Raw genomic sequence first — 144,179 nt, forward strand, 5'->3', positions numbered from 1 at the left:
TCACAAAGGAGCTTAGTGTATAGTGTCTCTTCACCGGAGCAATAAATTTTAGTATATCATACATGTAGGTCAGGACATTCCCCTGAGACTAATTGGTAAAGATTATTTCGGAAAGAAAGCATGTGTCTACCTTATCATCAATTTGTGTGTTCTACGTGTCTTCTACTGTCTTAACTGTTCCGCATTTCACAATTCCTTCTTCCCTTTCACATTTCTTACACCGAACTATCCTAGACTGCATGATGTATTAAAAAGAATTTCGGTTAGAAGAGTTGGTAACCATGATATATATCGATGAAAGCAGATGTCCGCTGAAATCAGCTGTGTCGACAATGTAATCAATTAGATTTTGTGGTGTTCAGCAGAAATGACCGTCGGAACTGCCGACAGTTGTAGCAACTCTGCTTATAAGTTATGTTACAGACAAGGCGTTCAAACATCTTGCAAAACTAGAAATTCATCTTAATGGCAAGGTATGGTGGCATTGCATTTGTTGCACGGTTTGGTAAACAAACAGTTTACATGCATGCAGACGAATTATGTCATTAATACACCTTAATGATTTCAAATATTTTCATTGCGCCTTTATAAAGAAAATAATTTGGCAGTGTTACGGTAAGTTAATAAACAATTGATATCGTACATAACACAATTGTTAATATAAAATTATTAAGTTTAGTTATTTATCTATAGGAACTGCATCTTGGTTCCTAGGAATATCATCTGGAAATTAATACTGCAGCAGCTAATTAATCATACAAACTGGCTAGCTGTCGGCAAGCAGAAAATTATACTAATGAATGATGTTTTCGTTGAACATTTCCAATTTTCAGAACAATGCTTTGTATGTTAGCGCTTTTACACTTCTTACGCTTGTCCTTGCACAGGTTTACGATATGAGTGCACAATTATAATGAGCACAGTTACTTTCCTTTTTTCTTTTCTTTTTTTTTAATTCCAACTGTTGTAGTAACGTTTACTTTACTTTAAAGTTTACATTCATATTTCAATCATTTTTACTGGACTTTGTGGTGGACAAACACCGTGCTCGTGGATTTTCTCGTTTCCTCCCACTTTCTTCATTTCACTCATTTCTCATTATAACCGACTCCTTTAGCCTAACCGGCAATTACGTGGGACGTTAAACTTAAAGATTTCATTTTCATTTCCAATCATTACTCTAGGTGCGCAGATGAATTGTTTTGGAGGCCAAAACTAATAATTAGTCTACATAAGTAATTCTAAAGATAAATACACAAGTAATTTAAAACTGTTTAGTTTCATTAGCGACTTTTCAACTGTATCAGGCAAGGGCGCCGATCCTGGGGGGGCGAGGGGGGCCCCTATTGTATTTGTGAATATACAATATTTGGCATAATTTGAATGCACTTTATCTTGAAATCTTCAAATATATACCTTCTACATCTGAATGCTCCCCCCCCCCCTAAATTTACAGAGAAATCGGCGCCCTTGGTATCAGTTATTCTTTCATAAGGTGGTTTGTTTTGTGACCCACCGAATTTGAGAAATCTTTCACTGATTTGCTTTTTACTGTTCTCTAAAAGATTTGCGCAGGGCGACATGGCATTATCTCATTTAGCATAGATAAAATTTAAGTGGGCTATCAGAAGTTTTTTTTCTTTCGATTTGCGTATAAATATGACGTGCGGATGTATGACATAAAAATTACAATGCAAAAATATACGCGATATAGTTTTGGATATGCGGAGGCAGTAAGTTAGGCCAATCTAACCTAACCTGAACCAACAAAATAATACAGAAATTAAATCAAGAAAGTAAGAAATTTTAACTTAAAAATGGCTAAACTGCCGCGGATGGCGGCCCCAGATAAAACCCACATAAATCTGTTTCCAGCGTTGTATTACAACTTATCTGTTCTTACTTTCATATATCTTACGTACAATTACCCCTGTTTCATTTCTGGTCTTCACTATTAATCATAAATATTTCTTATTTTCACACTTCTTTTGCTCAGGGTTAAGTTCCGAAGTTGGGCGTCCGTTTCCAGCAAAATTTTTAAAATTTACAGTAAAGATATGGGTAATTTGATCATTTGTGTGCTTGATAATATATAAAAGTCTCCAAAAATCTATTTATTTGTTATATATAAGCGAGTATAAACATGGGACTATACGGTGAGCGGAGGGAACTAATTGGCGCAAGATAACCGAACAGTTGCATTGTGGGAAAGTAACGAGCGTTTATTTTATCAACATGGCGAATGTACAAGGGCAATTAACTAACAGTTTTAACATTTGTGAAGCAATACCTTGATAACGGGCAAAATCTTTTAAAAGTTTGTGAAGAGCACGGATTAATAAACCTAATAACAAATTATAGAAAGTGTGCAAAGGAGATAACAACGAAAAAACGTGGTGAAAGCGGACGCCCAACTTCGGAATAAATGCCCCCATATACATCAGTATAGTATTACTGCGCAAAATTAGTACTTTGGAACTGTTAAGGGTTGCAAACTAAAAACTACTCCTTCATGACTAAAACAATGTGGCCGATTAAATATCATGTCTTCACAAAGAGTGTGGTTAAATTTACATCGAATTTGCACCACCCGAGCGTGACGTAATGTCATGTGGTATTTAGTTCACTTTATACATAGAACTTTATTGATAAAAAAATGCGTGCATTTTTACTATACGGATCCGAAGAAGAAGTAATAGTAGGAGGAGGAGGAGGAGGAAGGGGTTAGAAGCCCCGCAGGGCTCGTTTTGTCCCACCTTGACCCCCATGATAACACAGCAGCATACATATCCTAAGTTAGTTAATAACTCAGTGATTTTGAAACACTGTCAGATTGTGCTCTACTGCCATCTCACCGCACAGTACAGTGATGATCTTTTTAACATTTGTTAATCTCATTATCACATTTCGTCTGATTCTGTTCATTTCTCCGTAAATTTTATATATCGGGGCCGCCATCTGCGGCAGTTAACCCAAGCAGGAATACTATATAACCGAGTCAGGACATGGCGAAGCTGGTGGGCCCGCGCGATAATGATAGGTGTGTCCGAAGGGACCAGTCGCGTCAGCAACGATGGGTATACCCATAAGTAAGGGTAGTGGAAACAAGTGGGTTTTGGGAATGTTGCTAGTTTCAGTAACAATTGGCGTAGTTTTGTACTACTAACGCTCCGCTTGTGAACATAAAATACAGCTAGCTTCTGTACACTGTGTAGAAACACATCGCCGGTGGAAAATAGTATCTGATACAGAAATCTTTCATGTTCAGTCACATATTTTATCCGTTGTAAGAAAACTTGTAATGATTTTACACTGGAAATCGTACACTTGTAAACCTAAAATACAGCTGTATTAGTTTGTATTTAACTCTGTCGCCTACAGAAATTTGGTCCGTATATGTTTTTTCATACAGAGTATTGAAGTTTACCTGTAAATTTTCCAAAATGTGGTGTGCTAAAATTTGACCAGCATCATCTTTAGAACCAATTCGCTTTTGTATTGTTTGGAAAGCGTAAACAACAACGTTGACATCCGCAATGTTTTAATACACTTTCACAGTTTACACAGGATTCATGTTTTTTTTAAATATGTCTTTTATAAAGGTGTCGATAAAATTACATAGATGTGTACCGTGTATTGCATAAAATCATGGGATTTGTCATGCTACTTATGTGAAGATAGATAATGGTTTTATTATTGCTTTAGTTGTAATACTTTGTGTCTCTCAAAATGCATCGATAATAATATAAGCTAACAAAATTCATTCAGGGTAAATCAAGGTAGTACGCTTAACGTCGTTTGAGTACTATAACTTCCTATGCCACAAACATTGTCTTCATCTTGTACGCGCAAACTACAGCTCTCCTACGTTGTGGAAAGGTAGAATACCCGTGGAAATGTACGTGTTACATATCTCCAGAGATGTTCATCCTCGCGAGGGTGGTCCTCTCGAGGGCATCCTCATCCTTAAAATCCCTCGCCCACAATGACACGAGGGTGAAGATGTGCGAGGACGAAGACAAGCTTCGACTGCGAGGGCGACGGACAACTCCCTTCGCGATGACTAGGGTGAACGAGGGCAGAAGCCAGCTGTCACTGCGAAAGCAAGGACAAGTTTCAAGCACGAAGGCGATTTACAACTCCCTTCGCGAGGGCGAAGGTGAGTGAAGCTGAGGGACAACTGTCAGTACGAGGCCAAGAGTGCGTGAGGAAGAAGACAGGTTTCCAGCACGAGGGCCAACTGCGACTGTGGGGGCAAAAGTGAGTGAGGTTGGAGTAAAATGAACATCTTTGCATATCTCTTTCATTTACAGCCACTAATTTTATACGTAAGATTACCTTTCTTTTTGTCGACAGCTCGTAATTCTGCATTACATTACTAGTAGTATTTCATAATGAAATTAATCTTTCAATTAATAGGTAGGTAGACAAGGATATAATTCAGCCAGTTCATTCAAAAGATTTGATTCATCCTGAAATCCCATTAGATAAAAATATGTATATGGACGCGGTGCCTCAATGGTAGAGCGCCCGTCTCTGGTTTTGATCCCAGCTTGTGCTAGATGAGCTTCCTGGTTGGCAAACACCGTGTATGTATGTTTTCTTACAACTTACATTCGCGAAGTGTCCCCTCGGGATTCATGTAAAATTGATTCAAATGCAAAGTTCTCCGCGCCTCAATGTGTATTGTACTAATTTTAGCGGCCCATACCGGTAGTTTGCATACTTATGGGCCTTCATATATCCGGAACTCAATCATACACTGCTGTAACGCTCGGACACAAAATTGCTTTTAGTTTGTTTAGATGTAACTGGACATGGACACATACAAAACAAATTGGATCAAGTACTGCTTCTCTGACACATGTTACATACCCCGGCCGCGATATTGGATTCAACTTTGGGTTTTTCAAGTGGGAATAGGTGCAAGAGATACATCAAATTCATGTAAAATTTTCTCGGAAATTCATTGGTGTAGTGAGTTTTCCCGTAGCTAGTACCGTTTACAAGGTATTATATATTATATGCCAGGCACTTCACGAATAATAAACCAAATAGAAAGTTAGGCAGGGCCCCGTGTGTATATGTAATCTTTTACATGATTTATCATTGACGAAATATTCTCTGAACATACACACTTGTACATACAAACACACATATGTCAATGCTGAAATGGTAGGTCTTCACCCAAATCTGGTCGTATCTGGATTTACATTAGCATTTTGGTCGTAATACAATACTTGTCGTAGAATAACATACAGAAATGTAATAAGATTATGACACCTATGTTGTGAAGGGTTTGTTTATACCTACAGTGTTTTCCAGTTAGAAATTGTTTTTATTTGTCAACGTAAAAATGTAAGAATAACTGATATTACTCTGCAATGTGTATTTGCGAAGTGCCTGGAGGGATTTAACATGCAATACCTTCCAAACGGTACAAGCTACGGTAAAATTCACTACACCTGTGAATTTCCGAGAAAATTGTACATGAAGTTAATGTATCACTTGCACCTATTCCCATTTGAAAAACCGAAAGTTGAATCCAGTATGGTGAATCCAAGATGGCGGCCGGGGTGAGTAACATGTCAGAGGAGCAGTGCTTGATCCAATTTGTTTTGCATATGCCTACATTTATTTTCAGTTCCATCTAAACAACCTGAAAGCCATTATGTGTTCGAGCGTTATAGTAGTGTATAAGGAATTCCGGATATATGAAGGACCATAAATATGCAAATTACCAATATGGGCCGCTAAAATCAGTACAATACACATTACGCCGCAGAGAACTTTTCATTTGAATCAATTTTACACGAATCCCGAGGGGACACTTCGCGAAAGTACTTTGTTAGAGCTCTATTTCATCTCACCTTCTTCGTGTTACAATTTTCATTCTTCATCATCATCATCATCACCGCCTTGGAGCATATCTTTAACGTTAAATTAAAAAATATTTAGCCTACGATTTATTATTCGAATGAGCAGAACTTCAGGATGAGCATATGGTTGCAAGGACTGTGTTCATCAGTTCTAAGGATTTTTTTTTTTTTTTTTTGTTCGATTTTAGATTTGGGCCTAGAAATGTTTCTTCCATGTTTCTCGCTTTTCAGCTTCCTCTTTTAACTTCCAATATTTTCTTCTATTTTTCAAATCATCGATCAGTTGTGTTCTTCTTCTTCCTATTCCTCACTTTCCTTCCATCTCTCCTTCTATGGCGGTATAAAGAAGACAATATGTTCACAAGACGTGTCCCGTCCAATTGGTGTTTCTACGAAGGATGGTGGCTAGAATTGTCCTCTTCTCTCCCATCCGTTTTGAAACATATTCGTTTATTACTCTTTCGGTCCATTTTTATCTTCTCCATCTTCCTCCAACACCACATTTCGGAACTCTCTAAATATTTCTTCTGTAACTCCCGTAATGTCCAAGTCTCTGAACCATACATTCTAATCTCCATATATAGCATTTGACCAATTTCTTCCCTACTCCAATATTAAGCCTGCTAGTTAAGAGTGATCTTTTCTTGTTGAATGCTTCTTTGGCTGTGGCAATTCTTGAGCTGATCTCTTTGGTACAGTACGCGTCTTCCGTCAAAATACTTCCCAGATATTTGAAATGATCGACCTCTTCAAATTCTCTTTGTTCTATTCTGACCCGCAAGGGCGCATTTCCACGGGATATGTCTCTATCTTTATGTACTGTTTATGTAAAAATAAATAACGTTGTTAATTCTTATATCGTGCTGTCTCCTAACAGTGACACACACACTCTCTCTCAGAGCAATGACAAACCTTTATGTTGGATCGAGTGAATTAGAGATTAAATCATTCTGTTTCGGTATTCGCTGTTATATTTTTCGGTGTCTTCTGTACGCTGCTAGATTGATGACATGTATTATGTGTTTCTGCCTTCTAGTAGGACCCTTCATAGAGAAAAGTAGATGACATCTTCAGATCTCAAAACTGTGTTAGACTTGTCCTCTTGAAAAAAGAAACTAAAACAAAGAATTCGTATCACCAAATTGGATCCAATAATGGAAATACTTGTGAAGGTCGAAACATTCGTATTAATACTGTGTTCGTCTACCATTAGCACGTAATACAGCTTGAATTTTAGATGGAGTAGACCGACATAAGTCCTGAGTAGTAATGAGTGCAATTTGAAGCCATTCTTTTTGGAGCGTAGCCTCCCCAGGTAGAGACGAAGGAGGTTGAAATCGAAGCTGAACCTTGTTTCCCAAATCAGATCTCATAAACTCAAATGATATTCATGGGGGCCGCGGTGGCTCAGTGGTAGAGCGTTCACCTCTGGCGCTTGGGGTCCCGGGTTCGATCCCAGCCCCCGCCAAGTGAACTTTGTGGTGGACAAACACCGCGTGCGTGGGTTTTCTCGGGGTTCTCCCGTTTCCTCCCACTTTCTTCATTCCACCATTTCATTCATTACTCATCATCACCGTCTCCTTTAGCCTCACCGGCATAACCGTGGGACGTAAAACTCAAAGATTTCATTTCATTTTTTTCAAATGATATTCAGGTCTGCGGAGTGAATAAGCCAGGGAGGTGTTTATCCTCATCATTATGCTCGTGAAATCACTCTTGAATAGTTCGAGCGACGTAAATAGGGCATTCTCGTCTGGAAAGGAAGTTTGCACCACTGCGTGGGTCTGGTTAGCCAAGAGTTTTCTATATACTCCTATGACCCAACTGTGCAATGTGACAATGGAAAAAAATGAAATGAAATCTTTAAGTTTTACGTCCCGCGGTTATGCCGGTTAGGCTAAAGGAGACGGTGATGAGAGATGAGTGAAATGGTGGAATGAAGAAAGTGGGAGAACCCCGAGAAAACCCACGAGCACGGAATTTGTCCACCACAAAGTCTACACGGCGCGAGCTGGGATCGAACCAGGGACCCCAAGCACCGGAGGTGAACGCTCTACCACAGCCACTGCGCCCCCAGTGTGACAATGGAGTTGTCGAATACCATTATATAGCGTCGCGGACCACAATTGTGTTTGACAGTCGAATGGAAATAGACAACATGATTCAGAGAGCGTTCGCCACACAAACACGTGTTCAGTGGTGGGGTCGAATGTAAAGCGGTGACTTGTCCGAAGAAACGACACTTTGTCAATCCTCCAGCGTTCAGTTTTTCCCGGCATTTTACCGCCTTTATTAGGGCCGTAGCAGTGACAACATGCCTATGGATTTCGTTCTCTAGTCACTTTCTCTTGTCTTTTTCTTCTGCCTCTGCAAAGTACGCTTCAAGACCTGTTGGTCCGTATCCTGCAGCTTCATCTTTCAACTACTCTTGTACTTCGCTGACCCTATTTTACCATTTACTGTGTATGCGGTCATGACTTTCCAGACCGTGCCTGGTGTTGCACTGTAAAACGTCGCCGTTTTTCTCATTGATGTCCCTGCTAGACAGACACAACAATTAGACCTTTTTGAAACTATTAGGTCGGACATACCGGTTACTCACCACACCTGCACAATGTCCACAATCACAGTGTGCTATCCTCCACTAGCAGTGCATAGTTCATGATAACGTGCAACAAACATGAAGCGGTTCAGTGCTTAGTATTACCAGGCACAGTTAAAATATGTCTTCGATAAGTGTTTCTACGAAACATATTATATACCTACTTTTGGGCAACCCTGTATAACGAGATCCCGAAAAGTATATTTACTTTCTCTATGAAAGGTAGAAGGACCCACGTCCCGTTCAGCAGCAATGCTATATGAGACGTGGACCTACTGATTAACCTGGAATCCGAACAACATGAGCTCCCGCCGGGAATCGAACCCGGGTCTCCCGCGCTAAAGGCGCGCATGCTAACCGCTTAGACACGAAGGAGCTCAAAGAATTAAATGTGTCTCATGATACAGGTTAGACATACATCTCACTCAAGGGTTGATAATGGTTCATATGAACTTGAGTTAGATAATAATAAAGATATTGAAGAGGAAAGTGAGGGATTATGGGCAGAAGTTGTATCAAGGAATAAATAGAAAATTAATGTTAAAAAAAAACAACTGTAATTGTTAATCAGAACTCGAGAAGAGACGTTAAAAGAACCTAGGCGTAAATTGAATATTGGCTGTAATAATAATAAAACTGATTTGGTGTGTAATATGAGGAGAAAAGCTCTATTTGTCACTAGATTCAGTTCATTTGCCTCCGTTGCTGATGTTGAAGATATACTAAAAGAACAATTGAATACGGTATTTTAAGTGTACTAAATTGAGAACTAAATATGATTCGTATACATCTTCTAATATAGAAGTCAACAGTTGTGATTATAATTCCAGAAATTTGGCCTAGATGTATCCTTATTGGCCTTTTTCACGTTAAATTATAAGTATTTGTCAAGTGTAATGGTCAAAATTTCTTAAGTTCAAATGGAAATGCACCCCAAGAATAGTTATAAACTTAGGTATCAGAACTTGCGTGGTCTTGGGACCAAACATGAACAGTTTTTTTTGTCTTCTGTAGCAGACTGTGCTTATGATATAGTTGTCATAACAGTAAGGATTATTTTCCGGATGTTTATAATTGCTGTAGAGCTGACAGTATATATGAACCTAATGTTTGTGAAAGAGGAGGTGGTGTTGTATGTGCTGTCATTAGAAATATCAAAAGTTATACGAATAACTGAATTTGAGATCTTTAAAGAATGTATTTTACTTGAAATTGTTAATAGAACGTGTAAGAACTTATTATTATTGTGTACTAACTTTTACCCTAATTTGCTTTCTATTGTTTACGAGAACTTTTTAATAACATTTTTATTAAAATTAATCTTCTGAATTATGACATTATCATTATTAGTGTTTATAATATTCCAAAGGTTGATTGGGCCAATAGAGATTTTCTTCCTGGCATACATTATTATGCCAAATGCAAGGCCAGAATACTATTTTCATTTCTGGACGATTGTATGTAAAATGTTATTTCTAATGTATCAAATTTAGATTTGGTTATGGGTCATTCCATGTCAAATTACCTAATTTTAAAACATGACCGTGCTTCAGTATCTCCGATTCTCTTCAAAAAATTTTCATACATAAATACCAATGAAATTATACTAAATTATTTTTTCCTATTTTTTGGATGAGAAATAGGCCGGGGAGGAATTTTTGAAAAATGTGAATTTGGCGCCAATTTCACTTTCCGGCACTCAGCATCATGGAACTGCAATTACCGTAACTGTCCTGTTTTTGAAGTTATAAGGCTCATCCAGGTGTCATATGAAACCTTAATTTTTGCTCTTTCAGTAGATCCAAAGAAACCTTGCAAAAGGTTACACTGTCAAACATTAATGGGCATACAAAGCAAATTTTAGGGTTTTTTACAAATTGTACCATTGCTCAAAAGTTACAACTATGAAAATTTGAAACATTTTTTGTACATTCATCTTAATACGTACTTGGTATAGTTAAGAAATAAAAAAGGGTGTATTTTGTATTTTTGTTATTATTATTTTTTATGTACGGAAATACACAGTTTTAAGTTTTGTTAGAAATTGTGCCATTACTCGTAAGTTGCAACTATGACACTTTTTAAATAGAATCATCTTACCACATACATGATATGGTTAAAAAAATAAAATCGGTGCTTTTGGTATTTTTTATTTTTTTATTAATTTTTTTATGTTACGTGTATGGAAATATACAGTTTTAGGTTTTATTACAAATTGTGTCATTGCTTATAAGTTCCAACTATGAAACGTTTAAAGCTTTTTTTTTATAGAATCATTTTAGCACATATACAATATGGTTAAAAAAATAAAAAAAAGGCTTTTGGTATTTTTGAAATTATTATTATTATTATTATTTGTATTTTAAATGTTCAGAAGTATACAGTTTTAGTGTTGTTAACAGATTATGCCTTTCCTCTGAAGTAAGGATGGCCAGTTTCGAAATTTTTACTTTCCGGATTCCGGAAAATTTTGCCATCTCTACTCTGAAGTGACAACTGACACCTTTAAAACTTTTTCAAATAATCATCCTAGTAAATATTAGGTGTGCTTAAAAATAAAACGTTTTGTGATGTGTAGTTTTGATATTACCATAACATTATTTTTTTGTACTTTAACTGTGCGTTTCTTTTTTTCCCCAACTGCACCATTGCTTACAACTATCACTTATGTAACTTTTTATAGGATTAGTTTGCATTTACTTGGTATGGTTAAATAACAAAAAAGGCCTTTTTTGTAATAATTTTGTGATTTTGTGAATGGGAAATATAGGCCTATCAATGTAAGGGGTTGAGTGATTATTAAAAAATTATCAACAAAAATAAGAAATAATAGACGAATGTACATAGATGAAAACAAACAAACATATCGGTAATACTTCTCAGAATTACTCAGATTTACATACAAAATATTCTGTCCTACATTTCATGGCTGATTGTTTTCACTGGTGAAATGATCTCTCTTGTAATTTTGCTTTCAATTGCGGAAGCCCGGTCTGATTGGCTTGTAGGAGATGGAACAGGAACTTCCCAGGTGATATTTTCAAAAGGCACCCAACAAAAGTCTTCATTTTCTGGTCAGTAGAATATAGAAGGCTCAGAGCGATTGCACACTGACGTACAAAAATAATAATTACAAGCATACCAAAAGCACACTTTTTTTTAATATTCTAACCATATCATATATGTGCTGAGATGATTCTGTAAAAAGAGTTTCAAAAGTTTCATAGTTGTAACTTAGGAGCAATGACACAATTTGTAACAAAACTTAAAACTATATTTCCGTACATGTAAAATAATAATAATAATAATAATAAAAGTACTGTAAATACGAAAGTACAAGGAAAGTTTCATAGTTGTAACTTTTGAGCAATGGTACAATTTGTTAAAAATAATAATAATAATAATAATAATAATAATAATAATAATAATAATAATAATAAAAAAGATGTATATGCCCATATTAATGTCTGACAGTGTAACCCTGTTCAAGGTTTCTTAGGATCTACTGAAAGAGCAAAAATTAAGCTTCCATTTGACACCTGGATGAGCCCAGCAACTTGAAAAATAAGGAAGGTACGGTAAAATTGTAGTTCCATGATGCTGAGTGACGGAAAGTGAAATTGGCGCCAAATTCACATTTTTTAAAAATTTCTCTTTGGCCCATTTCTCAGCTAAAAAATCGGGAAAAAAATTAATTTAGTATAATTTCATTGGTATTTATGTACGATTTTTTTTTTTTTTTTTTTTTTTTTTTTTTTTTTTTTTAAAGATAATCTGAGACATTGAAGCACATTGCTCTAGGTGAGTTGACATGGAATGTATGACCCTTATGTTGATGCAACTAAAGATGTTTTGCCTATTGTCAATCCCGATTCATATCATTATCCCATTGGGGTTACTATATTTCATAAGATATGTTCCAAGGATATTGGTTGTTTACCAAGATGTTTCTTTCATAGAGGTGATTATCTACCCTTATATCAAGAATTAGCGGAGGCAGACTGGACTAATATCTTATTAGCCGAAAATATTAACCTTGCTGTTGATGCTGTAGAGAATGTAATTAAAACCAGTATGAATAATAATATTCCTAAGTATACACCCAAAATCAGTAGTTTTCCTTTATGGTGTTCCAAGGATCTTATTTCCTTAATTAAGGCTAAAGAAAAAGCATATAAAATATATAAAATAACTAAATCTGATGATGATTATACTATTTTTGCAAACTTTAGGAGGCAAGTTAAATACAAACTTCATATGGATAGGAAAGTGTATGCTTTTGGCATTGAACATTCTTTAACAAAATATCCTCATAAATTCTGAGGTTTTGTGAATAAGCATAATAATCGTTCCAAATCTTCCTCAGGTATTATGACTGATAATGAATATGTAAATGGCGCTAAAAACTTGTCAATGCATGGGATAAGTTATTTGAATCTATATATCAAAGACGTTCGTCTTACGATGAAACAGAATTTTCATGTAATTTTGGAAATAGTAAGTTTTTTTCTACTTTTACTGTTGATTAGGTTATTAATGTAATTAAAGGACTGAAAGTCAAATCCTCTTGTGGAATTGATGGTATACCAACTTTTATAATTAAAAGAACTATAGCCCCTATTCTTGCATCATTATTTAATTGGGAATATACAAACCTCTACCTATTCGGAGAGTTGGAAAACTATTGTTGTTTTTCCTATCCCTAAGATTAATGGAAATACACGGAATATAGACCAATTTCTATTATGGGAACAGTGACTAAAATTTTTGATTAACTTGTATATAATTATCCCTGTAACCATATTTCTTTTGAAGTAATGGATCAACAGCATGGCTTCATGAAAAATAAATCTACCTTGTCTAATTTAACATGTTTTATGTATGATATTATTCCTCCTGTAAAAATCCAAAGACATGTATATGTAATATACTTTGATTTTGCCAAGGCCTTCAACAAATTTCCTCATAATATATTAGTCAATAAACTTAATTCATATGACCTATTTCTCACTTTTATTAGATGGTTTATCTCATATTTAACTTTTAGAAGATTTGTTGTAAGATATAAAGGTCATGTTTCCGATACTCACAATATTATTTCTGGTGTTCCCCAGGGTTCCAATTTAGGTCCACTTCTGTTTCTCTTGTTGGTGAATGACCTTAAAGGAAGTCTTAATTGTCAATTTCTTATGTATGCTGACGATTGAAGATTTATCGTGCTATTGATAATGGTTATGATTGTGTTAAATTACAAAATAATATTAATACCATTGTCACTTGGTCAAAAATTAATGTTTTACCTTTGAATCTTATTAAAACATGTTCTGTATCTTTTACGTGAAAAACTAATCCTGTTTATTATAACTATGTTGTTGATAATGTTTTGGTGAAAAAGCTTGTCTCTATCAAAATCTGTGTATTACTTTCGATGCCAAACTGTTATTTAATAAACATCTGGAATGCATACCTTCTAAAGCTAGAAGAAATTTAGGAATCATAAAGTGGATTTCTAAAGATTTTTCCTCTTTAAAAAAACTTACTTTTATACTATGCTAACGGAAGAAGTCATCTTGAATATTGTACTAGTATCTGGAATAAAGAAGCCCAGTACTTTCAAAAGGATATCCAAGTGGTTCAAGCTTTGTTTCTCTCATGGTTAAAATGGAAATTTAAATTTTTATCAGAGAAGACTCATAATGAAATTAGGCACCTTCTTGGTCTACTAAAATTATCTGAACGAAGAACTTTATTCTACATCAAACTACTCCATAATATTTTGACTGGCAAATTACTAGTAATTGAGGCTGTTAGTCTTGGTGTCAATAACATGCCAAGAAGAAATTTTAAAATTTTGAAACAATCCTAATTTTTGTGATGCACCAATATATAAATGTTTGTCAAATGCCAACAACTATTTACATATCATTGATACCATTACTTCTGATTTTCCTTCTATTGAAAGACAGTTTATAACTTTCTTATAATACACTTATTAGAACCTTTTCTTTTTACGTTTAAATTACACTGCTTCTATTTATTTCATTATTGTTCATGCATGTTTTTTTTTTCTTTTATAACCTGATTGTAATTTTAGTTGTGTTTTACTTAATATATATTATTATTCTACTTTTGTATGTTTTTTTCTTTCTTTAATATTATTGTATGCATGATTGTTGTATTATTTATGTACTCTTCTTGGGAATTGTAAGTGGACTATTAGTCTGTAATTTCCTGATACCAATAAAAAAAAAATGCTTAATAAAATCAAATACAGAAACCATCTGAGCACATTTTTCTTAACTAAATAATGTGACTATCCTTGTAGTGCCAATGTGTATATCCCAGCAGCAGCATCTCAAGGGCCACTATTGCTCTCATCCTCGTTTGGTCCAAGTACGAAAATCAATGAATTTGCTTAATTTGTACTTCTCTGAATCCATAACCGACATGAAATAAAATTTAAATCGTAATTTGTTGACCAATAAACACCCTTCTACTCGCATGTAACGGAAGAATATCACAGAAACTAACTAAACAATACAAAGAACATTTCATTATAGCTCCTTCAAGAACGTTAAGAACACTCATCTGAATTTTTCACTCTCAGTCTCATATTCTCTGAAGACAGGTAATGGTCTGAGTAAGGGTTTTATAAAATATGGTAGCCCATATATTCAAAAACGATTTTACGTGTGATTAGTGTCGTACGAATGATTTGGCTTAGTATCGTGATAATCTGAGGGTGGATTGGAAAGTTCGTGGCCTGGTCTACAAAATCAAAATATTTGGATAAGTTAGGTTTTATTTTTCCACATACATTTACACCACCTCTCCGGTAACACTTTGATACCAATTTTTAAAAATTATTCCTCGAGTCCTGCAAAATATCTCAGTACAGCACTTTTCACCTCTGCATCCGAAGAAGATCGCTGCTGCCAAAGAGTCTTCAGGTTTCTAAACAGGTGAAAGTCCGAGGGGGCCAGATCAGGTGAATAGGGCGGGTGCAGAACGGTTCGAACTGACAGTAATGAATTTCTGCCATGGATGCAAGGGACGTGTGAACGCGCGCATTGTCCTGGTAAAAAACACCTTTCTTTACAGTATTCCTGGCTTTTTAATTCTGATTTCCTCACCCAAATGTCGCAGAAGAGTGTAGCATTATTCAGAGTTGACAGTCTTTCCCTTTTCCAAGAGATCAATCAGGATAATGCCCCTAGCATGCCCAAAAATTAATGCATAACTTGTGTGCGTACAAAACTTGTTTGACTTTCTTTGAGACAGGAAATCCAGGTCGTTTCCATTGCTTTGATTGTTGTTTTGATTTCGGTGTATATAATGATGTACCCATGTCTCGTCCATAGTCACAAATTTGCCAATAAACTTCTCCGGATCATTTTCAGTTTTAAACAATCACGGAAAAGGGTGAGTCGATTGCGTTTGTGCTCAACTGAAAGCAAGTTGGGTACCCATCTCGCGGACACCTTAGAAAACTCGAATTCGTTTATGGTAATGTTTTTTGCCCGCTCATAGAAAATACCCATAGTCTCAGCAATCTCTCGAATTTTGATTCTGCGGTCATTCAAAATTAGGTCAAAAATTTTATTGTCGTTTTCTGTGATGGTCGACGTTGAAGACCTGCCACTGCGAGGGTCATCTTCGATGCTGTTTCTGCTACGCTTAATTCAGCTACCCAATTTTTCATCTTGGAATACGAGGGCACGGAGTCTCTACTGTGTCCTTATGGATTTCCTGTGGTGTTAAGCCCTTTTTCTGCAGATATTTAATGACCGTGTGATACTCTATTTTGTACATGTCACAAATTTCTGTCACTTCTGCTGACTTAGCATCTTATAAACTTCTCACCTGAAACAGTAGAGAAATGAAATTTTACACAGTAACTACCAAAGGATATAGCTACGCAACTAATGTAAGCAAACATAATATAATTGCTTTCTTCCTAATCAGGCCACAAACTTTCCAATCCACCTATGTAATTTCCTTATTCAAGAGCACGTTTATGATATTATCAACGACTTTCATCAGAGGTGCAACTACAACTTTTCCTCAGGGTGTCCAAATATGGTATGAGAAAAAAGGTAAAACAGAAACATGTTTACTATTTTCTTTTATCCTTTCCTTCTAACGTGTTTGAACAGCCCTACGGGAAAGTTGTGGCTTGTCTGTATCGATAAAGGCATCAGCCGTGGTTAGCATAGGAAATTATAAAACACGTGTTAGTCATATCCTTAGTACGACGCTAACCACACGTAAAATCGATTCTGAATATGGCTCAATAGGCTTTTAAGTGTGAAAACCAGTGAATTATTTAATTGCACGTAAGAAGAAAAAAACTCCTATGTTTAAATAAAAGTAAGTCAATACCATTGATCAGCTCTAAGTATAATGAAAGGAGAAAACTAATTTAATTTTTTTTTACACGCCAAATCCTCTGTAAGTGTGAATTCAATAATACACAAAGAGTGGAAGAGTGTAGGGCTATTCTGGGAACGAACTGGTTAACGCATCGGCACGGTACGCCGAAGATCCCGAGTTCGAGTCTGCCCAGTAATGCACTTTTCACTCTTTGTGTATTATTGAATTGACAGCTTAAAGTATATTTTATAGACTCAGTTATGTGGAACTATCTTCTACCTAATAAAGTTGTGCGTTTAGGATTGGCATTATCAGAAAATAATGCAAAAGAGAATTATCTTGATTGGCAGTTAATTTTCAATATATGACTCTCCTTGGTGTATACAGGCAATTCCACGGCTGTATAGTTTCTGGATTCCTTTCGGGAAGTTCTCATCCGGCAGTATTAAGTTCCTTCGTCACAGACCTTTGGATGTCCGAAATTGAGTCAAAATGTTTTTCTTTCAACGTGGAAGAGTGATTCATCACCAGTTGTGATATTCTTAAGCCATTCTGGGTCATTTTTGGCCAGTTGGACCCACTTCTGACACGACAACACCCGATCTTCTCTTTGCTCTGCTGTCAGACTGGGGCACAAATATGGAACAAATCTTTCTCTTCTGTAGATCTTGTTTCACGATCTTCCGAACAGTATCCGTACCAATGTTCAAGTCCTCCGCAGTCGTTCTGAGGAACTGAGAACGATTTTCATCCAGCTTTTCCCGCACTTTTTCAACATTTTCGTCAGATCGAACGATAGGCGGACGGCCGGGTCTAAGGTCATTCGTGACCGCCTCCCGACCCTTACGAAAATGACGATGCCACACAAAAATGAAAGTGAAATGAAATCTTTCAGTGTTACGTCCCACGGTTATACCGGTTAGGCTAAAGGAGACGGTGACGATGATAAATGAATGAAGAAAGTGGGAGGAAACGGGAGAACCCCGAGAAAACCCACGAGCACGGTGTTTGTCCATCAGAAAGTCCACACGGTGCAAGCTGGGATCGAACCAAGGACCTCAAGCACCGGAGGTGAACGCTGTACCACTGAGCCACCGCCCCCCCCCCCTACAAAAATTTTCGCACGAGAAACAGCATCATTGTTGTATGCAGTTTGAATCATGTCCATGATCTTCGTGGCTGTTTTGCCAAGTTTTATACAAAACTTGATGACTGCTCTCTGCTACTGAAATCACTGTAACTCACAAAATTCGGAATATAAATTCGTGAATTCTTCATATAATGCACAACCCATTCGGTACTAAAAGCTACATACAATAACCGTTTGGTGGCTCTATCGGTTATCATAAAGTGTTTGCCAGTCTTGAAATTTAGTAGACGCGCTGTAAGGAATCTGAATAATAAAACATGTAAGAAATGACAATAATAATAATAATAAAAAAAAAACCTTTTCTGCCAACCGAGTACTTTGTAAAATATTACATATATTTTTATTTTTCTACATTATCTGTCTTTGGGGAATATTGAAATGAGAGTGAATAATTTCAAAATCTTGTTTTTCATTCAACTGTCAAACTATCTCTGTATAGAATATAATACTATAAATTTCGCTACTTCATAACCCATCTCTTCACTATGACCAAGTGCGCCACTATCTCTCCCTTGAGTGTATGGAATTCACTTACTATGAGTGAATTCATAAGTAAGTCAAGACTTGATTAATAGAGTGAATGGAATACGTGTTACAAAAAAAAAAAAAGTACTAACATACTTTCAGACTTTCCAATGCTCCTGTATTTCCTATTTTTCCTATATATTTGCGTCTCTTCCTATAAACTCCTATATTTCCTACATTTTAACGAAACCTCTTATATTTTTGTGGCATTGCTTACTTCCAATTGTGAAAATAACATAAGGAAATAAGGTGTGGGTGGTTGGTGGTAGACCTTTTGTCTCCACAGTAGAGTGGTTGAAGGGAGACTCTTCAGTGTTTCGTCCTTTCCTGCTTATTGTGTAAAGATAATACACAAAGCAATATACAGTTAGCGCAAAAAGTATTCGTACACCTACAAAATGGAACAAAAAATATACTAGTTTCGTCTTATTAAAAAGTTCTATGGAGTAGTGATTTTAAAGACATGAATTATTTATATCTAGGTGTACCAATACTTTTTGCACTAATTGTAGGCATGTAATTGTAGATTATGTTACACATAGTCAAATCTTACCTTGAAAGCCCCAGCTGCAGAATGTTTACATTTTAGATTTTCTTTTACATTTCAGATAGTTGCTCCAGGAAGGGTGCAACGGTGTTTCTGCTTCTTCCCCGTAGCGTTTTCGGTATTCCATTGTCATTTCTGCGTTTTCTGTTCTGTCATTCCTGTTGTGATATCCAATAGGTAGAAATTTATTGTGATATGTGTTTCTTTGTTCCTTGTTCTTTCAAAATGTTCCAAATGCGCAAATGTTTCTTCAAGATGTTCCAGGAAATAATTGAAATGTTCCCTTTTCACAGCTTCACAAAACTTTTTATATTTTTTCGTCATGATTTCCTATATATATATATTTCATTAGCATTGGAAAGCCAGTACTTTGTATTTTTAAGGAAATAATATCCAATATGTCGGGTGCTCTATTGGGCATTTTAGTAAAAGAAAAGTGGTAAATTTTATATTATTTTTAGTACGTCAAGCTCTAAAATACCTGGTAGAGCACCCGAAATATTGGATATTATTTCCTTAAAAATACAAAGTAGGTTAATACTAATTGTATTAAGTTCAGATTTGATGAAACTTAAATGAAAAATCTCTTATAATTTAGTTTCAGTTCTTGTTAAGGTTACCTTCATCCAAATTTAACTTGGATTTCTTCGTTCTTATATACATAACGTAAATGTCCCAGACACATTTCTTTCAATATGTGATTTATTGCCAACACACTATTAAGCAGCTTCAGTTGTTTGGTATTTCAGGTGAGGCTGTTTACCATGTCGACAACAGTGAACATGCTGGGCCGGGGGGATTACCAGCCCCTCGGTCGAAAGGGTTTGATGCTGCGAGTTCCCTTTGGAAAGTTGGCGTGGGTAACAGTTTCCCTGCCTCTGTTGGGTTTCATATTCTGCATCGTGTGGTCAATTCTGTTCAATTTTGAAAAGGCCACTTCAACACACTGTGGGGTAAGTAATATTTCTTTAAATTTGCTATAAAATTTGGAGGACTTTTAATATTTATATTGGTGGTCGAAAGTGATTTAAATCAGGTTTTCCTTCGGTCGGTTTGCGACCTTTTTAAAATTCATTGTACGAGGATTGATCAAACGAGCAGGTAACGGGCAGTGGTGGCAAAAAAAGGGTTCGCAGTTCCCGTTATGCACGGGAAATCTGCAGAGATATGACTCTAGAGAAAAGTCTACACTCTACAATTGATAAATTGCTTTCATGTACCTGAGAATGCTAAATTCATTCCATTTCACGCAGCAAATCACTTCATTTTATTGAAATCATGAGATAAACGAAAGAATAGTAAATGAAAAGAAAAATTTCCGTATAATATAGGGAAAAAAGGATTAAAAAAACAATAAAGAAATACACAAAAAATACAATAATTAATAATTGATAAAAGATAAGGAAGAAGAAGTATGAAAAAATAATAAAATAATGGAAAACGGAGTGAATGAAGGGAGATACCGTATTGCAGACGAATGACACCAGGGAAGCACTTCGTGGATAAAGTAGTAACGTAAGTATCCCATCTTTTTCTAGGGTATAGATTATTTTTTCTATACATGTGCAGTTTGGCAAATTCTTTGAAGTTCTTATGCTGGATTTTACAACAGTGTCCCTTCCACCCTCCAGCCCTCTTTTGACCGCACTTGCAGGGTTGCAGTGTCTCAGCACCCAATGTGTGACACTCTCTCTCCCAATACTATCGCTGGGCCACGGTGGCTCAGTGGTAGAGCGTTCACATCTGGTGCTTGGGGTCCCGGGTTCGATCCCAGCCCCCGCCAAGTGAACTTTGTGGTGGACAAACACCGTGTGCGTGAGTTTCCTCGGGGTTCTCCCGTTTCCTCCCACTTTCCTCATTCCACCATTTCATTCATTACTCATCATCACCGTCTCCTTTAGCCTCACCGGCATAACCGTGGGACGTAAAACTCAAAGATTTCATTTTCATTTTCAATACTATCGCTAATGTGAAACAGATGTTAGGCCTCTACGTTTTGTTACAATCGAGTATAATATATATATATAAGAAAACTATGTATGTTAAACAGCAATCTTGTAATCACTAACTGAAAGGACAGCGTTTGAAACTGTGGCAACTAAGAGTCAACGTGGACTTGACAAGCGGCTGTCAGATGTTTGAAAGGAGGGTTCTGGTTGGCCATTTAGTTATCGGGGGTTGTTTTTTCACAAGTTCCCGCGGACGATGACTTATTTATGGCACTAGCCACCACACGTAGAAGGTGGCATCCTTTATATACAAACTGCATATGTATAGACGAAATAAACTTTACATGGAAGGATTGTGAGGATAGGTACGTGGAAGGTGTGGTCAAATCTCCACTTGTGATGGAAAAACATGACACGTAGATTTTTACAGGAGAGCAAGTTGTAATCTTTTGAATTAAATTTAATATACTTCTAGTTTACTGGTGAAAACGATATATATATATATATATATATATATATATATATATATATATATAGTAAAGCTTGCTTTCAACGGACCCTTTATTAAACGGAAAACTGTCTAAAACGGAAATATTTCCATGAATCTAAAACGAAAGATCCCATGAATTTTGGAGTAAAAAGGGTGTAAAAGTCTCTTCAGTAAACGGAAACTGTGTTATGCGGACAACAGAAAGCAAAATAAACCTTTAAGGGAAAATTCTGAGTTCCAGCGTTTAGAAAATTTTTAGACACCCGATGAGAGGGCAAACATATACATTACAATGTCTGCCATAAATTCTTCGTTCTTTTGTTAAATCTTTCTGGACAAGGTTGATCTTCCCCAACCACTACTCATATTCACCCTGCATAGTTTCCCATGACTAGGAACATGTTAGCTGTCAGTCTTCTTTGTAGGCGTACTTCTGTTCCTCTTGTGTAGCTACTAGCGACAGCCGATAGAAACAAGGAGAAAGCTGGAAAAACAAGGTTCTGGAAAAAAGGAATTGAGGCAACAAAGCAGAAACCATAACATTTTATCACATATTGTGAAGACATGCAGTGAAAGGTTCAGAGGACTTTCAGAATTTCAGAATAAACTTTTCTGTCCTGAAGTATATCGCGCGACGTTTTGAACGAAATACATCTTGACTTGAACCAAAAACTCATGTGCGGAACATTTGAGTGAACTGTCATCGTTTCTTATTTACGCTTTCCGATCCCCCCTCCTGGGTCTCCTTTCTTGTGCCCCCCCCTTGCTCTCAGCAGGGATCGTTCTGAAATCTCAATACCAGATTCAAGGAAACAAAAAGTTCCTTTAAAAAAAACCTTTGCAACCAATACTTAAAAGTGTGTAATAATTTCCTGTTTATTGTTGTTCTTAACCTTCTTCAATCTCGGCTTTATGCCTTGTCAGTCACTTTGCAATATAACTATTAGCAATACATCTCTAAACTTACATTTTTGCATTAGTTCAGCAGCAGTCATTATGATTTGTATGATGACGGGTTTTGTCTGATCTTAACACCAAGATTAAAGTGATTCATGGTAATGAACGAGATAATTCAGTATAAAGTAAATCATGATGTTCAACGTCTGTAAAACTCACATGTATGAGATTCTAAATAAATAAATAAATAATAATAATAATAAAAAACTAGAAATTTTGAAGCGGTGGGAAAAAACTGCAGTAATGGAAAAATAAAGAAAGAATTTAAGAAAACTGAGAACCAAGATTAATGAAATAGTGTGGGAGTGGCTTGTTAGGTCAGACCGATAAATCAGCACATATCAGACCCTATATTACAGGAATACGCTAAAACGGTAGCTGAAAAAGTGGGTGAAACTGAATTCAAAGCATCTAATGGATGGTTAGAAAGTTTCCGCTTTGCCTATTTCGCCCATTCCTGCCTAAATAATTGCTTTAGTGCTAATGTTGCCTATTCTATGCATTTTATTCAAAATAAGACTTTATTGAGGAAAGTATATATAATTTAGTATTTCAAGAAAGGATTCTGCACCTTTCGAGAAATATAGGTATTTCAAAACAACAATGACAATTTTTGGGAGGTAATTCCTGACACCAAAATAAGACAAAACGTATAGACCAACCTAGGTGTACAAATGCTTCCTTTTGGAGTTATAAGCTACCTAAAACATGAAAAAAAAAAGCTACCTAAAACATGAAAAAAGAAAAAAAATAAACTTTAAAGGTCCATAGCTCCAATACTATGGGACCCACCGTAGTCTGGTCAAGACTTCACTTTGGAAGTAGTAAGTGCTCTATCCAAATATCCATGTTTCAGAATCCTGCGGTACAGAAGTACTTCTGCAACAATTTTTATATAGGTAGTTGGTGAGTACTTCAAATTATATGCCCGTAGCTAAACTCCCTGTATAAAAATTGTTGCGTGAGTACCGCAGATTCTGAAACCTATATTTTAGGATAGCTCACATATTAGTTCCTAAGTGAAGTCTTGACCCGACTACGGTAAGTCCCATAATATTAGAGCTATGAATCTTTAAAGTTCCATTTTTTTCATGTTTTTAGCAGCCTATAACTCCGAAAGGAAGGGTGTCATGAATCATCTCCCAAACGTTGTCGATGTTGTTTTGAAATAACCTGTATAAGTGCTTTTGTAGTGATAAGATGTAAAACTTTTGATTGCTATATGTACTGATAAAGTGCTGTAAAACGACTTGTGTTTACTGATAAAGTGTATAAAATTTAGACATTTATGTGTACTGATCAAGTGCTGTAGAGAATGTATTTACCAAATATATATGGAATACATGTCAAGCTTTGGAGATATCTATAATTTGAATTTATTTTTTAACTGAATTGAGTATTTATCTTCATTATTTCGAGTTACATTTTAATGCCTATTTTACTGCCTATTTTTTAAATTTTAAGTGCCTACTTGCCTGCCTATTTTTCAGGTTTTTAATGCCTAAATATCCGGTCTCTAATGATGCAAATAGTGAAAAATTGATGAGCGGGTTGCTGAACTATCTTCCATAATCGAAGGGCATGAAATTGAATTGTATTTTTTAAGGAAAGGACTACCTTCATTAAGCGGAAACCTAACTTTAATAGAAACTTTAGCGAGTCCCGCTCGATTCCGCTCAAGACAGGTTTCACTGTGTATATATTGCTAAATAGGGAATTTTTAATTAAACTACAATCAATTTTTCCCCAGCATATAGATTCCAGTGACCAACTACCAAAAATCGTAAAATGATCAAAAAGTAACATATCATGTCGTGAGAGTTGTATGTTGTGGGACAGGAAGATGCGAAAGTTGAGCGCTGCAGGAGTGTCGATGATTGTTGATGTGAATTGAAAGGGGTGATAAGAGTTTTGCCAACGTAGAAAGTTGGTGTAACAGCTTTTAGATCTAGATGTATGCCATTTCTTAAATGAAGATATTTCAAGAGTTGTAGAGGTTGAGAGAAAAATTCGTGAAATGACTTAAGGTTGAGCAAGAAAGCTTTTTTTAATTTCAGGTGATATGGTAAGTGTGGGGTAAACAAGATTCATTAATTTACACAATACTAACCTTTATATTTTCCTGTAATAATGTAAGCCTTACTACATCAGAGCCAAGAATTCGGATCTTAAAACTGATAGTGCAAATCTAGACAAAGAATGGGATAATATTAAATATTTTATTAACAAAAATTAATATTTACAAAAAAGCTTTGACATGTGAGAGTTTTGGAGAATAGGTTGACACAAATTATTGTATAATTTTCTACGTATACAGTTGGATAAAATTTTGTTCTGTTATCGTTTTAGTTACTACCAGTAGTTCCCGGTGTAAGAAAATAATATTACTCCAGTTAGATATAGATAGATTGATAGATGTAGAAATGGATATATACAGGGTATCCATAACTTTTTGAGTCAAATTTATCCATGTGATAAAGGGGTCCAATATACGCATTTTAAGATAGGAAACCGAAGGTCGAAAATGGCTAGTTCAAGCGCCATGCCATCCTGAAGTTGCAGCAATCTGTAGGAAAAAGTACAACGTTTCAATAACAAATATGTTTATTAAGTTGATGTAACCTTCTTTATTATGCATAACACTACATCTGAGTTTGTAAGGTCTAGTACGAACACACTACTGCTGCACTGTACGTACCAAAAACTCACAGTAACTGTACAAAGTGATGACCACCAACCTCAATTCACGTAGCACAACGCCTAAGGAAATTTTGCCTCACTCGCTCAAATATTCCCGGTGTCTTCTGCACAATGAAGCAGGGTTCTTGTAAGCAAGTCCTCCTCAGATTCTACTGGCGATTCATACATTAAGAACCTTCCTTCCTTCGTGATGTCTGCCCGAACTCTTGGAGACTGTACTTCTAGACGTCCACAGAGAATGTGGTTGCAACATGACGGCGCACCTGCCCACTTCGATGTGGATGTTCACCATTATTTAGATATAACCTTCCCTAATCGTTGGATTGAAAGAGGAGGTCCCATACGGTGGTCAGCTCATTCCCAGGATTTGAGCCCTATCGACTTCTGTCTTTGAGGACACATCAAGTCTTTGGTGTATGAATCCCAGTAGAATCTGAGGAGGACTTGCATGCAAGAGTCCTAGCTGCCTGCTTATATATATAGTACTTTATTTCTCAGTAACTACTGGACAAATCTGAACGACATTCGGTGGGCAAGAAGCGCATTATCTAGGAACTAAAGATAGCAGTATATGGTGGCTAGGGTGGCCAGGAACATGCTTGGGTCGACAACAGATACTGTGTTGTACAGCTTTGTGCGCCGGGGGCTTATGAGTTCGGTTCACCTCGGCTAGTTAAATATATTTTATAACTAATTGCATAATATGGAAGGCATTAATTATTTTTTTTTGTGCAAAACATTGACAAAAGTATTACTAAATTTGTTACAATATTGACATGGCAACATTGATTCTCCAATATTGTGTCGTAAACCATAGAATTTTCTACTACTTTGATGTGGAAGAAAAGGACACGTTGTTTCAACGTATTCTTCAATAATGGTCAGAAGACAGATAAAGATAACCTGGAAAAGAAATTATTAGTATCTATAGGCTTAAATAGTGCACGTTGAAGTCACATATATAGTAGTAGGAAGTAGATATAAAAATTTTCATCTTTTCTTTTCTTTTTTTTCTTTTTTTTTTTTTTTCATTTGGTGAAATAGTGGAATACATTGACCCTCACATGTTATTTATTGCTGGTGAAGTGCTATACTCTGGAATGTGAACAGCATAACATCTTCACAATTTAATTCAGAAAACATCCTGAGAACGGGTATTCATATAGTATGCCAGAAATGCCGATGGGAAGCCAGGAGTTGAAATTTAATAATGGCTACAGAAATTCATAAAATTTAGTGTTGTGTAAATACTGAAATGTGTTCTGTGAGTTCAATAAGTTGTTAAAGAACCATTAACTTTTCATTTTTTTTTTTTTTAAGTTACTTCACTTATTTTTCTTTCCCATTTCTTTTTTCCTGTATTATAGTAGAGTCCGAAGGGTAGCCGAGGATGGCCGAGTTTGTGAAAATGCCGGGTTGTCGGGAATGAGGTTAAAAAATATTAAGTACGAATGTTTCCTCAGAAAATACAGTACTGTACTTGTATGTATTGTTTGCTTGAGAATGCAACAGAGAATAAACTGCTCAATTACCCTTAAAAAAGGAAAAGTACGTATTTTTGAAGGCATAGAACCTTTGCTATACATGAAAGTGAAAATTAATAAATACACGCTGGACAGTAATTTACCTGATAAGACAGACTTCAGAAAAATACTTTATGAAGGCATAAAGCTCTCTATAATGAAAATATTTAGCCGACTGCAAAAGAACTAGATACTTTAAAAAAAAATGTGTAATATCCTGTTGTTGCCCTGCCAACGTGTGGCCGAGTTATTCGGACTACCGGGTGATCAAGTGCCGAGGTTTAGGGACTGTACTGTATATATAAAAAATTCTCTTCATTTAATGTACTCTCGATCCTCTGTAGTCTTACCAACCCACTCGACCTATTAGCATTATCTTCTTCTATTAAACTCCGTTGACTTCTTCCTGGGAATACCATCATGTGACCTAACAATCAAGCACAACACCTATCTGGGTGCTTCTCAGATTTTTCTTTGTTTCTTAATTTTTACGTATTTATTGTCCTTCCTATCTGATGAAACATTTAGCGAAAGACTATAGCGTAGTTTCTTAGTATCTATGATTGAATCCATACTGTTCTCTGGTAATTAATTTATTATATACTGAAGAAAGGCTAACCAAATCAAATTGTCAGAAAGTACATGAATTTTTGGAAAAGTGCTCATATTCTACTATAGTATTGTATTAAGCTTTCACTTGCCATACGTTATCGCCATTATTATTCAATTTTGTCTTGGAGTACGCTATAAGGAAAATTACAGATAGCAATCAGGGTCTAGACCTGAATGGTATTCACCAGGTTATGGCATATACTGGTGATGAAAATTCAATAGCGGATGATAGGAAAACAATAGAAAGAAATGTAGAATTCTTATTAAACACTTGCTTGCAGGGACACGGGTTTTGCAAGTAAATGTAGAGAAAACTAAATACGTGGAAGTTCGTCGGGATCATAATACTGCATATTATGGATGTGTTAAAATATCAAATATTACTTTTGATAAAGTGGATACTTTCAAATATCTAGAATCAGCATTAACAGACCAAAACTGTATTCACGAAGACATTAAATCTCGACGAAAAGCAGGGGCTTCATTTTATAATTCAAAATCTTTTGTTGTCGCGAATCTTGTCGAGGAATTTGAAGCTCAAAATTTATAAAACGATAATCATGCCTGTTATTCTGTATGGTTACGAAACATGGTCGCTTATTCTGAGGGAAGAATGTAGACTGAAAGTATTTGAGAAAAAGATTTTGAGACAAATATTCGGACCAAGAGAAACGGGAATGGGGAATGGCGGAAACTTCATGACGAGGAACTACATAATTTATTTGGTTTACCGAACGTTGTTAGGGTCATCAAATCTAGGAGGCTCAGATGGGCAGGCGATGTAGCCAGAATGGAAGAAAATAGGAACACATTCGAAGACCTAGGCGTAGATGGGAGAACAATATGGATATGAATCTCGCAAGAAATACGAATTCAAAGTAGAAACTGGATTCAGTTGGCTAAGGACAGAAGTCAGTGGAGAGCTTTTATGAACGCGGCATTGAACCTCCGGGTTCCATAGGCTAGAGAGTTAGTTATTCAGCTTTCACTAGTTACTTACAGAATTATCATCGTCCACGAATATCTATTGACATAATGGCCTTCCGAAGTTAGAACTCATATCACTAACGTTGTTTTGCTAACTGAGGAATTTTCTAGTCAAAGTTCATTCGACAGCGGTAGGAGATGAAATCGTCTCGTTACACGGCAACAAATTGTGCTTACTGCTTCCTGGTCTCCTCACGTCAGACACGTGATATGCCCACATAAATTTCCGTATGTTGTCGCTTACATCTTAGTGTTTAGTATTGGATATCCTGCCTTGCTTTTTATTTGCTACCTGGTACCATCCTTATTTCGATTTACTAACGATTATCAGTTTTGATAGCATCATCCTACTTCCCCGAAAAGTAAATTTGCAAAGTGTCAATTTATAGCGGTAACTGATCAGCCTTAATAGCAATCAATACTGATCTGTACCGTAGAAATTAATGAGAGGCCTTATTGAATGAAGTATATTCTTACTTGTACTGGGATCTTGTTGTGCAGCTTAAAGTGTTTCAAAGTCCTGCCCTGATTATAAAAATTTATTACCCAGTAACCGTTGGAGAGAATAATGTAAATTCTGGTCCCTTACATAGGTTAGTATTACAAGTTTTTTTAAGACCAATAGATGGCACTAGTGCTACCCAAGAGTGACGTAATACGTTACTTGGCGCGCGCGGGTTAGTTGGCGAAATGGCATCGAAGCAGGAGAAAGCACAATGCATGCTGTGGTATCACGAAAGCAAATCGCCCATCAGTAACATAAGTAACATAAGTGGTCTTAAAAAAACTTGTAATACTAACCTATGTAACTGATCAGTATTTACATTATTATGTCCAATGGTTTTTCTGTAATAAATTTTTGTAATCAGGACAAGACTTTATGCTTACCCTATATATATATTGCGAACATTGATAGTCACAACGATTACTCACCGCAATGAGTATAAAAACTAGGGAACAATTCAAGAATCATGGTCTTCATATGTTTTAACATTTAAAATTAAAAAGGTTTTAATATTTTCTTGAGACTTAATAATAAGCCGATGATGAGGACCTTGAAATGTTCCTTATTTCTGATTATCATTGCGGTGAATATGAAGCATTTTTCTTTTGCGTATTGATGTGCTTGGTGTCACTTATTTATTTATTTATTTATTTTTTTTAGTTTTCTTTATTTGGATTTTTAGCAAGATAACAGTAAAATTAATTATATATATTTAATTTTAGACAGTTAAGAGCCGTACATTTATTTTTATTTTAAAATCTCTCTAACACTTAACACTCTCCTAACCCATTTTTTCTAAGTAGACGGCAGAAAGTAAAGCTGTCGCAATCATCAGTTATAGGTATCGAAAATATAATACAACCTAGGTAACTTCCTACATTTATATTTTTATTTATTTATTTGTGCATCCACTAACACACTTCAGCCGTGATTGCTTTTTATCGTGAGATCTACAAAAGATTGGTCTTTAATATTACAGGAGTAGGCTGCTAGGATTGTAAAGATCTATGTATTAATGAAGAGAGGATTAAAAAAAAAAATCCTCTGTAGGTGCGAATTCAGAAGATACAAATAGTAAAAATTTAAAATGTATAACCAAACAACGCCTCAGTTCGTATAGTTGTATATATTTTAAATGTTACTCATACTGAAGACAACTTAAAGAATCATATGCCAGTCTCAAATTCACAGAACACACACTATTTTACGATAATTGCTGGTTTGCTTTACAATTCAAAAATATACGTCCATCTATAATGGCGTCTCACTCAATTATGTATTTTATAAATATGCCCTTGGCAACGAATATTGTCACCATGGCAACTGAAACTTACCAAAACATTGCCCATTCTACATACATTACACAAACTTTGCATTAGTAATTGTTTCTTTTTCTTTTTATTTTGTAACTAATGCTTGTAAAGATAGCACTTCTGCCATAACTACTAAATGAGATATACAACGTGTACAGTGTTATCGTTGTAAAATATTTCACTGGGACTCGAATCCGGGGTCTCTGGCATACCGTGCCGATGCGTTAACCACTACGCAACTGAGTCTGCTTCCCAGAACAGCCACACCAGTCTCTCGTTTCTCAGGTTGGTGCTTTCCACTAGTGCGTAGTGGGTAACGCATCAGCACGGTGTGCCGGAGATATCGGGTTCGAATTACGTTCCAGTCATTCCCTTTTTCACTGTTTGTTTGCAGAGGCACCCGAAGAAGATTTTCTAGAGGGGGCCCATCTCCATGGTTGCTATATTACATCTGGTATTTCTGGTATTTAATATACGTGGTTTGCTATATTACGTATACATTTCCATGAACCAGAGGGGGTCCCGGGCCCCACCCTGCCCTCCCCTTCGGGTGCCCATGTTTGTTTGTTATTGTAAAGAAGTACTTGGAGTAATCTCGACTCAATTTTTTGTTTTTTTGTTTTTGTTTGTTTGTTTCTTTCAATTTGTGTGGCATTATTGATTAATTCAGCATCGATCAAATAAATATTTGCAATTCTCTCCCTTGAACTTTCCGCACACTGAATCCATATTAAATTATGGCTAGGAATGCCCATGGAATTCTGTTAACATTTACTTTTTCCGAGTGTGTATTCGGATATTTCATGTGGTTACCATCTGATTTCATGTGCTTACCATCTGATTTCAGAGGCTAAAGAGCATAAATAATAAAGAAACTCTTTAAAAAAATACATTTATTAGATCAAATTGACTAATATAACTACTTAAAGTCTAAATACAAAGAAAAGGGTACATGTTTGATTAATATTACTTAAAAAAAATGAAATGAAATGAAATCTTTAAGTTTAACGTCCCACGCTTATGCCGGTTAGGCTAAAGGAGACGGTGATGATGAGAGATGAGTGAAATGGTGGAATGAAGAAAGTGGGAGGAAACGGGAGAACCCCGAGAAAACCCACGAGCACGGTGTTTGTCCACCACAAAGTTCACTTGGCGGGGGCTGGGATCGAACCCGGGACCCCAAGCACCAGAGGTGAACGCTCTACCACTGAGCTACCGCGCCCCCCATATTACTTAAAAGTTGCAAAACATGGAAAACAGTTTAGATCAAGACGGTTTAATGAAAAATTGGCACAATGTCGTTGATTATTTTTCTTATAGATAACAAAGTTAATTTTCATATATATATATATATATATATCAGCGTTTTTTTTTCGTTACCATTTACATTTTGTGTGGTAAATTGGGATACAAGTTTTAATTTGTACTATAATGAGTAATTATAGGTTCATAAAAGAAGTCCAATAAGTATTATTATTATTATTATTATTATCTCTTTTTAATCTTACTGTACTTTACATCAAGAAAAAAATCGCTGCCAAAATTATTTGACATGTTTTTTTGTTTCCTTGACAGGTACAGAACATCCTTCCATCTATATCATCTGCAATTGGGAACTTCACGCCACAACGATATGTTTGGAGAATAGCGATTGCCCTGCACGCCGCCCCTCGGTTACTAGTAGCGGCCATGTATTATAGGTATTATCAAGCTATTCTGTATGCGTGGAGTCATTTCCTCGCGAGGATAGCCTGCTGGCTGAATGTGGTGGAGAATCTGGCTTTAATTGGACTCACGTTTGTTTCTTCAGCCGAGAATTATAGTAAGTATTTTATTCTTTATTTCCGAAATTTCTAAATATACTTTAATTCACTGTTCCTAACCGGTCTGTCGCGAAAGTTTAGAAATTTATAGCATTTAATGTTAATTAATTACGAGGGCTGTCCAGAAACGAGGACGTTTTGAAATACAAAAGTAATAAAATGAACAAACCAAATTGTATTATATACATTTGAAAGGTACACTCTTAAGCTATTTTTGCACATAATTGCCATGCAAATTAAGGCATTTATCATACCGTGGCACAAGTTTCTCAACACCGTCGCGGTAGAAATCTGCTGTCTGCGATTTCAACCACTGGCTTACACCGGCATGTAGTTCAGAGTCAGTATCAAAGCGTTGCGTAGCGAGCAATGTCTTCATCGCTGGGAAGAGGTGTAGTCGCTCGGCGAGAAATTCGGGCTGAATGGTGAATGATCGAATACCTCCCATCCAAAACCATCCAAGAGCTCTCGGATATGCTTGGCCGTGTGTGGACGTGCGTTATAGTGAAAAAAAAAATATTTTCCCCGGCGCTTATTTTGAATCGGGCGCCAAAGGTTTTTTGCTAACTAACCTAATCACAGAACGCACCTCACAAGAGGCGGGAGCACACATTATAACACGTCACAGAAAGCACAGTAAGAGCGTCGTACTTCTCACGCTACCACAACTGGATGTATACTGAGTGTGGCAACGTTCTGACACCAAGATGGTGACTCTAGCCTCGCCCACTGCCGCGATAGGCCAAAACGTCTGGTACTTTTTGGACAGCCTTCGTAAATTCAACTTTCAGACAGATTGTACCAGCCAACGCTTCCAGTGGGAACAACAATGCTCAGCACTGCGTAGAGTCACTACCAGGGCCGTGCCGTGGGGGAAGGGGGGCGAGCGAGGCAACGGCCCCGGGCGCCGAAGTAAGGGGGCGAAAATTCGGGAGAAAAAAGGAAAAAAGATAGGAAAAATTGCTTGGAATATATGTATGGGAGCGCCGTCGTATACTCTCTCCCCGGGCGCTGATTTTCCACGGCACGGCCCTGGTCACTACTAATGTATTTTATTATTAATAAAAATTCAGACAAGTGCCACGGTGTCATTGACTTTCAGTAAAATGTGTCGTTACTCAATCGACTACTTTAATTTATATCTCCGGGTTTTGAAGGATCTAAGAGGCAGATTTTTGCATATCTGTTGCATTTTTTTTTTAATGTATTGAATATTAAGTATTTCCAAAATGCAGCTGGAAAGCTATTTTCACTGGAAACTTATCAGTCACACTTTTCGAGAATGGCTACGTCATTGCTCGCAATGTCACTCGAAACGGACAGTATTAAATCAAATACTGAGACCTTAAAATGGATAGGTATGCCTTTATTTCACTCGATTTCAAACAAATTACAAAGGTTTTTCATGAAGGATAATTTTAACACAGCATTAGTGTCCTCAAAGAGCATTGAAAAGAATAGGTCTCTTCAATAATCCGTTTGAGTCCCCAGGTGTCTATGAAGTCTCATATACATGCCAAGACACTTACAAGGAAGGACACACGCACACACACATATATATACTGGATTGAAAGAACATATTCAAAATGCCAAATACAACGATGCTTCACATCGTCGAGGCTTTCGAAACACCTGAAAGATACAAAATATAACATCGGTAAAGTAAAATTGATCAAAAAATCTTCATCATTCGTAGAAAGACAGGCATATAAGACTTTTTTCTACATTTGAACAAGGGGACTAAAATTTAATTTGGACATGGACACTTTGGACAAAAGTTGGAATAACATCATTAACACTTTCAGTTTTGTTACTAACCGCTGAAGAAGAAGAATAAAGATGTTTATTTATTTATTTATTTATTTATTTATTTAAGACCGTAAACATTTAATTTCCACGCAGCCGTTCCCTATCAAATACCTTTGCTTACTTAAGTCTTGACATTGCTAGTAGCTTTCAGTGAAAATTCTATGTTTAATATTTTTTTAAATAATCTACAACCCTTGTGGAAGGTTTCTTCCCTTGTGTGAATAAGCTTTGCAAAAGTGAATATCTGGGTTGCACGGTGACTCAGTGGTAGAGCGCTAACCTCTGGTTCGTGAGGTCCTTGATTCGATCCCCGGCCAAGTAAGTTTGGGGTGGACACCATCGTGTCCGTGGGTTTTCTAGGGATACTCCAGTTCCTCTTGCATTATCATTCCACCAATTCTTTCATCATCATTCACTTGGTTTAATCATCGTGTTCCTTTAGCCTTCAGAGTATTAACGCGGGACGTTAAACTGAGGAGTTTAGCCTGAGAAACCATACTAAGTATATCAACGTCATTTCGACGTGAGGCAAATTGTTACAGTCCTATAAACTTTTGACAGCATCTTGATAAGTCTTTAGACCACATTCTTCTTCCAAGTCAATGCCATATTTCTGTTCTTCCTCCACCTCCTCTTCTCCTTTCAGAGTCTTTAGACCACATTCTTCTTCCAAGTCAATGCCATATTTCTGTTCTTCCTCCACCTCCTCTTCTCCTTTCAGAGTCTTTAGACCACATTCTTCTTCCAAGTCAATGCCATATTTCTGTTCTTCCTCCACCTCCTCTTCTCCTTTCAGAGTCTTTAGACCACATTCTTCTTCCAAGTCAATGCCATATTTCTGTTCTTCCTCCACCTCCTCTTCTCCTTTCAGAGTCTTTAGACCACTTTCTTCTTCCAAGTCAATGCCATATTTCTGTTCTTCCTCCACCTCCTCTTCTCCTTTCAGAGTCTTTAGACCACATTCTTCTTCCAAGTCAATGCCATATTTCTGTTCTTCCTCCACCTCCTCTTCTCCTTTCAGAGTCTTTAGACCACATTCTTCTTCCAAGTCAATGCCATATTTCTGTTCTTCCTCCACCTCCTCTTCTCCTTTCAGAGTCTTTAGACCACTTTCTTCTTCCAAGTCAATGCCATATTTCTGTTCTTCCTCCACCTCCTCTTCTCCTTTCAGAGTCTTTAGACCACATTCTTCTTCCAAGTCAATGCCATATTTCTGTTCTTCCTCCACCTCCTCTTCTCCTTTCAGAGTCTTTAGACCACATTCTTCTTCCAAGTCAATGCCATATTTCTGTTCTTCCTCCACCTCCTCTTCTCCTTTCAGAGTCTTTAGACCACATTCTTCTTCCAAGTCAATGCCATATTTCTGTTCTTCCTCCACCTCCTCTTCTCCTTTCAGAGTCTTTAGACCACTTTCTTCTTCCAAGTCAATGCCATATTTCTGTTCTTCCTCCACCTCCTCTTCTCCTTTCAGAGTCTTTAGACCACATTCTTCTTCCAAGTCAATGCCATATTTCTGTTCTTCCTCCACCTCCTCTTCTCCTTTCAGAGTCTTTAGACCACATTCTTCTTCCAAGTCAATGCCATATTTCTGTTCTTCCTCCACCTCCTCTTCTCCTTTCAGATTGTCTGTATAATTCTCAATTAAAACACCTATATCCGTTGTGTCTGTTTCGGTTTGTACATTACTGTCTGTTTTGCTAACAATGTAGTGTATTGTATATATATAGTTATGGAGTTTCGTCTGTTATAGAGGAATGAGGGAGTGTGCAGTAATTGTAATACATGGAGTTGGCAACTGAGCAGAGTTTCAGTCAGCCGCCACTTACGGCGCTAGTTGTAGGTAAACAAATGGCGACTCGTTTGGAAAACTGGTCTCGCGATGAAGTCCGCTCAGTTATACAATTTCTGTGTGCGAAACATGTAACTGCTGCTGAAATTCGCCGGCAGCTGGTAGAGGTTTACAAAAAGACTATAATGTCTCGTAAGCGTGTCACAGATTGGTATCGAAATGACAACGTGCGCCCACCTATATACAGCCCAGAAGACCACCACGCTGTTGAAGTAGTTTCGCTGGGACATCATCGATCACCCTTCCTACAGCCGGGACCACGCTCCAAGCGACTTTCACCTGTTCCTGCATTTGAAGCAGCACCTAGGAAGCCGTTGTTTTGCTTCAGACGAGGAGGTGAAACATTTCGTGACAACATGACTGAACACACAAGGACAGGATTTTTACCAGGACGGAATCTTCAAACTCACCCACGATGCGACAAGTAGCTCAATCGATATGAAAAGTATGTCGAAAAATAACTTAATATGGTACTATCTCTTGGTTCTATTGGTTGCATAAAACAATATATACACGTTTCACTGCAGGCGCTTACTTTCCGAACATTTCTCATATATATATAGAACATCTCTCTCGGTTTTTCAGCGTAACCGGTTTCGGTTTTCTCCAAAACCGGTTCGGTTTTTCACCGGATCATTTTCTTCAAAACCGGTTACGTTTTTTATCAAAATGTATTCTACTTCTGACCAGAATAGTTTCGTTGTTCTCCGGAAACCGATTCCGTTTCTACAGAAATAGTTTTGTGCGTTTTCCAAAAGTTTTCATCTAAACCAGTTGAGGTGAAAAAACCGAACCGGTTTTTGGAGAAAACCGAAACCGGTTTCGGTGAAAAACCGGACCGGTTTTAGGAGAAAACCGAAACCGGGTTCGGTGGAAAACCGAACCGGTTTTGGAGAAAACCGAAATGTTTTTCGGGTTTCGGTTTTTCTAGAAACCGGTTTGTAGTTTTTATTAAAAAACGGTTTTGCCCATGCCATATATACATATATATATATATATATATATATATATATATGTGTGTGTGTGTGTGTGTGTGTGTGTGTGTGTGTGTCAAAAACTTACTAAACGGTGCATTCGGGTACTTGAAATTCTCCGTTAGTAGCTTTGTTTTGTTTTTTGTTGTTCGCGTAACAGAAGTTTCCGCCTAATGAAGGAAATTTAACATATTTTTTGCTCCTAAAGTCATGAAATCATAAAATATTTCCGTTTGAGATAGTGTCTGTTTAATAAATGATCAATTGAAGACAGGTTTTACTGTATTAAATAAGTGATATGATTTTTCTACAATTAATAAAGTGCATAATCTACTATTTTATCACAAAGAATAGTAGGAAGCGTTACTAATTTTTCGTTTGTGAGAGATTAAAGAAAACGATGTGAATGCGACTGTAAAAGCTGCTAACCTGGATTGTGTCGGGACATCAGTGTATGTATTGTTGAACTGTATTTCTTTTGGAAAAAGTGCTAAATAAATGTAATTTATTTCAGGGTTAATTCTCACCAAAAGTGATGTGAAAGCGTGAATCTGAAAGATTTCTTCCTGTTTTCACGCTTACTATTCTTACATTCAAGGCAGCTATGGTATTAACACATATACATGCAAGTCACAATAGTGTCATTGTCACACTCTTCTTATAATATATATATATATATATATTGTACTAATCACCTTTTCCAACTTGAGTTACATAGTTGAGATCATGGATGCACAAGCGTGCCTGATACACCACTTAAATTTTAACACTGTATGCAATAAGTAAAGTTTGTTATGATTAGTATTTGGTTGGAATTATTATTACTATTACTATTAAGTATCCTGCTTTTTGGCAGGCTCTGGGACTAATTAGTTTTTTTTAATTATTTTTATTTATTTATTTATTTATTTAATTTTAGATTTAGGCCTGGGAATGTTTCTTCCAGGTTTTTCGATTTTCAGCTTCCTCTTTTAACTCCCAATATTTTCTTCTATTTTTCAAATCATCGATCACTTGTGTTCTTCTTCTTCCTATTCCTCACTTTCCTTCCATCTCTCCTTCTATAGCGGTATGAAGAAGACAATTTATTCGCAAGATGTGTCCAATCTAATTGGCTTTCCTGCGAAGGATGCTGACTAAAAGTATCTTCTTCTCTCCTATCCGCTTTGAAACATCTTCTTTTGTCATCTCTGTATCCATTTTATCTTCCCCATCTTTCTCCAACACCACGTTTCGAAGCTGTCTAAATATTTCTTCTCTAACTCCCGTAATGTCTAAGGCTCTCAACCATATAATACAATCTACATTATAAAATTAAAAGTGACTATGTTTGTGACTCTTAATCTCTTGAACCGCCCTACCGATCTTGATCAACTTTTTGACGTAGATGCGGTTCTGGCCGAGGAGCGTTTTTAGCTGTTCACTTTGACCGTAAAACTTAGGAGAGGACAGGGGAAGTTATAAAAAGATTAAAAAAAAAAAAAAAAAAAAAAAAAACTTAATAACTCTTGAACCAAACGACCAATCTCGATCAAATTTTCAACATAAATGAGGTTTGTGCGTGGGGTGTTTATCATTTCACTTTGACGGAGCAACATAGGGGAGGAGGAGGAGGGGGAGATATACTAAAATTAATATATATAAAAATAAAAGTAACTATGTTCGTGAGTTCGAATAACTCTTGAACCACCCCATCGATCTCAATCAAATTTTCAATATACGAGGTTTGTATTGTCGTGATGAAGGATCCACCTGCCCCCTTGTGCCAAATCCGGTCGAACTCGGGCCACACGAGCTCTGAGACGCCTCAAAACTTCCACGTAAAACTGTCCGTTCACACTCTGGCCGGGAGGGACAAATTCCTTGTGAACAATGCCCCTAGAATCAAAGGAAACAATCAACACTGTCCTCACATTGGATCTTGCTTTTTGCGACTTTTTTGTTCTCGGTTCTCCTGGTAGCTTCCATTCCTTGCTTTGAGATTTGAGCTCCACATCGAATTCGTAAAACGAGTGCTTGTCTCCAGTGATGACTCGGTTGAGAAAGTCCTCTCTTTCCTCTGCTTCCAACCAATCCTAACAGCACTCAACCTTCTTTGCTTTCTGTTCTGGAGTCAAGAGCTTCGGTACGATTTTCGCACACAATTTCTTCATTTCAAGTTTTTGTGTCAGAATTTCGCGAACGATTGTTTCGGGAATTGACAGCTCGTCAGCAATCATTCTGACTGTCAATCTATGGTCTTTAAGAACACAAGTCCGAATTCGTTCAACATTTTCATCAGAACTCGATTTCAACGGGCGTCCTGGGCGAGGGTCTCCTTTCACGTCTTTTTGGCCTTCCCGAAACCTTTTTAACCACTTGTTCACGGTTAGTTCCTTCAGAAAATTGTCTCCGTACACTTGTTTCAAACACTCAAAAATCTCACGGCCATTCTCACCTAGCTTTGCAAGAAACTTGATGTTGATGCGCTGTTCCTCAATCAGAGAGAGCTCCATGCCGACGGAAGGTGAAACAGGGTAACTTTCAACAAGCAGCCACACTCCTACTGACACGCAGAGCGCTCTGACTCGAACTGAGCGTTGATGGGATTGGCTACAGCAGTAGTGCCACTTGGCTGTGATTGCAACCTGTAAAATAAAGTTATTATTCAACATTTATACGTACTTTCCGGACAAACCTCGTAGATAGGGTTCGGGCCTGAGATGTTTTCTTAATTTCACCTTTACGGGTGCAACATAGGGGAGGGGGAAGTGGGAGGTATATGCAAAAAAAAAAAAAAAAAAAAATATAAAAATAATAGTGACTGTTTTTGTGACTTCATCACGCTTAAACTACCCGACCGATCTTAAGCAAATTTTCAACATAGGTGAGGTTTGGACCTGGGGTGGTTTCCATCATATCACTTTTACGGTAGAACTTAGGGGAGAGGAGGGGAGGAGAGAGAACTATAAAAATGAATAAAATTAATAACTCTTGAACCACCCGACCGATCTCGTTTAAATTTTCAACATAGATAGGGTTCGGGCCTGGAATTCTTTTTAAGATTTTTACTTTGACGGTAGAACCTAGGGGAGTGGGAGGGGATATTTATAAAAATAAATAAAACTTAGCTCTTGAACCACTTAATCGATCTTGAACACCAAATTTTCAACGTAGATGATGTTTGGGCCTGGGATAATTTCCGTCATTTAACTTTGACGATGCAACGTAGGGGAGGGGGAGATATACATGTATGTAAAAAAAATATAAAATAAAGTGAATGTCTCTAACTTCATCACTCAACCACCCGACCGGTCTCGATCAAATTTTCTACAGACATGAGGTTCGGGCGTGGGATGGTATTTATGTATTCATTTTGACGATAGAACTTAGGGGAGGGGGAGTTTAAAAAAATAAATTTAAAAAACAATCACTCTTTAACCAAATGATCAATTTCGATCAAATTTCTAACATAGATAAGGTTCGGGCCTGGGTTGTTTCTTATCATTTCACTTTGACTTAGGAAAGGGGGATAGGAGGAGATATATGAAAATAAATAAAACTTAATAAATCTTGAACCATCGGACCGATCTCGATCAAATTTACAATTTAGATGAAGTTTAAACCTGACATGGATTTTGTCATATCACTTTGACGATGTAATTTAAAGGTGGGAAGGGGAGAGACGTTTAAAAATGATCGAAAATGACCGATATTAGTGTCGAATCCATAGTTTATGAGGTCTGTGAGATGAACAATGACACTTCTGATGGTGTTTAAATTCAAATTCAACCCCGCAACTTGGAGGAGGGAGAGATATATAAAAATGCCCGAAATGACCAATATGAGTGTCGAATTCATAGTTATCAGGGTCACTGAGATGAACAATGACACTTCCGATGCCGTGCCCCGCAACATAGGAAGGGGAGGGAGATATATGAAAATCATTGAAAATGACCGATATCAAAGCGCGCTTTAGTAATAGTAAAAAGTGACTGACTAACGAAACATAATACTGTTTTCTCTTAATTTAACCCAGCTTATCGGGTAATTGATGCTAGTACTCCATATATATCACTTGACGAACTTCTTCTTTAGTCCAATATCAAATCTATTAGTTAAGAGTGATCTTTTCTTATTGAATGTTTCTTTGGCTATGGCAATTCTTGACCTGATCTTTTTGTTGCGATAGGCGTCTCTCGTTAAAATACTTCCCAGATGCTTGAAATGATCGTCGTCTCTTTGTTCTACTTCGACTTGTAAGGGCGTGTTTCCACGGGACATTCTCATGGCTTTCGATTTTTCGATGTTGATTTTCATTCTATATAGTTTCCCAGTGTCAACTATTTTGTGAATCCTCTCCTGTAGTCTTTCTTCGGTTCTAGCTATAATCATATCATTTGCATACTTTTGTTGGAGTAACACAGAAACTCAGATTACTCGACTGAAAGGACTCATACCATGACCTGTCGTTTGCAGAATCATATTGTAGTTATTGTTCTATCAGCAATGCAACCAGTTGTCTTTATTTTTTGATCCTTAATTCCTCAAGGTCCAACTAACCAGTCATATACTGGCATTTATTTGGTAAATAACCAGCTATGGTAAATATTTTGGTTTAGAGTGTCTTAACTGTGGTTCAGCATCCGCTCGCAATCGGGAAGTCAAGGATCGATTCTCTCTCTCTCTCTCTCTCTGTGTGTGTGTTTTAAATTTAATATCTTGTAATCATAGGAGAGACTAAGTCTAGTGATCACATTTTTCTGTAGTGGTAGAGCGTTCACCTTCGGTGCTTGGGGCCCCTGGTTCGATCCCAGCTCGCGCCGTGTGGACTTCGTGGTGGACAAACACTGTGCTCGTGGGTTTTCTCGGGGTTCTCCCGTTTTCTCCAACTTTCTTCATTCCACCATTTCATTCATTTCTCATGATCACCGTCTCCTTTAGCCTAACCGCCATAACCGTGGGACGTAAAACTTAAAGATTTCATTTCATTTCACATTTTTCTTGTGTTATTCCAACCGTGGCTGTATGGTGGAGTGATCTGAGACGTTAGGCTGGCGCTCGTAAGACCTGCCTAGTGCGAGTTTGAATCCTGCTGAGAATATGAGTGTTACCGATTCACTTTCATCCTTTAAAGATTAAATAACACAATCGTGGGACGTACAACTCAAAATAAATGAGTTGTTTGAATATTCTGTCCTAAACCGTGGACAAATTTTGGAAAAAAAATATACGAGGGTCAGTCGAAAAATTCCCAGATTGTTTTTGTAGTTCTGGCATTTCTGATGCAATCACAATGAATCTCGTGCAATACAGTTCCTAGTTTCCAGGCCTAATTCTGAATTTAACAAGTGTGAACACATCTTAACAGGCAGTGTACGAATAGTGTAGCTAAACGGACGAGTCCGTAGTGATCATTGGTGCAATTTCACAGATCGAACAACGCGCAAACATCAAGTTCATATGCAAATTGAGGAATATCTGATCCAGAATACCTATATCTGAATCCAGAGACATTGATAGTGTTAAAAACGTTTAGCACCATCGGATGTTTGGCTCTTCCCAAAGCTAAAAATAGGCCTTTTTCGTTTCGCCGACGTAGAAGAGATCAAAACCAATGCGACGGCTGAACTTCGGAAGATACCAAAAGAGGTCTTTCGTCGCCGTTTCCCCCAATCGCAGAATCGGTGAAACAAGTGTGTGTGTGTTTCACAGCCGTGTGCACCAACGAAGTTCAAACAAGCGTTCCAGAACTCGAACGCGTTCAACGTTCAATTTTCAAGTTTAAACGTAGTTCCAGGACTTTTGTTGCACCATTGAAAGTCGAAGTTCAGTACATCTCGTTTAAGTAAACTTCGGTTAATTTGTAAAATCGACTCTGATTGGTTGTCGTCTTTTGTCTCTAATCTTCGTTTAACACAGTAACAAATGAAGAAAGCATACCGTGTGCCGGTTTTTTTCGACTTTCAAGATTGTGTGCATTGAGTTGTGAGTAGTCTAAAACAGGCTGACTTGGATGAACGAAGTTTGAACCCCCAAAATCCGGCCGTTCAAGCTAAAACCAAGTTTAACCACCATTTGACCGAGACTTAACCTTGAACATTGGTGCAACAGACATTTTCACCGAACTTAGTTATGAACCCTCGTTCAACAGTTGAACTTCGTTGGTGCACACGGGCATCAAAGATGCCAACTTCGAACGCGATTAAGTAAATGCATACTTATATTGTGGTAGTAAAGAGCTACAACAGAATTCCGGGAATATTTTGACTGCTCCTGGTATATTGCGTAAAAACTATTCAAAATTATTTATTACTTAAAAAAAAAAAAAAAAAAAATCGGAAATTTAATAGTTGTGAGACAATGTCTTTATTCGTAGCAGTTTTATAGAGGCCGTCTCGGTAAATTTGGGGGGGGGGGGCTGTGATGTGACACAGTAGGTAACGGAACAAGAAGCTTTGAACAAATTTGTTCCAGATATAAATTAAAGGACGCGGTCAACAACAACAACAAGAACAACAAAACTATAAAAGAATGGCTATTCGCAGCCATCATTACGTTAACTTCTAGTGTAACACATCAGTGTTTTGGCAGAAAAGAATACACTAAAACTTAGGCGCATGATCACAGCATTGATAGAATTCCAGTTGAACAACTTTCTGTGAATGTAATATATTTTTGTTAAGTTGTAACGTTAGCAAGTATTGTGTGAAGAAATCGCATAAAATGAGACTTGCTATTGTAAAATTGTGACTAAATGCATTTGTGGTACATCTAATGTGCTTACTATTCCGCTTATTGAAAAATCCATTGCAGTGGTGGGGGGAGGAAGAAGATTGGTGAAGAGCAAGTGATGTGTAGTACTGTGTGGGTTAAAAAGTCTGGTCTTCTGTAGAGTATTGCTTATTTGTCATCGATTTGCGTGCAAATCAACATTAAAATGCACAAAACACATTAAAATGTGTTAGGAAACTTCCTGTGTATAGTTCAGAGTGGTTTATAAAGTCGTTTAATAAAAACGCATGCGTTAAATAAACACATATGTATGTCATGAGAAACAAGCAAAACGCTAATACTCACCGGAAAAAAAAAAAAAACAGAGTTTTCTTCTACATGTAACAAGTAACGCTTTCGGAAGAACCTTCCTCCATCATCAGCTTGCTTAAAATTCAAAAAGGATTTAAAACATGAAGGAGAATATGGAAAGATAAAAATAATGGTTAAAAGGATTAACTAACTAGCTAACTAACTCTATGGCCTATGGAACCCGGAGGTTCAACGCCGCGTTCACAAAAGCTCTCCACTGACTTCTATCCTTAGCTAACTGCATCCAGTTTCTACTTTGTATTCCAATCTCTGCGAGATCCATCTTAATATTGTCCTCCCATCTGCGCCTAGGTCTTCCTAATGGTCGTTTTCCGATTGGTCTTCCAGTCAAGACTTTGAAAGCGTTTCTACTTTCTTCCATTGTAGCTACATGACCCGTCCACCTAAGCCTCCTAGACTTGACGACCCTAACAATGTTGGGTAAACCATATAAATTATGTAGTTCGTCGTTATGAAGTTTCCGCCATTCCCCATTTCCGTTCCTCTTGGGTCCGAATATTCGTCTCAGGATTTTGTTCTCAAATACTTTCAGTTTATGTTCTTCCCTCAGTGTAAGCGACCATGTTTCGCATCCATATAGAACAACAGACATGATTAACGATTTATACATTTTAAGCTTCGAATTCCTCGACAGAATCCGCGATGACAAGAGATTTTGAACCGAATAGTAACACAAATTCTTTGCTTTTAGTCGACATTAAATTTCTTCGTGGATATGATTTTCCTCTGTTAATATTGATCTTAGATATTTGAAAAGGATTAAGAAAAGAAAAAAATCTTCTGTCAAAAGTTAAACACATGGGAATAAGCATTCACTGTCATTGTACACTGCTGTTCACTGTTCTCATTTCTTGCTTTCCAGATGGCGAAAGTAAGTAGTAAAAAGATTACTCCAAATCATATTTATTTCACCCCTATCCAAATTAAGTATGGGTTTCTCTTTATGGATGTAATTAGATTCTTTGAATTTTCGTTTCGTTGCTGATTTTGCTTTTTCAAGTAAACATGACTCCGCGATGCTATGGTTATTAATTTCTAAGATGTGTTGCTAGACCAGACAACTGTTGCAGGTTCCGAGACTTCGAAGTACGAACGTGTTCAGTTATTCTAGTGCAGATATTCCGTTTTGTTTGACATATATACACTTTATTACACTGACATTTCACCCGATAAACGCCACTGCTTTGTAGAGGCTCAGTAAAAAATTCCGTAAAATTTGTTATGTATTTGTCTATGGTTTTAGGAGAACTTTTGAGATTCTGCGGTGACTATTAGCCTTTTGTTTGTTTCTCATTAAATATCATCACCGCTCGCAATATTGTGATACATGTGTATGTAATTTCCTTTACAACTTACTTATCTTACCGTAACCTCCCTGTTAACACCCTCCTTATGTAAGTAGCTTCTACACCAGTGAGTGACGAGAAAGTAAGCTGCTAGTGTTCCCATTGAGTACACTATTAGTGAAAGATATGTTGATAAGTAAATACTGCGGTAGTCAGTGAAAAGTAAGTGAGCTAAATAGTGTGAAGCGACTTATGAACTGTGTAGTGTACAGTGCATATATGTAGAACATTAAATACTCGGTTTAATTGTACTTCATTATCATTGCAGGTATTCATGAAAAATGTTTTGTGACGTTCATGATCACCTCCGAAGTGTACATGCTGTTGACGTGTTACTTACTGAAAAGCACTCGCAGCAGTCCTCCGTCCAACGTCGAAGCCCGTTCACTAAGGTTGAAATGGAAGCTCGTTGCGGTGAATATTTCCTGCTTTGCTTTGGCTGGATATTTCTTTCTACGACACAACTGGTATTGTGAATCATTCGGTAAGTGAACAGAAATAATCTTTACCTGTTAGTGTAATAACTTCCTTTAAGTTAGACAAATAGAGCGTTCAGATGGGTCTACTTACGTTCATGATACAACATATTACAGAGCCCGGTAGAGAAATCTGACGGTTTTCACATTGAAAGTGGGACTAAACTGATTATTTCACTTACTATTTCCAAATTGATCTGTAACTCAAAGCATTTTACTTACAACAATTAGTTAATGAAGCATCCTACTTTTTGAAAATTACATTTTTCAGATGATTTTTCCAAATTGTAAACACATTCTTGGAGCCGTAGCTGGAAACTTTGCACCACTCGCCTCAAAACTTCTGAGAAATCGGTGCCACTTCAGTTTGAAAATTCTACTTGAAATCCTCTAGTGTCGTGGTATAGATACCCCCCGCTCCCCTCCCACACAAAAAGTAATCACAGATATTGAGATCGGATTATCTGGAAGGCCATTGAACGTTCCCTCCGTGTGAGACCACTCAAACTCCAAAACGTTGTCGTAATGCATGCATTGAAGCATTTGCAGTGTGAGCTGTAGCTTCATTCTGCTGGAATCGTGTTGTTTCTAATGCAATACCACGTTGCCGTATGCGTTCTTAATGGGTCAGTGTGGTTGAACGCTTACATATAGTGCGTAGGATCCATTGTTCGATTCCCGGCCAAGTACGTTTGTGGTGAACGACGTATCCGTTGATTTTCTCCGGGTAATACCGTTTCCTCCTACATTGTCACGCCATCAATTCTTCCATCATCATTCAGTTGCCTTAATCATCGTCTCCCTTAGCCTAAAAGACAAATGTCGGACGTTAAACTGAAATATTTCATTCCATTTTCACGTTGTCATAACTGTGGTACAAGAAATATTTGCAACATGTTATTATGGCAAGGTTACAGTCACACTGTTGTCTTCATCATCTCCAAAGAAGCAAAGGACAACAATCCCGAACAGATGAAAATTAGCTGCATCCGACATAAGTAGATTAAGAACTTCGGCATTAAGGATGTTCAAAATAGAATTTGCACTACTCGAACTACCAATTCTCTTATCCGCGGCACTCAATTGTTGCACCACAAGAAGTTTGTAATAGTGAAAATTAAGGTCCATGTGCACAATTCTGTATACAGAAGGGTCAGAAACTCCAAAGGCACTAGCGTGTTTTAATGCAGATTGCTGTCAACTTCGCAGAACAGAGCGACGCACACGTTCAGTATTCTCTGAACAGTACACCGTTTTCCTGAAGGTTTCTTCTTTACGGCACCAGCTGTTTCTCGAAAGTTCGTAACCCAAAACAGTATAGTATTGCGGATTACAAATGCTGTCGAAATGCACACTAAGTAACAATCACTGACTTATTATTTTTATTTATTTATTTTTTTTTTAATCGTCATCACGATGACTGCTCGATGTTCTACTGACAATAGCGACTAAAATAATTTCAGCTGGGTACAATATCACGACCAACCTCAACAACCACGTCTGCACAGAATTGATCTGAAAAAGAAAGAAAAAAATAAAGAAATCAGTTGTGGCTATCGTAAATACGGTTCTCAGACATGGGAAAAAGATGTAAAAAAAAATGTAATTTTCAAAATGTGCGGTAATTCTATTCGACACAATTTTAAATAATATTAGTAGTTAGTATACCCCCCTCCCCTTTCCCCAAAAGAAAGTATTGCTATTATAATAAGATTAGTGCGTTAATATGCATAAATTGGTAATAAAATTTAGTTCAGTGACTCATAGCTCTTATATCTTATGGGGTATGTAAAGGATATAGGCTTCGCTCAAGAATTGAGTGAGTTATAATATCGTATAGCTACTGCCGTCGAATTCATAGGTACTGACATGCTGATAAGAATTCGACTATCGTCTCGACATATGTTCTGTTGCACGGGACTTCCACATGAAATGGTTGATACTTCTTGTAATGTACAGCGTAGTCCGGAAATGGGCGTACCGCTAATTTGTGTTCCCTGACGGTTTTATGTTTTACCCACATTTGTTTGGTAACATTGCTTGGCATTATCTGGCAACATTGCCATCCATGTTCATTTGTTTTCTGCTTGGTAACAGTTATTTGCAGTGAAGTTGGAGCAATCAACAATGTGTGATCAAAGTCCATATAGCATTGAACAAAGATTAGTGGTTGCGGTTTGGCTTCACGAAAGGCGTTACACAGGTGACACCATGAAAAGTGTTAAAACGAAATTTATAGACCGCTTTGGTATTATTTGGAATTACGAGCAGCTGTGGAACACGCCTTCACCCTCGAGACTCCGAAGTATCTCCGCAAAACATCTGCGAGAACTTGGCGCAGAATTCAGCTATGTTACGACATGGATTGTGATCATACCGATGTTTATAACTCTTTAAGATTTCAAGATAACTTATGTACAGACATTCTACCATAACTAACATTATACTGTTGAAACTAAGGGGGGGGGGGGTACGCCCACTTCCGGACTACCCTATACTGAAATTTTGACTGAAATTTGTCTTCCCATTGTTTTCTTGGGTTTCTTTCCTAAAATAAGTAGTTTCTTCGTAGTGGATGCACAAAATATTTCGTCCACTTGCAATTTCCGTATGATGGTGTATGTCGTAGTTGAATGAGTAAGTTTCTTGTAGCAATTTGCCACACATTTTAACCATCGAGTATTTCAGTATTGAATTATCTCAAGATTAAATAATACGTAGTATTTAATTTTCCTAACCAGACGATTGAAATCACTTATGTTGTTCAAAATTTTGAGAATAATTAATTAGTACAGGCTACAGTCCTGATGAAGACAAGATAAGGCAAAAAAGACATTTACATGGAAAAACGTAAGGTATTTTTCCAGAAACATTGTAGAATGCATATGGAAGGAACTAAAAACAAAAATAGTAAATGAAAATCAAAGTAATATTTACTCACATTAGTATTATCTTTTAACAATATGGAGAACTATTATAGTGGACCATTAACTCCTTTTCTTTCCACTTTCAGAAGTTTCTATTTTACAGTCGCCATAAGAGTCTTGCCACTCTACTGGGCCATTTTCGTGGAGATTCGCGTGCAGATGTTTTTGAAGGAAGTTAGATTTTTCGCTGGTTCTTGTTTTTTCGGTATTCAGCTTTGCAGAGGGCCCAATATTTTTCAATGGGCTTCGCTTGGGTAACGTTAGGGGCGTTGTTTTTTTTTTCAACGAAGTCGATGTTTTTCGCTTTTGGGTAGTCGGTAACATGTTGCCATATCTGGCCAGAAAAGAACATTGCGACCGTTGATAAAAGGAAGCAATCTCTTCTGAGTGTATTCATTAAGGTCATTGTGGTTGTCGAAATGTAAGATACCGAAGCCCTTCCCTCAGCGTCCATTGCTTTCCATATCAGATATTGCTTGAGAAGCTTCGCCTTGGCATTAAATTTGAATTTGTCGCTAACCTGTGTTTTATCTCGACATGAATTGTACGTACGTCCCGCAACATCATTAGGGTCGACAGGACGGTACGTCAATCATCAGTATTTTCAATGACACTGAATCCATTTTTTTCCCACCAATTTTGCGGCAGTTTCTTTGTGCACATATCTTTTGTTCTTCCATATAACTTGGAGCCACTTTTGCTGTATACATTTTGAATTCCAATTTCTCCTTTTTGATTCTGTGTATGGTAGTAGACGGTAACTTCGGTTTTCAGGCCAATTCGCTGACAGACACACCGGGATTCTTCAATAGTTCCAATTCAAATTTCTTTACTATTTGTTAGTTCATCACCCTCGCCCGATGACCTGGTGGCTTCTTGTATTTGGCACTGCCGATGTCCTCAAATCTTCGTAAAATACGATAGATAGTATTTCGGGCAATCTCTTTCGAGAAATCCCTATACATCACTTTCCGACCTCTGTTACATTTTGAAAGAAAAGGCAGATTGTTTCTGCATCCTTCTGCCCACTTCGCTTACCCATTCGCTTACACCTTGAGCATACACAAACACGACTTCACATTCTGCAAACGAGATGCAATCTACCATCTATTTGCACACTCAAACTGGTTTCACTTCGCTTTATCACGTGTCACGGGCTTAGTCCAATCATGTTACAATGTTTCCGGAATGAACCTTATCTGAATACAACCATGAAATTGGTTAACTGAGAGATAAAACTGCACTTCTTTACAACTCTTCAACGAATATTTATGTTGGTTATGATTTCTTATGAAGATATTCACCTTTTACGTCCCTGAGATTGAGAAGGTCGTATAACCTAAACCATTCTTGAGAAATTAAAAGAACAGTTTCAGGTGATGAAGTTGATTGTTGGTATTTCAACATAACTAACAATCAAATCTTTGTTTGTTTGCAAGTTTGTGATTTCAAATCGTCCGAATTCTTTTAGTTTACTTTAGTGCCCGCGTACATGTTACGAGGATATTTTCAAAAGTTTCCGAGGGCCTTGGTGGCTCAGTAGTAGAGCGTTCACCTCTGGTGCATGGGGCCCTTGGTTCGATCCCAGCTCACGCCAAGTGAACTTTGTGGTGGACAAACACCGTGTGCGTGGTTTTTCTCAGAGTTCTCCCGTTTTGTCCTACTTTCTCCATTCCATCATTTCATTCATTTCTTATCATCACCGTCGCACCACGAGGAATAAGCTGTTACTGGCATATGATGCCATCTATTGGAGGGAATAATGTATTGGTTTTAACTGGCTAGCGGTGTCAGTTTGTTGGAGACAGTCATTTAAGTCAATCGCTTTTGGCATCCTATATGACAGTGCTTCAGATTACATGGCTGTTGTTTCCAAGGACAAAGCGATAAATCTGGGCTGTAGGGTGGGTGTTGGAACTTCATAAAGCCATATGCAGTGCTTAAACTGGGCTGTAGAGTGGGTGTTGTATCCCCGTGAAGCCACAAGTAGTGCTAAATCTGCGCCGTAAGGTGGGTGTTTAATCTCCGTGAAGCCAAATGCAGTGCTAAATCTGGGCTGTAGGAAGGATGTCAAATCACCGTGAAACCACGTGCACTGTTAAATCCGGGCTGTAGGGTGGGTGTTGAATCTTCGTGAAGCCTCATGCAATACTAAATCTGGGCTGTAGGGTGAGTATTGAATCTACGTGAAGCCACGAACAATGCTAATTTGAGGTGTATTGTGGGTATTGAAGCACGTATAGTGCTAAATCTGAGCTGTAGGGTGGGGGTTTAGCACTGCACGTGGCTTCACGGAGATTCAGCACCCACCCTACAGCCCAAATTTAGCAGTGCTTGTTTCTTCAGGGAGATTTAACACCCTACCTACACCCAGATTTAACACTGCACATCCTTCACGGATTCAATACTCAAAATATACCCCAAATTAGCACTACATGTGGCTTCACGGAGATTCAACACCCACTCTACAGCCCAGATTTGGCACTGCATGTGGCTTCACAGAAATTCATTTAGCACTGCATATGGCTTCATGAATATTTAACACCACCCTACAGCCCGGATTTAGCACTGCACGTGGTTTCACGAAGATTTAACATCCACCCTACAGCCCAAATTTAGCACTGCACGTGGCTTCACAGAGATTCAATACCCACCCTACAACCCAAATTTAGTACTGTACGTAGCTTTCCGGGGATTCAACATCCACCCTACAGCCCAGATTTAGCACTGCATGTGGCTTCACAGATATTCAACACCACCTTACAGCCCAGATTTAGCACTGCATGTGGTTTCATGGATATTCAACACCACCTTACAGCCCAGATTTAGCACTGCATGTGGCTTCATGGATATTCAACACCACCATACAGTTCGGATTTAGCACTGCACGTGGTTTCACGGAGATTCAACATCCACCCTACAGCCCAGATTTAGCACTACGTGGTTTCACGGAGAATCAACACCTTCCCTACAGCCCAGATTTAGCAGTGCACGTGCTTCACGGATATTCAATGCCAACAATAAACCCCAAATTAGCACTGCCTGTGGCTTCACGGAGATTCAACACCCACTTTACGACCCAGATAAGCACTGCACGTGGCTTCACGGTGGTTCAACACCCGCCCTACAGCCCAGTTAAACGGATATTCATCACCCACCCTTCAGCTCAGATTAAGCAGTGCACGTGCTTCGCGGAGATTCAATACCCACAATACACGTGCAGTGCTAAATCTGGGCTTTACAGGGTAGGTGTTGAATACTCACCGGGAAAAAAAAAAAACAGAGTTTTCTTCTACATGTAACAAGTAACGCTTTCGGAAGAACCTTCCTCCATCATCAGCTTGCTTAAAATTCAAAAAGGATTTAAAACATGAAGGAGAATATGGAAAGATAAAAATAATGGTTAAAAGGATTAACTAACTAGCTAACTAACTCTATGGCCTATGGAACCCGGAGGTTCAACGCCGCGTTCACAAAAGCTCTCCACTGACTTCTATCCTTAGCTAACTGCATCCAGTTTCTACTTTGTATTCCAATCTCTGCGAGATCCATCTTAATATTGTCCTCCCATCTGCGCCTAGGTCTTCCTAATGGTCGTTTTCCGATTGGTCTTCCAGTCAAGACTTTGAAAGCGTTTCTACTTTCTTCCATTGTAGCTACATGACCCGTCCACCTAAGCCTCCTAGACTTGACGACCCTAACAATGTTGGGTAAACCATATAAATTATGTAGTTCGTCGTTATGAAGTTTCCGCCATTCCCCATTTCCGTTCCTCTTGGGTCCGAATATTCGTCTCAGGATTTTGTTCTCAAATACTTTCAGTTTATGTTCTTCCCTCAGTGTAAGCGACCATGTTTCGCATCCATATAGAACAACAGACATGATTAACGATTTATACATTTTAAGCTTCGAATTCCTCGACAGAATCCGCGATGACAAGAGATTTTGAACCGAATAGTAACACAAATTCTTTGCTTTTAGTCGACATTAAATTTCTTCGTGGATATGATTTTCCTCTGTTAATATTGATCTTAGATATTTGAAAAGGATTAAGAAAAGAAAAAAATCTTCTGTCAAAAGTTAAACACATGGGAATAAGCATTCACTGTCATTGTACACTGCTGTTCACTGTTCTCATTTCTTGCTTTCCAGATGGCGAAAGTAAGTAGTAAAAAGATTACTCCAAATCATATTTATTTCACCCCTATCCAAATTAAGTATGGGTTTCTCTTTATGGATGTAATTAGATTCTTTGAATTTTCGTTTCGTTGCTGATTTTGCTTTTTCAAGTAAACATGACTCCGCGATGCTATGGTTATTAATTTCTAAGATGTGTTGCTAGACCAGACAACTGTTGCAGGTTCCGAGACTTCGAAGTACGAACGTGTTCAGTTATTCTAGTGCAGATATTCCGTTTTGTTTGACATATATACACTTTATTACAGAGATTCAATACCCACCCTACAACCCAAATTTAGTACTGTACGTAGCTTTCCGGGGATTCAACATCCACCCTACAGCCCAGATTTAGCACTGCATGTGGCTTCACAGATATTCAACACCACCTTACAGCCCAGATTTAGCACTGCATGTGGTTTCATGGATATTCAACACCACCTTACAGCCCAGATTTAGCACTGCATGTGGCTTCATGGATATTCAACACCACCATACAGTTCGGATTTAGCACTGCACGTGGTTTCACGGAGATTCAACATCCACCCTACAGCCCAGATTTAGCACTACGTGGTTTCACGGAGAATCAACACCTTCCCTACAGCCCAGATTTAGCAGTGCACGTGCTTCACGGATATTCAATGCCAACAATAAACCCCAAATTAGCACTGCCTGTGGCTTCACGGAGATTCAACACCCACTTTACGACCCAGATAAGCACTGCACGTGGCTTCACGGTGGTTCAACACCCGCCCTACAGCCCAGTTAAACGGATATTCATCACCCACCCTTCAGCTCAGATTAAGCAGTGCACGTGCTTCGCGGAGATTCAATACCCACAATACACGTGCAGTGCTAAATCTGGGCTTTACAGGGTAGGTGTTGAATCTCCGTGAAGCCACGTGGAGTACTTATCTGGGCAGTAGGGTGGGTGTTGAATCTCCGTGAAGGCACGTGTAGTTCTAATTTGGGGTTTATTGTTGATATTGAATCTCCGTGAAGCACGTGCACTGATAAATCTGGGCTGTAGGGTAGTGTTGAATATCCATGAAGCCACATGCAGTGCTAAATCTGGGCTGTAGGGTGGTGTTTGAATATCCATGAAGCCACATGCAGTGCTAAATCTGGGCTGTAGGGTGGTGTTGAATACCCATGAAGCCACATACAGTGCTAATGGGGGGTTTATTGTGGTTGTTGAATTTCCGTGAGGCACGTGCACTGCTAAATCTGAGCTGAAGGGTAAGTGTTGTTCTCCGTGAAGCCACGTGCAGTGCGTATCTGAGCTGTAAGGTGGATGTTGAATCTCCTTGATGCACGTGCACTGCTAAATGTGAGCTGAAGGGTGGGTGTTGAATCTCCGTGATGCCACGTGCAATGCTAAATCTGGGCTTTACAGGGTGGATGTTGAATCTCCGTGAAGCCACGTGCAGTGCTAAATCTGGGCTGTAGGGTGATGAATATCCGTAAAGCCACATGCAGTGCTAAACCTGGGCTGTGTAGTGGGTATTGAATCTCCGTGAAGCCACATGCAGTGCTAAATCTGGGCTGCAGGATGTTTGTTGAATCTCCGTGAAGCCACGTGCAGTGTTAAATCTGGGCTGTAGGGTGGCTGTTGAATCTCCGTGTAGCCATGTGCAGTGCTATAGCTGGGCTGAAGAGTGAATGTTGAATCTCCATGAATCCATGTGCAGTGCTAAGTCTGGGTTGTAGAGTGAGTGTTTAAGCTACAGTCTTTCGCTCAACGCATAGCAACTGATTTAAATAACTACCTCCAACGAATTTGACGCAGCTATACAGTTGAAACAGATACATTATTTCTTCCAAAGATGGCGCTATATGCCATGAACGGGTTATTACGAGTGGTCCGATATTTGAATGTTTTCCCGGAAACTGTTGGAAATATCCTCGCACATGTTGATATCTTAACTTAAATACGCTGGTAAAATGTTTTTTAAATAAATAACATATTGAAAATTTTCCATTATAATATTTTGCTACCAAAAAGACACGTTAAGTAAAAACAAAATATTTCTTTTTTTTCAGTCTATTCTTTGTTTGCATTCTTCGAGTACATCGTGGTGCTGACCAACATGGGGTTTCATATGACGGCGTATTGGGATTTCCACGATCGTGAGCTTATGGTGGGGATCTCCGGGATTAAATTTAGCTGACAGAGTGTCATCGTTAGAGCTAAGTCCGATTAACAATTGCAATGCACCGCTCTAATCAGGGATAGTGTTGTTCCGGAAAACAATAATTTGTTTGTTGACGTTATTTACGTAGGGTGCCATTTATGATTGGCTTAAAAAAAAAATCAAGCAATTTACACAGCTAATTAAATAAATTTAAAAAAAAGACTTAAGGAGAAAGCAGTTTTTTTCAATACGCTGCCTATAAATGTATAGTAACTGAGCAGATGACTATATATTATATAAATATAGGCTAAGGCTTGTAGCCGCAGTTTATGTATACATAGACTATAAATATTGCGTAAATCTTAACAAAAAAAAATGTTAGAGAACTAATTTTCACATTGAGTAATCACGATATTTTCTTCCACGTGCAGCTTTCATATTTCCGACTGTTCGGCGTGGATTATTCAATTATAATGGTCAAAGAGAATGTGTCACTGCAATTGAATATGAGACACTAACCCTGGTTACGAACGGTGTAGGCTTCGTTAACTTTTTATTATTATAATTATTATTATTATTATGATTATATTAAACGGTTGTGTACATTTTGTGTTTCTTTTTTATATATTTATATGTTGTAATGTTATTTTGTACTGAAAGTTGGGGAAGTTGTTATTTATTTTTTAGTGCATCTTAATGCGGAGAGTGTTGAATGCTTGTATATGCTTCTCTAATTAATTATTTTGAACGTGTTTGTCAATTTGTTTTATAGAATTATTATGAAATTGTTTCCGTATTGTTATTTATTTGATATGTTCAATCCTTGAGTCTTTCAACGTATATCATTCCTTTTTACCAGTATTCTCTCGTTCAGAAAACTAAATTATTATCAAATTGCTTTTCTTTACGTGAAACATTGATTTTTCCTCGAACAGAAAAGAAAAGAAAACAGAGATCTCAATTTCTTACATATTTTTCAACGTAGTTTCAAATTCGATTGAAATTGATTATAAGATTATTTCAGTATTGGCGTTTATTATTTATTTATTAATTAATATTTATTGTAACATATTATCACAATGTGCACTACTTTGTATATTATTTGTTTTCGTGGAAGGTTTGTTAGTTTATGTGTGAAAAGATGTAACTTTTTTTTTAATGGGATTGACTGTATTCAACTTCCATAAACTACTAATTACTTACACAAAGAGTGAAAGAGTGACTGAACAGACCAGGACTCGAACCCTGGACCTCCAACATACCGTGTCGATGCGTTGACTACTACACATCGGCACGGTATGCCGGAGTTTCCGGTCAAATCAGTCATTTTTTTATATTTTTTGCATTAGAATTCGCACCTACAGAGGATTTTGTCGGTTGTTGCTCCCTTTCATTAATATATACTAATTATTTATTAATGCTATAGAATAAATATCTATTAAAACCATGAAAAGAATTCTGTGCGAAGCGTGCGGTAAAAACACGCCTGCGTGTAGTTCCGAAATAATTATCATTCATCCTCGGCGCACCATAACACCTTCTATTTTCGGTGCTTCGAGGATGGAGCGAAAAATACTCCGAAACTGTATGCAGGAGTTTGCTTTTAACTGAATGTTTCAGATAGAACTTTTGTGTGTGTGTTGGGGGGGGGGGGGAATCCGTAAAACATTTTTTTATTTTGTTCATTCATTATTTTAGCTGGCGGTATTTCAGATGATAGGTGGAAGAGAAAACCAGTTGTATTAGACATACATAAGTTTGCATCATTACATCTGAATCCATATTTTACTTAGTCTCTTTGATTTGCAAACGAAATGTGAATATTAATGCCTGATGTGATCTGAAGTTTTTAACGTTTTAATATGCTGCTAGTGCACTAACCCTTACTTTTTTCGGTTAAGATAATTCTGTCAGTACTATTTTTTTTTTTTTTTTTTTTTTTTTTTTAAATAGTAACTTGTGCTTTTAATTTGTAGTCGTAATAGCAGTAAATCAGGACTCTAAGATAAATAAACTGTTAATACGATATTGATTTAAGGGTGCATTGTCAGGGTTACGAATTGTATCGTTCATTGTGCATCTGATTTCTCCATGTTGTTTTCCTATCATTCGCATTTATCAGGATGTTCTTTGATGTAGAACGAAGCATAAGCGTATATTTTCATGATTTCAACGGAATTCTTCTGTGAATTTAATTTTTCATCTATTGTATCAACTAATTCACTACACATAACCATTTTTGTTTCACTTTTGTACACCTTACAAATTGTCCCACTCGTTATAGATACCATTAATATATAACATCCTTAATATGACGTTATATAAAGTTACATAAAATATAAACAGTGGCGTATTTAGGATTTTGTTTCCGAAAGGAGGGGGGGAGGTCATGCACAACATGTGAATAAGCACTTATATTTTCCCTTTGGGTGCCGCCAAATTTTAATAAAGCTCATTTTCTTCCTTTAATATTTGTATAATGACACTTTCCAGGTATTAGGGGGCAGAAATAACTGAAGGGTAAGATAATACCTAAATTATCAAGAAAGAAATGCGCAGGGGGGGGGGAGGTATGAATTTCGATGCGATACATTTTAGTAAAATAAGTAATCTATCGTTTAAAAGTAAATACATATCCCGCGATAAGGAAAAGAAATGCAAGTTATTTAAAGGAAAAGACGAAATTTGAATGAAATAATCAAAGAAAAAAACAGTTATGAACAATAGAAGGACATTAATATTATTACACTATATTTTATTAAACAATATACAACATTTTGTTCTTACATAATTTTTCATAACTAATTTAATAACTTTACATATTTTAAAACAATTTCTTTGTGAATAATATGGTGATTAGGGCCTATATTAAGATACGTAAGCTACTTCCTTAATTTTGGTGTTAACAGACGACGGCCGACTTGAATCACAACTAACAGCGGTCGAAAGTATGATAGAAGAAACGAAAGAAAATAACAACTAAGAAAAAGAAACAGAAGAGTAGAATGGACGAAAGAAAGAAAAAGAAAGAACGCAGTTCTTACATGGAATGAAATTTGACAAATACAGTATTATTTCTGAACAAAGAGCGTAAGAAAATGGAAAGTCAATGAAAGTCTTAGAAATGGTAAGAAGGATTATTGTTGTATATAGAATGCGAAAAACTAACAAATTTATTTCGCGGGGGCTTGAGCTCCATAGCCTCACCCAGGCCCGTATCCACGGAGGCCAAGGGGGGCCGGCCCCCCTTAAACTTTGGCTGGCCTCCATAAAATTTCACGGTAGGCTTGCAAATGAACTATAATATGGTGATGAAGTATAATATGATTGGGTTGGGCCCTCTAACTTCTACCGGGCCCCCCTAAATTTTGGGGCTGGCTACGGGCCTGGCCTCACTCCCCTAAATACGCCACTGAATATAAATAATTCAATGATTCACCTGTAATGTTCTTTCAGTGGAAGCTTTTTCAGCTTATATTTCAATTGAATTTGCGGTCAATCTTCTTCAAGGTAGAGGGTTTCCTATGCATATCTTTACATAGTTCATGCAACTAACATTAGTATGAGGTATCCACAACCAGTTAATTATCTAACTAATTAAGAACTCTTACCGTATTAAACCACAAATACACTTAACCTGTTTTGTTTTTGTTTTTTGTTTTAGGAGTTGCTTGATCCCATCTCCTTGTGTTAATCTTCATTATGATCGTCAACCAATAGCGCTTCAAATTTCTAGATTATATACATGATTGCCAGATCGAACACTGTTGCCAATAAGGTTAACTATTACAACCCAGATTTTGATTTTTTTGTGGAACAATATAGTGTAATAAAATATTTTTAAGGTCCTAAAATTTTGTTTTTGTTGATGTAATTGGTAATAATAGCATCCCAACCTTTTTAAATGTTTCCCTTATCCATGTTTAATAATTGGTTCTTTGTCCTAATAAAGTACACTATAAAATACGTTTCTTCCAATATTGGAGGAAGATAGGTAAAAAACTTCCACAGCTCGATTTGTTTTTTTAATGATTTAAGAGATGTTTTGGCAACCATGATATATATTTTTTCCTTACAAGATTTTCTAATGTATTCCTTCAATCTGGTGCCAATATTTCTTTTCGTCATCCTTATGTAAGTATCATCACAGGAACAAACTGTTTGGTGAATACCATTAACGCATTTATGTCCAGAAAATAGCTTTTGTAATGACTTAATGACTTTCATATTGATAAAATACTTAAAACTAACTCCAAGGTTATGTCTTTTTAATATTTTCCTTTATTTGTAAGAAACCCATGGAAACTACGGGACGGGGACTCATGGGGGAGTCTTGTGTCCGTGTTCATTATTAACTTCTAACTTTCCATGTCAAAAATGCTATAGTGGCAGGACTATACCCATTAGTAAGGCTTGATTCAGTAATTCTTCCACCAAATGTTCCTGAAGAATAATCAGTATAAAATCTCTAATATACATGTTAATCCATAAGTTTGGTTTCGTCTGTCATGGACGACCCGAAATTTTGTGTACCAGTGTATTATTTGCTGAAGGATTTCTGTACACTTTTGATTGGAATTTGTTGAAATTTCTGTAAAATATAACATCCAAAAGAATTAGGGAATCATTACTTTCCCGTTCGAGAGTGAACTAAATTCTGTTATCTATACCTTTTAGTTTAAAAATGAATCCAGTTGCTCTTCCTGTCTATAAACCACTAACATGTCGTCCACGTAACGGTAGTATTATATCTGGGTTGTCCAGAATACTCATTTCGTCGTGGTTGAACATTATATTCGCCAATTCTAGCGATAGGGAATTCCCATGGCCAGACCTTTCTGGCAATATACCTATTTCTCAAATTTAAAATAATTATTTTGTAGTCATGCCTCTAATATTTTTTATTTATACTAGCTGAACCTGCGCTCTCGACACAGCGCATCATTCACATATGAGCATGAATCTCCTTGTCATTCCGCACAACATCTCTACATGCCCTTCTACAGACACAAGTGAAAGACGCCTTGATAAAAATCGGGAAGGGGTACCACAAAGGGAGTTTTTGTTCTTTTCTTTTTTCCATATTTCTCACCGTTTGCAAGATTTGAACCTACGTCCGGTTAGAGTTTTTGTTTCATGCATGATCAGTGTTTTCTTTCTTCTTGGATGTAGTATGTAATAAACAAATACATCATACACATAATTAATTATAATGTCAGTGATGTATGTTGTTCATTGGGCAAAACATTCCAAACAATAAAGATTCATCTTAGACTGGAGAAATGGTTGTCCTTCGTTTTTCATTATCATTTGGCCATGAAACAAACGCCGGAGAAATATACTAACCCCATATACAATTATGTGGTGTTGGAATGTATAACTCGTAGGATACGATGCTTCACTTTTTAAAAAATTTCAACACTTCCAGTGTGCCCCTAAAAATGTAATAAATAAATAACAACATTTTTTTTTTTTTTTTTTAAATATTCAATTGGAACTGAACAATCTACACAAAATTTGCAATCGATCAGTGAAAACGGCATTTTTCTTGAGCTTGTAGTTTCAGAGATGATATTGTCAAAACAATTGGCTATACAAAACTTTTCTTGACCACAAACACACAAACCTAGCATTTTATTTTTTTATTTTTATTAAAAACGTGTCCCACACACTCAATAAGTAATTACGTTAAATTTTTTTTTCTCATCACCTTTAGCCCTATAGACAAAATTTTTCTATAATTTTCGGCCCCCTTGGTTGTCTTTTATGCGCCCTCTAGGTTGGAAACACTTTAAAAATCTTCAAATCAAATTTCTTTCTTTAGTAAATTTTGGTACACAATTCTTATGCTTGTACTTACATATTGACTTGTAAAATCTGTTACAACAAGTCTATCCAATAATAATAACGTCACGAAGAATCATGGCAACATCTTAACTGACTAATCGTTTATTAAATTAATTTTCTTTCTTTCTTTCTTTCTTTAATTTTGGAAATGAATGGATATTTCAATAATTTGATCCTTTTGTCAATTTTGTTTTCAGTTAACGTGAGTTCACTATTTGTGCCCTGTCAAGTTGTGTTTGATGTCAAGTTCTTTAACCATTGTTTGTAAATTGGTTCAAATCAATAGATTCTTAACGAATACATGCTGTAAGTAAGTGACCTCTAATAATTGTAACTGTACAGTGATATCATATTAAAATATTTTGTAAAAGTTACTTTTTGTTTAAAGTAAAAATCCTTCTGAAATGTTGAGATTAAAAAATTTTTTGTTTAATTTTTAGCATTCCTTCTGTACCGAGGCTGTATGAGACGTGCTCTTACAGCTTAATGTGAGATACGAACCACATAAGCTCCTGCCGGGAGTCAAGCTCGGCTCTCCCACACCAAAGGCGCGTACAGTAACCTCCTAGCCACGAAGGAGCTCTTTTATTGTTTTTAATAATAGATAAAAAAAAAAATTAAATACAGAAAGAAAAGGTAGTTGGGTAGATATTATCTGAGGATACTAAATTGTTTCGCTAGGTTAGTGAACAAACTCCCGATCTCTACTTCGAGAACTGCGTCCAGCATATATCTTTGTCATCACGTTGTATGGATTGTATCATGCCTGACATTACGTGCCATGTAATTTGATTAAAGCAAAGAGCTGCGGTGGCTCAGTGGTAGAGCATTCACCTCTGGTGTATAGGGTCCTTGGTTCGATCCCAGCTCGCGCCAAGTGAGCTTTGTGGTGGACAAACGTGTGTGTGGATTTTCTCGGTGTTCTCCCGTTTCCTTTAGCCTAGCCGGCATAACCATGGGACGTAAGACTTCATTTCTGATTAAGGCAAAAACAAAAATATTATTCTTTGTTTACTTCCCTTGATCGTGACCACTTTAAGGCTGTTATTGATCTTTTGTAAGTTACTGTGTGTTTATGAAAATTAATTGTTCAGTTATGTTTATGATTTATTACACTATATCGTTCTATGACGATTGGCGCCAGAAACCATAGGGAAATGTAGACTAATCTAGACTAAGCTAAGTAAGGATTAGCTACCATAGGCGGAGCTAGGAATTGTCTGCTGGGGGGCAGTGGGAGGCAGACCTTTTGTTCGGCCTCGGAAGTCGTCGTAGGTGGCCATCTTATAGGTGGCATTTTTAATTTTTGTCAAAAAGTAAGGGGGGCACTACCCCCCTCATAACTCCGCCCATGTTAGCTACTCACAATTAAGACATTATGAACACGATCAAGGGAAATTAGCACAGAATAATAAAGTCATGTTTTTGTTTTTATTTTAATGAATAGCACGTTCTATTAGGTATTTCCAGGCAATACAATATAATATGCATGATTGAAAGTACAATCCATACGTCATGATCGTTGTGCATAGGACTATGTATTTTATCATCATAATTAATTTCTCATCACCCTCTTTAAGTCTGTATTGTACAACTTTTGGGGGTTCAAAAACTCATATAAATTAACAGTGCGTTATTATTAACCCTTTTAAATTATGGCTTTTAGGTAAATTATAGACTTTCAGTCATGCAGCTACAGCATCATCCGTATTTATCGTAGGATTATGGTTCTCTTCAGAATAGAACAACGTTTCAAACGGTACCATTCTTACGTCTCCATCTGAGGTGGGAAAATCGTGAAAAAGGGATTAAAGGAATTTTTGTTCAAGAAATAACTTTTTTTTTTTTTTTACATTTTTGTCCCTCTTGACCTCCCCCCCCAGTATCGACGCAGGAATCAGAAAATACTAAGGGGCGCACTGAATGTGTGTGCAAAATTTCAATCTTCTAGGTGCAAAAGTAAGCCCACCAGAAATTATTAAAAATACTCCTAACAAAAAATTCCTTTGTCTCAAGTTATGACGTCAACGCACACTATGTCTGGGTGCAGAAAGGCGTGAAAGCATGCGTAACGTTTTCTATAGTGCATCCAGGCTTGAAAAAACAAACAAATAAAAAAAAGGACCCGAAGTAAAAAGCTTTATTCGTACTTCTTTAATCGAATATTGAAAATTTTACCCTATCGTATAAAAATATACGATATAATTTAAAAGGGTTAAAACTGCTTGAACAGGAATAGTTTTTACAGTTAAGAAATCAATTTCCTTTCAGCATACAGTTGTTTCGGGTTCGCTGTGGCCAAATGATTAAGATACCTATCTATGAGTAAGAGATCCCGCTTCGATTTCCGATGGAAGCTCATGTGGTTCGAGTCCATGTTAAGAACATAGGTCCCTGTTTCGCGTAATGTCTGTACTGTTACATTAAACAGGTAAGTACTCAGTTGGTGGTTTAAAAAAAACGTAGACACACAATATAAATTCATAATTTAAATATAAATTACAGTTGTTGAACGACACGGTAGCGACATCTATTGGTTGCGTCGGACATCTCTTAGCCTGACTATGAACTCTTCAGAATAAGCGCGACCTCCAGATCGAGGCGTCTTGCACTTATCATAAGGACTAAGAATATATATTTTCACCCTGAAATTCATGCAACCCATAACTCTTAACCCTTTCGGGATATTAAGGTAAATTTTAGAGTTTCAGTCAGATCATCATTATTTATCATAGGATTTTGATTCGTACCTCATTCTCTTCAGAATAAAGCAAACTTCCAAACTGTACAATTTGCATTTCCATATCATATACTTAAAAAGGAGAATTCGAGAAAAATTTGATTTTTTTCTGAAAAACTTCCTTTTTCAAAAGTTTAGGCCCCTCTTTACCGGCCCTGTGTTAAGGTGCAGATCTCAAAATCACTTGAAAAATAGGGGAGAGAAGGAGGAGGAAAGAAGCCATAACATGTGTACTCTGTCTGATGGTCATGTCGACGACATATACATGTGTTCTTGGATCCCATAAAACGTTTTAAACAGCACTTGCGAGACAACAAAATAAGCCTTTTGCGTTGTATTCTTGAAGGTCAAATAGATGACGTCATGACCCCCACCGACTTGATGAGTTCCTTCTCAAAACACATGTGACCTGTTTCGCAATGCATGTATGACTGAACAATAAAAAAAAGTCCAGCAGTAATAGATGTTAAAAGAGGTTTTAAAATATACACACGATAAATCCCGAAAGAGTTAAATGTTTCTAAATTTGCATACTAGCTACGTATTAGTGTTATTCTCAGACTGATATGTTGCTTGGGTTATAAATAGGATTCCAACAACGTTGCCTCCTGTACAGCAGAGTCATTTTTATAATAATCTTTTAGTTAGTATGCTCGTAACCCAATCGGACAGTGAGATTTCATATTCTCGTTGAAGATATTTTTCCATCATTGACTGAGTTCATCTTCTTTCTTCTGACTGCTCACCATTTCCCATCCTTTTATTGCGTTGTTCGTTTCTTCTATGGCGGGTATCTTCTTGTGAAGACTGCACAACTACACAGGTTTTACTTTTCTGTCTATTTCAGGTTTATTCTTACTGGGACTATATTTGTCCTCAGGTGCAGGTAAACGTAATTCCCCAAAATTAAACTTCATACACACTTAAAATTCATAAACTTCATAAACTTCAACTTAAGAGCTTGACATACTAAAAATAATACAAAATTTACTATTTTTTTCTTTGTTTTTCATAAGTGAAAAAGATGGTAAAATGCAACTTTACACACCTGAAGAATTTTCAGTGTTGCCATCCATAAAATTACAGTGTTGCCAGAATAACATTTCCCCCAAAATCTAAGTTAAGGCAGCGACTAGAGGAACAAACTCAACTGCATTTGATTACCTATCATGTTGTTTTGGTATCATGTGAACTACTTTTTAAATAACATTATTATTTAATTTTAATAACTGTATTTTAAAATTTTTTTGTTCATTACAAACTAACTACAATTATAATTTAAAAAGTAGTTCACAGGATTCCAAGACAACATGATACGTAAGCTAATGCAGTTGAATTTGTTCCTCTAGTCGCTACCTTAACTTGGATTTTGGGGAAAATGTTATTCTGGCAACACTGTAATTTGTATTGGTAGCCCGTCTCCTTTAGCCTGGTCGGCACAATCGTGGGACGTAAAACTAAAAGATTTCATTTCATTTTTATTTTTTTATGGCTAACAACACTGAAAATTCTTGAGGTTCGTATTTTCTGTTGTAGGATAACATTATCTATGATTGTGGTAAGTTGCATTCCATTATCTCCTTTCACTTACGAAAAACAAGCAAAAGAAAAATGGTAAATTTTGTATTATTTTTAGTATGGCAGGCTCTTAAATAATAATCATTAAAAAAGAAGAAGAAAACAAATGGTTGAAATCAGTTTTTCGTTTATTTTTAGTGGTTTTATAAAGCGCTTTTCGGATTATTTTACTCCCCAACTTCAAAGTAAATTATTACAGTTTAAAATAGAACCCGCTCTTTTTCTTTCTCATAATTATAAATATTAGTCCAATTTTAACGGTAAATTTGTAATTTGTATATGACTCACATCATTCGTTTAAAACGTAATCAAATCTTCGTTCGCCGGGACTCAGTTATATAAAAGAACATTCATTGTTTACGTGAACCTTAAATCTTTGAAACTGAGATCTCTGTTGAGTGTAAATAGTTTGATTTAGTCGCAGTTGTAATTTCTGAAAGTCTCTTGTTCTTTTTAGCTTTCGGCTTTCCTTATGAGTCTTGTTGACTGAGGATAAAAACCGAGGGAAAAAAAAAAATAATAAACACACCAACCAAACCACTTGGTTGTAACGGCCTGATTTGTGGGCCTGAGACGCTCCACGCCATCTGTTAGCGATTGGTGGAACTACGTTCAGCGTAGCGACGAATACGTAGTGAGCGTGCCGCGTCGCTCTATCGCTAACCGGTGACTCCCCAGTTTGCTTCACGACGCAGGGTGGACGCTGAAAATTGGGAAAGCACCGGCCAGAAATCGAACCCGGGACCACGCGGATATGAATCCAACAAACCAATAGGTTATGGTGTTTCCCTAATAAAAACACAAGAGGAACAGAGAACGGTGCGGGGAAAAAAAAGATGCCTTCGCTGCCTGTCATTCGTTCAATCCATCCTTTTTATTTTCATTACTTTTCCTCCGTCAGTGAGGCTCTAGGGGAGCCCCGAAAGCTAGAAAGTGCAAGGGACTTTCAAGAATCATACGTGCATCTAAGTGAAATGATTATTAATATTTCTGAGCGGGTAAGCATATTGTTTCAAGTAGATTGTCTTTTTTTTTCTTTCTTTTAATTTCCTTACTGTACGTTATTTTGCAATTTTTTACATTATATGATAATATAAACGGTATTGTGGAAACCATTGTTTGGATTGTAAGTACATTTCTGCATGATGTGATTGTTTTTTTTTAATATATATATATAATATATAAAGAAGATGTAACTATATATATAAATATACATAGGATGAAGATTAGTGATTGTTACCGAGATTAAGGAGAAAGCTGCACTTTAGTATTGCCTGATAGTATAGTTCTTTTTTTAGAACAAAACAAAAACGAAAAAATGTATCAATAAGGTTTGTTAAAAGGTTTTGGAAATAGTGTGTTGTGTAAGCGAATAGATTTGAAGGTAAAGCTATAGATTAGGGTGTTTTTGAATTGAATTAACGGATGTGACTTTTTTTTTTTAATTCTGTGCAATTGATAAATCAAGGTTTGCTTTTAGTGGCGGCTTTTCGGTTGAGATTAATTGAATGATACATTAGAGCTATTCAACAGAAACGGTAATCTTAATGCATTCTTGTAAGATTATGTCCTGTAGGGAATACTATAGACATTGCGGAACATTTTTAAACTTTTGGAGGTGATGCCTTGTGTCTAATGAAAGGAAAAAATCCTGTGTATATGTCTCATTTCAGAGCTGTTAAGCTGACGAAAGGGCGAAAAACCAAGTTTTGAATTGCTAGGACTTAGATAGAACTGTTCTATCTAGGTATCTAGAATATTAAGTGAAGTTACTTCGGGAAATCCTTCTGATATCCTAAGATATTTTATATCTCCTATACCTTTGTGTAGATATGGTATGATTCGCGTATGTGGGTATTTAGATATGTATAATTCCTTGGTTCTTTAAGGAGCTCTTTAATAATTTCTTAAACTGGATGTCATATTTTTCTAGATAAAGTGCTTCAGAAAGGGTTATATATATATATATATATATATATATATATATACCGAGAATCACTTCCCGATAATATATTTCAGTACTTCTGTATCTATATATAGAGTGTTTCAAAACAACACCGACAACGTTTGGGAGGTGACTCCCGACATCAAGGTAAGGCAAAGTATAGACCAACCTGGGTACACAAATGCTTCCTTTAGGAGTTATAGGCTGCCGAAAACATAAAATTTAAAGGTCCATAGCTCCAAAACTATGGGGCCTACTGTAGTCGGATTAAGACTTCATTTAGGAACTAATATGTATGCTATCCAAAAATCCATATTGCAGAATTCTAAGGGACACGCAATAATTTTTGTAGAGGGAGTTTGGCTACGGATATATAATTTGAAGTACTAGTTGCTGAAGTACCACAGGATTCTGAAACTTGGGTATTTGGATAGGGCACATATTAGTTCCTAAGTGAAGTCTTGACCCGACTACGGTACGTCCCATAGTTTTGGAGCTATGGACTTTTAAAGTTCATTTTTTCATGTTTTCGGCAGCCTATAACTCCGAAAGGAAACATTTGTGCACCCAGGTTAGTCTATACTTTTTGTCTTATCTTGGTGTCAGGAATCACCTCTCAACGTTGTCGGTGTTATTTTGAAACACCCTACATATGTCAAACATTCCTTCAGATAATTACTACTTTATTATTATTTTGTCGAGTATAGTTTCGGCTTTACAATTAGATATTTTGATGTAAGAGGTAACCACTGAAACTGAATCTACTTTATTTTACGAATTCTTGTGGTAATGAATTAGATATGAAATACTCTTCCGTACAGTTAACATTTTATCGTCTGTTTCTATCCCTATAAGCGATAAATTGACTTCGGTTGCAGACCCATAGCAAGCAACTTGAACCTATGAATCATTAAACAGGTTCGTAGAGAATTGTGTGATGCTGAAGGAACAAATCTAAACGAACGTAATGTATTTTGTGCTATTCAATTGCGTACGTAAGGGAGTGATTTCGGATTTGTATCGCTCCCCCACTGCACAAGATATCATGTTAAAATAAACAGTTACAATACTGAGTTATGTATACAATCACCTGGTATTTATGAACTTGGGATAGTGAACCCTTGACTAATTTCTACGTACGCTACTGGTGTTATTAAACATATTAACGTATTCTTGTTTGTACAAGTTTTCTTTTTCCAAAACTAAAAAAAATAATGGTCTAGCCTGTACATGCGGATGACAAGAAATGAAAGCACGGAAGCAAAAAAACGGTTGTTAATTTTTTTAGAAACGAGTTTATGCTAAGTAATATCTGTACAGGTGTAGAAGTAGTGTTTTTAGCTGTTTTCACACAACTAAGGCTTTTTAAGCTTATTCAAATATGAACACTCTTTCCTTGTGTTACTAAGTAGTTCGTTGTACATTAATCAAACAGTTTCAGCGTACGCTGACATCTTCGTCGATATAATCTAAATGTTGCTAAACTGGATACATCTGCAAAAGATCCTGCTTACCTGGAGAACCTTTCTGAGAGAGAAATTAAGCAACTCACGTTCTCAAAGTTATAACGAACTAGGCATCTTGAGAAAAAGTACGATACACAGGGTTTGGATCTGTGGGTTTTCCCGGGGTGCTCCCGTTTCCTTCCATATTTCATTCCACCATTTTTTCCAGCATCATTCGCTTACCTTAATCACCCGTAAGGGCATAAACACGGGGCGTTAAACTGAAAAAAAATATTTTTTTTTTTCGTTGTTTTCTTTATCCTAACTGTGGATCGTAAAACTGGAAATTTAACTTCAAATACCTGTGTAAAGATGAAGGACATTATCGATGTATGTAAACTACCTCTGTGTTTCAGATATGTCTCACTAAATTTCATCGTTTGGAACGAGATTTGATACATATCCTGTATTTGGCTCAACCTCTAAAGCCGCCACTACTATGTACTATAATGTGCAAGGCGGGAATATACTAAAACAACCTGTCGTTTATTATAATATTTTGTGGTATTACTTACAACCTTATCACGTTTACGAGAGTGGTAGAAATGCAAAGTATATGGTAACAAAGAGAGGAATTGAACTAATGTATAATCACGTTCAAAGGTGTTGTTTCTTTAAAATCACTTTTTCTTCTTTAAATAAATTTTGAAGTAATTGAGCCGGTTTCATTAGAATGTTCATATAAGTTAGAGATAATTTATTTTAGCTCACCTTTGCATTAAGTAAAACAAATTGAGTTATGGGATTCAGAAACGAGTTGATAATTTCTAGAGCTAATTTGGTGTACATGTATTATATCTTTCCTTCCTTTCGTCTTCTGTACTCGGTCTACTGAGTCGAAACTGTAAAGTAAAATTAAGAAAAGAAAGTAAGTACACTGATCGTTACGTTTCGATATCGTAACATTGGCTTCCTCATACTACTCTCCCTTTCAAATTTAAGGAAGCATAGTTCTGCAACATGTCTTTCCCCGTACATCTGTATTTGACTTAGAAAGACATGATTAGCAGTATAATCGACGGCCTATTTAGATATTACCCAATTTGGTTTTGAGGTGGATTTATGCTAATTGTGAGAAACCGTACATTTCTTGAAAGCGATCTATAATACCTGGCTCTAAATTACATGAGACTACTCTGGAAATAAAATTTAAATTGCGTGTAAGTTTGGGAGAGAAGAACAGCGGGAGCATTAAAATTAGTGGATGATCAAATGTTGCTCCGAAGTGGCCTGCCCGAAAGAATATTTTCTTGAAGGCGTGGTGGCTCGGTGGTAGAGCGCCTACCTCTGGTCTGTGGGGTCCCTAATTCCATCCCAGGCCAATTAAGTTTGTGGTGGACAAGGTCGTATATGTGGGTTTTCTCGAGGTACTCTTGTTTCCTTCTACATCCTCATTCCACGGATTCTTCTATCATTCATTTGCCATATATATCATCGTCTCCCTTAGGCTAACCGGGATAATCTGGGACGTTAAACTCAAAGATTTCATTTCATATTCTAGCCTCGTTTGTGGTTCGGAGCTCATGTTAATAGTAAATAAATCTTATCCTTCATATCCATAGTATTGCATAAGGACTCAAATAGAAGAAATTTAAAAAAATAAAATCTTCTGGCATCACTGACCCAGTAGAACTTGTTCAGAATCACATTTGTAAGGAAGTGAAAGACGAAATCTGATGGTTAATTTCTTGTAGAAATTATTGGAAAAGGAAACTACATCGCAAGAACACTACGTTTGAACATGGTTGTACATGTCTGTCTATATAATTACAGGTTACAAGGTTTTCTTCCTCTGTAACATACGATATTAGTTTGTTTGTACAGTCTTTTAGTAAAAATGTGGGCATATCTCTCCGTACGCGTTAAGGAATGTAATTCTATGTGACTTAATAATAATTTTAAAAAAAGTATTCATTTCCTTTAGTTGTTTTGAGTGTATCGATAAGGAAACACCTACGGGAAGATCTGTACCTTTTTGCTAGCGATTGTACACCTGCTGAAATAGTGATTCGTGTGAAAAGTCATTAAAGTAAAAACATAAAACAAAACGAAGTGAATAAATTTAATTTTTAGTAGTGTCAAAGATGGTTTCAGCTTTATAAAATTGTGAAGACTCGTTAAGATAAAACTGTAATCTCATTATGATTATTAGTAACAGAAGGGAAGCTGTTTGTTCTCCTAACGAGGCGCAAAATTGTATTTAAGCGTTGTGTTAAATGATTCTTGTTAAATCCTGAAGTTGAGTATTAAAACGCTACGGTGTTGCATAAAAGACTGTAGATAAGATGTTGATTGTGTTCTGAATAGATATTTCAAAATGTATTAAGATATCGTATTAATATAGTATGCAATTTTGCGTGACAATTTATGTAGGTTTTATCAAATTTGCCATAGTTGCCATAGTTTGTGCGTTTGCCATATTAATTAAAATCGTTGTAAGTACATTACATGAAGAACAGTGCTGCTAATTGTTGTTCTTATATCCTAGCACATAAGAAAAACAGTTAGGAACAACAAGTGGCAGAACTGCTAGTCATGTCATAGTTGTCAGACAATTCATAGGCTTACAAAATTATTTTCGTGACCGATTACAAAAACATAGTACGTTACTCGTTACTTGGCATAAATGCCAAATATACTGCGTGAAGGTTTGCTTATAGCAAACAATAAAAAGCAAGGGAAATTCTCACTGACAATTACTTGTTATTTCTGACAAGCTTGGAAGGTGATGTCCTTGGTGTTAAATTAACACAATAGTGACATCCTAAAGTGGTAGTCACTTTGTGTTGTTTTAACACCTTTTGTGTGTGTGTATATGTGTGTGTGTGTGTAGGGCAAATCTGTGAAATACTTGAAGCCTGTACACCACTGCCCTAGTAGCTTGGTTTTCTCTGTAGTATGAATAATAACTTCCTGAAATTTGTCCTCAATTTTTCTTTGTAGACAGTATAGTTCGAATTGTTTTAAATAAAAAATCAAGCTGACAGAGCAAACCATGTCGGTGACCATTATTCTAAGTGAACTTTGAACCAGTTTTGACAAAAAATATTGTTGATAATGGAAAAAAACTTGAAATAAGTAGGAAAATTGATAAAATCTACCTAATTATCATGCAAAATATTGTTTGAATACTGTCTCATGACTGAGAGAAAAGTACAAGAGTCTGGAAATCTTAACAAAAGCTTTAATAATGACTTTTAGAATTTAAGAAAAGCTTGTAGAAAAAACTTTAGGTTAGATTAAAATTTCTCTTTTTTTATGAAGAGAAAGAAGGATTTTAAAAAAAGGCGATATTTTTCACGTGTATTTAATAATATTCACAGCGCATCAAATCAATTAATTTAAGGTCAGCACAATATTTCCAGAAGTACGTGCATTAAAGAATATATCTTTGCCTGTTAATGCTTTAAGACATAAAAAAAATCTCATTGTATCAGAGATTGATAAAACATGCTTATCAATTGTGGCATGACAAGTAGAAGATAAAACTTTTTTTTTTTATCTGAATTAATTCTTATAAAATGAGGTCTCTTATATTAATTGTAAGGTAGTTGAAATATATTTAGGAGAGAGAGACCATTCTTTTTACTCTTTATTACGTTGATAAATATAACGGTTTATATATATATATATATGCGTAGCTGTTGTTATTGAGCGAAACTGTGGCGAGTTGACATCTAATATCTTCGTTTCTTTGATCAAACTTTTTATGATTATTTGTCGAGAAATGAAACATGTAGGTGCATACTTCAAGAATATATTTACGTTGAAATTACTCTAGCTTAGCTGCAAAATACCGTAAAAAAGAGAAACTATTTATAACTATCCCTCGGGAGGTAACTGGATAAATATTAATTAAACCAATCTAACGATAACTTTTTCATTAACTGAATCAGCATTGAATGCTAAATGAAAAGAACTTCAATGAAAATCAATATTTGGAAATCGATTTTTATTTATTTTTTTTATTTTTTAAAATTTTTTTTATTTTTATTATTATTATTATTATTATTTTATTTTTGTACGTAAGCACCAGAAAAGAAGAATTTCTTATCCAAACAATCTGCATTGAAATTTCTAATTTAACTCTGTTACTACTGGGGTTCTTATTTTAAGCATTGATAATGTTTTTTTTTTTTTTTTTTTTTTACCTTCTTTAACGTTGAAGTGAATCTCCGTCTTTGTTAAATGGTTACGTACACTCGCGTTCAATTAGTGCAGATTCATGACTTTAATCCCACGCGAAGCTGTAAGTCAACGACTGATAATAGCTTCTGTATACTGAACTCTATACAAAGAAACATATCTTGAAGTATGCACTTAGTACAGTTGTATTCAAAAACGCTTGAGTACTTGTCTGTCTTTTGCAAGTTTTGTACTCTTGTTCCTGGATAGGATTGTAGCAAAATATGGGAGAGGAAGTGGCCAAAAGAACATGCCCTCTTTATGATATATAATTATTTGTATGCTCAAATTGTGACGATTGTGCAAGATAGCGCATACACAATATGCCACACGATAGTACACCAAACAATTAGAGAGACGTTCCAGTTAATATTTGTCTGTTATAACTTTGTGTAGGACCTATATCCTCGGAAAAGTTGAGTTTTCCAAATGTCTGTGAAGTACGTTAAACTGGAAATTTCGGAAAAATATAACCGTACAATCGATTAATCAAATCCGTTTAGACCCATATTAACTACAATTTTTTTTCTCCTTGTATTTTCGCGTGTACTGTTGTGTGGACGCCATTTTGTTTCCACAGTTTATGTATGTAACTTTGTGAGCAAATTGAAAAACTTTTAAAAAACAGATATTGGTTTTCAAGAGTTTTTGAAATACGACTGTGCTTACCAGACACGAATTAGCATTACATATCTATAGCTTAAGGTTAATCAAGATTGACGCCATCTTTGATTTTCAGTTCCATTGCGTGTAAAATGTGTATTTTAGTTTCTGTTTTATATATTTAATATGTATCTGATATGTTTATATAAAAATACATTTATGAACAAAATAAACTAACTTTTACTAAGGAAAGAGCTTTTAAGTAATACTGTATTATATTTATACGCCAAGAATTGTTTTTACCGCAACGTGGTTCTAAACATGGCTCCCTTGCTAACCAGGAATGTGTCTCAAGTTTATTCCAAGAGATTCTATCACACAGGGAATCTATTAAGCACAGTGTCTGCCTGCTCACCAGCGTTTGAGTTCTATGACAGTAAGTGTTATAGGGATTTGTTTCTGCAAGTACGTGAGTTAAGCTACTTTAGTTATATAGGGTGTACCGTATGTTTATTTACAGTAGCAGTTCATTTCATATGCATCAGCTCACCTTGTAGTTTGTACCTTATTCTAATTTAGTTTATTCATTTCTTGTATAAGCATTTAGTGCAGTGGTATGTTGTTCATTATAGGTTTGTTAATATTAATAAAACAAAAATAATCAAATCACTAAATGCTGTATACAGGGTGTTACAAAAATATTTCACAATATTTTGGGAATAGATTTCTTACATCAAAATAAGAAAAAAAGTTCATATGGACCTATGCTCAAAAGTGGATAGTTTCGGAGTTGTAGGGTGCCGAAAACACGAAAAAATAAACTTTAAAGGTCCATAGTTCTACTACTATAGGACCAATCGTAGCCGGATCAAGACACCATTGAGGAACTAGTATGTGAACTATCCAAATATCCATCTTTCATAACCTCTGGTACTTGTACAATCATTTTTGGAGAGGCTATTTGGGAGTACTTGATCACTTTCCACCTACCTCTCTAAAAATTGGTGTGCAAATGCTGGAGCATTCTTAAACATAGATATTTGGATAGTTCACATAGAAGTTCCTCAGTGATCTCTTGACCCGACTACGATAGATCCCATAGTAGTGGAGCTATGAACTTTTGAAGTTCACTTATTTCACATTTTTTTGCACCCTATATATATATATATATATATATATATATATATATATATATAACAACCACGTAATTAAAAATTAATGTTTTGTACAGATGGATGTAAAATAGTGAAGCAAAAACTTGATTGGCTCTGAGAAGAGTGGGCGTGTCTTCCTCTCACTTTCTTTTCATATTTAAGTTGTTATTCTTAGATTGATCTTTCATTACGTGTCTGATGAAGGCAATGTTACGTTACCGAAACTGCTGCACAAGTGTTATTATAACGTATACTTACTGATTTGGTCAGTTTTCTTTTGTTAATACTGTGAAAATAACATGAATGCTAGAAAGCAAGACCTAGAAAACAATCGGGAATTGCTTATTTATTTATTAATTCAAAATTGTCATTTAAAATTTAGCATACAAAATGTTGTTTTAATCTCTGTTAATTTGAGCATTTCGTATGATTTTGAGCCCTAAATATATTCCCTGGGTACGACCTTGGCGGGAAGAAAAGTTCTAAGAGTACTCAAATAACAGAAGTAAATGAAAACTGAACAATAAAAATATCTATTCATTTATATCTGTTTTTACCATGTAATGCAATGGACTAAAAAAATCAAAGATGATGTATTGATGAACCTTAATAGCTTTCTAATATTTAATTGGTGACATATCGCACACCCGGTAGAAGAGTGTTACATCTCAAAAAATTGGAAATTTTGAGTTACCATCGCTCAAAAGAGAATAGAGAGAGAGAAAAGCGAGCTCTACCTGGTGGTATTTTCGTAGAAACATAACTATACAAATTAACCTCTAGATGGCAGAAGTACCAGTATTCCAGGGAGCGATTTTGATAGAGTCACAAACTTTAAAAGTCATGTTCCCACAAGTGTGTAATTTTGACTTGTAACAGCCTTCCACCACGTGTGCGATATCGTATGATAGAACTATCTAGTTCGTTTTTAAAGTTTTATTGTAAATTTGAAAAAAAAATCATTTGTTTTTTACAGATTGTATATCCAATTTATGATCCAGTGGTTAAAGGAAGTTATTTATTAATTGGTGACTTGATTCTCTATTTTTTTTAAAGCTTCAGGTTGCCAACTCAGGGTCAAATAATTGCAAGTTCTGTGTTACATATGTTCTGTCACAATTTATGTACAAAGGAATAAAACAGAAGCCTCAAAATATATATACATAATGATGAAAACATAACTGTTGTTTTCTTTTTTTACTTAAGTTCTGTAGCTTTCTGGTATAGGTATTTATCTGGAACAGTCAATGTACGAAGAGGATGATAGATAGAGATGCAAGGGCTTCGTTATGAAATTGAAAGAAAAGAAGAAGAAAAACAAGTGTTAATCCACTGCTCATATTTTTCCTGGAAAATGTTAAGCTTTTTTTTCCCTTTAATGTTAACTGAGAAAGATGGATATATATATATATATATATATATATATATATATATATATATATAATAGATAAATAAATAAATAAATAGATTGATAGATAATATAGTTTTATATATTCAGCAATTTTACTAACGAATTTACCTGCGTATCTTAACAACACAAATTACCGTTTTGTTATTTTTCTTAACTCTTTCGTATTTCCATATGAGAGGCAGATGTTCTGTATTTATGACTGGAGACAAAAGGCCGTATTCATAAAGTTAAAGGATATTCTTCCAAGCAGTGGTGCCCACCCCCCCTCATGTCCATGACGCACCCCCCTCAATTGTCTATCCGTAGGTGTTCTTCCATGAAAAAAAAATCGATTAATTTTTACACCCCCTCAAACATATTTATATAGATTTTTAACCCCCCCAAATATTTCAATGACGCAGTTTGCGTCATAGCCCCCCCCTTGTGGGCACCCCTGCTTCCAAGTATAAGGTTGAAGTAAAAGGTTGTGCTTTAGATTATAAGGTAGAGGTATAAGCATATCCTTAATTCTGTATTCATAATGATTACCTTATACTCGCAAGGATATTCTTCATTGAAGTAAATGATTTTTAAACAATTGAGCATCTAGATACACGAATAGCTCGCTTATTTAAAATAAAAATACTACGAAAAACTGAAAATGATAAAGGATTCGGAATCCTCCTTACAAACTATAGTAAGTGATGAAAATAAACTGCTTGTGAAGTTACAGCGTAAGGTGTATAAACTGCTTGCTAATAAATTTATTGCTTGTACAGTTAAACATCGTGTGTACGTTGTGATTAGTTATAGCACAGTAATCATTACAGGCTCTTTGCAATAACACTCAAGATCCTTTTTATTTCTTGTCCTTTGACGACGAAGAGCAAGTTCATCATGATCATAGAGTTGATAATGATCATCAACTTCTGGTACTTCCTCATCTGGTTCGAAATCCGGATCGACTACAGTTTTTGAAATATTATCTAGCACAAAACAATCAATAATTATTTTTGGAACATTTTCCAACTTTGCACAGAAAAAGTACTGTAAGATCAGAAATCGACGTTTTACTTGACCAAAACATCGTTCGATTATTCCTCTCTCCTTTTTCAAAAGTTTGTTATATTTCAGTTCAGTACCAGGAGCAGGATTTGTAAACTTAATCATAAGGCATGGTTCAATTTCCTACCCATTATCATCAAGTAGTACAAAATTCGCTTTGTTTCTCAATAGTAACCTAACCTGTGAATGTTTCCATATTCTTGAATCATGCACAGATCCAGGCCAGCTAACATCAACACTGATGAACAATTCTCTGGCGTCACAAGTTGCTTGTATCGTGGCGGATATAAATCATTGATCTGGTAATGGCGACTGTTTTGACACAAATGCAGGGTATGAAAATTAAATCTCTCATATCTGTAGTTTGGTGTGGAGAAGAAACAAACTTGTGAACGAAACATTTAAGAACAATTCATGTTATTAATATAAACTTTGCCGAAGATTATTCACTTATATCATCATAAAAGAAATACGAAAGAGTTTGAAACGAAGAAAAATAACATACAAGGTTGCAAGCGAAGGCAAAGTAACCTAACGTAACCAGACTAAACACGAATCATTTACAACATAGTGGTCGTGGTTCACTGGTCAAGGCGCTTGCCCAGTAAACGGGAGGTTCTTGGATCGAATCCACGTCAGGCAATTTTCTTTTTTTACTTTAGGAATTTTGATGGCCATTGATCGGCGATGACACACGTTTTATTATATTCAAATATTTGAATACTCGGATGTTTCAATACTTGAACTATCAAATCTTCAGCAATAATCATAGTAATAATAATATTAATTATCTCATAGAAGATTAAAAATTAGAAACTTATTATCGCTCAGGTTATGCCATTACAAGCAGAAACGTGACATTTGGCAAAAAAATATTTCGGTTTTGTTTAATGTTGCCCATGAGAAGAGGAATTTCTAATCTCGATTCTAAAACAAAACAAACAAAATCGGGATTTGAATTAACATTTTACATTCGAGACAGGCTAACTCAAATTATCGTCTCGCTTTGGACGTCTCTCGTCTTATCTCGATTCTCGAAATAGTGTATGCCACTCTTTAGGTAATAATTGCTCTGTAGACTGAATCTTATACGCTATTTTCTTACTTTATATTTCAGAGCTCACTGAATTATAGTCTGTGTATATATTTTTGTAGCAAAACTTATATAATTACATCTGCATATTCTACAAGTTAGTTTATTATATGCCTTACTGTTCAATGATATTCAGTTATTTTTATTACAGTTATTTTCCTTAAAACGTACAGTAGAATACTTTCGACATGAAACTTTAGTGGAACGCTTTCGTTTAAATTTGGGTAGTTGCAGAGGTGTGTCTTGAAGGTACGGAACCCCTTCCCCGAAATCCCTACGTTTAAATAAGTTTTGTCGAATTTTAGGGCAACTTTAAAACTTTTAATACCATTATTATTATTATTATTATTATTATTATTATTATTATTATTATTATTATTACTGAAGTGTTGTGAATTTAATGGTTCACGCTGTTTCACCCAGCTCCCACCTAATGGGCATTGTGCTGAACAAATACCGTGTGTCTAGGTTTTCTCCGGTTTCCACTCCTCAAACTTTCTTTATTCCAATATTTCTTTCATTCTCAACATCGAAGTCTACTGTAGCTTAGCCGGCATAACCATTAGTTAAAAACAAATTTTCTTATGGCTCTTCTGAGTTCAGTATCCCTATTTTCTACATGAAATTTGCCTGGGAACTTTCTGTATAACATTTAGCTAGTTGTAGGGACGTATGCAGAGGGTATGTCCTGATGGTCCTTACAGTTCTCTCCAACCCCGACTATTTTGTAACTTTTGCCTAACCCCAGGGGCGATTTAACAGTTTATCACAATCTGTTCTCATCCGGAATTTGTCTTCTATATTATTATTATTATTATTATTATTATTATTATTATTATTATTATTATTATTATTATTATTATTATTATTATTATTATTATTATTATGAATATTTGAGACCTCAATATTACGTCATATTCCAATGCAAATAAGCATACTGAAACTAAGAAAAATGAAAAGAAATTGTTTGGACACACTATAAGGATGAATTGCCTTATAAGAGATACTTTGGAAGGAAAAGAGGCGGAAAATGACGGTGTCAGCTACTGGACAATATGAAATTCGAACCTTGTTTGACTTAAGAGAAACTAAGTAGGATTTGTCTTCATCACTATGCATAGTAACGCCTTTTCTTTGGGTAAAAGACATTGGATTATGTATGCGTTATATTGATATTTTAACAAAATATACATACAAATATAAAGGAAGAATAGTTCCTATTTACCAACTTTGATTGAACAAATATATGAAACGTGTTGAAAATTGCGAACGAAAATATTTTTATTTTTAGTAAGAGTGGAAGGACTTAGAAACAATTCCACAATGACGTTTCAGACAAACTTATGACTCATACTAGGCGTTAAGGATGACCCTTTTGTATTCATGAATTGTAGGCGAAACACGCTAATTTTTCAGACAGTAAGAATCGAGATTGTAGACTGTGACGTCATGTCGTTAGTTTTTTCCCTGTGAAGGAAGTCGTTCCAACTCTTACTTGTAATAACGAGAGAAATTGACTATTTTTCATGTTATTATACATCAGAAATATCAACATTCTAAATTATAAAATGTTTCTTAATTTCCTCAGAGAGAATCGAACCGCGGACCCACAAATCACGAAACGAATGCTCAAGCCACTACTCTAAGACTGCTCTTTTAAGTAAGTCAAAAAACACTCGTGTATGTAGCAAATTCAAATGTTTACGATTCCAATATTTTATTAACAATGAAACACTGATTTCGGTCATGATAAAATACTAGAGTAGAGAGAGTTCATGTTTATTTTTTTTTAAAAGACGAAAGTATCTTTGTAACTTATCTCTATTATATTCTTTTATTCTCGTTTTAGTTATTTCCAGTAACCTTGAACGACAGGAACACAGATACATCGAGGACATTTAATATTTCAAAGGCTCTCCCACCGGGAATCGAAACTGAGACCCCCGCCTACTGAACTATCTGATGGGTGGGGTACCTGGTTCGTTCCGAAGGCAAGTAAGTTTGATACGGACAACATCGTGCTCGTGTGTTTTCTCTGGACACTCCCAATTTCTCATTCCACCAATTCGTCCATCATAATTCACTTGCTTTAATCATAGTCTTCCCCAAACCAGGCATAATCGTGGGATATTAAATGTAAAGATTTCATTTTGAAGCTGTTAACCCAAACCAATTCGAATCGAAAAACAGTTGTATTTTCTATTGCTCATTAACGCGTTTTCACACACACACACACACACACACACACACACATATATATATATATATATATATATATATATATATATATATATATATATATATATATATATATATATATATATATATATATAAACATGGGGAATCGTAATTCTATTCAAAAGTGAAACTGGAGACTCATAATACCTTAACCTAAAACGGAACAATTACATATCGTTTGCAACTAATCCAAAATATGTACGGATATTCTGAAAAGTGGCAATCACAGTTGGAGTAGGTCAAGTGGTTCGAGTTTTCTGTGTCAGTGGGTCGTGGGTCAACAGCATGTGAACCAAAGCGACCCTTTACCCACCATAACCCACTGTGACGCACCACCCACCGACGCACTCACTGCATTGTAGACAGCATCTGAGCAGCACATTTCTTTCAACACTACCCTAGCCATAGAAAATAAAAACACGTTTCTGATATGTTGCAGTCCGCGATTGCCCAAACCAGGCCCGCAATCAGAGTTCCAGGTTCTGCTCCCCCTTATGCACCAAGGCTAAGGGAGACGGTGATGACGAAAAATGATTGAAATGGTAGAATGAAGAAAGTAGGAGGAAACGGAAAAAACCTGAGAAAACCCACGCACACGATGTTTGTCCACCAAAATAGGTTACATGGCGCAAGAGGACACCTGTATGGCTTGAAAACGAGCAATATCTACAGAAAACGATATACTGTAGCTATATGCTACAGGGGCAGATCGACTCACATGGATTGCATAAAACTACTGGGAAGACATTGTAACACTAAACAATAACTCATTTATCATTAGTTAAGAAAAATTTTAACTTTTTAAATGAATCTCGTAAAAAGGCAGCTCTGTGAAATTTCTCTTCGCAAACAGACAAAAGTGTATATGCATGTGTGCGTCTTTGCGACGCAGAAAATCCTTTCACTTCTCCAAATATTGTTATAAAATGTAACCCAAAGAGGAAATCTACTACCTCTGCATTCTTAGCCACAGTGCTTCATTGCTATTTTTAACTATTACGTTATCCATTGCGTTGCGTTGGTGGCTGGGAGCACCCCTGTGAGAAGGAACAGTGCATTCATTCTGGCAGGAATCAGAAGAACACAACAAGCAGTTTTGACAGTGGCTCGTTGCGTCAATATATTTAAGTCTTCAATGTGAAAATTACAAAGTAATTCACCAAACTGTACAATGAACAAGAGCAGGAATAATTAAAAAAAGGTGTGCCTTCATATGAAGAGGATGGACATATACAAGATTATTTTGCTATCTTTTGGAAACCGAATAAAAATTATTTCAGTTTTCAGCACTGCGAAGAGGATTGACATCTTGTGGGTAAAATTGCAGTGTTGCCAATTTGGGAAAAAAAGTCGCTAAATCTACGGGATTCGACTTCCAGAATAGCGACAAAAAATAATGTTTCCGATTAGCAACTTTTTTTTGGTAATTTCTGAATGACAATTTAGAAACTTAGTTACAAATCTAGAGACTATTGTGCTGCGAACAACTAGTCCTGTAGTCAAGTACTATTAGCTCGAAAAGTTAAGATGTATGTTCATTTTCCTTTTGCCTATTTGAATCAGTGCAAGTGTTGACGAGCTGGCAAAGTACGTAGCATTTATCTCCTTATTCCCGTTTTGATTGCTGGTATCCAGGGCCGTGCCGTGGCGGGGGCCAGCGGGGCGACGGCCCCGGGCGCCGAAGTAAGGGGGCGAAAAATCGGGAGAAAAAGGGGCAAAAGAAAGGAAAAATTAGTTGGAATATATGTATGGGGGTGCCGTCGTATACTCTCGCCCCGGACGCTGATTTTCCACGGCACGGCACTACTGGTATCTCTTGACCTCTGACGAGGACCAACTCCAACCTTTAATGTATTTTAGTTTGCAACGCTTCCGTTTAGAGGCACAAATAATACACTACCGATAGCAAGTTGATTATCTCTAGAAAGAAACTTGAGTAAAAGGGGATATGAAGCAAGATTTTTCTGTGTAGACTTTTGTTCATTTTTCTAAACTCATTTTTGATATCATTGAAGTGCAATTGACCATAAAATAAAAAATATAAATATTGTACTAAAAGTGAAATTATTGTTTGTTACATATGATTAAATTACGTTTTTACGTACACACTTTTCTAGCGTAGATATATATTATGCCTTGAATTAATCACATATCTTATATATATATATATATATATATATATATATATATATATATATATATATATATATATATATATATTAAGGATCTCCACATCACAACAGACGCACGTGCCAACTCAACACTTACTATTGATTATAAACGACCTAGCAGACAAGAAGCAGACACGAAAAACACCGAGGAACGCCGAAAGAAGACGGACCTCACGGAAGGACCCGAAGAGACCAAATAAAAGGAGGACCACCGAGGGACCCAGCATCAGTCGTCCAACTGATCGAATCACCTACACCGCCCTGAGACTCACCAGAGCCGGTAGGTGCCTTGGAGATTGCCTTGAGAGAAGGGATACCGTGCAAAACATCTATTCTCCTCTTATTTGGACATTAACAGGATAGACACTATTTTGCTCTTTGTAAATCAAAGACGTTTTGTATTTATCAAATTTTAATAAATTGGTGAAGGGGATAAAATCTCGGTCCATTATGGACTCTACCAAACTCATTACATGGTGATAGGCACCGGAGTTTTGTACGGGACGCTTTTTTTTATTAACTTTTTAACAGACACAAGGTCAGTATAAGAATCTATTTTATCTAAGTTTTACCATCAAAATTTAGCTAAAATATATAAGTTCTTTCCCTCCTTTTTTCTCTCTTACTTTCCTTAAGTGCGATTTATGCCGGAAACTAGATCGGGTAAACAGACATATAGATCAGGAGAGAATAACACGAATATGACAGAGGGTGCATCTAATTTATCCTTTAATATGCCACACTTAACGAAGTATGCGGGACACGTGCACGAGGACCCGGACAGGTTTTTCGTATTATTCGACCATATGGCAGCAATGCAGGCATGGTCACCGGCTAAGAAAAAGGAAATTCTGCCAATATATTTGCAAGAGACGGCACTAGATCTCGTATTACAGCTTAAAAACCAAAATCAATTTGCTACGGTGACCTGTGACAATCTAAAATCTAAGTTAATAGCTTTATGTAGACCAAAGGTCCCATCGTATAAAGCAGAACAGGAATTGTTCGAGGTACAACAGGAAATGAACGAGCCAATAGACTCATACTTTTAACGTAAACTTCGAGCAATAAGGCAGTTATTACCGGAAGCGAATGAAGAAAAAAAGATCCACCATTTATCTTTGGGTTTGCAGAAGGATTTCCTTAATAAAATAGCATTGGAAAGGTTTGCCATGGTAGACATCCTATAGACTAAATTAAACACTCTGGAAGCCGCTAATGACCTTTTAAGGAAAAGAGAACACGCAGAGCTATCACAAAAATTACATGTTATACGGCCAGAATAATATACTTAACCCGCAGAATATATCCTATGTCTTACCAACCGAGCCAAAGTCAATATATCCTGGACAACAGTTATATCATCATATCTATCCTGTACAAACGCAACCTGTTATACAACCAATGAACGACTATCTACCTACATATCAACAACAAATTAATCCTCCTATAGTGATGTCTCAACCGAACCATCAAGAATTTCAAACCCTAAGTCAAGAACCTAAGACCATTCCCCACCAAGAGCAAAATCCTCCACAAAGTGACCTTTCTACCTTGGCCAATAAAATGACAGAATTGTCGCTCGTGATAGCCCAGACGAATTACAAAAGCCATCCGAGGAATAGGAACGAAAACAGAAGGAGAAATAACAAGAGTAACGGGAAGAATAATCAACAAGCTCCTCCCGCGGAAATTTTGGTGTAAGTAATATGTCGGAAGCGGGGCATGATGCATCTGTTTGCTACAAACGTAAAAAAAACGCATAAGTCAGCCCCTTGACAAGGAGCCGATAGTCATCATCACACGGAACGAGGAGACCAAAGAGAAGTTGGCAAAAATTACGAAATTCCTGTAATAAAAAAACAATCAGGACAATTGGCAGAAAGACGGGAAAATATTGCATTAGAGGACGAAAATAACAGGTCGCAATTAACAATTAAAACTAAATTAGGCCTTCAGAATGCTATAATTGACACAGGGAGCACGGTTTTCCTCTGGCCAGCTGAGGCCGTTCCCCCTGGGACAAGTCTAATTCCATTTCAGACAATAATAAAGGAATTTCAGGCAATAACATTCATTTGAACCAAATAGCATTAATAAAATTTAAAATAGGTCGGACAACATTCACCCATTACTTTAGAGTATTCGACAAAATTATGCCAATAATTATAGGAATTGACTTTCTTCAACGTTCGCATTCCACCATCGACTTAAATAACAATACAATATCATTCTTAAAACGTCCGAGGAAACCGCAGCTACCAGCGCAAAGCAGAAAAAATACATTGTCAGCTTTTACGACTCAGATAATATCGCAGACAGACCACAATTGTTTATACGCGACTAAGCAAATAACTTTACCTCCTCATTCTCATACATTTATACAAGTAGCAGGAAAGAAAAAATAGCTGACAAAGAATATTTATATGTATCACTGCTTCCTGGATTACGCGAGAAGTATAGGTTAAATGCCCTCGATCAAAAGACAGAAACAAGCAAAATGATAGTTTTAATTTCAAATCAAATGGCAAAAGCGTAACTATAAAAAGTAACACGCCAGCGGCGGCTCTTGAGGAAGGGCACAAAATTTCTTTCAACGCCCTAGAAGAACCAGATTTTTTTAAAAAGCATATCAATTTAAGACAAAAGAGGAAACAGAAGAACGTCTAAAATACACAAAAACATTTTTCAATAAAGAACTCTGACGTTAAACTCGACCTGGACAGAAAGCAAAAGCAAGCAGTTTATGACTTGTTATTTAAATATAGAAACGTTTTTACATATGCTCCTGATGACAGATATTTTAGGGGATGCGTTCATAAAAGTAGAATTTCTAAGTCTGCCGTATTCCAAGACCTCTCCCCACCTAATCCATTAAATATCAGAAGTCAGGAAGATTAACAGATTCAAGACCTTATCAAGGCAAAAATAATCAGGCCCACTGACAATAATGAATTCTCATCTCCACTTCTTGTGCTCAAGAAGCCGAAGGAATTTCAAATAGTTCTCAATTTGCAGAAATGTAACAGTTATACCTAGTATTTATGAGTGCCATTTCAATCAACAGAGGACGTTTTAAACTCTATAAAGAGGAAAATTTTCATAACAACTGTCCATCTTTCGAATTCCTACTTCCAAATTTTGTTGCATCCTAAGAGTCGTAAATATATTACTTTCGAGTTCAATCATAGTAGAAAATCATACGATTTTTTTAGGTGTACGATGGGCCACTGTACCTCAAGTCAAAGCTTGTCTCTCGCTACTAGGATGATTTTGGAAGGACTAACAGACAGAATTACAAATTTTGCTGACGACCTTGTCACCAGTTCATATAATTGTCCACAGCACTTGCAGGATTTAGAATTATTATTTCAGAAGCTTAGGAAACACGATTTTCGGGCATCATCCAAGAAGACACATATTGGCTACCGGGAACTTAACGTATTAGGACACCTTGTTAGTGGGAAATCCATTAAAATATCCCCAAAGATAGCTAAGAAGATACGAAATTTTAAGAGACCGACTACTAAGCGGATTCTCAAAAGCTTCATTGCCTATGTTCATACCTTAGGAAACACATAAAAAATTTTACGATAAAAATTCAACCTTTCCAGCAATTAGTAACATCTGAATCTAAATTTAAATAGACATAGAATCACGACGTTCTCTTTGAACAACTGAAAGAAGACATATTAAACTCCCCATCAGTCGCTCATTTTGACAATTAACTAGAAATCCGCGTCTACAGCGATAGTAGTAAAATGCAAATAGAGGGCATACTGGTCTGCTAAGACCCAAAAACCAACACTGAGAAGGTTGTTGCTTATTGTTCCTCGAAGACTGACAAAAACTGAAGAGAAAGCTAGCTTGTGACAAAAAGAATTGTACGCTCTCATATACACATTGCGCAAATTTCGCTACTCTCTACTAAATAGAAAATTTAACCTGTACGTAGACGCAAAGTGTATAGCGACGATGAACACCCAGTCTGACAAAGTCGGGAAATATACGAGATATAAACTATTCTTAGCTGATTATGATTTTGATATACAGTATTTGCCTGGATCCAAACACCCAGCAGATATAATCAATAGGCTCGAACAAACGTAAGATATTAAGAAAAAGGGGAAAAAGAAGTAAATGTCCAGGAAAAGGAGGAAGAATACTATGCCTTTTAATCAAATAGCCTTCAAATTAATACTGTAGAAGCAGGAACGAGCTTTTACCGAATATCGCAAGGAAACAGCGCAAGGATGACAATTACAAAGACATCATTTCCGTTTTAGAGAGAAGGGAGCCGGACGAGATCTCCACAGTGAGATCAGCAAGATTTTTTGTCTTAAAAACGGCATCTTATATCGAAAACAAAACCACCATGAGTATGGATTACTACATCCCTTATACATACCGAAGTCCCTAGCCAATTTGGGGTTTACAACCTTCCACCACCAGACGGCCAGTCCACATTTTTGGTTTTCAAAATCATACAAAACCGCTATCAACAAATTTTATATGCCATATCTGAAAAACTATCTTGCTCACAAGATACGCACGTGTGCAGATTGCCAACGGCTAAAGAAACTACCACAAAAGAAACAAGCCGAACTATTACATCACCCGCTGGGAGAGATAGCAACAACATGCCGAGCTAGGGCTTTTCCCAAGCAGAGTAGGAAGAAATAAGTACATACTAGTAGCCACGGAACTAGCCACACGAAATGCGATTGCAAAGACAGTAGACGCCATAAACGCGGAAAATATAGAGAAATTGTTTGAACACAATATTATCCTCAAATTTGGAGGTTTTACATTATATTGGGACCGACACCCAGTACATGAAGCAACTCGTTTGCAAAATTTGGCGCAGAAGTACGATGTCGTCTATAAGTACTCACCAGCATATAATCATGCTTCCATAGGACTAGTAGAACAGACGAATAAAATCATACAGAATTGTCTTAAGTCTCGTACAAGAACACCATACGGACTGGGAAAATGGTTACCGTACGTTATTTTTGGCATCAATACGTATGTACAAGGAGGGGTCAAATATTCTGCAGGCTTTTTGTTGTTTGGTTACCAGCCCAGGACTCCGCTAGAATGTACACTCGAATCAAAACAACACATACAAATTGACAGAGATAAACTAGTGGCCATCAGGAAGAAAGTACGAAACAACCTGGAACAGGCGTATAACAGACAAAAGCAGTTTTACGATAAGCGCCATAGACAGACAACTTATAATCCAGGGAACCTTGTTTTGGTATGTTATCCCACAAGGAAAGTAGGTTTACCCGAACACTTCACAGTTCCCTACGACGGGCCGGCACGCATCCTGGAGAAGATTAATTCAAATTTATATCGAGTAGAATTACCATTTAAATTCAAGGACAGAATTCAAGAAATTGCGGTGGACCGTTTAAAATCATTTTACGAGGACCAAACAGAGGGAAGACAAAATTAAGGAGAAAGAGGCACAAATCCAAGAAGAATTTAACAAAATTCCTAGTATTTACCGGGAACAGAAGAGAAACCAACAACATAAGAAACGAATAAAAGATGCACCGACGTAAATCTGCACTTCTTTATTTCAATTATAAGCTGTATCTCATCCTATTATTCAACTTCGTTACATTTGTATTTCCGTTCTTGTCGCAAAATGCAAGATCAACATTTCTTATTTTTTCTTTTTAGTTTCAAATGTTATTAATCCTTGCAAGGTCGAAATACAATGCTTTCTTGCTTCTAACATCGTCTCTTCAATATGAATACATGAATGCTTAATACGTCACTTTTTCTCCTTATACAGGATGTTCATAAAATCAGGCTCTTGACAACATTATACAGAGACACCAGAAATTCACATTCTCTATTTTTCTTTATTGATAGAAAAGTTCACAAATTCCAAAACCGATTCTTCTTCTTTCATTCGTTCTCATAATATTTAATTTGTGCTTCATCTTTCATGAGTCCCGTTACAAAACAAAACTTAACCAGTTGACTAAAAAATCTTCACCATTAGGAAAACGTAATTCATTGGCGCCTACTAATACAACGAAAGAGACTCCACCGATATAGGCTACCTATACCGAATGTGACCGACCCATAACAAACTGGTATATATTTATTAATAATAGTGATGACACTTCTGCCCACTTTGAGGGAAATGATAAACTGTTTTGATCCTGCTTAGTTGGGACGGAACTAAAAATGTTATTACCATTATATGTATATTTCACAACAAGTTTTTCATAGTGATTTTGGTGTATCATAGTGTTTATAGTGTTTTCTAGTGTCTATACGATATCCCCACAGGTGCCACTGTTGTAGTGCCGACAAATATCTCTCATAACAATTGTGCATTTTCTCAAAATAATCTTCCAGATTATTTTTTCCACTGTGGGGGGTGTAAGGATCCCTACATCACGACAGACGTACGTGTCAACTCAACACGTGCTATTGATTATAAACAACCTAGCAGACAAGAAGCCGACACGAAAAACACTGAGGAATGCCGAAAGAAGACGGACCTCAGGAAGGACCCGAAGAGAACAAATAAAAGGAGGACCACCGAGGGACCCAGCATCAGTCGTCCAACTGATCGAATCACCTACACCGCCCTGAGGTCGCACTGGACTAGGGGTCCTTTCTACAACCAAGCCTCCGAAGCTGCTTTGAGCTGAGGGGGCTATCCTTCAAGACTCACCAGAACCGGCAGGTGCCTTGGAGACTGCCTTCAGAGAAGGGATACCGTGCAAAACACCTATTCTCCTCTTATTTGGACATTAAGAGGATAGACACTATTTTGCTCTTTGTAAATCAAAGACGTTTTGTATTTATCAAATTTTAATAAATTGGTGAAGGGGTTAAAATCTCGGTCCATTATTGATTCTACCGAAGTCATTACAATATGTTCACATACTTGATGAGAGAGAGAGAGAGAGAAAAAGACGGAATTCCACGAATATTTTTAGCGACTTTTCACCAAAAATTGGAGTCATTTCATCTCCCATTTAGGGAATTTTTATATCAACTTGTTGGCAACACTGTAAATAGCGTTAGAGCGCCGTGCTTGAAATAGCGTTGGAGTATACACAACATACGGGTTTAAAACGTATGTTACAATGAGATGTAATTTGTGACTATTTTCACTCAAGATTGGCATCATAATATTCTAAATTACTTAATTAAACAATTAACTATGATTTCGGTTAGTTAATTAGAAATTATTATAGTAAAAACTAAAATCGAGGTGGGACTATTATGGGATGACTTAAAAACATCGCGTAGTGTTACCTACACGACCGTAGTTCGATAATATCTGAAGAGTTGTGATAAGAAGGCTGCAGTGGAAATCTTCTCTGAAATATTTGAAGTGTATTTGCCAATGTGGACTGATTTGTTCCAGGTCAGGTAACAGATAATAAAATCTAATGACTGAATCAGCTAATGCTGAACTTCTAAACTAATTATTGCAGTTTCGATTCGTGGCAAGTGAAAATTTTGGATCATGGTTTGTGAGTAAACTTAAATCACTACTATACGTCAGATGTTCGTTGATCGGGGTAAACTTAGATTGTCTTTTTATACAATCTTTTCGACCTATGCTTGAACCAAAATGGTAACTTGAGTGTAATATGTATTTAGAGCCTCTCAACATTCCGAGTATGTAGTAAGTCTCTTAATCGCCACTTTTATTTCTTTCGGCCTTTAATTCAAAATTAAAGTAGATATGCTCAGTCAACTAACTTACACACCAAAAGTGAACAAGTCAAATAATTCAGCACAACTTCATGTATTCTTGTGGTTGGCATGTCAAAAATATAGATATTAAAGGTTTATTATGATTTCTTGATGCAAGTATGTGATGACATGGATGTGCGAGTGTCGTTAAGTAATTAGTGAATATAGGAAAGTGATTAAGTTATAATGTATTTCATCGTCATTGAAGTGGTTGATATCATTGTCATGATCATAATGTTTTATATTTTGCATATGTATTGATCGGTGACTCGGTATTTAGTTAGAGAGCCAATGCTATTAATAACCAATATGTGTACAAGTCGATATGTTAATGGTGGGAAAGTATGCACACGCTACTGGAATGGTTATACGTAGTTCATCGAAAGAATGCTAGAGGTAATTTCCAAGAGAAATGGAATGCCTGCATTCGGACTGTGAATGTATATCCAGTAGGTAAAGCTCAGAAGGATATAGAAGTCCGGGAGCTAGCTACTGCAACATGAGGTAGCCAATGAAAAATTGTATTCCATTTCTTTTGTATATGCTGTAAGTAAAGTAGTTGTCCATATCACTTTCCCCATAGTCACTAATTACAATGCATGTTAGGTTAAGAAGTATATTGTGTAATTATGAATGTGTTTTTATTTAGATGATACTCACCAAGTGATGCATGTGAATCAATCAATAAGAGTTTACAAACGTAACTATGAACCTATAACTGTGTTGATTCAATATTGTAGAAGTTATTTGAGTATTCTACACAAATATTTTGTTAATTTGATTATCTCACTGAAAGTTGTATGAAAGGATTCTTTTTCTTTCCATATCCGATACATCTGTAGTTCCAAATTAACAAACCAAATGATAATTAAAAATAATCTGGAAATGAACCTAAGGTGTCCATCATTTCGTAGATGTTAGTGCATTGAATTACTTAACTAATATACGGTAAAACTCAAGTATTAGGTATAGGTACTACTGAAATGAAATTGAATTTTGTTGTGTTTAATGAAGAAAGCAATGATCCAGTGGAAGGGGAGTTCTGTCCCTGACAAGAATTTGGAATAGCGTTTAGTATTCTTTTAATTTATGATAAATTTCGGCCAAATGAACATAGAAATTCCGTTGCGCAATAGTTGTTGGTTTATTATCGTTGGGTTGTTGTGTATTATATTTGATTCCGTTAATGATGTTCTATGTTACGTTAAGTCTTCCCTTATTCTAAATGGACTAGTTCTGTTTTCTAATAGGTATCCATATTGCAATCATTATCTTTAAACATTAAGTAATATTCCCAAAAACGAATATGTGAATTATCGATCTGTGTAGGAGATGGACTTTGAAGTCGAGTCTGTTCAGTCCAGATTTTAAATGCTTCACAATTTCTGTTTCGGGTTAAGATGTTACAGGTCTCATTCAATATATGTCCATGAAGATAGTTTTGGGATTCATATTTTTAAAAAAAAAACTTTACTGGTCCAGGAAAGAATGTTCTAGTTTTCTACAGTAAAAATATGAATAAAGTAATAAAGATTTAATGATTCTTTAGAACACCACACTTTAGAAACCACAACCACCAATGTATAACTGCTCGATTATTTAAGTATTAAATTTTAAAAAAATAACCATAATAAAAGTGAAATGAATCTCATCGTTTATTCCAGTTGTTATGACAATGTTGAATAATAATAATAATAATAATAATAATAATAATAATAATAATAATAATAATAATAATAATAATAATAATAATAATAACAAAATTTTGCTTAGTCGTTTACAATGGCTAAACCAGCCAGAGAACAGCAATAACAAAAATAGCAATAATAAATCAATCAATGTTATATTTTCGTTTACAACATTACATATTAGTTTGTTAGTTATAAATTTAAGGTTCAACTATTTATATTACATAAAAACTTTGTTCTATCATTAGAACTTGCCAAATCCACATAATGCCTGTATTAAATCAAGTAAATTAAAAATTTTCTGTAAAACTTAAATTGTATGAATGTTGTGTGACTCAAAGGCGCATTGGAAAATTCTTAAACTCCTGAAAATTTGAATGTATACTACAGTACTTTGTTTGAGAGAACTAAGCTAGAAACTAAATATTTAAAAAGGATTGAGTGATTGTATTCGTTATTAATTCATTGCTAAATTAGTCTTCTTATGAAATTGGTTATTTTCAAAGAGCGTAAACTTCCCGTCTTACCATTTGATCGTTTTAAATTTGCGGAGCTTCGATATAAAATATGAATTTTGTGTGAGGAAAGACAGAATTGAAGTAAATTATCTCTCTTCTATGAATTTATTGTTCACCTACTTAAGATTAAACAAATAAACTTTGGGAAAATTAAATGTTACTCTTGTTCTCATTTCAGAGAAATTCTTGTTAATCCTTTGATAAAATTATCTGTGCAGTGCTCATGTGTGTGTTGTATGAAAGGTTATGGAACTTTTCTTTTCAGGTTACAATACTTTAATAGTGGTTTTTGATTTTGAGACATGTTTAAAATCATGTAAGATCGCTAAATTGATACTTTTTATTCTATCCATCAAGTTCCTAGGCAATAGAGTGTAGGTACTCTTATTTTAAGAATTGATAATTCGCGTTATGATAGTAAAACTAGTGAAACCTCAGATATGCGATATGCTTCATAGGAAGGTGTTTGTCCTTTAAGATCATGGTCTACTTGTACATGTTTCATGTCTTTGGATGAAATGAGGTCATCTGGACTGTGATATAGGTAAAGGAAGAAATAAACATTTACATTTCTGATAAATGTTTTATTATTTTTATCTATTTTCAGCATAATTTATTAACGCTTGTTTTATTTCAAACATATTCCTATTCACATCTTACTAATAAAGCTGAAATGTGTTTATTATTCTTATTCGAAGTACATTCATTCAATTGTTATTAGTACATCGAAAAAATTGTTTACTAATAGAGAGAAAAGAATATTAGCATTAAGTCAACAATATTGACGCAAAGTACTGAGTAGAAAAAAATTCATAAATGAATATTCAGAGGAAAGGGCGTAGCGGCTCGGTGGTAGGTTGCTCATCTCTAGTCGAGAAAAATCTAATTTAAACCCAGCTTTTGTTTGATAAAATCGTAATGGTGAGTTTTCTCCCGTCTCCTTCAATATTCTCATTTCTTAATTCCTTTCATTAATCATATATCTTCATTAGTATGTAAAAAAATGAAATGAAATCTTTAAGTTTTACGCCCCACGGTTATGGCGGTTAGGCTAAAGGAGACGGTTATGAGGAGAGATGAGTGAAATAAATAAAGTGGGAGGAAACGAGAGAACCCCGAGAAAACCCACGAGCACGGCGTTTGTCCACCACAAAGTCCACACGGCGCGAGCTGGGATCGAACCAGGGACCCCAAGCACCAGAGGTGAACGCTGAGCCACCGTGCTCCCTCATTAGTATGTAGAGTATAATTGTGTTACTTAAAGGTTAATTTCTTCGTCTTCATGTTATTAATGTGTCAGGAAATAGAAAGTCGCATCTCCAAAATTGTCTGCTAGAAAAATTATGGAAAAAGTTTGCTTAGAACACAAAACGTACTTTACTTAATATCTGAGGTATTAAAAATATCTCATGTTTTTAGTGTTCCTGGTACAAATATTTAAATTACCAAATTCCTTCTACTTTCGCCATCCCGAAAAATATATTTTTTTCCGTTCAAAATCACTTGCCTCTCCAAGATATTTTGTGTACTGAAAATGAGCAACCTTTTCTGTGCTACTAACTCACCTTTGATGTCCATCAGAGGTATTCAATTAAAATTGCGTGTCTGGAATTTAATTTAGGCTCAATAACTGATCGTAGCTGCATTGAAGTACTCGAAGCCGCAGGGGAAATATTATAAGGCTAGTAGTTTGATCACATCATCCAAATTGGCTCGGAAAGAAGATATAGTGCTATTTCCATTGCAGTTACTGTTTGGATTCTTCAGTGACTACAAGAAAATTGTGGGGAAGGGAGGACTGCAAGAAATATTTAAGGTGGATCACTAGGTGTTCTCGGTGCTATGCTAAACGCTGCTTGAATAGTGCAGCGTTGCCAGATAGTGTCAAGTGTTTACTGATGCCAGATAATAAAGGAAGTAATGATGGAATTCTGCTTGGATAATTACTGAAGAAATAGTTTTCGACGTTTCCAGCAATTCACAGCTAAGTTCCGCTTCTCAAACTGCAACGCTAGAATCCAGGAATGTTCTTATTATGGCTACCACACTAAACGTTCAAATTTGGCAAGAACGCATTATCGCGTTCTGCGCAAGTTTCTTATCAAAATGTATTTCCTTAAATATAAATTAATATTTAAATAAAATGTGGAACATAACATAAAAAACGGTCAAACAATATATCTATTTCGTAATAAGATCGTTACTTTAAAATACTTTACACATGCAAATAAACATTTCATAAAACAGAACTTCTAGTAAGATTTAACAGCAAGAGCCATCTTGTGTGCTCATTGTAAAACTAATAAAATATTTTCTTTTATTTGTTATCTTTTTCGATATCAGAAGACAACCAAATGAATCAGTATCTTGTGTTGTAGTGTAGCTGAAACATAACTCTATCTTACAGTACAATATTTATAATATGTAACGTTTCATTGCGCAGTAATTAAGGGAATGAGCTGAAATATGTATTGACTTCCGGGTGGTGATCCACCTTAAGCGAAGTGCAAACAATGACGTGCTTTCTTGCAGATGGAAATACAACAAAACTGATACAACATTCGATGATAGTTGATGCAGAGAAGCTTACTATTAAGAATATGGAACTTAAAATGTAAGTTGTGGAGTACGAAAATAACATGCCTTAAAAATCAAGGCAAATATTCTCAATATTCCACACCTACTTGTTTCATTTCATACGTATCAATGTGTACAACAACATGTAACAGGTAGTTAGTTTGAATTCGATATTACTGCACAGGGTAACGGTTTACAATACTTGGTATAACGTACTTGATTTTATTGTCACTTTCCAAACAGCAATCAATTATGAGACAGCAGTAAGTTTTGCCATTCCAATGTTAAGAATATATACTTCAGAAACAGAAGGAATGGTCTTTGTTAGACAAAATAATCTAAATTTCAATCGTACAGATTTCTTAAAGCATATGATGCATATACATCATTTCGTCGTGTTTCTTACGAGAAATATGTTATACTCTTCAGAGGAATTTGTTGCCAACACCCGTACACATATCAATACAAGTCAACGAAAACAAGTGCAATTAAGAAACGACAAAATACAAGTATCATTATCATTGATTTTGATGAAACAATCCTGACAACACCATTTGCAGCATTATTCTTATTGCTCCTACAAAATTGCGTATATGATACCAAAAATAAACGTATAACAGAAAAGTTTTAACTTCCTAAGCACATGAATACATAATTTTATGTGAAGTAGTGAAATTCCCGATTTGGAAGGTCGGACACAAGCATGATACATTCAATATAGTGTAGAGAGTGATTTAAGTTTGACCTTGAAAGGAATAACAGGGAGACGGAAGTAGAGAGACCAAGTTTCGGCGATCCCGTGACTAAAGATCAGCTAATCAACGAGCGAGAGCAAATTTGTACTGAAAATTGACCCAGAAACTTTCTTTTCTATCTACTTGTAGGGATACGTAGCTTGGTCCTTAGTAGCCACAAAAGTAAGGTATCCCTTATAAGTCCATAACCATACATACATAGGCTAAGCATTGGACTACAAACACGGATCTTGAAAGGTATAAGAAAGGTATGAAGGGTATAAGGTTGACTCATATTACACATATTCAAAAGTACCATACAGATACGCAACTACTGCTTTACCAGTCTGCGAAATAAAACTTCTTTTCTGCGGCAAAAGCTTGAAGAGGTGATTTAACCTAATTTAGGTGTGCTGATTTCAAATATCGAAACCGTTGTAGCCTATCACGTAGTTTTTTTTCTATTTGTAATCGATTTTTTTTATATTGTAATTTCGATAGAAAACACCATAAGAGAGAATATGTGTAATTTGAATGGTGCATGATCAAATTGCAACGAATATACAAAATACTACTTTATGTAACAGGTTCATTTGTGAAAGGTATAAATCTCACCACAAGAACACTATATTTTTGCCTATCATATATAGTTTGCTGACCGAGCGAAGTAGCTCAAGTGGTAGAGCGTTGGCTTCGCATTCGGGAGGTCGTGGGTTCGAATCCCGCTGCCGACCATCCTGACTGAGGTTTTCCAGGGTTTCCCTCAGTCCTACCACGCAAATGCCGGGATGGTACCTACTAAACAGGCCCTGGCCGATACCTTCCCAAATCCTTTCCATTGTTGTTGTTGGATATCCAGTGTACAATGGCCTCGGAGCTGTATCTGGTGATTGTTAAATAAATAAATAAATATAGAAATATTTTTTTTCATACTGTTTTAATTTCAACACAAAGTTCACCGTAATAGACAATATCTGCAAGGTGAATAGAATATGATCAAATTGTAACGAATATACAAAAAAAAAAAAAAAAAAAAAAAACACTAGTTAATGTAACATGTTCATTACTACAATGTATGAATCTCACTACAAGAGTACAAGAACACTATTTTTTGCTGCACTTTGATGTGAATAAACGCTGTGTTGATTTGCGATTGTGTTCCTGAGTAGAGTTATCTCGCACTAGACACCAACAATAATCTGATATCGTGGAGATCCATCCCATCGCCCCTGATATCTTAGTTCCATTTCTTTTATGTCTTGATGGAATCGCTCGCCATGTTCATCGCTGAATGCTCCTAAATTTGCAGAAAAATAGTCCAGATAACTGTGCAGGAAATGTAATTTTAAGCTCATATGGCAATCTAATTTCTGGAAGTTGTACAGCATGGTTTCGACAATCTGTTGGTAGTTGTCATCTTTAATATTACCCAGGAATTTGTTGGAAACATCTTTAAATGATTCCCATGCCTGAAGCTGTGTTTCGTTCATCGCCGTAGTGAATGTAGGATCCTTCATAAGCTTCTGAATTTGGGGGCAGTCAAAACTTAATTTTAGCCGACAGTCCTGGAAATTTCTGACAGAGGTAACAAAAGCAGGGACTACTTCTATCCAAACTATTAATGTACTGTTTCATAATTCCCAGTTTTACATGTAAAGGGGGCAATAACACATTTTGAGGATCATTTATGATGGACGATTTACAATGTTTTTTGTTCATGACACGTACTGTTTCCTCTTAGGCCACTCAGAAACTGACCAGTGTCTATCCTTGTCCGGAGAATCTCACTTACGCAGAGAACACGGGAACTTTGTATAACCTGCTTGTTGTCCCAATATGATAACGCACACTTTTAAATCACAGCACACACTAACCATCTGTGTTCATTGTATTTCAGTTTCTGCAAAACCATAGATAAATTGTGATAGTTTTCACGAAGAGATCTTGAATGGGCGACTGGCACTGAAACAAGTTTATTCCCATTATGCAGAAGAACATTTTTGAAACTTCTTTTACTCGAATCAATAAATAGACGTCAGTTCTTTGCTTGATAAACTATGCCACGACGACCAATCAAGCCAGGGATATCACAACAAAACACAAGTGTTCTTCTTGAACAAAAAAAAGCCTGAATTCTTCCTCCAGATTTCTATAACAATATTAATTTGTCCCAGGAAGTAAAAGATTTCTTTCTTTTAATCTTGATCCTAAAAGTTCATTCTTTTCTTTAGTGAGGCCTACGTCACGTACCAAATCATTTGTCACACTGATTAATTATAAAGACGTGGAGCTTTATCTTCAACATCCGGTATAAAGGTATCATCACCATCCTCTGCACTTGAAGATGACGAAGACTCTCTGGTAACTGTATTGGTGGTTTTGGGACAGGAATATCGGGTCCATGTGGTACGAGGGTTATGGCTGATGGAAGGCTCGGATATACAATGTGCTTTTTGTTATTCGTATTAAACCAGACACTTTACATACACAAAAATAACAGTCGTCAACATGATTTCTGTTTCCGCCAAACCTTTGGGATTCCGAATCGCATTGATGGCAACAACCTTTTGTACCATTGGCGAAGATTTTCTACACACGTTTTACACAAAATATGAGGTGCGAAATTCTTGTTCTGGTCACCTAACTTCATGTTAAAATATGCCTAGTATAAGCTTTTTTATAAATGACGTAATATTTCGCTTCTGGACTTTAATTGTATAATAGCCACATATATAACAGAAAGAGTTTGGATTGTTCACACACTTTTGCCTCCGAACATCACTGCCACTTGCCATTTTTAACACAAACTCACTGACGGATCGACTTCAAGTGCACGTTGTAACTTGTAGACAAAGGCGTGATACGCTTTCCCAGAATCCCCTCTCAGAAAAAAGAACTTGACGTATTGACCTTGTCTGGCACTGTGCATGCGCGAACTACAACTGTTATATTTGTTGTTCAGGTGTTACTTGATAATTACCTAATCCTTCCAAAACAGAGGACATATAATATTTTATCTCAGACATGTCCATACCTGCATTCCATACACCCAATCCAAACCTTATTTACAAAAACGAAGCTCCATTAGCATTAACATGAGAAGGACTTGTGACAAATCTGTACATGGAAGCTCCATTAGCATTAACATGAGAAGGACTTGTGACAAATCTGTACGTGGAAGCTCCATTAGCATAAACATGAGAAGGACTTGTGACAAATCTGTACGTGGAAGCTCCATTAGCATTAACATGAGAAGGACTAGTGACAAATCTATACATGATACGAAACAACTGGCATTATTTGTTACATAATGACACTAAATCTAACGTATATCACCTAAAATTACTTTCGCTGGAAAATCTTCGCAGGCCGGTGTAATCATAAAGTGTAGTGAGTTTCGCCCTTATAGGACGAAAACACGCATCATATAGAACAAATAATGTCAAAACCACGAATTTTTCAACTTTTGACAATTTTTTAGCAATCTTAGGAACGAACTATGTCCCCATATTTAGGACCCATAGATCCTCTTAAAATAAGAAGCCACATGAAGTTTTGACCTCGTACCACGTGCTAGAAGTCATTAACTCGGAGGCCACATGACTATTACGTCATTCCACTTGACTGGAGTCAATAACCCAAATCATGTGACCATTTACTGTGAATTTTCTGATCTTGCCACAAGATTAACGAACAGATCTATGAGCTTCAAATTCTCTCATTTTCTTTTTTTTCTTTTTTCTTTACAGAAAAAAGAAAAATGTGACCATATGTCACAAGCAGGGACTCAGAACTCAGTGCATAAAATTCAAAAATCTCGTCTCATCCGTGACAAGGGGTGTTCAAAATATGTTTCGTAACTATGATATTTGTGTTGATCAGAAAAATAAAATTAAAATGAATAGTAATCGGTGACGGTCTACTTAATGGTTCAAATACTTTGTGTCACAAATATAGTGTAGATCAATAAATGTTTTACTAGCTGAACCTGCGCTCTCTACACAGCGCATTATTCACATAAGAGCATGAATCTCCTTGTTATTCCTCACATCTGTACATGTCCCTTTACCGACACAAGTGAAAGACGTCTTGATAAAAATCGGCACGAGATACCGTATAGGGAAGATTTTTTCGATTACTTTTTCAATATCTCGGACCGTTTGCAAGATTTGATCCTACTTCCGGTTGGAGTATCTAATTCATGTATGATCAGTGTTTTCTTTCGTCTTGCATGCAGTATGTAATAAGCAAATACATTACACATACACAATTAATTATAACGTCAGTGATATATAGTGTTCATTGGGCAAAACACTCCAAACAATAAAGATTCAACTTAAACTGGAGAAATGATTATCCTTCGTTTTTCATTATAATTTGGCCGTGAAAGAAATTCCTGAAAGATATGCAATCCCTGTATACAATTATGTGGTGTTGGAATGTATAACGCGTAGGATGTGATGCTTTAGTTTTTTTTTTAATTTCAACACTTCCAGTGTACTCGTAAAAATGTAACAAAAAAATAATGACCGTGTTTTTTAAATATTCAATTAGAACTAGACAATCTACATAAAATTTGCAATTGATCAGTGGAAACGTCATTTTTCTAGAGCCTGTAGTTTCCGAAATCTCATTGTCGAAAGGATTGGCCACAAACATATAAACGCTCACAAACGTATAGTTTAAAAGAACTCCAAAGATGGCAGCACAATTCATTTGCATTGATTTTGGAGAAGGCTTATTAAAATACAAAGGCTTTGAACAATAGTTTTAAAGAGATAACTTTATGAAAAAGATCTATTTAAATTATTTATTTAAAGTACACACTAGCTGAACCTGCGGTCTCTACACAGCGCATCATTTGCATATGAGCATAAATCTCCTGATTCCTCACAACATATGTACATGTCCCTTTACAGAGACTTAAAACCTCGTGATACTATCCACATACCCCGTTATAACATACTTCGTTGTGACAGCCAGCTTCTTGCTCACCGAGCTAATGGTGGAGCAGCTATTGGCTTCTACCACGCTTTACCATTTCGACGCCATACCTGTCCACTTCCCAATCTTCCAGAGCATGTTATCACAACATTGTATTTTCCCAATATCGCAATCAGTGTCATCACCATCTATATCCGTCCTGGACATCAGATTCCCCTTGCCTTTTTCCAACCCATGTCACATAGCTATAAGCACTATTTAATCATGGCAGACATCAATCTGCATAGTCGAACAGATAATGAACGCACTACATTCCTACAATTTATTTCTTCTCATACAACAGGAATTATACATGATTTATCCACACCGTCCCGTCCTATCTCTCAGACAACGCCTGACGTTGTTATCACTTCTAATACCATAGCTTCCCACTGCACAGTCGAAGTTCTTGATCTCATTGGCAGCGATCACGCACCTCTCAAACTTACTTATCATCACAATACCGCCAACAAACCTGTCAATGCACCACTTCCTCGCACATCATGACAAAGCCGACTGGAACAAATACCGTGAACATATTACCCATTCACTTCAAAATCACGCACCACCATCTACGGAAGAGCAGCTATACAACAGCATAACTACAATCAGCTCTACCATTTCTCATCCATCCGAACTCTATATTCCCTGTTCAGCTTCTATTCCATACAATCCACAACTACCGCCTCAATACTTAACTATGATTCATCGCTCTCGACAGCTATATCGCGAATACGTTCGTACTAGAAACCCAGAAACCCTTCATCACCACCATCAACTACAATGCACTGTTCGTAATTATCTCAAAGCATATAAACTGAGAAACTGGGTAAAAACTTGTAATAACCTCAATGAAACCAGCCACTCTTTTAAATTCTAGAAACGTTTCAACGCACTCTGCGGTAAACATACAAAACCTCATTATCCTCTACTCCATAATAACACACCACTTCAAAGTGATCAGGAAAAAGCCAATGTCTTTGCAGATTACCTGCAGGAAATGTTGACACCTACACCTCTTTCCGATCTCACAGCTTTGCATCCTGTTGACGATCTACCTCTTGACTCTCCTCATTTACAGCCCAGTATCAATCATACGCTCCCAAATCATCCGCTTACAACATCCATTTCCACAACCGAAATCATCACTGTTAACCACAAACGCAACTCTGTCCCAGGTTTTGACAATATTACATATCGGCACATTAAGGAAAGTCCTCCTGTACTTCTGATGCTTCTCGCCCCAAATATACTTTCATTCTCCGTACCGGATTCTTCCCAACGGATTGGCAAACTTCTAAAACACTTATGTCCCTGAAGCCAAACAAGCCACCTACCGCCACATCTTCCTATAGACCTATCCAACTGACATCCACTTTTAGCAAAATTCTCGAACGCATCATCGTTAAAAGATTGCACCCGTACCTAGAATCTAAAAATATCCTTCCTATTCATCAAGCAGGTTTCCGCCCTGCATTCTCTATAATGATCAACTTCTTCTCACCAGTCTCATCACGAATCATTATAACTCTGTCAAACCTTCTTGCCTGCTTTTATTCGACCTCGAAAAAGCCTTTGATAAAGTCTGGCACCTGGCACTTCTCCATAAGCTTCTCCATTTTGCATTTCTCATTACATATATTCGCTTTATCTATCACTTTCTTGTATGTCGTCTCTCCTACATCAGCATCAATAATCAGCTTTCTCATCCCATCTTCCTTCTGTCAGGAGTACCACAATGTTCCGCTCTATCTCCGCTGTTATATATCATTTTTGTAGCCGATTTCCCTCCATTTCCTCCTGATGTATACTTATTTCAGTATGCTGATGATACTGCTTTTCTAGCCTTATGAAATACTTTCCGTCAGATCACTCGAGATCTCCAAGAAGCCATCAACCAGTTCACTTATTGGTTCCGAAAGTGGTGTCTTTCAATCAATGCAGCAAAAACACAGGCCATTACCTTTATACCCCCATGAAAGCGCACCAGATTATACCGCAATCCATCGCTGCTTTCACTTACAGTTAATGACACTCCAATCATTCAAACTCGATCCATTATTTATCTGGGCATTCTTTATGATTCTCACTTAACGTGGAAACCACACCTCAAGACAGTAGCTGCCAAACCTTATCAGCGCCTGAACCTTCTAAAGCGCCTGACTGGCACAACCTGGGGGCTACAACCTAAAACAGTTCTGAATACATATAAAGCGTTCATGTGACCAGTGCTTACGTACGGGCTCACTGCTTGGATTTCCGCCCTTCCAACATACTATGAAAAGTTACGCATCGTAGAGCGACATGCATTCCGCATCGCACATCATATTGAATTACCAAGCCCAACCCGTGAGCTATATAATCTCATCACATTCCCCGACATCTAGTATGATCTTGAATCTCTAAGGCAGAAGTTCATCACTGTCAGATACACTTCTCATCAGCCATTACACCTCGATACTATGCACTATCATGCTCTTCATCCTGTCCGTCCCCGCTATGCCTACTCCCCCCTTAATCTACTCTTCACTCTCTACTGCTATACGCTGTCACCTGATCATACGGATTTACTCTTACTGGAAGACTATCAAATTCATGTCCATCTACCGCACGTATTCCCATCATTTTCTGCACAGTAAGACCTTCTGTCTCTAACAGCGCTCCTCACGTCTTCACCAGCCTAGAGCAGCCCCTAGCCAGAAGATAACCTCATTTGTCATACTAATTTCTCTTGTGTTTGTTCCGTGTATCGCATCTCATCCCATTATTCACCTTCATTCTCTTTTAATATAACTTCTAATTGTTAGTTTAATCTATAAGGATTTCTCAATCACCAAATCATATATATAGTTGTGTTTGGAGTTTAAGTATACATGTATATGTTTTCTACATATTAATTTCCTTATCTGTTTATGATCACTTTCTTTCTATTTTCACTTATTATAAGTGTTCTTTCAATTTTCACTCATTCTATGTGTTTATAAAATGTCTAACGTCAATTTATAGTTATATAGTTAAGTAGTTTCACCTCTCCTTAAATTTATGATTATGATCGCAAAGGTCATAATGTCCAGATATTCGATGATAAATAAATAAATCAATAAAATCACTTAGCCCATCTGCCCTTTACTCCTCTATCCATTAATCCTCTATAACTCTCCCCCCTCAAAGAGGGTGTAACCCTCTAACAGGGTGCTAGCCTGTGGCTAGCAAAAAAAATTTACAGAGACAAGTGAAAGACATCTTGATAAAAAAAAATCGGCAAGGGGTATCATAAAGGGGAATTTTTTCCATTATTTTTTCTCAATATCTTGCACCGTTTGCAAGATTTGAGCCTATTTCCGGTTGGAGTTTCTAATTCATGTATGACCAGTGTTTTCTTTCTTTTTGCATGCAGTATGTAATAAGCAAATACATTGCATATACAATTAATTATAATGCCAGTTATATATAGTGTTCATTGGACAAAACACTCAAAAAATAATGATTTATCTTAGACTCGAGAAATGGTTATCCTTCCTTTTTCATTATTATTTGGCCATGAAACAAACGCCTGAGATATATACAACCCCAATATACAACATTGTGGTGTTGGAATGTATAACACATAGGATATAATGCTTTAGTTTTTTTAATTTAAACGCTTCCAGTGTACCCTAAAAAATTGTAATAAAGAAATAATGGCCATGTTTTTTTTTTAATATTCAATTAGAACTGGACAATCTACACAACATTTCCAATCGATCAGTGAAAACGTAATATTTCTAGAGCCTGTAGTTTACGAGATCTCATTGTCGAAAAGATTGACCACAAACATATAAACGTCCTCAACATATAGTTTAAAAAACTCGGAAGATGGAAGCACAATTCACATGCATTGATTTTAGAGAAGGCTTATTAAAATACAAAGTCTTTGAACAATAATTTTATATTATAAACTTTATAACAAAGATATAGTTAACTAATTTAGACTATTTAAGGTACAAATACTTAAAATGTTTGTCTCTGTTAAACGTGAAATCACACCTAACCGTAAATGAAAGATTTGAAAGGTAAAGTTATAGGTTGGAGCTCAGGCGCTTTTAATTGCTATTGTAGCATTTTGATAGATAGATGCTTTAAAATATTTGTCGTTGTTAAACGTGAAATCACAAATAACCTAAATCAAAGATTTGAAATCAAACGTTAGAAGTTGGATCTGTGACGCTTTTATTGCTTTTGTAGTATTTTAATAGATAGATTGTTCCGCTAAAATATACCTACATGAGAAAGCATTACATAAATACTCTATTATACAAGATATCACACAAAAATTAAATGTCATCACACAAAAATAAATAAATAAAAGGAAATCTAATATTGTTTTTTTAAAATTTATTTTCATCATACCTGATATATTAACTCTCGCTGGTATACAAATTTTGATCAAGGTCGTGCTTATGTTGGTTTTTCGCCGGTTTCTTAATGATTTGCAGCCACTGAACACGACTATGGCAGTTATTTTCCCGTAATGTCAAAATTTGTGATGATATAAGCATATCAGATTTTATTGAAACAGTAACATATTATACAATTGAATCTTATAGGAACATTGAACTACAAATATAACACACACATTTTGGACATCAACTTTCTGGGTAACAAAAATCTACATAACAATACATAGATACCAAAATATATGAATATTACATTTCTTATAAAATATACAAAAGTACTTGAGATTGGAGGAAAGTGTTCATCAAGTACTGAAATTCCGTAATCAAAAGTGAAGGTTAGTGGTTCTTTTTCTTTTGTAGGAAACGTTCACTCCGTCACGGACTAACCCCTAAATATAATCATCCATCATTTCACAGTCCCACCTTCCTTGGCATCTGCTTTCCATTACCTGAATGTCCTTATGGAAACGTTCCTCGTGCTCTTCGCTAACATCTCCTAAATTCTCCCTAAAGAAATCCAAGTGTGAATGAAGCATACGTAATTTTAAGGACATTCTACATCCCAATGCTCGATATTGATCAATGAGTGTCTTAACTAGGTGATCAAACGCTTAACTTCGGTTATGCACAAGAAATCCCGTCACCAACTTATGAAAGGCCTCCCAAGCGTTTCTTTTCAACTCCGTCATTTTTTTGTTAAAGTGCAGCACAAGCATGACACGAATCTGAAGTCCTGTGAAAATGCCAGCCAGAACTTTTGCCTCTGATAAACCTGGAAACATTTGTTTGATACATTGTAGGGCAGGTGAATTGCGATCCAGAGCTTTCACAAATTGTTTTGCCAATCCCAGCTTAATATGTAATGTTGGCATGAGAATCTTCTCCCTGGGCACTAATGCTTCATTTATCACATTATGTGTTTCTGGAATAAGCTCCGTTCTTTCAGGCCACACGGTTTGATCATAATGCTGGTTAGTTGCCCGACTGTCCAACAGACATAGAAAGCAGGAATATGTAGTATAACCGCTTTGCAACCCAAGAAGAAAACCAATAATTTTGAAATCCCCACACACGTCCCATTGATTTTCCTCATATTTAATTTTCTCCAACATCAGCTTCACACTTGAATAACTTTCCTTCATGTGGGTGGAATATGCTACAGGAATTGAAGGATACTGTTTCCGTTGTGCAAAATAACAGCCTTCAGACTAGTACTCGAACTGTCCATGTACAGTCGCCATTCCTTTGGTTCATATTGAAAGCCAATTGCCCTAAAACGACCACCGATATCTATACAGTAGCACAATGAATCCTCAATAGCAAAATAAACGGAAAAACATCGGTGTCTGCTTCTGTACTTAGATATTTTGCAAGAAGGAAGTAGAAAGATCCACTCTTTGAGTCGTGATACTAGCAATTCGGACCTATATTTCGGTAATTGTAGATCTCTAATCAGATCATCTAGTTCTTTTTGGTTCAGTAAATGAGGTTTCTCACTATCTTCCAAAACGAACAAACTATCTGAACTGACGAAATGAGCCGCTTCTTCACTGAAAACCGTTTGGGACGGAGGGGAGGGAATAGGAAGTTCTTCACTATGTGCAACAGGTGCAGATAGAAAAATAAAACATGTTTATATCACTGAAAATATTGACACTACATAAAAATAAGTTCCGGATTCGTGCTCAGGGGGTCAAAATACATAAAAATTCATCAAGAAATAATAATAAGCAAAATTTTGTATACCAGTGCATTTATTATATTGGACTCTGCAATTTTAAATAATTTGTACTATAAATTAGAACGATACAGACTGATATCCCTCCTAAGGATTTCTTCTTTCAGTATGTAGGACTCTAAACTGTAGGATCATAGTGCACTTATAGATTCCGACATGCATGTGCTATCAAAACTGGAAAAGCATTGATTCCTCGCAGGTTCCCGTAATCGAGTCTCCAACTTCTCTTCCGCTCTGGAACACATTGAGAGATAACTCATGTGAATCATATACTAGAAAACTCATACGGAATTATCATTCTGTATTTCGTTAATTTTGCATTTTAGACATGTATTATCATTTTTAAAGGGTATTTGCTGAAATGCTATTTTAATAAGCATATTTGATATTAAAATCTCTTGAATTTTTATACGGCATATTACAAAAGCTTATAATGATATTGTTATATCTACTTTTTAACCAATCCTTATATTTCCAATGCCAATTCTTGGAATTAATGTTTAGCCAGTCGGAATTCGCAGAAGAGCGAAACAGTGGAATTTTTCTACGAAGCAGTGGAATGAACCTACGAAAAGGAAGCCGAAAATGGAGTAGGTAGAATTTGCACATAGGAGGACTCTCATGCTGGAAATCGTAAGAAGTAATTTTTTTAAGTGATGCAAAAGGAAGAATAAAATGCCTTTAATATTGTCCTCAGAATCCTCATGACATCCATTGAAGTTCTGTGACCGTGAAATTTGTGCATTCTTGTCGTTATCGTTTCGCGCGCGTCCGAATCGATTTCTAAGGGCTATTATCGTTAAATTTTATTTGATCAATATATATTGCGTTAGTGTTGTTCAGTATGTTCCTATTTTATTAATCATGAGATAATACATAATAGTGCTACTGTATATGGTTTTTCAGTGTTGTTCTTTTAGTATGTGAAAGAGAAGTATCATGCCGTACTATGTGCATAATGTAATATCTTATCAGGTTACAGGTAAAGTACATCGAAAGTAGCTCAGTGCAAAGGTATATTTTTTGCTTCTCTGCAACCATCCGGTGTTACCTATGTTAGTTGTTCCCACCTCAAGTGTTCTTTTGAAGTTATCGATACAACTATACTATGCGGGGCTCGCCGGTGATGGTGGGCACAAGACTCAGCCTTTTGCGGCTATTGATTGCACCCGAATCTCATGACCGTGAGTGTGGATTCTTTCTTCCAATTATTGGTATTCGATTTCATTATTCCTTAACCATTCCGTATCGGAAGTTAGGAACGGTCCAGGGACCAACACGAATCGAACCCTAATCCCCTCATAAGCTAAACTATTGAAGAAGCTAAATTATCAGAAAGGTTTCCTACGTAATTTCAATGCACCAATCTTGACTAGATTCCTATGTAATTTGTGAATATGGTTTTTGAAGAGGACATGATTGCATTGATCCTGGGCCCATGTGTGATATTTTCTGAACTTGGTATTGTGTTTAACATATCAACGAGAGCAGCACATGCATCCTTCCTCCGATCTATATCATAACCCGATAATTCTTGAACGTGTGTAGAGTGCATGCAGTCTTGATTCTCGTCCTTTTGCAGAAAGGATGTAGCTATATCTAAAATAACCATATTTTTACTAATAAAAATGGCAAAGTTTGGACGATGTTTAGATAGAGTCCTTTTATTGGTGGAAAAGTATTCAGATAGCACAACAATCATTTTTATTGCATTCTTAATCAATCAACAATTAATCAACAACTGCACTATCTAAGAATTAAATGTCATTAAAACAGTTGCTAGGAAACTGCCAATAGATTTTGATGTAGTTTTCCAAGACAAAAAAGGAGCTTGGTCTTACTACATTTTTTTCAGTCCAAGCGTGACGATGATAAAAGAAATTGATCCTTACCTAGAAAAAAATTGAACTAGGAAAATAAAAGTTTAGTTGATTAGAATTCAATGCTTCTATGTTTGAGGTACCACATACCAGATGATCTTAACTTCATGGTCATATTCAGTTACAAAGGGTAAATATCATCTAAAGAAAAGTTCAACGGAAAAGAGCACAGCATCATAATTAGTGCTTGTTTTTTCTAAAAAGGAATGCGAAGTACACGTAGATCCATTAAATAATACCGAATGTACAATCGCTAAATCTGGGCTTTCAAATTCAAAATTGGAGCTTTGTAGGGAACTTCTCTTTTAGGTTCGATAGTTGTTTTTTGTAGTGTACTATATAAAAATTCAGGAGGTTTATTATCAAATATCTTAAAAAATTAGCGTTTAAGCAAATATCCTTTAACTAAATAATAATGAATGTCTAAAATGCAAAATTATTAAACATTTTTTTTTTAAATGCAGAATGAAAATTCCGTCTTAGTATCCTAGTACATGATCGCGTGAGTTACCTCACTATGTGTTATATATCAGAGCGGACGGCGAGTTTGTAACTCGACAGGCGGAGCCAATAAGGAATCAAATTAGTAGTCTTCCAATAGTAGTCTTTCAATAGTAATAGGGATATTGGAATCTATAGAGTACTATATGATCCTAGGTGTGAGTGTCCCGCGTACTACAGAAGAAATATTTAGAGGAGCGTCTCATTCTGTCATTCTCATTTACAGTAAAAATATTTAAAATCTCAAACTTAAAGTTTAGAGCAAATATATCAAGTATGATGAAACTAAGTGAAAGAAACATTTGGAATTAATTTTATTTCGTTGTTTGCTTTTCTGTTGCTATACTTAATTTTTGTAGGTCTATGATACATTGTGTAATAGAAAAGTGCTATCTGAATGTATCGCATATTTTAGAAGAAGCATAAAACCTTTAATGATCTATTTCTATCACAAAATATTTAAACCTAACTAGATCTCCGGTTGCTATTTGTTTAATACTTTTGTGATAACATGAATATGTTACGAAATATATTTTGCATTCCCACTGTCACGTGGTATGAGGCGTGATTCTTTAACTGTATCCACAGGATCCCTTGCTTTATCAGATCTTTGTCCTCTAAGATCGTGATCCACGGGTACATATGTTACCTCTTTTGGTAGATGTGTTATGAGGTCATGTGAACTGTGTTATAGTTAAAGAAAAAGAGAAATCTTTTTTACATTTTTGGTTAACGTTATTTCTATTTCTCTGGTATCTATATATTAACGCTTTTTGGATGAAAAGATCCAATATGATTCAAAACTTTTCTTGTCGCCTTGTATCTGGAGAACTACATATAGTATAGCCAAACCCAAAGTATCACTTAACTCTGTGTGATGTGCTTATTCCGTAAAGAATACGAAAACTCGATTTAGGGACTGTTCAAACTTTTGTGGTCCCAGATACAAAAATTAGTTATTGGCCAAGATTGCAATCTTTAGATCCATTTTCAGAATCATTCCTATTTTTTTATATTTGTTGGGTGTTCATAAATATCAGAGATGAATAATCAATTAAAAATCTTAAATGTCATTTCAGTTGGTCTTATACCTGTATCACGTAATTTGAAATCTAACAAAATGAAGTATACTATTTTAGTCATAAATATTGACTAATTCACTCAGTAACATTGGTAAAAGAAAATTCATTCAAACACATTACAAAAGTACCAACCAATTCATTGTTTCAATATTTTATTGATTAGACTCAGTGTGATGTTTATTTTCTGTCAATGTGACACCCAATCATTTCAAGCAAGTAGAAGATTGAAGACTTCATTAACTGATGTTAACATTGTTTTTTTTTTTTTTTAAATAAGTTATCAAGAAAAATGTTTTTGACAATTTATGAAACAAGTCACTTCCCTTTTTGTCTTCAGCATCATATATTATTGAACAAATCTCCTAGAGAGTCGCTTCTACTTCATTATAGCAAGCACTTACCCAGGCTTGAATGTACTAAACAAAAACAGTGAAATACAAATGCGTATGTAAATGCATTTGTTTTAAAGCTGAAAACAAACTGAATACAACTCAAGTAACTGGCAATATGAAGACCATTACGTTTTTGATTATTAATTCCTTATACAATATTGAAATTATAAAGGGCGGTATCTGTAGACTCCAATTTGACTGCTTGGCGATTAGATTTGGTATAGTTGACGGTCTCACAGATCATCATGCAAGATTAAACCTGATCGTTTTGGTCATTCTTCATCATGCATTTTTACGTCCACAGGGAACTTTACACCACTGACTGAGCAAAATTTAAAAATGATGTCTAAAATATTTTTTGGCTTGTTTTTCTTCATCCTTCCTTGTCACGTGACGCTTCGCTACTAGATAAAGTCTGTCATTTTGGGCTTAAAACGATTTTGGGTGCGATTGATCCAATTTCGAGAATGTTTCTGCTGCCCTACTGGTCTCTTTATTGTGGGAAGGATAGTCCCCTTTTGACTTATTACGTTCCTCCTGTAATATATACTAATAGAAGGAAATTTTTATCATCAATGACTCCTGCTGAAGTCAAGAAACAATAACGTTGAAAGCCTGAGTTCGATTTTCAGTAGTTGTAATACTGCTTCGACTAGTGGGAATGATAGGTTGCCTCAAGCACAGAATTGATGAGTGTATAATCTGAAGCTAGTACATGAGTTAAAACGTATTTTTACCTTCACTGTCTGAGGTTGTTTCCTTCTGAAACCCTCTTTGACTCTTGTCAAGGCTGCTGTAGTATGTAGCATTGATCGTAGCCCAGCATGCCAGGAAATCAGAGAATATCACCCTTCTTTGTCCGAGATGTAGCAACCGCAAATCTCCATTAACTTTTTTCCTTGATTTATTTTCGCATTATTACTTTCGCAAAAGAGTTAGTATTTTAATTATTCTTTTTAAATACAAATTCTTGTTCAGTTTCTTTTCTTTTTTTTTTTTTTTTTTTTTTTTTTTGGTCTTCTGTTTAGTTATAGCGATGATTTGTTGCCTTTTTTGCTTCCATCTGTTATCTTCCAATTTGCTAACCTCAACTCTGGTCATTAACGAACCCCCTCAGCCAACTAATGGAATATCTGTATTTCACAACCAAATGTATACTATATGTAATCTTATTATTAGAGTTAGAATCTTGTTAAGAAATGTGTTGAAGGAATAGTAATCGATGACAGTCTACTTAATGGTTCAAATAGTTTGTGTCACAAATATAGTGTAGATCAATAAATGTTTTATTTTTCCGCTAAAATATATATCTACATGCCGAAAACATTACATAAATACTCTATTACACAAGATATCACACAAAAATTAAATGTCACCACACACAAGCAAATAAAATAAAAGGAAATCTAATCTTGTTTTTTATTTATTTTCATCAATATAATAGAGATATATTAGCTCTATAATTTATTATCTTGGAGTCTTCGATTTTAAATAATTTGAGTGTAAATGAGAACGATACAGACTGATATGCATCCTGTAAGGATTTCTTCTTTTAGTATATGGGACTTTAAATTGTAGGATCATAGTGTACTGTATAGGTTCCGATATGCATGTGTTATCAAAATTGGAAAAACATTGATTCCTCGCAGATTCCTGTAATCGAGTCTCCAACTTTACATCCGCTCTGGGACACATTGGGAGATAACTCATATGAATCATATACTAGAATACTCATATGGAATTATCATTCTGTATTTCATTATGTACATTAATTTTGTATTTTAGATATGTATTATCATTTTCTTAAAGGGTATTTACTGAAATGCTATTTTAATAAGGATATTTGATATTGAACTCTCTTGAATTTTTATACAGCACGTTACAAAAGCTAAACTATCAGAAAGGTTTCCTACGTAATTTCAATGCATCAATCTTGACCAGACCCTTATGTAATTTGTGAATATGATTTTTGAAGAGAACATGATTCCATTGATCCTGGGCCCATGTGTGAGCGTAACATGCTTCCTTCCTCCGATCTATATCATAATCCGATAACTCTTGAACGTGTGTAGGGCGACATATACGTAGTGTAAGTCTTGCTTCACGTCCTTCTGCAGAAAGGATGTAGCTATAACTAAAATAACCATATTTTTACTAATAAAAATGGCAAAGTTTGACGACGTTTAGTTAGACTCCTATTGGTAGAAAAGTACCCAGCTAGCACAAGCATTTTTACTGAATTCTTAATCAACAATTAATCAAAATTGCATTATCTAAGAATTAGATGTCACTAAAACAGTTGCTAGGAAACTGCTAATAGATTTTGATGTCGTTTTCCAAGACAAAAAAGGAGCTTGGTCTTACTACATTTCTTTCAGTCCAAGCGTGACGATGATTTTAAAAAAATGATCCTCACCTAGAAAAAAATTGAAGTAGGAAAATAAAAGTTTAGTTGATTAGAATTCAATGCTTCCATGTTTGAGATACCACATACCATATGAGCTTAACTTCATGGTCATTTTCAGTTACAAAGGGTAAATATCATCTAAAGAAAAGTTCAACGGAAAAGAGCACAGCATCATAACTAGTGCTTCTTTTTCTAAAAAGGAATGCGAAGTACACGTAAATCCATTAAATAATACCAAAAGCTTTGAGTGACAATACCGAATGTACAAACGCTAAATGTGGGCTCCAAATTTACAATTGGAGCTTCGTGGGAATTCTCTTTTGGTTTCGAATGTGCTGTATAGAAATTTTAGTACCAAATATCCTTAGTAAATTAGCGTTTTAGCAAATAGCTCTGAGATAGTGATAATGAATGTCTAAAATGCAAAATTATTGTATATGTTTTTAAAATGCAGAATGAAAATTCCATCTTAGTATCCTAGTACCTGATCACGTGAGTTCATCCACTATGTGTTATATATCAGAGCGGACGGCGAGTTTGTAACTCGACAGGCGGAACCAATAAGGAATCAAATTAGTACTCTTCCAATATTGATAACACAGGGATATTGGAATCTATAGAGTACTATATGATCCTAGGTGTGAGTGTCCCGCGTACTACAGAAGAAATACTTGAAGGAGCGTGTCATCTGTCATTCTCATTTACAGTAAAAATTATTTAAAATCACAAACTTAAATATAAGTTTAGAGCTAATATATCAGGTATGATGAAAATATGTGAAAGAAACATTTGTAATTAATTTTATTTCGTTATTTGCTTTTCTGTTGTGACATTTAATTTTTGTATGATATATTGTATAATAGAATAGTGCTATCTGAATGTATCGCATATTTTAGAAGAAGCATAAAACCTTTAATAATCTATTTCTACCACAAAATATTTAAACCTAACTAGATCTCCGGTTGCTATCTGTTTAATACTTTTGTAATAACATGAATATGTTACGAAATATATTTTGCATTCCCACTGTCACGTGGTATGAAGCGTGATTCTTTAACTGTATCCACAGGATCCCTTGCTTCATCAGGTCTTTGTCCTCTAAGATCGTAATCCACGGATACATATGTTACCTCTTTTGGTAGATGTGTTATGAGGTCATGTGAACTGTGTTATAGCTAAAGAAAAAGAGAAATCTCTTTTACATTTTTGGTTAACGTTATTTCTATTTCTCTGGCATATATATATTAACGCTTTTTGGATGAAAATATCCAATATAATTCAAAACTTTTCTAGTCGCTTTATATCTGGAGAACTACATATTAGTATAGCCAAACCCAAACTATCACTTAACTCTATGTGATGTGCTTATTCCGTAAAGAATACAAAAACTCGATTTAGGGACCGTTCAAAATTTTGTGGTCCCTGATCCAAAAACTAATTATTGGTCAATATCGCAATCTTTAGATTCATTTTCTGAATCATTCCTATTTTTTTATATATTTGTTGGGTGTTCATAAATATCAGAGACTAGCAGCGTTCACCCCGCTTCGCTGCGGTCACCCCGGAACGCAATAAACTTTGTTACTTAGATAATTTTTACTTTTTCGCTTTCAAGTGATATGATAAAAACCATAGAAGATTGCAGTAAATGTTAACATTATATCGCCTGTCATTTATGTTAACCCGCCCCGCTTCGCTGCGGTCACCCCCGAACGCAATAAACTTTGTTACTTAGATAATTTTTACTTTTTCGCTTTCAAGTGATATGATAAAAACCATTATAACGCCTGTCATTTATGTTAACCCGCCGAGTGACACGGTCATGCGGGTTGCATATAAATACGTTTATTTTTATACCTATGATGAACTAACAAAGGATTTGTACGTAATGGACACCTGAATGGTCAATTATCTCAAGACACTGGTAATTGAAAATTAAAGTGATATGATAAAAACCATCTAGGGTCCAAATCCTAATAACCCCCCAAAAATAAAAGAAATTGGTTCAGCCGTATTAGCGTGATGAGCGGACAAAGGATTTGTACGTTCTCTTTTATATATATAGATGAATAATCAATTAGAATACGGTCAAAGTTCCGTTCCTCTCCTATTGGATGTGCGTTCGGGTAGACTCTAAGTTCATTACCTAGCTATCCCGTAACTCATCGATTGATCAAATAGTCATCTATAAACCTGAACCTTTTTTATTCAGTTCAGAAATCCAGGTTGTTGACTACAAAGTATTTGTCGAGAAACGAATCCCTGCTTTCTAGAAATTGTCTTGGCCAAGACCAGCGCTACCTTTTAAACCTAAGGTCTTCAGATTGGTTGTTACCTGAGTTTCTGTTCCAGATTGTAACTTTGCAGCTCGAGTTATAATTGGTAGTTTGCAGGAACTTTGCTGATCAATTCAGAATTATTTTGGTTCGTTACTAAATTCTTTTGTGTGGGTGCCGATCTACGCAAACGCATACCGCCGGCCCGCCACACAGAATACTGTCAGCATCACATTGCAAAGGACGCTTGTGCCTTGTATTTTTTGGTAGGTGGCAAGTCTGGATGCCTTCACTCCAAAGCGCTTTGACTCAGGAGTGTAATGTACCCAGCTCTGATCGCAGGTTTTGCAAGGAAGCTGTCGCCTTCTCTTTGAAATCGTTGCAGATGCTAAAATGAGACGTTTCCTCTCTATACTGCCTCTGGTCGAACGTTAGCATTTTTGGGACTCATCAGGTTGTGATTTTTCAGTAGTGCAAGTGTTCGTGGATGATCGTTTACACATTTCCCATGATGATGTTTGTTTACGAACATCACTCACACCGATGCGTCGATTACTCAGAATGAGCTGCTCCACTCGACAAATCTTGGTTTCGTTGGCTGAAGTAGCTCGGCATGGAGTACGGGCCACGTTGAGAACGGATTCTCTTCCTCCCTTGAATTTAGAACACTACTCGTACACTTGCAACTGAAGAAAGGTTTCTTCGCCATATTGCGCACTTAATCTTTTGAAGATTTCAACAGGTTTCATGCCTTCATAAGGAACTTGATCATGCAGCTGCTCCACCAGGGCCGCCAGCTCCACACTGCTAGGCTTGTTGCTATCATTCATCGCCGCTCTCTAAGACTTTATCGCCTCAATTGCCCGTTGACGCAGAAAAGTGTCAGGACTATCCTATCACAGGATGAGACGTGGGCGTCAAGCTGCGCACAGCGACGCCTGAAAAAGAAAAAGAAATCCTAATTATAAATTGAACATTCCTCGTATTAAATGAGTTACACTCTCTGCCGCCTCTTCTTCACTCTGTTTCTTGTCTGTTGCCTTAAGTCAAGAAGAGACGAAAATAAATTAATTGAAAAGAGAAGGTAAAAAGCAAGTTGTGAAAAAAATAAGTGATAAATTTACAGAAAAGGCATAAACTTGCTTGCGGAAGCATTGAATTACAATTTCTTGAGTCATCGTATATTTTTACACACCATAATTTAATTTTTGCAAGTATTATTTTCTGATGGTCAAATAGAAGAATACAAGTGTAGAAGGCATCTTAAAGTGAATGATTATCTTTGAAAGTTAACTTTCAGTATGACATCAGAACATTGAAGAAACATTCATAAATTCTTCAATATTATTAACATTTAACAAAAAAATGTTCAAAGATCAGGCATATACAAATCAAGAGATATTGAAGCTGAAGAAACTGATATGGATGAATGTAAATCCTTGTGGTTCTCCTGTTTCCTCCCACTTTCCTCATTCCATTCATTGTCACCATCTCCTTTAGCCCACACGGTATAACCATAGGATGTAAAACTGCAAGATTTCATTTCATAAAAGTTACTTATACGGAAATGAAAAATATTAAGAGATTCATTTTAAATTACTTTGTAGAATGGGAAGAAATATTATAAATATTAAGTTTGTTATAGTTTTGTGTATCGTTGGCTCCATTTATACTTCAGTTTTTCATTAGACGTACGTCCTGGTATTCCATGTTTGAATTTCCTGATTTCATAGTTGAGTATGACAATACCGAAAGAAAGGAAAACATCTTGTTTCAGAGAGAGAGAGATGACACTGGACAATTTTTCAGGCTGTGACCATTCCTAATCTCATCCATATCAGCGCACCGACATGAGCACAAAATTAAAATATGAAATTATATTAAAATTTCCAAGGATGTTATAAATAGAGGATCTGCCCATATGTATCTTCATCCTATTAAATTGATTAAGCCAAGAAGACAACCGATCATCGGCACGTCTGATTGGCTACTCTCGTTTCTGCCATCGTCTTATTGGCTACTTTCGTTTCCGCCATGATTGTTGGCTCAAAACATTGCGATCCTATTGGGTGGAGTGGGCAGAGTAGGGGTGGAGAAACTGTGACGTATGGCTTCAAGATTTTGTTGTAAGGGCAGATCCTCTATTTTATAAGATCCTTGAAAATTTCATAATTACTCTGTTGTTTGTTTTTCATGTTTTATATCGGACTTGTCATATTGAATTATCAAGAAATCAGCTTCTTCAAGTGGTTATCACAGTGTGTTAACACAAGAAAATAAATGTAGTTAACGAATGATACGGAGTAATAAAGCTGCTTCTTGGCCTTCAAGCTTTGTATTTTGATAGTTTTGGTTACAATCCTCGTTAAAACCCGTGATTTGCTTTTTCCTAAATTGCTTCTCTTTCCTAATAACATTAGGTGATTAATGATATTAACCAAAGTTAATTAACCATTAGTTAAATCAACCGGAATAGATGTTTTCTTTTCACTATGTTGGGGAGTACGGGTGGCTCAGTGGTAGAGCGCTTACCTCTAGCGGGTGAGGCCAAGTAATTTCGTGGTGGATAACATCGTGTCTGTTGACTTTGTCAGTGTACTTCTATTTCCTCCCACATGCTCATTCCACAATTCTTCCATCATCATTCACTTGCGCTAATCATCCGTCTCCGTATATACAAGGTGTTAATGAACTATACCGACAAACTTTAAGAGGTAATTCCTCACATCAAAATAAGAGAAAATAGTTTCAGAGCTACGGCTGTCCAAAATCGCGAAAAAGCCCACAAGCTGCAAAGTTGGCACGTAAACCCTGTCTATAGGCATTAGAGCTTGTAGCAACTGCAAACAATAAGGACGTAGTTGTAAGCGTCTCTGTAAAATTACAATTTTCAATACAGACGGTTGCACTATAAGTACAGATTCAGTCTTTTGCAAAATGTAAAACACAGAAAGCTTTCTGCTCACCAATCGTCATTTTTGCTACTAGCGCTTTCTAACGGCAGACAGAAGAAACAATGTATGTGCACGCGTGCGTGCAGATCTGAGTTGCTCTTTCATTTGATATTATTTATAATTGTAAGTTAATTGTAATAAATACCACAAAGCTTTAAAACCCCGATATTTGTTAACACTGTATTTCATATGCTTTTATAACAGAGCTTGGCCTACCACCACTTGAAGCTTGATTACAATCGGATGAGCTCGGTTGAACTCGAATGACGTATACTGTCCTTGATTTTTTAAAAGAGACAATCAAATCATGGATGCAAATATAGGGTTACAAGACGTCTGTATTTGGTAGGACAAGTTCGCTTTTATTAGGCTCGTCTTGTCGTCTGTAAAATATCCGTCGTTTTCATGTGCAAATGATATTTATATAATCTTACACATCGTCACCTCTGGTTATTCTCATTCGTGCCCAGGTGTGATTTTTTGAACAGGAACTGGGTACACTGACTACGTCAGTAGCAAGGATGTTATAAAATAGAGGATCTGCCCATACAACAAAATTGTGAAGCCAAACGTCACAGCTTCGGCACACCTAGTCTGCCCACTCCACGGCACTAGGATCGCAATGTTTTGAGTCAACAATCATGGCGGAAACGCGAATAGCCAATCAGGCGTGCCTGCTCAGACGATGCTCGGTTGTTTTTTGACTTCCTTGAGTTCATATGGTGAAGACACGTTTGGGCAGATCCTCTATTTTTAATATCCTTGGTCAGTAGAGTGTTGAGTGTGGCCAAGACTGTTGAGCAGTGTTCGTAGTTTGAGGGAAATTTCATAGATAAATTTAGCAAAAAGAGATTTTTTCTATAAAGCGTGAAAAATCCAGGGAAATTCTCACATTAACTGATTGACTAATAGAAATGCTTAAATGTTTTTTTTGTTTGTTTGTTTGTTTGTTTTTCAAAAATGGACCTATATAATAGCAATAGTTCCTTGTGTGTGTAGGCCTATATATGTTTTCAAAGTAGCATAATTTGCACCTATTGAGCTGGGTGCATTTGCGTATATTTTTGTTTTAGAAAAACTAAAAGGAAAACAGACCCCCCCCAAAAAAAGCAAATGAATGAAAGAAATGTGGTTGGCACTTTAATATAGTTACTTCTTTTTATATAGCTAAACTAATGTTATCACAACTTCTATCATAGGAATTGGATACTCAACAAACTAGGGAAAATTTGGTAAGTAAAGGGAAAATTTTGTATCGGTTGAGGGAAATGTTTTGTAAGGGTACCTACGAACACTATTGTTGAGCAAAAGAGCGTCAGTAGTTGTGCACTTGTGGCAACTGAATTGCTTTAGCTTGTACAAACAGTCTGTAGTGCATGCTTTCCATATAAAGTTTTTTTTTTTTTAATGGTAATATATTATTATTTTTTCAATTTCCCTGTATAAAACTGGTTTTGATGGCTTCTTGAATCACTCCTGTTTTTCGAATGTATCTGTTCTGGTTTTCCCTCATCAACATGCCGTAACTGTACGAAAATAGAATAGTTCCCTACATAGGGGAGCTTGCTCCAGTTTCGGACACTTCCCAGTGCCGGACAGTTACTGCATTACACATATAACTTTCACAGAAGATTTTCACCCTGTTCAAGTAAATGAAGTAAATTTATTTTACTCTGATAATATTTCTTAATAATTAAAGAAGCGTAGAGTATGAAAGCATTAACTCAAATTTCCAGTCTTTAGTTGGTAATATTTTTTTTTTTTCTAATAGATCGTGTGGTCTTAGTACTGGACACTCCGTATGTTACCAGTACCGGACAGAAGAAATAACATAATTAGTCTTAGTTGAGAAGATATTTAGGGTGCAATTTATTTTCAGGGATTTAGTACAAGGATGAATACATAGAAGAAAGGAAAATGGGATGAAGAAAATATAAAGAAAGATATGGATAGTGTGTTAGCGGGAAACTGTAGTCTTCAGAGAGCTGCTGGACAATTTGGACCGAAAGTACTAATAGAGCTCATCCTGTCAGCTAATACTGCAAGAACTGGATAATGTAATACCTATAAACATAGGAAATAAATCGTATTTGACAACTACAACATAACATTTGCTTGCATATTCAAAATGGTATTGGGAACAGTTTTTTGACCAACGCCATTTTGAGCATTTTAGAAAATTGAAAAAATTTCATATTCAAATCTTATAATAAAACTGTTCTTGTTATACTGTATTATTATCAATGCTGTAATTATTGTCAGTGTGTTTTCTTGTGTCGATTTGTAGATTGTTTTTTAAGAAAATAGAATAAATGCTTAGGTGTACAGTACTGGAGAAGCTCCCTACAATTAAAGAGTTGAAAAAGAAAGATGGTGCGGGTATTCAACAATTGATAAATTATACAATCATCTGCGGTTACAAGTTCGAATCCCCGTACCCAATGTGTCAACATTTCGACGTTGTATGACTGCGAATAGATCACGACAATATAAGAAACTTTAATCCAAAATGGCCACCCAAAAATCAACTTTTTTTAGACCACTAGCTAATCTGGGTGTACTGTCATGAGTTTGTTACACAAACGGGGCAACCACCATATAGTGGCACACACCCCGCGGTTATGGGAACAGATTTGTACCATCGAGGTGAAGACTGGCCGCAAGCATTCTTTGGTCCGATGTGTCGTTCAGCTCCCATTACTATGGCACTTTAAGTAGAGCTTACTGTGCAGTAACATATAAAATTTCAATCAAATACTTTCCATTTTAAAACGCGTTTTTTTGACACAAGTTACGCGATTTTACATAAGCTTTTACTTGTTAAGTGTTTTCATCTACCTCACTAAAATTTCAATATCACTCTACTCCCTTATGGTCATCCCTGGTTTAGTAAACTGTCTTCAGTTTGCAATGCTAGTCCTATCCCCCAGCCGACAAGACATACTGGCTCGATACTATGGTTATAGTTTCAAAAGATTTAACAAAAGTTTTTCCTTAAAATTTATGATACACCATTTTATTTTCTCTCACTTTTCTCTTCTTGATTTCGAAATATATGTATATCTGAGCGTTTGGCGCGAAACACTCTGTCTTATTTTCAGGAAAATAAAAGAAGTAAAAATAATAATAAGAAGAAGAAAAGATTTTGTAAAAAGAAGCAAACCAAACTCAAGAAATAGAAGACTCTAGTGGCGTAGAAGCGGAGACAAAGTCGAGAATTCTTGAAACCTCGGTAGTGATATGATGAACTGCTGAAACTAGAATCGCTTTCGTTTCTTTTTCTTCTTAGTTCATTTTTTTTTTTTTTTGCGTCTGTGATAGGTTTGTTGACAGTTGGAGAAGACGAAATGCATTCCCATTGGCTGAAGTCGATCTACGCTAAGATTGGAGTTGTTTGTAGAACGTACTTTTAGATGGAAGAACTTTCTGGAAGATAAGGATCTTTCAAAAAAAAAAAACTTTTCCCACAATCCATTTGTCCTTCCAAACATCATTGTTTCTTCCTTTTCTTCTTCTCTGGTTGGTTGGAAGTTACCTTAATTCTGTGGAATTTGCACAATTCTTTATCAATGCCAAGTTTCCAGACAGTTTGTAACCAAAAGCCATTCTGGCGGGATTTCTTTGTTCCCATTTCAACACGAGAAAAATGATGTAAACACACTAATTTTACGTCCTTGGTGAGGCAAGATTTTGAAATACATTTTCTTCTTAGAACATGTTATAATGCAAACGACAAAAAAAGGCTAAGTTTATTTGTCTCCCCCTTTAAAGGAATAGATTTGGTTCGCCCGGTCGTCAGTCATTACAAAAAGGAGGAAAGAATAGTTTACAAACAAATAAATGAGCGACGCCACCAAATGTGAGCTGTTCTAATTTGTTTTTGACAACTTAGTGAAGCTTATAATAATAAATACAGATTTCCAGAATGTACCTTCCATAATATTAACATCAATATCTAACTAACCAAATTTGAGTTTTAAGGTCAATTCTCACGCGTATATTTTTTAAATATAATTTCTAGCTTAGTCAACTGTTTGAAGTTGTCACAAGGAAGTGGGTGAGGGTAGATTGAGGCCGGTACCCAGCCCAAAAATGTAGGGGGAACGGTAGAAATTAGGGGGTCGATCTAACCATATTCTAGTTCATCACCATATTATAGTTTATCTGCAAATCTATCGTGAAAATTTTAGGGGTGCCGGCCCCCTAGACCCCCTTGGATACGGGTCTGGGTAGATTTACATCGAACTTGCAACACCCGAGTGACGTAATGTCACGTGGTATTATTATAGGGATCAAGATGGAAGAAAACGAGCACTGCGGTGCTTCTAGCCCCCTTCACTCGCTGACGCTCGCACAGTTGTGTATCGTAACATAAATCACATTTTATGTATTATATATATTACGTACAAGGGCAAATTAATATTATTTTTATCTTATTTTAATGATAGAGGTGTTATGAAAATTTAAAAAAATAAAAAGAAAGTTTTCTTGGGCCGGGTTTGAACAGACGCCAAAAGCTATTTCCATTACTAGCCTGTGCGCTAGCATGCTAGGCCATAATGACCAACAGCCGCTGGCGTTTGATTTGTGCTATATGTATGCTACGTGGCGAGAAACGGATAACTTCAACCAATGAGAACTGTCTATTTAGCTCCTATGACTACGGTCGAGCGCAATTACAACATTTGCTTCCCACACAAACAAACTCCCTGCACTGAATAATGCTCGTGTATATTCTGTGCTGTGCGCAGTACCGTTTTCAGCTTATCTTTTGTAATTATTTCACGAAGCAATGAAATACGTATTAATACAATTCATTTCGTATATGTTTATTGTTTTTGCATATGTATCAAATATTCCACTTCGTGTGTGAAATTTCTAAATTTCTGCCTTCCTTATTGGTCTAGAGGTTAGAGCGTGTGCATTTGCTGTATGTGGTGACCACAGGTTCGATTCGGGTGGGAGAGCACAAAAAGTTTAATTTTACAATATCTTTCAATAGTCGTTCAATTATTTAGTCTAAAGGGCACAGCCGTAATATGTTAAACAAAAAAAAAATCCTATATATATAACATATGGGCTTTATAGTGTTCATTGTGTCGAGAGTATTAATGATCCAATTTTCAGCGACTTTTTACACAAAATTAGAGTCCCCGTTGTATGGTTACAAGCCCTCCTTGCTAGCCTAGTGGCTAGCGCGTGTACCTTGGACATATGTGGTCCCGGGTTCGATTCATGGTGGAAAAACCTTTGGAATTTTAACTGTCCTGAATCTTCGTGTGTTCATACCCATGTCGTGTCCGGTCGACCTCAATAGTTGAAACAGAGTGAAAAGAAGAGTCACGAAGTATTGTTTTTTTTTAAGTGACTAGTGCGTGTGCCTTTGGTGCATGTGGTTCCGGGTTCAATTCCCGGTGGGCAAACAAAGATTTAATATCACAATTATTCACTTCCATTGATCATCCGTCTCCTTTAGCCTAGAAGGAAGAGGAGCATGGTGGTTCAGTGCTAGGGTGCTTGCCTTTGGTGCGTGGTGGCCCTGGTTCGATCCCGGACCATGTAAGCTTGTAGTGGACAACATCGTCTCCGTGGATTTTCTCGGGGTACTTCTGTTTCCTCTTACATTATAATTCCACTAATTTTTCCATCATTATTCACTTGTCTTAGTTATCCGTCTCCCTCGTGAAACGTTAAACTGAAAAATTAAATTGCATTTCATTTTATCCTAGAAGGCATAACTATGGGACGTTAAACTAAAAAAAAAATAATTTCAATTTTTTTTAAAAATGGAATAATTTCATCTCTCACTTAGTGACATTTTGTGTCAATGTTTTGGCAAAACTGTGCATATGGGGCAGTTGGCATTGGCTTGTAAAATTTCCCTTTTAAGCTAGGTTGCCGTGCTGTAAAAATCTTGTAGCTGTCATTAAAAAATCTTGCAACCCGATCTTTCTATTTACTGTTTACACTTTACAACTTTCTGAAAGCAAGAAGTCTATCTCCACTCATGCAGTACTGCACTCTAGTGGTCAAATAGTAAACCTCCTCATTAGAAATGTGTATTTTCGCGCGCTTTCCTTCTCCGTCCAAAAGGATGTTGTTTCGGAAGCAGGGAAACTCTTTTTTTTTTATGTCAGTAAGACTGCGATAGCAGGTAGCAAGCAAGACGACCCAGAAAGTTATAATGAAAAAAAGAAAAATTATGTCCTTTTCAGGATTATTTTTACATATAGAAATGTAAGGTTGCAAGATTTTTTTTTAAAAAAATGACAGCTACAAGATTCTTGCACCATTTCAACTAGGGATTGCCACAAAGTTCCGGTCCCGCCGGAACCGGTTCCGCAAGGAACCGGTTTTCGGAGATCCGGTTTTCAGAACCGGTTCTGAAACCGTTCTGGGCCTGGATACGAAAACCCGGTTCCAGAACCGGATCTTAGGAATCGGTCCAGACCGGGATCCGAAAACCCGGTTCCAGAACCGGATCTTCGGAACCGGTTCCAGACCTGGATCCGAAAGCCCCCAAAGAGCCGTAAAGAATGCACAAAGTTCACCTTCAAAACACTGCAAAAAGAACCATGCGCTTGTGCCCTCCCCGCCCAGACCCGCTTGTGCCCCCCCCAAAAAAAATTGGTCCACCAGTGGGCGTATAGCCAAATGAGTTGGCCAGTTTTCCTGTTTAGTCAATGAGTTTGCCAATATCCCAGTTTATTTAGCCAAATGAGACAAGCGGCCGCCGCCTAAGCGCCTGCCTGTCGCTTCCACCATTTCATCTAGCACACTGTTCACAGCCTGCCAGCAGCTCGTGTTTAGCGTAGGGATGATCACAAGTTTCGGTTCCAGCGGAACCTTGGAATCTGGTTTTCAGAACCGGTTCCAGACCTGGATCCGCAGAACCGGTTCCAGACCTGGATCCGAAAAACCGGTTCCGGAACTTCTAGAACCGGATCCGTTCAGACCTGAAAACCGGTTCCACCAGGAACCGGTTCTGGCCATCCCTAATTTTAACATAGCTTTAGGTTGATCTTACTTTGTTAGCTATACACCTACCAGTTGTACTGGATTCAAGCCCCGTCCCACGATGATACTCGGTTCTCTCTTTCTTTCATGACAATGATGTTGCATAAGAACTCTCCTGCGACACTCTCATCAACGTGCACGTACAATTTTATGTTTCCAGAGGCACAAAACTTATTTCAGCAATGGATATTTTTTATGTGGACAAAAATAAACCTTACTCACTAACCTTGAATAATAGTACCACCATTTTGTTGCTAAGGACAGAGGGGAGAAGTTGTTTCATGAAATCATCGTCCTAAATGAATCGTTGTGCAACACTGCCAAATAAAAATCTTTTGTTGTTTAATGGAGCAATACAATATCAAGGCTTAAGAGCATTCACTGTAGACAAGTAAAATAACTTACAAATGATTATTTGATTAAGAAGCCACTCGTCGCGACGATACTTCTTTAAGCGAATTAAGCTAGGGTCAAAACGTGTTTGTTTTCTATTTCTAAGAGTTAACAGCTTGTTGAGGAAGATTTTGACTGAGTCATAAGCTGCAGGACAAGGGGAAATAAACAATCATCAGAAAAGAAAAATAAAAATCTTAGAAAAATAGTAATTCCGTAAGAGAGTTTGTGATATTTATTCGTAGCCTTTGAAGTTCAAAGGGTAACATTTGGTAATCTCGGACGGACGATAGGTATTTGTAGAGCTGGCAAATGACTTTATTACAAAATTACTCAGTGTAATTATAAGATTTTACTTTAGCTTATTAAGGTTTCCATTATAAATATATATTCTCAGGCAAGGGCGCCCATTAGGGGGGGGCAAAGTGGGGTGCTCGCCCCCCTAAGAGGAAATCGTACTTGGGAATATCGAAAGCCCAATAGAATTTTTACATTAGTCATAGCAAAATTTGAAACTATAATTGAAACCTTGCGTATATTTACCCCCCTTGGAAACCACAACATGGGCGCCCTTGTTCTCAGGTACAGTCTGACTTTAATTACATTTTCACCTGGAGATATTTCCATTCTGCTTGAAGCGAAACATTTTTTGATTTTGTGAGACTCCTTGTAAATAATTTATTTTCTGTCTTGTGTAAACATTGTCAGCGTGGGTTTTCTCGGGGGTACTCCCGTTTCTTTCTACATTCCCATTCCACCAATTATTCTATCATCATTCTCTTGATTTAATCATTTCCTTTAGCCTAAAGGGTATAATCGTGGGACATTAAACTGAAATACTGTATTTCATTTCATTTCACTTTTCATTTCTGTCCTCTTGTAGGATGCTAATGAACCGAATCAAGTCAGGCAAAGTGTATATAATTCCCCCATTTAGTGATTGAAAGGTATAACAACTTTTTCAGGCTAGACATCCTGAGTCACTGGCGAATACAAGGGGTGGACATGGAGGCGACAGTTTCCCCCTAAACGCTACCTTTTTTTTCCTAAGCTCAGCTATTTAGCATCACATTACAATTATTGTAGTATAGCATATGTATCGCTGCTTTTTTAGAGTCTATGTTCATCGTCCATGAGACGATCTGCCCCCTTCAAACTACCTTCCTGGATCCGGTACTCTCCTCAGCGTGTTTTTTTTTTTTCTGGATTTTCCTCATTCACACCAGACATATGCTGGGATGGTATCTAACATTCAGGTCCCAGGTCGGTTTCTTCCTTACTTTCAATTCCTCTTCCCCGAACAATGTGTTCACCGAGGGACGTCATCTTTTGTATGTGATGGGCTTAAGGCCGTGGATGAATTTAATGCCAATAAATACAGTGTCGTGCCGTGGAAAATCAGTGCCCAAGGCGATGGTATATGACGGCGCCCCCGTACCTATGAGTAATATCGACATACCAGCCACAAAGCGGAACCATGGTTGACAAGAATCGTAAGAAAATTTTCAAAAATAAACCCTGCTTTCTCTTGATATTGAGCACTTTTTATTACTTGTGCACATGCATTTTCGGAACATATTTTTGCTCTCTCTCTCTCTCCTTTTTTTTTTTTTGTTTGTTTCCTGCTTTCCTTCTCTTTTTTCTCCCGAATTTTGCGGTCCCTTACTTTAGCGCCCGGGGCCGCCACCCCGCTTCTCCTTATAACATGGCACTGCATATATATATATATATATATATATATATATATATATATATATATATATATATATATATATATATATATATATATATATATATATATATATATATATATATATATATGTATGGCCTGAAATATATGTGACAAATAAACAAAATGTGTATAAAATTTTGGCTGACCTTTAACTGCATCACAAATACATTTAGTATTATTATTTTTTACAGTAAAAGTGGGATACTTTTGCGATTTCTTCTCATTACACGTAATAATTATGTTCATTAGCATAAATTACTTAAGCAGAGCGCATAATATCCATAATTCATAGCCTATTAAGAATCTTTGAATTTAACGTAATACGATTGTACCTTTTAGGCTAAAGTAGATGGATGATTATTGCAAGTGAATAATGATGGACAAAATGGTGGAATGTGAGTGTGGGAGGAAACGAGAGTACCCAGAGAAAACCCATGGACATGGTGTTGTCCACCCCAAACGGCCTATTAAGCAGAATGAGCTCTAAAATACGAAGAATTGTTTTTCTTTAACGAAATAGACCGCTTATCGACACAATTCCTCCCTCGAGGCGAGCGTCTGAATTTTGCACTGACATTAATATGGAGACTTTTGAAATGAATGAAGTGTGATTTTTCACTTATTTTTAACTTAACGATGAATTTGATGAATCCACTGCAAAGGCTCGTATCCAAGGGGGATCTAGGATAGCCGGGCTCCCCTAAATTTTTAATGCCCCCCCCCCTAAAATTTTAACGATAGGCTTGCAAATGAACTATAATATGTTTGGACCGGGTCCCCCTAACTTCTACAGCCCCTCCCCCCTACATTTTTGGAATGGCTACCGGTCTACCACTGCATCTCAAATAGTAATAACATACAAACGAATGCAAAATCTTCAGAGAAGTCAACAGTAAAAAACGCTCCGAGCCAGTGGCGACGCTAGTTTCTTGGAGGGAGAGTTGTAAGCGGAGGTACAGAGTTTTTTCTTTTTTGTGAGAAGCAACTATTTTTTGTATACCTAAAATAATAGTTTTATGTTACTTAAGCTATCTTACAGTACAACATACTTGGGGACAGGGGAGAAGACGATGCGACCAGGAGGCACCTGTACTTTTACTTCTCTAGCGTCGTCACTGCACCGAGCTACTTCAAAATGACAGATAATTTCTCCTCATAGTCAGTAGCGTAGCCAGGATGTGTATTTGGGGGGGGGGGCAATGCTGTTATAGGTACATATAGAAAAATTACAAACAAAAAATATATAAACATAAAAATATAAAAAATTACAAACATCAAAGTACCAAAGTACATGGTCGGACCTCTTTGGGGGGCGGCCCCTCCGGCCCCCCCTTCCCTACGCCACTGCTCATAGTGTAACACATGACTTTAAAATGAATCCCAATAAAAGTAGATCCATATCATTTTCTCTAAAGAAAAGTACTGTACACATCTAATATAACATAGCCATTAACAGTCGTGCTATTCAGCCGGTTTGCCGGTTGTTAAAATATTTCTAGTTTGCAGAACCGTTTGTTATAGCCAGACATAACAGTATTTCAGCAAGTTTACCCAGAAACAGTAAATTTTACTATTACGAGGGTGCATTGAAATGTTCGTCACCTGACATACAAAATTAGAAAATAGTTGGATAGAGTATGTTTTATTTTTTCACTAATTTCCCTCGACGAGAGATGCATTTACGCCACCTCTCTAGTAACGCTTCTATACCACTTTTTTTTTTTTTTTTTTTTTTTTAATGCCTCGAGCCCTGCAAAATATCCTAGGCCGTGTCGCCACGTTTGGCCTAATCCTCGTTTCGCCTAACCAATTATCTGACACTTTTATGACAGATAAATGATAAGATTTGTGTCCGCCATTTTAGGCGAAAAAAGGATCCTCGTTTGGCCTAATCCTCGTTATGCCTAAAATGGCGGACAATAAGAAAAAATCGTGGAAATTCAACTAGAGGGAAATTACATAAGAGAAAATTCCCTAGTATATAAAGAATTAAGAAATGCAAAATATATAGAGTAATATTATATTAACTATTTTCGAGGAGTTTGGATTACCAAAACTCCTTTATGTATTTACTAGGACCATGGAGTAGGTGAATAGCAAAACCCGTTAAATTCACATTTTAAAATTTGTGACAAATCGAGAAAAACTGTTTAAACACGTCATAATTGTAAAGTAACATTAGAAACTAGATAACATTAAAAAATTAAGAATAATGTGAGTGTTGGTCTGTCGAAAGCTGTATAATCACACTAGTCTGTGAATAGCGTTATTGAAGAAAATAGTTTGGATTTAACAGGTTTTGCGTATGTAAATGGAAATAACAGCTTTTGCATCTGGACGAGCGGCCATTTTTGTTGAGGCTCAAGATACAAAACCTATCAAAAAGAAAGGGAGTCATGAGTCAGAAATCAGTATTATGCCTACTAAAATATTGGGGGGGGGTATATTATCAACTATACATTGCACAAGATTGGCACAAATGAATATGGATACATAAATGCTACATTAATTTTGTTCTAAATTGAAAACAATGGATACAAATGTGCAAAAAATTGAATTATGTAACCCCTCTCCATCATCATTTACTAAATGGAAATCCATATCGTCGTCGTCCTCTGGTGCATCACCATTTTCTCGGTGTTCTATTCCTCAAAAACTTCTTTGTAAAACGTAAGCTTTGAGCTGCTTTCAATCGTCAAACCTTTTGTAACTACAAGCGGAGTTAATTATACCTATCCGTATACATTTCTAAACTGAATGACTATAGCTATTTTGGAAGAGTTTGTAACTTTTTATGGACTAACATAGGGTGAATATTAATTTGCCAATTATCCCAATATATGAATTTGAAATATAGCTAAACAAAATGTGCAAATGTTGAGTTTGAGCAAAACAGTGGCAGAAAGAGAATCAGAAATGGTAAATAAGTGGCAAATTTGTTTAACGTGTTGTACCAGAAGCATGTTATAATTTTGAATGATAATTGACACGAGGCATTTTAAGAAAGAGGTTCTGCTGAAGCTGGAGAGACCGTTTAGAGAAGAACCTAATCCAACAATGTTCTGTTCAAAGTAAAGAGTTACCCTGAAATACAAAACAAACGACTTTTAACCATAGATAGTCCACTCACCTTGTCTTTTTGGCTACATTTCGTTTCCAGTTTTTCATGTATCTTGTATGTTTTCTAGACAATTTTGGTGTTGTCTGATAACAAAATTATGATCATCGCTGCTTAAAGTATCGTTTTCTTTCGATTTTGCGTGCATTTGTCTAGTAATTATTAAAGAAAAGCAAAGAAGCACAGAAAAGTTTTACGAACAGTTAGGTTAAGACGTATAGTGTCTCCATTTTCAGTCCAGGGTGCGCGGTGGCTCAGTAGTAGAGCGTTCACCTCCGGTGCTTGGGGTCCCTGGTTCGATCCCAGCTCATGCCATGTGGAATTTGTGGTGGACAAACACCGTGCTCGTGGGTTTTCTCGGGGTTCTCCCGTTTTCTCCCACTTTCTTCATTCCACCATTTCATTCATTTCTCATCATCACCGTCTCCTTTAGCCTAACCGTCATAACCGTGGGACGTAAAACTAAAGATGTCATTTTCTTTTTTTTTTCAATTTTCAGTTCAAAAATTAAAAAAAAAAATGAAAGCACACACTTCAAATTCTGCCAAATAAAATTTCGAATGATTTACGAAGAGTTGCAGTAAATATTCAGAATACTAAACTAATCCTATACAGTACGAAACCTCAAATTGTTTGAAATATGGAATTAACCGGGTTTGATTCTGCTTTTCTCATTAGGTTATTTGCAGGTTTGGGATTTAACAGTTTATGAAACTGAATATGGAGAAGGAATTTAACTGGTTTTGCATCTGTATTTCTCAGTTCTTCACATAGTAGGGAATTTTTTTTTTTCGAAAAATTTCCCTCCAGTTTTATCTCCACGATTTTTTTATAGTCCACCATTTTAGACAAAACGAGGATTAGGCCAAACGAGTATCCTTATTTCGCCTAAAATGGCGGACATAAAGCTTATCTTTTATCTGTCATAAAAGTGTCTGATAATTGGTTAGGCGAAACGAGGATTAGGCCAAACGATGCAAGATCATCCTAGGCCAGCACTTTTCACCTCTGCATCCGAAGAAAATCGCTGATCCTTCAAACACTTTTTCAGGTTTCTAAACAAGTGAAGTCCGAGAGGGCTATATCAGGCAAATAGGACGAGTGCGGCAACAGTTCGAACCCACAGGAATGTATTTCTGACATAGATGCAAAGGACCTGTGAGCGCACGCATTGTCTTGCTGAAATAACACCTTTCTACGCAGCATTACTGGCTTTTTAATTCTGTTTTTCTCATGCAAATATCGCAGAAGTGTGCACAGTATTCAGAATTGACAATCTTTCCCTTTTCCAAGAAATTAATCAGCATAATGCTCATAGCATCCTAAGAAGTTGATGCCATAACCTTGTTTGCTTTAAAACTCGTTTGGCTTTCTTTGAGACAAGAGATCCAGGTCGTTTCCATTGCTTCGATTGTTGTTTGATTCTGGTGTATAATGGTACGATGGTGTACCCATATCTCGTCCATAGTCACAAATCTGCCAATAAACTTCTCCGGATCAATTTCACAGTTCCAAATAATCACGTGAAAGGATGAGATCAATTGCGTTTATGTTCAACTGAAAGCAACTTAGGTACCCATCTCGCGGAGACCTTAGAAAATCCTCATTCATTTATAATAATAGTTTGTGCTCGCTAATAGGAAATACCCACACAGTCTCAGCTTTCTTTCGGGTTTTAATTCTGCGGTCATTCAAAATCAGGTCACAAATTTTATTGACATTTTCTGTACAGGTCGACGTTGAAGGTCTGCCACTGCAGACATTATCTTCAGTGCTGTTTCTGCCACACTTAAATTCAGCTACCCACTTTTTCACCTTGGAATATGTGATCGTAGAGCATCCTAGTCTCTCTACCATGACCATATACAGTTCCTGTATTGTTAAGTCCTTTTTATGCAGGTACTTAATGACAGCTCGATGCTCGATTTTCTCCATGGTACAAATTTCCGTCACTTCCGTCAACTTAGCGTCTTATAAACTCCCCATCTGGAACAATAGAGAAACGAAATTTTACGCAATGACTACCAACGGATTGAGCTAAACAGCTAATGTACACAAATTTATTTTTTTTTTCTTCGTAGTCAGGCCACGAACTTTCGAATCTACCCTCGTATCTTTGTTTTCAGAAATTCTTACAGGGTTAAACATATGATCTCTCAAAACAAGGTACAAGCGTTTATTTCTTAATATCAAATACTCAGATATCAAGAGTAGGCCTAAGAACTGGGCTAACATGAGTGTAGTGGCGAGAGTTATTTATATTTGAAACGCATACATAACATTATCAATAATGGTTGGTCCATTGTTGGATTAAGGTCTTTTCAATACTTTTTGAGAACCAGCTACCTTGGATAATTCGTTTCCAAGATATTGGCAGTGCTACCTAATTTTGCCACCCCAGTTTGTATTAGGATGCTGTGTAGGTCTCTAATTGTCAATTGCGGGTATTCAGAAAAAAATTTGCTTTTGTCTACCTTGTATGGTTTGTTTCTTAAGAGAGTTATATTTATCAAGCTACTATCTCTCTCTCTCTCTCTCTCTCCCCCTATATATATATATATATATATATATATATATATATATATATATATATATATATATATATATATATATATATATATATATAGGGTGGGCCATTTTAATCAATCCACGGAAATATCTGAAAAATGATAAAACATAGAAGAAATGTTTGAAGTACACGTTATATATTGCTAAGGGGAAAAAACAATTCCGCCAAAAGTACCCCTCCCCGCCCCTCGTAAATGGGGTAACGGGAGGTAACTTTGAAATATTAAATGGGAACATGGGTCGAGTAATACCTCGTTCGAAAGGTCTTGGAAAGCTAAGTAACGCTGTACCAAAATATGTTTCATATTGTGCACCAGTTTCAAAATGGCCGCCATGATATAGTTCGGAAACTCCAGTACCCGTAGTATAAAAACCATGAAAGGTAAATGAATGGAACAAACTTGAAATACGTAAATATCATAGGGCATATCGAATGATGTGATCCCTGTGATTCCAGTGGCCTCCCTGAAGGGGTCTTGGGAGCTAACTTCAAAATTTCAAATAGTAACATTAGCCGAGTGGTACCTCGTTCGATAAATCTTGCAAAATCAAACATATTGCAGGAGAAAACGATTGAGGTGAAATGGCAGTGTTCTCAAAAGGCCGGCGAAACACAGTATCCGTGTAAGAGAAAAGGTTTAGTACCTGTAGTATGAAAGCGATTGGAGATAAATCAACAGAAGAAAAACTGGAGTAGCTAACTGACGTAAGGCACATCGAGAGGTGTTGTAGGGGTGACTCCAAGGGCCAACTGAAAGGTATCCGGGGCCAACTTGAAAATTTTAAATAGCAAATTTGGGCGAGTAATTCCACGTTCGTTAAAAACTGAATATTAAACAGCTTTCGTAGGAATGTTTTCGCCATGGAACACCGTTTTGAAAATGATCGCCAAGATGGTGACTGTGTCTAAGAAAGCGCCTAATGTTCATAGTATGAATACGGTTAGAGGGGCCAACAACCTCGTGAGTCCGGTAAGTAATCATCGTCCGGTAAGTAATACATTAACAGTTCATATATCAGAGCTCTCATCGTCATTGTACTAAAAACTAACTGAGGATACTGACGGAGTTGCGGCCTCCGTTTAAATAGTCTACTTACCATACCACCTCTTTGAGCAGTTTGACCTTTTGGACTTACGATCGATCACAGTATATACGCGTCTGTTGTTTGGGTTATTGAAATATTGCAAGGTTTGTATTGAGTCTATTAACGAGACTAGGAGCTAAGTCAGATTATATCAAACTTAATTATTATTTTGTATATATATGTACGACCGAGAACAAACAGATTTGTTTCTTATATCAGGCTTATTTTTTGTGATATTAAATAAATTCAATATATTAAATTACCAATGCTGTTATGCAACCTGAATTAGAAATACGTAGTTTATTATAAGAGCCTAAACATAGTTTTTGTACAAACCACCGTCTTCTTTGCTTTTGCTCCACCCGTTAGCTAAAGGTGACGAGGATGCAAACATGACTTTAGAGAAGTCTCTTTCCTAGTGTTTACTCGTCAATGGGGACATGCACCATTCAGTCATTCATTACTCATAATTGATAGAAAGCAAGGTTGTAAACGACGAAGAAAAATGAAATCTTTGAGTTTTACGTCCCACGGTTATGCCGGCTAGGCTAAAGGAGACGGTGATGATGAGAAATGAATGAAATGGTGGAATGAAGAAAGTAGGAGGAAACGGAAGAACCTCTAGGAAACCCATGAACACAGTGTTTGTCCACCACAAAGTTCACTTGGCGGGAGCTGGGATTGAACCCGGGACCCCATGCACCAGAAGTGAACGCTCTACCACTGAGCCACCGTGGCCCCCTTCAGGGTTATAACCAGCAGGTTTCTGTAGGAGGGGCCCGTCGTTTTTGAAGGGGGGCCAGCTACAATCTACAAAAATAAATGTGTTGCAGCTAGTGTTTTTCAAGCCTGAAAAAACTGAAAAATTTTGGTTTCCTTCCGGAAAACTAAAAACATTGTTTTTAGCTTATTATTATTATTTTTTTTTTCTTAAATTATATTACAGGAAGTTTTTATTAGGTTTAACCAGGAACTACTGCCCCGGACCAAACATTATACCTTTATGCATAACTATTTCAATACACAGAACCTATCTATAAAGGTAACCAAGAAAGTTCTATCGGTTTCTCACCCACCTCCTCCGAACATTCATATGTCACCTCACACGTACCTGGAAGATCAAGAATAGATCGACAACCTTCTGCAAACGTTCTGGAAGACCATGGATTCCATCGCAGTAGAGGTTGGTGGGCCGTGAAGCGAAGAACGTATCAAGTGCATTTTGCACCTCTACTAGGAATTTGAGCTGGCATCCTTTAAGGGATTGTCCAAGGAAGTGAACAGATGATAATCGGACGGTGCAATGTCCAGGGAGTATGGCGGATGCAATAGTATTTCCTATCCAAGGCGTAAAATGGTGTTCCGGGTCATCCTAGCCACGTGGGGCTTAGCGTTGTCCTGTAACATAAGGACCCCTTTGGGATTCAGAAGTGCTGGCTCCAGAGTTTTGAGTTTTTTTTTTTGAACATGGCTCAACTGCTGACAGTATACAGTTGCATTGATGCTATGATTAGCTGGTAGCAGTTCCCGATGCATGATGCCGCGAGCAGTTCATCAACACACAGGAGGACTTTCTTCTGGTGCAGTGCTGGTTTCGGCTGTCTTGGAACCGTTCATGGGATGCTAACCAATTATGACGGCGCCGTGGAACTTCGTACAGGACCCATTTCTCATCACATGTCAGCACCCTGTCCAGAAATGGCTCCTTCCTCAGTCGAGACAGCGAAGAAACACAGGTGTCTGCTTGCGTTACCTTTTGATCCGGAATCAAGTTATGTGGGACCCAACGACCCAACTTCTAGGGTTTTCTCAGTTGATGAAGGTGCTGCCGAATGGTTGCGCCACTCACACTGAATTGTCGCCATGCCGTAAGCGTTCGTGGACCACAAATGGGCAATTAGCGACATCTCGCCAAACATTGGCGGCACCGCAGCGACGATCCCCGGTGACCCCTCTTCCGTTTTGAAAATTATACCACCAGCAGCAGAGACGCGACAAAACGCCAATGAACCACAAAAGTGCTCCCCCAAAATATGTTAAATCGGCTATATGTGTGATTTCTTTACATTAAGGTTAGTCAAAAAACACTTTAAAAAGTATCAAAAAATTACCCCGAAGGGGACTCGAACTACCAACCTTATGATTACTAGGTGAGTGTTCTTCCTATTTCGTTACGAAGGCGATGAAGGAAACGTCGCTTGTAAAGGGATAAATCGTTAAGATCTTTTTAATTTGGTCAATCAGAGTGCTCCTTTAACCGTGTATATTCGACGATAACTGTTTGGAATTAGATAAAATGTGTTCGCCATGTAATTTTGAAACAAAATGCGTGTCTATTTACTTTATTTCATAGTTCTCACATACTCACTTTCTAATGATCGACGACAGTTGCCATCTAAATTCATACAATTATCGCACTTATCTCAAGATTTTTCACTTCATGATGTTGAAGCAGAGGTTATTCTTGACCCTCAGAGCTCACTTTAGGAACAATTCGTCAGGAAAAATAATATATAATAATAGCCGCATGCACATGACTGGCAATAGTTCGTGTTGGATCCTTCGCGATTCTCCGCGAAGAATCTAAGGAGCGCGGACCAAAACGAAGTTCTCCCTGCTACGCGGTGGTAACTTCAACACCCCGACTAGAGATATATGTTTCGACTCGACGAAACCCTGCCGCCAGTGGAACATAGTGGCAATTCTTGGACGCGTAGCTATAGCGACGATCGACATTTACCGCAAGTGGGCCACTAGGTGTTGGCGACGTTTACGGCATGAGGGTAGTGCAGTTACTCACATGTCTGGCAACTGTTCGGCTCAATTGCTGTCTGAAGAACTACATTTAGTACATGTCTTGGTCTTCCGGCCTGATGTGTACACGTGATGTGTCTTCGAGTGTCTCGTCACCGTCCTTAAACTTGTTAACCATCGCTGCACTGTCCGCTCAGTCACTACACACTCACCAAAGACCTGACATATCTTCCGCCACACTGCTGCGGCGTTTGACCCCAGTTTGAACTCGTACAGCATACACGCTCTATGACGCTCTGTGGTGGTTCCATATTTAGTGTGTCCTTACGCAAGTTCACGGTGTAACTGAACTGCCACAACCGGTAGTATGTTGGATATATAAACACCAAGAACTGACTTTCGCCTTATCTCCATTCACATTCAACTCACGGTGTGAGGGCCAATTATCGCAGACCTCCACAAAAAGCGACAGAACTTTCTTGGTTACTTTTATACATAAGACTAATTTTCTTTGAAATTGCACTTGATTTACTTAAGATTTTCTGACAAAAATGTTTATTATTCGTGACTAAAAAGACATAATTATTTTATTAACAGCTATATCTCACTTTCTGTTTTACACGAAATAGCATTTTAAAAAGCGAATGAAATCCAAACTGAAAAACTGAATAAAAACGTTGTTTTTCACCAAATTTTCCATCTGATAAAAAAGTTTTCTTACAACACTAATTACGGCATATAAATAATATAATGTACTTAAATTTAGTTTAGTACCATTGTTTTATGGTGGAATTTATAGTACCTTGTCAAAACGTTTGTCTTCAAACTGTCAAATACAAATCGCCGTAAATTGTGTAATCTGCTGTCACAAAAAGTATACCATACTATTTTCGGATCGCTATAAGGAAGAAATGCCATACTATTTTATGATCGGTATGGTAAAATACTATTTTTCCATACTATTTTACCGTAAATTATTAATTATATGTAAACTTTGTTATTTTTAAATGACTGATGCGAGGTAATTTCACGATGATGTTTTAACATCTGGTCATTAGGGGGGGCAGGAAATCATTTGGGGGGCCTGGCAACGATGGGCCCCCGTGGCTACACCTCTGCCCCCATTACACGACGAAGAGTGCAAATGATGGCTCTAGGTACATGTTGTCTCATGAAATGTTAGTCCTATCAAGATTTACGTATGCACTAGAGGGTAGTTATAACTTGGAAGAATGGTCCAGTAAGTCAATGTACTTTGTCTTCATAAAGCCTTTGTTTTTCTGCATTTCGTATCATTACAATATTGCAGTAATATTGTTCGTAACTTCAGGATGAAGCGTCGTGACGCGAAATGCGTTCTTATTGCATGGGGAAAAGCGGTTTTGCCATGCTGCAATTAGCGAATATAAACAGAGAGTGAACGCTGAACATCTTAATTTTTCCTCCAAATCTCTTGGATATTTAGATCAATGTATGAATGTATTCCTCATCACGTGGGCGTCTCTTATGTTAAAATTGAGTGGGACGAGAACGTCCTACAGTTTGTGGTAATTAGTATGAGAGATTGTGATAAAATAAGCTACATATCCACCTTCCTTCAGGTGAGTATCAGTAATAGGTCGTACCTTTGTTGTGTTGTCAAGTCAATCCTCACAGCTGGACACATCTTCATCAGCACAACACGCTTCCCTGTACTGTCAAGTGAACCCAATACCTTCTACCCGGAACACTTCTTTTTCCATGGCCAACTAGGTTTCCAGACGTAAGACTAGGTGGGTGCTCCGGGGCTCAGGCACCCACACAAACAAGATTTTTAGTTTGGACTTGGGTTTGAACCCGTTTCTCTTGCGTTTAAGCCAGCCGTGTTACCGACTGAGCTACGGCAACGCCAACTTATCGTTATAGTATCGATATATTTTTCTTTATCACAGCACAGCCCCTTTATAACATAAAAGATTTTAACTAAAAATAAATCAATCAAATATCGAGACTTCCCTGAAAACATATAGGATAATACGTCCCGTCTTGATATGCACCCACATAAACTTTGAGAAGTCGGCGCTGTTGGTAAGCCTTATTGATCACTGTCGTACATGGTGGGACGACACCAGACCCCTAGTCGTGATCGGCAATTACCATCTCTGAGACATAGCTACGCATTTGACCTATTATTTGCGTGGCTACTTGAAGTAGTTATACGTACGTACTACTTCTGTACGTTCTTGAACACTCTGTAAAACATGTTCAGAATGTCCCATAGCGCCATATAGAGAACAGTACAATCTACAATAACTTTTTCTGGTCTACAAGGTAGGGAGAAACCCGTGAATTTCTATTCTGTGTTCTTAAACGCATTTGCAACAGTGCAGTTCTATAGTGTTGATATATTTCGATTTACTAAGAAAATCTCAACTCTCTGAAAGAAGTCTAATGATGACGCTCTTGATTTGATTAAGAATTTCGAATATTTTTTTCCTCCTTCTCCTGTATTCTTAATAAATTCTAAAGAGATATTGTCTATCTTTTCGTTCGTCATTGTGCTATATATGTTTTCGAACTTGTCTCTCAGAATGGTCATTCCCTTGCTAATTTCGTTTATTTTGTTTTCTGTCTTAATTCTTTAAATATACAGTTAATTCGTATTGTCATCCGGCTTCTCAATGTATTCTTTCCATCTTCCTCAAGCTGCAATTCGTTTATTAAAGGCTCATTTCCATCTTTAGTTTCTATATAGTCATGGTAATTCTCCCTTTTTACCCTTCTATTTACAATAAATTTACCCTCATATACATTATTCAAATTTCTTTATCCTTTTTAGTTCTTCTCACCTTTACTTCTATTGTATAATTTCCTATCTTTGTACATTTCCCTTCTTAATTCGCAGATCAACTTTCTATATACTTTCTTTTTCAGTTTTCCTTCTTCATGGAATCCAATATATACTGTATATTTCTCGGAAAGTGACACATATCATTTCCACATTTCAATCCCACGAAAGTTATAGTTAATAATAAGGATCTTATAAAATAGAGGGTCTGCCCTTACAACAAAATCTTGAAGCCATACGTCACAGTTTCGCCACCCCTACTCCGCCCACTCCGTCCAATAAGATCGCAATGTTTTGAGCCAACAATCATGGCGGAAACGAAAGTGGCCAATCAGACGATGGCAAATACGAGAGTAACCAATCGGACGTCCCGATGCTCGGTTGTTTTTTGGCTTCATCGATTTAATAGGATGAAGATACATATGGGCAGATCCTCTATTTATAACATCCTTGGTTAATAACATACACAACTTTCATGGGTTCTGTCTGTTTTTACTTCTTCTATATAGAACTAAATACTTTTAGCATTGATCCATTTCATCAGCTATACAAAATATTGGGGGACGCACCCCTCCTGTCCCCCAGAAACGTTCTTGCTTCAACATTGTCAAAGGTATTCTGCCATCATGCTAGCAACTGAGAAGCTTCTGTGCTCCGCGGTCTTTATGTGTTGATTTTTTTTCTGTTTGGATGCTGTTCATCAACTGTAACCTCCTTCGCCCCTCCGTCTCTTTCCTGCCACCTTACCCTCTAGTATTTCTCTCATGATACAGATCCTTCTCAGCTAATTTCCCAACCAGTTTCTATTCTCTTTCCAACTACATCTAAAATTATTTTCTTCCCCACATTCCTAATACCCTCTCATTTACAGTCTTCTGCTAGAATCAGCTAATTACCTCCATTCTTCTCCATATCTGCATTTCGAAAGCTTTCAGTTGATTTTCTTCACATTTGTGTAATGTCCATGTTTCTGGGTCATACAATACAATACTCCCCACGAAGTATTTTATTAAGTCTTTTTCTCAACTCTTTATTCAACCAGAGGGTCATTTCAGACTTCGCTTGAGGGGGGGGGGGGAAGAGCACCACCGACATAATACTTTCACGTTTTGTACTAGTATATTAGTAGGTAATCGATTAAGTATATGTATTCCTCAAACTCTTGATGGGGCAATTGTCCCGTTTTGTCTCTCTAAATAACGCCCCTGTATTCAACGACCCACAATATAGATTTTTCTTCATCCTAAAGGATTCCTATCCTTGCTTTTATTTTATATTTACACTTCATATCATCACTAATAATACTACCCAGGTATCGAAAAATAATTATCTGTTCTATTGTCTTCCCTTCTACTTCTATTTTTTGACACCGACCGCTTCATTCCAATCACCATAGCTTTTGAATTTCGAATATTTATTTTCATCTCATATTCTTCATAGTTCTTCATCAAGTTTTCTAATATCTTATTGATTTTCTTTTCAGATTCCGAAATAAGCGCTATATCATCTGCAAAACGTATACACCTAATCATTTTACTTTCTATCGAAATGGCATCTTCATTTTGTAGACTCTTTCGTACTATCTCCCTAAATAGATTTTGGCTTGTTGAGACAACATTCCTATTGATCTTCCCATCCAATTGCACTCTCTTCTGTCGTTTCGTCCTCTATTCTAACACACTTACTTGTTGGTTCATATATAAATTTCTTATGGATCTTTGATCTTTCCATTAACCCAACCTTGTTTAGAACTCCGAACAACATTTTTCAATTCAGGCAGTCAAAAGCCTTTTCTAGATCAATGAATTCAATATACATCATTTTTCTTTTTCTATAAGCATTTCACCGATTATTCTTAATTATAATCCAATTGCATCTCTCATGTCCTTACCTTTCTTAGTACCAAATGGTTCCTCTTCAGATTTTCCATTTGTTCTTCCACGCAGGAGGCACGGTGACTCAACGGTACAGCGCTTACCTTTGGTGCGTCGTTTCCCTGGTTCGATCCCCGGACAAATAAGTTTGTAGTGAACAATATCGTGTCCGTGGATTTTCCCCGCGTACTCCTGTTTCATTCCACATTTTTACACCTCTAATTCGTCCTTCGTCATTCACTGCCCTTACTCGTCAGTCTCCCTTAGCCTAAAGGACATAATCGTGAAACCTGAAAGATTTCATTTCATTTATTTTCTTCCACACAGCCTTCTTTTTTTTAGTATTTTAAGCATATTTTTTGCTACATGAGATATGTAATTAATAGTTCTATAGTCCTCACATCTCTCTGGGATTGATTTCTTACCCATTGGTATCATGATCATTTTTCAGGAAATGTTTTGGCCACTCGATCACCTCCCACATAGCACACTACGTCCCTGGGATGTCCCATTTTGATCCCAATCATCCCATTTGGTTCCCGGAATTATCGGGACAATGAGAAGACATTCCATGGACGTCTTGCATGGGACGCCCTGAAGGATTCCCATGTAGGATGTCCACGGGACGTCCCAGATGGGACAGGAGGTCCGAGGGAAAACCAATAGACATCCCTTCGTGGTCCCGTTGATTATCCCGTATCCCGGGATATTAGCGGACATGAGGATCTCCCGCGGAAATCCTTTGGATGTCCCGGGAGCACATTCGGATAATCCCGGAATGTCCCGTCGTCCCTTGCGGACTCAGTCTCGGACATCCCGTGGACATACTTGTGCTATGTGGGCTATGTCAAGCTCATCGACAGTTTTCGTTTGTTTGCTGTTGCCTTGTAGAGTCCTTTTACTTGTGCTAGTTCAGTACATACTGGGGTAAACGCATTTTAGAACATCAAGTAGAAGTTCACAGATTTGGTCCGAAGTTTGTACGTAAGAAGGAGGTAAAAACAGTTGGCAATAATACCAACGATACAGGGTTTAACAAAACACAATACTAACCTAACACATGTAACCCACACAGCCTCAAAAGAAGTTTATCGAGTAGGTAATGGATTTGCACAGATACTGAATGTCCTGGTATGGTACCCATGTTCGCGATAAATTTTCGCGAGTCGTGTGATGGTAGTTGTAGGAACCCTACTGGCGATCAGGCATTGTACCATCGTGTCCGCCAAGAACTCGCATTTACTATGTGGGTAAATGTAAGTATGGAGACATAGCAGGCCAAAGCAGAAAGCATATATAGAATAGAAAATATCTGATTGCCCTGGATATATGGCAACGTGCATCATGTTCCTGAAAAGTGAGGTCCACAAATATCTCCAAATAAGGTCGTAGAATAGAACTGATTACATTACGAATGTACTGATAGTCGTACTTTGTTCAATGAAGACCAGAGACGAGTTAGGTTTCTAGCCCATAGCTCCCTTACAAGAATGCTAGATCTTGGGGACTTTTCAGGTCACTTACGAATATGCGAACTTCTGTTACTGAGTCCAAGGCAGAAACACTTCTTATCGCTGAATACCAATGCATTCCACTCGCCTCGCCACTAATGTCTCTTCCGAAGCCAACGAATTTTTTTCTGTGATGAGCAGGTAACAGGAGTAATCGTGGGAAAGAAACGCTGGGAAATACTCTCGCTTTCAATAATCGATTATTTAGTGTTCTACACTCACATTGAAGCCAGGCTAAATGTAATTGTAGTGGAAAAATGAAATCCTTAAGTTTTACGTCCCACGGTTATGCCGGTTAGGCTAAAGGAGACGGTGATGATGAGAGATGAGTGAAATGGTGGAATGAAGAAAGTGGGAGGAAACGGGAGAACCCCGAGAAAACCCACGAGCACGGTGTTTGTCCACCACAAAGTTCACTTGGCGGAGGCTGGGATCGAACCCGGGACCCCAAGCACCAGAGGTGAACGCTCTACCACTGAGCCACCGCGCCCCCGTAATTGTAGTGGAATCTCTAACATTCATTCTCAAAGTAGTAATGGGATCGGTTGGCCGGAACTTTGTAAATAGCTCCCTGTTTTGTGCCCTTAGGTGCCATTGTCCAGGAATGCATAAAACCACCCTAGGAGGTGCATAGGACTACTCATGGGAACATAGAATCACCTTGAGTACTTTGGTCCACCCCTAAATTTCGGGAGGAGTACCTAGGATCACTTCCATTAAATTTTGGAAATTGGCGAAATTTTGTATGATAGCATAGAACCAGGATGTACCTCTGTAAGTTTTGAGGGTCCATTCCCTTTCATGGGTTAAAAAAAATGCTAAAAATTTAATTTTCGGAGGTTTTCGAACAATTTTATTCTCTTTGATGAGGTCTTATTATCTTATATGGTTATGTGAGTGTGTAGAAGGGTGAGTTCCTGTTTGTAAGGCATGGGTACATTGCTGCACCCTTCTTGGTATCCATCTCGTTCCCTTTCATGGGTATAAAATTACCAAACATTTAAAAATTGGATGATTTTGACCTAATTTATACCCTTTGATGATGTATAGAACTATAATTTGTACGTCGTGATACATCTCGTTTCCTAAAATTATCAAAGTGGTAAGTTATTGACCTCAAGGATCTTTTTGAATGATAGATTTGTGCATTAACCAGTAGTAGG

The 144,179-nt window shown here is 36.6% G+C and overlaps 1 protein-coding gene across 5 annotated transcripts; it reads left to right on the top strand.

Annotated features, from left to right (window-relative positions):
• Window positions 1–274: 274 nt before the first annotated feature.
• Window positions 275–58,567, top strand: LOC145685723 (post-GPI attachment to proteins factor 2-like). 5 transcript variants are annotated; one of them, XM_081758213.1, is made up of 6 exons: window positions 275–473; window positions 19,810–20,029; window positions 31,688–31,934; window positions 45,268–45,483; window positions 54,622–54,767; window positions 58,378–58,567. In XM_081758213.1, exons 1-5 carry the CDS (start codon window positions 466–468, stop codon window positions 54,747–54,749), a joined length of 819 nt encoding a protein of 272 aa, XP_081614339.1. In that variant the 5' UTR covers window positions 275–465; the 3' UTR covers window positions 54,750–54,767; window positions 58,378–58,567. The 5 variants fall into 5 exon arrangements, with proteins under 5 accessions (XP_081614339.1, XP_081614342.1, XP_081614337.1 ...); XM_081758211.1 differs by having other exon boundaries at window positions 276–473; window positions 54,622–54,719; XM_081758214.1 differs by having other exon boundaries at window positions 276–473; window positions 19,826–20,029; window positions 54,622–54,719.
• Window positions 58,568–144,179: the final 85,612 nt, after the last annotated feature.

This window comes from Thermobia domestica, chromosome 5 (genome assembly GCF_964235325.1).
Source record: "Thermobia domestica chromosome 5, izTheDome1.hap1.1, whole genome shotgun sequence".
In the NCBI taxonomy this organism is placed as follows: Eukaryota; Metazoa; Arthropoda; class Insecta; order Zygentoma; family Lepismatidae; genus Thermobia; species Thermobia domestica.

Coding starts and splice junctions, on each gene's coding strand:
- LOC145685723 (XM_081758213.1), top strand. Junction 20,030..31,687: donor CCACTTCAACACACTGTGGG/GTAAGTAATATT, acceptor TTTCCTTGACAG/GTACAGAACATCCTTCCATC. Junction 45,484..54,621: donor CTGGTATTGTGAATCATTCG/GTAAGTGAACAG, acceptor CTTTTTTTTCAG/TCTATTCTTTGTTTGCATTC.